Source organism: Mauremys mutica, chromosome 2 (assembly GCF_020497125.1).
Source record: "Mauremys mutica isolate MM-2020 ecotype Southern chromosome 2, ASM2049712v1, whole genome shotgun sequence".
NCBI lineage: Eukaryota > Metazoa > Chordata > Testudines > Geoemydidae > Mauremys > Mauremys mutica.
Window position 1 is genome coordinate 269602943 of NC_059073.1, and position 144179 is coordinate 269747121.

Here is a 144179-nt window from a genome sequence, read left to right on the forward strand (position 1 = left end):
TTGAAAACATTTATAAAAATATTATTTTCAGTTCACTAGAAACTAATTTTCTTATTGGAAATTGGGTTTTCAGTAAACAAAACATTTCTGTAAAAATATTCCTAAAAATATAATAGAAAATCTTGCAAAAGATTGATTTATCTTTGCAAAATTAGGATTTTTTTGTTTTGCAATGTTTGCAGTTTTCAACAGCTCAAATTTTGATTACTACTTTCAAAGACTGCTTTATAGGTTAAATTTGAAGAAGTTCTTTTTGGATTATGTAGTGCAGAACACAGTTTCTTTTATAGTGCATGGGACTGAGGTATCTTGCTGCATTTACAATGAAATTCATCCCTCTCACTGTAAATCCTGAGTAATCAATCCATTTCTGTGTTGAAATTTCTTCAAGGAATGGTGGAATGGAATCCTCCCCCATTATTTAAACAGTAAGCTGTTCTGGATAGAGACTGTCTTGTATTTGTAATGCCTACAATAGTACTTGGATGTCAGTGGGGACTCTAGTTGATAGTGTAACACAAATAATAATAAACCCCTGCCAGAGACCCCCTCCGTTGCTTCTGTATCAGCCCATATGCTTCAGTGCCATCTATGCATAGGTTTTGGACTGCTTAACCCACTTAAGAGTGGTTCTGTTAGTCCCCACCCATCCCTATACTCTCTCAGATCTGGTCTATTTGATGCCAGAGTGAAGCCCTCATCTATAGAATATGTGGAGGCCCATCTGTGTGACATTCCATACACGCTTATGGATGTCAAACCACTAAAGTGGTTCAGAGTGTATATAGATTCTTTGAATTGGGACTGAATTTTACCTTACTAACAATGCACACTACCACATTAATTCTCATTAGCAGAAGTGAACCAGAGAAAATAGATTTTAAACCTTGAGTTGAAAAAGCAGTCAATGATTCAGCTGGGTGAATGTCAGGAATGACAGGATTCTAAGGGTGTGGTGCACTGCATAACACAAAAATGCCCTGTAGCCAAAAACCTTAAAACAAAAACTTAGAGACCATAACAAGTCAGTGAGGGAAGACTAGAGCTCCTCTTTGCCTATAGGGAATAAGCTTTTCAATGATGTAGAAAGGTCCAAAACCCTAAATACCTTAAAAGTCAATAGTAAACATTTTAAATCAATCTGAAACCTGGCAGGAAGCCAATGGACAGACCAGAAACAACACTGAAGTGGTGTGATCATTAAGAAGTAAGTCTTATGGTTTTAGCACAATGAATGAGTGTAGCCTATACAGAATGCAATTGAACTAGCAAACAACCAGGATGCATTGTTCTTACTGGAAAGCTAATGTAGAACAATGTGGAGGGAAATTTGTACAGATTGGCTGCTGCTGTAAACTCCATTTAAGTAAACCGGGTTGAATTCTTTCTGTCAGCAGGGAATTTAGTCCAGTGTTATCTTTCAACCTTCTATTGGAAGGATGTTTAGTGTTGTACACTATCAGAAGTCAGTGATAGATATTGCTTGAATGATTGTCCCCAAAAGCAATTACCACCATTTATATGCCATACAGGGCTGAAATCCCAAAATGGTAGTTGAACACGTCTGCTCAAATAGTATGACAAACTCAGATAAACAAAAAGAAAATTATCAAAACAATTTACATATGAGTCAGTTTGCGGCCTCACTTTTAACAGCCAGAGCAATGGAATGCAATCATTTGTCTTCACAAAGTAATTACTTGTCTTAAATCACTCATATTTAGCCACTGAAGAGGTGTCAGTATGCACAGAGGGAAATGTGGGATTTAACAGACTGCCAAGAATATATAAAACATGGTTCATTGTTCAGTGTGGAAATGAGATTTGACAATAGGCAGGCTACTTTTAAAGCTGGACACACTGGACTTTGTCATAGTAAAATGGACATAAGAAATAAAAGCACATATTTTTTCTCAGTCAGGCGATTAACCAGCAGGACAAACTATTTAGGGAAATGGTGCTTTCTCCATCTTTTGATATACTGAAATCAAGAATGGATGCCTTTCTGGAAGGCATGCTTTAGTCAGACACAAGTACTGGGCTCAATACCAGGGTAAATGGGAGAAATTGGATGTTCTGTGTTATGCAGGAGGCCAGACAAAATGATCTAATGATCACTTCTGGCCTTAAAATCTATGGCTACAAATCTATGAACATATGCTTCATTTCTTTTGAAGCATATAATCTTCAGTAATTCTTCCATGTAAGACGGGGGTGGATGGAGAAAGGAAAAAGCTTTTTAAAGGGCAGGCTTGGAACTGATGGTTTGTTTTTTTTATCCAGAACTTGTGGGACAGTCTCGTGGCCAGAGCCCTGTGAACCCTTGCTCCCCTCCCTAGACCTAAGGGGTATGCTGGGAAACTGTTTTAAAGTGATAGGCAACATATTAGAAAAGGGATTTTATCTAATATGAAAGTGTAAAGCCCAAGTTTGCATCTTTGTTTATTTTTTGTTTTTCTTTGCTTTGCCTTACTAGTTTATTTCTGGATCTGCAGTTTTTCTGTTTAGTAAATGTTTTGGTCATTTTCATCCCCAGCAGGTCTGTGTATGCAAGCTGGGTGGAGTGTGTATGACAGAGAGCTGATAACTGGGGGGGGGGGGGTAGAGGGAGGGGCTAGTTTCATGCATTTGGAGGTGACAAACCAGAGGGGTGAAGTTTGAGTGTCTGGCAGTGGAGAACTCAGGAAAGCAGATTTGGGGAGACTCGGGATTGGAAGGACTGTTGGTGCCACCCTGGAAAGAGTACCTGGGCTGGAAAGAGACAGGGTGAGATCTGATGCTTGTGGGCTGGCTACTGCTGTCAGGGATTTTAACCATAGCCACACAGCACCAAGGTTACAGGGCAGGCAGTGGCAGTACTATCTTAAGAACTCACCTATTGTTTTTACTGCAAATCCATAGTTGTTTACAAATTATTAGTTTGACAAAGGGCAAAACTTTGTCTCTCCCTAACACAGCCACTCTGGGGAGTAATATGGCTACGTGAGGTCACCACACATCCTGGGTGTGGGTGCTGTGAGGTGGGGCGGCAGGTGGCTGGGTAGAAGTACTGGGCATGGGATCCCTGAAGTAGGTCTGCATTATTAATCTCTAAGAAGGGAGCAAGGGTCCGAACATTTAAATCCTTACTCCAATGAGTAACTTTTACTCAGTGAAGTAGATGGGAATTACCCACGTGAATGAAGACTCCTTGTGTGAGTAAAAGGGTTCAGGATTGGGCCCTGCTTGCCACAGCAACAGAACCCAGGATTCCTGACTCCCGAACAGAGACCACACTTTCTCCCTTTTAAAGTTAAAAACATTTATTACTGTCATAACATAAGGCTGTACTAGCAAGCAATGATTCTTGCTTGAAAGCAACTCTTTGCTCTGCTTCCAGGGGAATAAAAGACAATAAAAATGCAGCAGCCCAGTACTCAAAAATTTCCAGGTCTGTTGTACATACAGAACCATGAGTAAGTTCGAAGTCTGGAAAAATTAGCTTTCCCATACCTACTTTTTTTGTTCTCTGTTTTTACTCCCAGTCTCTCTCTGTCTCTGTGGATACAGGGGAAAAGATCTAGGGATAGGAGGCTGGGAATGGGATGAGAAAACTAGTGCATAGGAAGAAATGGTTAGTGCTAATGCTGTGGAGGCAGGGCAAGGGGATGGGTATGTATTAGCATTTAGGTGTGTACACTATGTATTCCAGTGATTTGTGTTTTGTCCTGACTTTGTGTGTGCCGTATTGCCTGACTCACAGGCAAGATAAGGGATCTGTTATTGCAGCATAAGAACATAAGAATGGTCATACTGGGTCAGGCCAATGACCCATCTAGCCCTGTATCTGTCTTTCAACAGAGGACAGTACCAGATGCTTCAGTGGAAATTGTGATGGGGTGTCTACACCACACAAGACTTGAAGGCGTTAAGATGGCTAAGTGGGCCAATTAACTGCTGAGGCTGCACCTCAAGGAGGAGCCATGGAGCAGGGAATTGATTAAATATGAGGCTCAGCTGGACAGGCACAGGAGGGGCCTGTATAGAGCCCAGGAACTGAGAGCAGGAAGAGGCTGTAGGGGAGTAGTCTGCAGTCACTCCCTGAGAGGAGGGAGCTTGAGCTGGCAAACCCAAGGAAAGGGACGGGGGGCAACCAGAAGGTAGAGCTCTGAGGTAGGAAGAAGTCCAGGGGAAGAGCAACATGGTCTGAGAGTGAGAGGCCACTGTTGCTAGAGATAGGGTCCCTGGACTGGAACCCGGAGTAGAGGCCAGGCCCGGGTTCCCCTACCAGCCAGTGGCGGAATGGCATTGTCAGAGCAGGGAAGGAAACACTGCCATTTGGTATAATGGGATTTTGATACCCCTTGAGGGGAAACATGCATAGTGATGTGGCTGGATGGACAAGTAATGAAGAAGGAACAACCTGAGCTGCAGAGGGTGTGAGAGGATGACAGGAGAGACACCTCTGGAGGAGAGCGCAATGCTTGGCCAGAGCTAATCCCCAGATCAGGAGGAGGCACTACTAGTGGTGAGTGAACCCTGTCACAGGAATGAACAGAACAGATAATTATCAAGTTCCCCGTTCCATCATTCAGTCTCAGCTTCTGGCAGTCAAGGTTTAGGTACACCTGGAGCATGGGGTTGTGTCCCTGACAATCTTGGCTAATAGCCATTGATGGACCCATCCTGCATGAACTTATCTAATTCTTGTTTTAACCCAGCTATAATTTTGGCCTTCATAACATCCTCTGGCAATTTAGTTCCACGGGTTGACTGTGTGTTGTGTGAAGTACTTCCTTTTGTCTGTTTTAAACCTGCTGCCTATTAATTTCATTGGATAAACCTTACTTCTTGTGTTATGTGAAGGGGTAAATAACACTTCCCTGTTTACTTTCTCCACGCACTTTATGATTTTATAGACCTCGCTCATATCCCCCCTTAGTCATCTCTTTTATGAGCTGAACAGTTCCAGTCTATTTAATCTCCCTCCTCATATAGAAGCTGTTCTATATCCCTAATATATCCAGAACTGCATGTAGTATTCAAGGTGTGGGCGTACCGTGGATTTATATAGTGGCATTACAATACTTTCTATCTTATTATTTATCCCTTTTCTAAAGGTTTCTAACATTCTGTTTTACTGACACGGCACATTGAACGGATGTTTTCAGAGAACTAGCCATGGTGACTCCAAGGTCTCTTTCTCAAGTGGCAACCGTTTATTTAGACCCATCATTTTATATAGTTGGGATTATTTTTTCCCAATGTGCATTACTTTGTAGTTCTCCTCTAACTCAGATAGAGGAGGCCTCTGCATTGGAATCTGAAGAACCAGTGTTCTAGTTCTGGCTCTCTCTGTGTGAGTTAATACAGTCACTATTCCCTTTTTTCTGCAATATTTAAGTTAGCTACAGTGGCTCCTTGCATTAAGTTCTTTACAGCTGAGTAACTTACTTCTTTCAAAAATGGAGCCACTCTCCTCCAAGACAGCGGTTTCTAAGCTTCCCAAGGTCAGCAGTGATTGAAAGTCAGAATCTTCTAATATCTGTCTGGTGCCTTCTCTGGTATGAGTAGGTGGTCATAAGCAGCCACATGTCAGCTTCCAATCAAATGAGCCTATATTTTTAATGACTGAAAGACCAAATCCACTTTTTGAAGTGCAGATAAAATATCATATTAATCAACAGCCTTCCAGCAGAAGTAGTTAGAGCTTTTCTCCACAGTCATAAGAGCTAGAAACTCTTTTAAATGATTTTGTAAGAATATGATTACAAGAAGACAAACACTAAATATCAGGAGAATTCTGATATAATCACAAGAATTGGCAATACTGATATCTTTAAGCTCATGTGTAGTCTCATTGAAGTCAAAGTAAATTTAAAATACTTAAAGATAGGCATACACGTAAGTCTTTGTAAGATCAGGGCTGTGGAATCTTTCATTGTAATGGTAAAGTAGATAGTTCAGACTGGTAAACTCTTTGTGGTCTTTTTTTTTAATCAAGAACATCATATTCTACGGCCATAACAAAATAGTTTTCAAAATAATGTTAGGAAAATACAGTCTTTCTCAATAATAGTACATAATACTGATGGCCTTTTTTCAGACTGCTGAGTTTAAATCCTTCATTATTGTTTCCAGGTTATTTCCTCTATTCGTTTAAAAAAATATTAATTAGAAGGTAACTGATGTGTTTAACGTGTGAATTTGATTTTCCACTTAAAGAATGTTTCAACTAATTACACATGCTAACCAGCTTACTAACAGGTTTTATTTTTATAGGCCAGTTTTTAAAAGTGGATTCAAATGTAAATGTAGATTTGTTGTTAAAAAAATCTGCGGAATTAACTTTAAGAGTGGATTTTTTTTTCACTGAGAGAAATGCAGGAAATCCATCACCAGATATCTCCATGGGATCTTTGTGTAATTGGAGTGAAAAATCCAGATGATGTGTGATTTAATAACACCCTGGTTATTACATCATAAAATAGCAAAACCTTCTGGACAGCTGGAGCAATTTTGACACCAGTGCTGTAATTAGATATGTAGAATTGTCTTGTTCAGAAAGTTACTTAAAGCACCAGTCAAACAAAATGTAATGCACCACTTACATTAGCCAAAGGCCATAGAACTTGCTTCCATAGTCTGGCAGCCTGTTCCTTAGAAGTTTGGATGGGATTTGAAATCTGGTTCTTGAATGATTAGGTTGATGGTTTTCCATATAGAAAGACAAAAATATTTTGTTAGATTGAGTTTCTCTGCCTTTACCATACCACTGTGTTCATGCTACAAATGCAAACATTCAGTTTATATTCCATGGATGGAAACTATTTAATTTTTACAGAGCTGACATTTCACTGCATAAATCCTTAAGATACTATTTTCTATTTATAAAACAAAAGTTATGAATATTTCAGAGGTAACTTGAATTCCAAAGCCTGAGTCCAAGCAGATTTGTTTTGGGGCCAGATTGTGAACCTACAATTCACATTGGTGAGCAGCAATTCATTGAGTGATAGGGACTCCTCAGGTGAGTAACTGGCCCTTACTGATTATTTTAACATTTGAGGTGAGAGTTCTACATACCTTTCATTGAAATTAACTAATATACAATAACAGGTGCAATTTGTAACATACATTTCTTCTAGGCTAAAATGGTGCTTCAATGAGCTTTTATTGACAAAACTGGATTTGGCAGAAAGATAAAAGCTTGAACTGGAAAACCCTGACTGGTTTGATAAACTGTAGCTGGAAGACTTGGCAACAGTTTACATTTTTAGGAATTATATCTAGAGCTCTTTGTTAAAACAGAGGGATCTAAATAGTTCCTGTAAATTCAGAAAACAGAGCACCCTATGATGTTAGTTTGAATTTTTAACCACTATATTAATCAGGCAGGAAGCTATGCAACCTCTTTGTGCACTACAGTATTATTTTTTACTTCATTAGTAAGACGGTATTAGCTACTTGAATGAATGTGAAACGAGTTAGAGATTTGGCTGGGATTCAGTAACATAAGAAAACGCCTTGAGATACAGTCAAGGAGGCTACAATCAAAATTCATCCATGTAAAAGAAATGAATAAAAGAAAACTTAAAAAGTGACAGGAAATAATATGGCTGAGTAGAGCAGAAAACAAAAGTATAGAAGACAAACAGAAGACATTTAGACAAGGTGGATGTCTCCTTTGAACAGCTCATTTCAGGATGTGCCCTGGGGACTAGAGTTGGCAGAATTGTTAAATAGTTCTTTTGCTTCTATCTATAGAGAGGGAAACAAAATCAAGGATCAGTTCTCCAGAGATGACAGAACAAGAGGAAGGAGATAGGGAAGTCAAAGAGTGATTTCATGGAAGGGAAAACAAACATATGGCAACAAGGAAGGTGATTATTAATTAGAAATTCAAAAGGCGCCCAGAAGTGTTTCTGAAGAAGGATAGTACTGAGAAATATTGTGAAGCAGCAGGTATCAGGGTAAACCACAATAAGGTATGCACTGGGTGATGGCCCATTGCTATTCTTACCATTTCAGATCTTACTGAAAGACCTGTAGCTTTTGGGACAGTGGTTTTTCTGCAGAACCCATTGCTGTGGTATCTGACTGCTTCTTAAATCCCCCACGTAGCTCCTAAATCCACTCTGTAACCCCACATTAGACATTATGCCATCGCTGCAGGTGCCTGAGGAAGCTCCCAAACTTCACATGATAAGATGGTGATAGTTCTCCCAAGAGTTTGATCATGAGAACAGGAAAAGGTGGTGCCCCCAGGACACTAAAGAGAGGGAGCAGAAACTGAACTCGGAGCTAAAGGCTGGAGAACTTGGGTGGCAGCTTCTTACCCCTGTGTCCAGATCATCATGGTCATTGCTCCAGCAGCTGCAAAGCATCCAATTGGCTTTTCACCTATCTCTGCTGAGCAGCTGTCCAGTAGAGCATGGCAGTGGCTTCTATTTCCTGCTGAACAGTTGATTGACAGGCAGTTGAGAAAGGAGCCATTGAGACTCTATGTGGCTGTGGCATCTCAAAAGCCATAAGTAGGAAAGTTGGAGATCAGAGGGGTACTCTGTTGACTCTATGCTGGTAGCCAGGCAGGTGAAATAAACCAACATAAGGGCTCCTCTTACACCAGTGGGTTAAAGTAAGTTTTCGGCTGCTTTGTGCTGCCAAACCACACAGAAGGATCAGTCTGTGGTCTTTATTCAAAATTAATGAGGAAATGAAATACCAAAGATCGATGGCTCTTTTGCAGATGTTTACACTACAGATAAAGTAGACTTTAATCATGGTACATTATATATACACATTCACAATATGTTGTGTGTGTGCAGTGTATGTAATATAGAGTGTGAGTATATTATTTTCAATAATGTGAAAATAAAATAAATGCTGGAATCTCTGATTTCCCTAGGTAATAAAGTTATTCGAAGAATATTAGTTGACAGCTACACCCACTTGCAGGCATCAACTCTGCAAGGGCTGAAATAGATATTTAAAAGTGCCAGCATTTATCTCTTTTTCTCCCTTAAGTCTTCATTATAATGTATCTCACTATTTTATAGTAACTTTCAGTCTGCATTTTGGCAGATGTGACAGGCGGCTGTGACATTGATACCACGAGGGCTGTTCATCTTACCTCCTTGTCTCACAATGATTCTTAGCACTCATTAATTAATAGAACTATAGAAAGTGCAATCAATTTATTTAATACTGTTAAATAAAAACAAACTTACAAGATACCATAGATAAACACGGACAATTGTAATTCTAAAAATTGTAATAAAAATCTTCTTTTAAAATAAGAATGCTTCTCAAAGATTTTTCATTAACCAAAATATTTTAAGCCAAATAGCTTTTCAGCATTTTTAAAGGTGCATTTAAAAATGACATTGCTTTGGAGCATTTGCAATTATTAAAAAGGGTTTGCAATTTATTATTAATCAGCATATATATATATATATACATACACACACACACACTTATTGTATATTCCTAAATGCAGCACATATATTCTGCACATTAATTAAATAGCAAAGCCAATATCACAAATTGACCCAAGTGGGATTGAAGGATTCCACCAACATCCTAATTAAAGACATTAACAAAATCCCCACCACAAACAGAACTAATCCCTATCTGAAACATCCCCTGTCAGACATGGACCTTCCAATGTGTTTTGATAGATAGATGTGTTGTCAATAGATTTAGGCTTTGTCAGATCAGAAATAAGGACCCTAAACCATGTGCTTGATTTTTGATCTGGAGGACTCAGCTAATCTGAATTGTTGAGACAACACACAAGGAGAGAAGAATTGCTTAACAGGATCCAGACAATAGAAGCCTGTATAGATCAAACCAAAACCTCGAATCACATCTAGGAAAAAAACTGAGGGCCAACACAGGATTCAAATCACAGGGTTTCACATGCATCCTACAAGACAGACAACTAAGAAAGCAGGTTGCCACATTCTTCAAGTAGTCCTTAGGTGCTGCCTATTTACAGTACACTATAGTAATCCAGCCTTAAATTGATAAAGGCGGGAATCACAAGGTCTGATTTTCATCTACTGCTTCCTTTGACTTTAGATGGAATTTTAGGTGATCAGCACTTCTGAAAATTAGGCTCACTGTCTTCTTTCTCCTTTCCAGCCAAAGATAGAAAAAAGATGCATTTGCCTTCCATATTGACCTGACCTTTTGGATCCAACAGGATCCCTGGACTGTACACATTGCAAATAAAAGGAAGACACATCCTTTCAATCAAGGAAGTAAATACTGATTTCAGCATCTGCTCTGGCTGTTTCCTCCAACATGCCAGCCTAAACTCTACCTAGTTTCAACTGAGCTTCTGCAAGCTAGGCCTTATTCAAGTCCCAATCTCAGGATAACTGAGAGATGGCCTCATCCAGATCAAATCAAAAAGTTGTGTAGAGCACTGTGTCACTAGCATAGGAATGGGATATCAGTGCAAATAACTATCTCTTCTATAGGAATAGAACATTATTACGCCATCTTCCATGCAGAAGCCTTTGACAGAGAAATTCCATCATCCAACATAAACCCTGGTCTCCTAAAAAGGAAAGAACTGCAACATTTAAACACCACTTCACCTATTCCTGCTAGTGTCTGCAACTTCAGCAACAAAATGGTATGTAAAGGTCAATGGTTTCAAAGGCAAGCAATGGATCAAAGACTCAACATGAGGATTAAAAAGGGTTGTATATGGTGATTTATATTAGAGCTGTCCAAGAAACTGTTTTCCCTCCTATGAGAATTTTTGAGATTTTGATTTTTTTTCCTATAGCAAAGACAAAATCTCAAACATTTTTGTGAACCAATAATCCAAAAAAAAAAAAAAAGTTGGAATGGGTCAAGCAACATTTTTCATTGTGACTGTTTCAAAACATTTTGTTTAGATTTTGATCTTTTAAAATTATTACCTTTTTTGGTATAAATTAACCAAAATTTTATATGAAAAATCATTTCAAACTAAATAAAAACGAATCTTTGTTAAAAAATGTCAAAATAATATGTTTTGACAATTTTGAAACTTAAAACATTTTTCTTAAATCTGGAGACTCATTGAAAGAGGCCCTTTCCCAAGAACATTTTAGCAAAACAGAATTTTCTGATGAAAAATATTTCCCAAAACATTTCCCCAGAAAATTCCCAGCTAACTTTACTTCACAGTAATAAGAACATGCACATCAAAAACAGAAAATAAGGATTTAGCCCTGAAGGGATTACTTTCTGGTGGCATAACAAACACATGCAGTTCTGTCCATGCAAGTGAACATCAGCTGAATTACGTGCAGACTATATTACCTGGCGGTAGCTTTTTAGGAATGATTGAAAGAGGAGACTGGAGATGGATTTGGAAGGCTCTGAAAGAACACAAACAGTCAGGAGAGGAAGAAGGAAATAATGAGTGAAGAATCTTGGGTAGAGAATAGTTAGTGGGATAGAGTGCAGGAAAAAAATAGGTTATAAATGTAGATTGGAATTAGGTGGCGGGTGCTTTTAAAGGGAAGAGAAGTTGATACAGAAGAAGAGGAGGAGCCAATGCAGAGCATTAAGAAGGAGGAAATGTGGTTGGTTTTTTTTGCAATGGAACAGAAAGATAAGGTAGGTTGCTGAATTTAGAAAGGAGAAATATAAGATGAGGAAGCGGGAGATGGTGACGTGAAAAAATATGGTTTTGCAAATGGGGGAAGAAGTGTGGGAAAATGAATATAATCTGATTTCACCTTTACTTTATTCTACAGACTCGCAGATCTAGCACTGCTACCACAATGGATTGAACTGAACTGAATTTAATACTGAGTGATTGGCTCATGCCGACTTTCTGTATATTAAAGCTGTAAAGCAAATACCCTTCAATTTGTATGTTAAAAAAATTGTGGATTTGAAACTGAGAAAAAGATAAATAAAATGCTTAAGAAATGCAATGTCTGTTCTTTCTTGAGAATATAAGTGTTATTACAAAAAATAAATTATAGCCTCGACTTTCAAGTATAGCTAGTGATTTTGGTGTTTGAATTGACATACCTTAAAGGGGTCTGTTTATGACAGGTCTCAGTTTGTGAAATCAAAAATGGAGGCATCCAAAATTACTAATCACTTTTGAAAATTTAGGTCTATGTATGGTGTGTGTGGGTGTGTGTGTGGGTGTGTAGAGTGAGTATGTGTGTGCGTACAAACACACGCACGTCTGGATTGTCAGCTGGTATTCATCACGGTAAATGTACTGAAGTCAACAGAGCTAAGCTGATTTATACCAGCTGAGGATATGGCCCATACTATATAAACATTATCTCCTAATATTTACTATACTATTACAATGACTGTAGAAACACATTCTGCTCTAGGCAATGAATCAGTAAATTCACATATATCGACTTAATCAACAAGACCATGAAAGCAAATACAAAAGTGCAGCACTACTGCAGGTTTGGAACTACTGAAGGACTATTTTATTCCTTGCATCATAAATATCCCCCATGTATTAAGCTAATCCCTTTGGACTAATGCAGGATAGAGAAATAAAAAGACCTTTTTGCATTTAGTCTGAAAACCTTAAATGTCACAAAGAAATACAGCATTAATACTGAATTTTCTGTTTTTTAGAGTCAACAACTGAATTCTATAATTTAAATCATACATTTGTTTCTCACTATTTATCTTGCTACTTTATGGCCTTTGGAAATAATTTGGAAGTGTTCAGTGTATAATAGTCAATAAATCATATAAGAAGAAGAAAAGTGTATTTGTTCTTCAGTAAACATGTGCAGCGCTGTGAAATAAGGGCATTTTTGGAAAGCAAATGAAAACAGAAAAATAATTACACTTGGAGAGTCTCATAATGTCAAACTGCATTGAGCTTATAGAAGTGCTAAAGTATCCAAATATATCTGCCACATTCACTGCTCATTCCAGAAACAGACCAGATCCTTACTCAGTACAGACTTCCTTCTATCTAACTCTTATCTTTACATTATGATATGTCAATGATGACATACAACAGTCCATACACCAGTCATCAATGTTTTAATTGATTGTAAATGCAAGTATTTTAAATCTAATCTCAGAAGAGCAAATATTTACCTAGGGTTTATGATCACAGATAGACTAGGAGAATAAACAAGCTGTCTGGGATCCACACATCTACAAGTGAATTTGCCTTTTTTTATTTAAAAAGAATTAGGCTACTGAACACTAAAGACAACTTTGTTTCAATGGAAACCTTCAGTGCTCTTTAACCCAGCAACACCCAGGACCACCCACAAAAATGTACCTTGAGAAAAGGGAAACAGCTTTCAGGCTTTAAAACCTGATAGATATATATTCCCTTGGTTTCTTCTTAAGCAAACCGTATACATATTTTGAGCTTTAGTATTTTTTTTAAAAAGCATGTGCTGTGGTTTGTTGCGCATATATATATATATGAGAACGAGGTTATAGGCATTTAATACCGCTAAAAGAACTACCATTTATTGGTCATGCAAATCTCAAAGAAAATTGTAGGAAATTATCTGTGGATTGCCAGAATGTTGAAAATGATATGAGAAAATGACTAGTACTTTCAAGGGATATTTCAATAATGACGACACTGTATCACATTCCAAATGTTATACCCAAATTCACAAAAGATGCAGGATAAAAATAAGCATACAGAGGATTGGGCTGTCTAGTTGACAAATCTAAGCTCAAATCTCTTGCACAGTTACAAGAGCAGGGTAAATCAGAGAGATGGGAAATTTGTGTATCTTTTTTTACAATTGAGAGATTAGTTACACAATCAGAAGTACTGGAGGCATGTTAAACTACCTTTATATCAGAGGAGGATGTAAGGAAATTCTAAGATAATCAGATCTTTAGGAAAAGCAAGCAAGCAAAGCGGGTAAGTTGCATGGACTCTTCTACAGAATTGTAGTGCAATAGTGACAATGCAAGGGTAGGAAATGGAAATGAAACAGCAAACCTTGCCAAAGGATAAGAAGGACATAATGGAAACCAGCATTCTATTGCTCAGTGACTTGTATGTTCATAACTAAGGTGCAATACACGTTGCTAATGTGAGTAGCAAGTGATAATTAAATATTTCCACTCACCACTTTGGAAAACAAAACAGACATAAAATTCACAGCAAACTGCTGGAAGAAGGCTAGCACTTTTGTGTCTTCTGATGGAAACTTTCTGATCTCATGTTAGAAAACTGATCCAAGAGCTATTCTAGGGGCATGTTGCCCAAATTCTGTTATTATGGTGTTATGGAAATGACATGATTCACTGGATTTTTTACATGACTGATGCCAACAAATATCTTTTATCACTATGGCCTTGATCCTGAAAATATGCATGCCACTAGCTCCATTGAACTCAAGAAGACCACCAGTGTAATATCATTTTTATTCAGACATTCATAGAGGTGCTACATAATGGGGCAAATGCACAGGTAAGCACCAGTGAGTCTAAGAAGGTCCTGAGACTTAGCTGGTATAATTTAGTCTTTCTTCTGGACCCCCTAATATGTATGCTGCACCAGCTTGGGCTTTCTCTGGTCTTAGAATATGTCTACACTGTACTGTAAGCCCAGGGTTTGTGGGACTTGAGTCAGCTGATGTTGAGTTAGAGAATCCAGGGCTTGAGCATCTACAGTGATTGTTAACCATATATATTTTAAGGTTTTTCTAATTCAGGCTTGAACCTGAGGCTTCAGGGTCCACACTAAAACACACAGACCCAAGTGAAACTCAGACTCTCCAGCATGCTCCCAAAACATGGCTGCTTTACTCCTTTGACTGTGGTGTTCCCTGGACTGTCCACTTTACATGTTACAAGAAATATGAACAGTTGGCCAATCCATCCTGCCAAGCAGTCTTTTTGGTCTGTGTGCTCCCAGCTATCAGAGTCAGCAACATGGAGGAGGCACATTTTCAAGAACTTCTCTGGCTTTTTCTGACCTCAAAGCAGAGGTGACATGTAACTGTGGATAGCGTGTGTGTGTGTGGGGGGGGGGCACAACTCAAAGGTTCTGTGGAGGCACATGTATATAGACAACACACGCTAGCCACTACTTCCCCTGCCTCCTCCTGCTCCCTGTCCTGTGGTTGCCCAGCCCTTGCAGAGCATGCAGGCATCCCTCCCTTCCTGAACAATCCTCAGTCAATTTAGCAAGTGTTCAAAACAAGGCCAAGAAAAAGGGCAACACAGCTGGGATGCACAGTCCCCCATGCTTCATCAGGGTGGGTGGTGCCAGAGTGGGATGGTGCTTGGGGTTGGATCATCTCAATTGACAAGAAGTTGGAGAATGATTAGTCACTTTTTGTTGGGGGTGGAATATGACACCTCCAAATTGCCTTCTCCTTGATAGGCACACTGGAGGGTGCTCCTGTTTCAATGCACTGAAGCAGCAGCAACAGGGTCCACTATCCCTCTCCCACTCTCCCACCTCAGCCTGCTCATCTCACTCACCTCTGGTCTCTCAGGCTGGATAGGGTTCCCTCTCAGCCGTTTGGTGCTGAGCACCACATTGCAGCTCCTTTTCCCGAGCTTGAAGATGTGCCCCTGATTCACCTCAGTGGGTGGGCGGTCTGCAAAACAGACAGCAGGAAGCGCTGGGATTCCAGCAGCAGAGAAGGAGAAGCAGCCCCATGTAGTGGGGCAGGGAGTTCAGCCTACAGTCAGCAGTCCTGCTGCTTCTTTCCTTCCTGCACTGCACAGACACACAGTGAGTGCTGCCACTATGGGGAGCCACTGCCTTGTCACTGCTGGGCATCCCGTCAAGAGGTGGCCTGAGAAATCGGGGGGTGCACATTACCTAGCATGCCCCTCCCCCAAGCATCACCTCTGCATCAGAGGCACCTGACACAGCTCATGATGGAGCAGGAGGAGGAGGAGGAGAAATACCCCAGCAGGCAGACTCGCACTGGATGCTGCTGCTGCTGCTGGATGATGCTGGACACTCGCTATATCTGCTGATGACCCCCTTCGTAGACTGGCACTTCTGGCCCAGGGTCACAAGCATAGACTGGTGGGATCCTACTGTCATGCAGCCCTGGGATGACCAGCACTGGGTCCAGAACTTTCACATGAAGAAAGTGACGTCTGGCGCTTTGTGAGAAGCTTGTCCCTAACCTCCAGAGTCAAGACACACTCATGAGGCCACCCTTGCTGGCCCAGGAATGGGTTGCTCTAGCCATATGGAAGCTAGCTACCCCAGAATGCTACAGGTCTGTTGCAAACTAGTTTGATGTTGGAAAGTTTACTATGGGTAAAGTGTTGGCGGAAGTTTTTGAGGCAATCAGATGTGTGGTTCAGTCCAAGGTGGCAGGCATTAAGAACATAAGAACAGCCATACTGGGTCAAACCGAAGGTCCATCTAACCCAGTATACTGTCTTCTGACAGTGGCCAATGCCAGGTGCTCCAGAGGGAATGAACAGAATAGGTAATTGAGTGATCCATATCCTGTTGCACATTCCCAGCTTCTGGCAAACAGAGGCTAGGGATACCATCCCTGCCCATCCTGGCTGATAGTCATTGATGGACCTATCTGCCATGAACTTATGTAGCTCTTTTTTGAACCGTGTTGTAGTCTTGGCCTTCATGACATTTTCTGGCAATGAGCTCCACAAATTCACTGTGTGTTGTGTGAAGAAATGCTTCCTTGTGTTTGTTTTAAACCTGTTGCCTATTACTTTCATTTGGTGACCCCCTAGTTCTTGTGTTATGAGAATGAGTAAATAACACTTCCTTATTTACTTTCTCCACATCAGTCATGATTTTATAGACCTCTCTCATATCTCCCCCAGTCATCTCTTTTCCAAGTTGAAAAGTCCCAGTCTTATTAATCTCGCCTCAGATAGAAGCTGTTCCATACCCCTAGTTAATAAAAAATACTCCAGTAGTAATTGCTGACTTTGAGAGAATGGGGTTTCCAAACTGTGCTGGGGCCATTGAAGGGACTCATATGTCCATAGTTTGCCTTCTCAAGGAGTGCATGAGTACATAAACTGCAAAGGATATTACTCCATTGTTATGCAGACCCTTGGGGACCAAAGAGGGCGATTTATGAACATCAACATGGGTTGCACTGGGAAAGTTTGTGATGACAGGTTTTTTTGCTGATCAGGAGTCTAAATTCATGGACAGGATGGGACAACTATTGCCATCAAATGATATTGTTATAAATGGAGTTACTGTCCCCCACTGTTATTCTGGGGAAACCAACATACTCCCTTTTGCCTTGGCTTATGAAACTGCACCCTAATTTAAGAAGCCCTGGCAAAAGATGGTTTAATTACACTCTGAGCAGGTGCAGAATAGTTATTGAATGTGCATTTGGCAGATTGAAAGCCTGTTGCAGATGTCTACACACAAGGCCGGCTCCAGCTTTTTTGCTGCCCCAAGCAGCGAAGCGAAAAAAAAAGAAAAAAGATAAAGCCGATCAGCTGCACTTCAGTGACAGCTCAGTTGTGCCGCTCCATTCTTCGGTGGCAATTCGGCGGCAGGTCCTCTCTTCCTCTTCGGCGGCACTTTGGCGGCAGCTCAAAGAGGAAGAGAGGGACTGAGGGACCTGCCGCCGAATTGCTGCCGAAGACCTGGACGTGCCACCCCTTTCCATTGGCCACCCCAAGCACCTGCTTTCTTCTCTGGTGCCAGGAGCCGGCCATGTCTACACACCCATTTTGATTCCAGTGCATTACTGTGGTGGTGCTCTTCACAACAAAGGTGAGCCGTTTCCCCCTGAGTGGACCTAGACAGCGAGGGGCTCCTGAACTGTTACACTCAGCCAAAAAGGGCCCCTACCACAGCTGGAGCTGGATGCACCCAGGCAACAGAAGTCAGGGACGCATTGTGCTCCCACATTATGGACTTGTGTGGCCCAGTGGAAAAGGGGGAATAGTGCTGTTACCAACTCATCCAGGATTCTCCCAGGGATTTACTCTTTGGTGGTGGTGTGAGCTGACTACACAGAGTCTAAGTCTTCTTTCAAACCTTTATTTAACAGCAAATGGCAACCATACAGTCATTTCCCTGACGATAAGCTAGCTATCTGTAACAGCCAAAGCATATCTGACCCTACAGTGACTGGGGAGCTCAATGCACTGAGATGGATTCACCATCCGAATCTGCCTTCCTCAGGCGGATCCTTCTTCCCCTGGCCTCACTCACCTCCCCCTTCACTATTTATAGCTTTCCAATGGCCAGTGCAGTGAGAGATTTCCTGCCAGCTTGAATGATACATTCAAACTAGCAACAATCAGCTAGAGCAACTGCTAAAACATTTCTTAACCCTTACCTGACCACTTGAGAGAGAGAAAGCAAAGAAAGAAAACCTAATTAAGACTATTCAGTTCTACAGGAACAGCGCGCAGTGAACTCTCAGTCCTGCAATCAGTGAGGCAGGGCAGGTAAACACCAAATGCTCAATACTCAAGTCACCAGTCAGGGTGGCAGAGCAACTCACATGCGCTCAAAGAGTTCACACTCAGCTCTGAAAACTGCAAGGTCGGCTACACACAAGGTTGCAGGGGAGGAGGCACAAGAGAATTCTCTCTGTTCCTGCTATAAGTACCATTATGAATGTGCAGGAGTGAGGAGAGCTCAGTGATGGGAGGGTGAGGGGGGAAGTCAGTGCTTGGGGAGGGGTGGGGAGTTTTGTGCCAGGCAGCGTACTTATGAATGACATGAGCACTGATGAAATTAGGGGTCGGGTTATTCACAGTATGGATTGTAAGGAATTGATTGAAGTATTAATTGCTATAGAAAACTGTATTGAGGGATGGTTTTTGCATACTGATTCCTAATTGTCCCTGATCATGTATTTGCCTTTGTTATTTTGAATACACATTGCATGATGTGAAGCAGTGATAGCAATAAACTTTGTTGATGAAATAAAAAGCTTTATTGATAAACATGTCTTAGAAAAGTACAACATTCCCCATTGCTAGGCAGGCCTGCTGCAATACCGTACCAAAACACCAGTAACAACAGAACATTACGGAAAAAATAATAAAAACAAATCATTAATGAGATGAGCCAGACATTAGTGAGATGAGCCACTCAAATAGTTCTTTTCGCTGAGCTCTGTCCTTCTATCTCAGCTACCGTTCCTGAAACCCTGTCCTCAAGCTGTGCAGCCAGCCTGAGGCTTTCCTCTCGGAATGCTTTTCCTCTACCCACAAGTCCCTCTGTCTTTGGTAGTGGACCTGCTGGTTGGCCCACTCCAGCACTTCAATCATAACGTCATCACGGAAATGCTTCCTCTTGGAACGATCCGTGAAGGTATGTTGGCCCAGGCTTCTGCTGCAGTGTGGCTGACCTATGGAGGTACTACAACCAGTAGAGGTCGAGAGTCCTAGAACAACAAGACACAGAGGATTATTGTCTCATTTAGGCCACGAAGGAATCAACAGGATGCTGTGTTAGCTTCAACATGGCTTACCTTTCTATGGCTGCGTGCAGACACTCAGAACTCCACAGCCATCCTTTCCCCCCTCACAGCACATTTCTGGACAATATTTCAACCCCCTGTTGTCCTTGTGAAAATGATTTTGCATGGGCAGTCTCATAACCCTTGCATTGGTTCATAGAGTGGAAATCCTTCCGGTTACTATATTAATAAACATTAGAATGGAGCTAGAAACTTATCACTCTCTGGGATGGTTACCATCCCTTCTGTGTCTGCTGCAGGTGCCGCAGCGGGACATTCCTCAGGGGGTATCAACCAGCTCCTCGAATATGTACCTAGAATGTATTGCTGCTGGCTCCCATCAGTTCCCATAGTGGATTCTGGTTCCAGCAGGGCACCACCCCAGCATGTGGTCAAACTCCTTATGAAGCTGGCATGTTGTCAACATGTTGTGGTTCTGGTCCTTGGTTTTCCGGTACTCACTCTTGAGCCATGTAATCCACTCCCTGTACCAGTCAGTGGTCCAGTAAATTTGCAATGCTGCCAGCTTCTTTGCTATTTGCTGGTATACGCAGTCACTCCTGGTAATCCTACAGAATCACAGAATTATAGGATTAGAAATTACCATAAGGGTCATCTAGTCTAACCCTCTGCTAAGATGCAGGATTTGTTGTGTCTAAACCATCCAAGATAGATGGCTAGCCAGCTTCCTTTCGAAACCACCAGTGAAGGAGATTTCACAACCTCCCTCGGAAGTCTGCTCCATTGTCCTATTATTCTTGCAGTTAGGAAGCTTTTCCTGAGATTTAATCTAAATCTGCTATGCTGTAGTTTGAACCAATTGCATCTCGTCCTGCCCTCTGTGGCACGAGAGAACAACTTGTCTTCATCTTTTTTATGGCAGCCTTTCAAGTATTCAAAGACCACTATTATGTCACCTAATTTCCCCTTTTCCAAACTAAACATACCCAGTTTGCTCAGTGGCTTGCATTCCATCCCTTTGATCATCTTTGTCGCTTGCTTCTGAATACATTCCAGTTTCTCTACATCCTTTCTATACATTGGTGACCAAAATGGGACACAATATTCCAGCTGAGGCCTAACCAGTGCTGAGTAGAGTGGTACTGTCATCTCCAATGCTATGCCTCGGTTAATGCAACCTAAAACAGAATTTGCTTTTTTTTTTGCACATTGCTGACTCATGTTGAGGTTGCGATCCACCAGAACTCCCAGATCCTTCTCAGCAGTGTTGCAGCCAAGCCAGTTACCCCCCATTCTGTATTTTAGCATTTGGTTTTAATTCCCTAAGTGTAGCACCTTACATTTATTTTTGTTCAATTTCATTTAATTGTCTATAGCCCAGTTCTCCAATTTATCTAGATCTCTCTGGATCTTAGCTCTATCCTCCAAAGTGTTGGCAACTCCCTAGCTTTGCGTCATCTGCAAATTTGATCAATTATGCTCTCTATTCCTACATCCAGGTAATTAATAAAGATGTAAAACAACACCGGACCCAGAATAGATCCCTGTGTAACTCTACTTGAGACCTTTTTCCAATCTGACATCAATCCATTAATAGTTACTGTTTGTCTGTGGCTGTTTAACCAGTTATGGATCCACTTAATAGTAGTTCTGCCAAGCCCACATTTCTCCAGCTTATTTATCAGAATGTCATGTGGGACTGTGTCAAAAGCCTTGCTAAAGTCCAGGTATATTATGGACACGGCATTCCCCCTATCCACCAAACCAGTTACCCTGTCAGGGAAGGAAATCCAGCTGGTTTGGCATAATTTGTTCTTGATAAATCCATGCTGGCTGCTAGTGATTGCCCCTGAATCCTCCGAATATTTGCAGGTAATTGAACATTTTATACATTTCTCTAGTAGCTTCCCAGGTATTGAAGTCAGGCTCACTGATCTATAATTCCTTGGTTCCTCCTTTTTGCCCTTTCGGGCACTACTTATCCCTTCCCCAGTCTTCTGACCTCTCCTGTCATCCATGAGTTTGTAAATATTATCATCAGTGGCTCCAAGATTTCTTTAGCTAATTCCTTTAGTAACTTCATGTGAATAGCATCAGGCCCTGCTGATTTGAAATCATTTGAATTTGTCAGAAGATCTCTGACATATTCTTTACTTATCCTGATCTGCATCTCTTTCCCTTTATTGTTTTTTTTCCTACGGGGCACTATTTTTCTGCTGATTTCCTTACATTCAGTCAACACTGGTGTTTTTACGCAGTACACAGATCGTCACTACTGCCAACGTCTGTCATTACACAATATATAGCTTGTCACTATTCATTGGCTCTGAGGAAATGAGATAATTATTCCTGCTGGATCCATCCACCGTAAATAACTGAGAGCACTAAGGTGACACCCATCACAGATTCATCTTCCTCTTTTACTGTATAAAACAATAACAAGTTTTATATACATAAGTTTTCTCAGAGAACTATTCCCAGATAAGATCTCCCTGCGAGGGACCAACATTTCACAGCATTGCGGCCTCCAGGAAAGCAGTATGAACTAAGTGACCCTGACTGGTTTGTCAGTCTGCTGGCAAAAACAAACAAAATGCTAAATATACTCCCGTGAGGTTAGGAGTGTTCAGAAAGCTTCTTTACTGCTGTGTCTCACTTGTTATTTCAGCACTGCTACTGATTTTAAACACTTCAGCTCAAACCAGTGAATCAGAATAGCTCACTCAGTCCTGGAACATCCTGTAGGCCAGCTGCCATTGTGTGATTAGCCAATGGAACCATCAGGACCGAGGCACCAGGGAGTCTACTAGTATTGCAGACTAAGGGTGGCAGTGGTTGTAGCAGTGAATCCGTCAGCCTTCTCTATCGAGTGGTGTCACTTACCGCACAAACTCTGAGATGATGAAAACCAGGCTACTTTATTTGAGAGTACTAGATATTTGTTGTTGCTCTCTATCTCCACCTACTGGAATTTTCTCAAAACACATCGCTCAAACCTCTTCTCACTCAAACTGTATGTTAAAGTATGAAGGCAATAAATATTAACAATAAATATGACAATCACTATAATAATTGAAAGAGAGCTGGTCAGAAATTTTCTGCCAGAATATTTTTTGTCTGAAAATGCTGATTCATTGGAAGTTAAATGTTACTCAATAAACATGCTGTTTTTCATAATTCATTTCCAAACAAAAATCGCGGCGGGGGGGGTGGGGGCGCACATTTCATTTCAACTTTTTGGAACATAAACTTTTTATTTTGTTTTGTTTTTTAAATTACTTTGTTTCAATTTTTTATTTTCATATTATAATATAAAATCAGCAAGGTCGAAAGCAAACCGCAACATTTCAATTTCATTAAAAAAATGTTGCAATTGACCTTAAATGCATTTCAATTGACCTTAAATGCAATATTTTTCCTTTGGAAATTCAGCTTTCCAGAAACTTCTATTTTTTTCATTTATTTCTGTTCTAGAATGAAATATATTTCAAAGTCACAAAACAAACCTCCACACAAAAAACTTAGTTCCTTCATATCTCTAAATATAATATAAATAAACATGATTAGGACTTCTATTTTCTTGGCAATTAAGGGATACAATAGCCCTGAGGAGCCCAGAAGACCCAGACTATGACCAATTTACTAATCTGCTGGCAAATGTTTTCAATAGTGGGGGATGATACAGAGAAGAAAGTTCTTCAAAGTGCTTCTGTTTTCCTACCATATTGCCTCTGTCTCATTTGTATATGGCTGTAGCCAGCTGCTTTTCCTCCAGGCTCTGACTTTGGCTGGACATTGAGAAAGCTGGGAGCTGGTCCTATTTATATTTAATGTAAAGGAGCTGGAAGTGGGGTATCATCTGCATACCGCTGACACTTAAATCCACTTTGACTCACCGGCTCTCCTAACAGTTCACATAGATGTTGAATAATATGGGGGAAAGGATTGATACTGTGGGACTCTGCAAGGGAGGGATTTGGTGGTGGAACAACAGTTGGCGATAATATACCATTAGTTTGGTATGAAAGGAAGGACATAAACCATTATAGGGCATTTCTGATCACTCCTGCAGTTTTGATAGTAGACAAGAAGTAGGTTCTTTGGCTCCTTCACAGCAGTGGCATAACCTGAAAGAGATTCTTTGTGCCCAAGACTGACTGTATCAGAGTGTTTTCCAGTGTTCTTTAGCACTCAAATTTTCTTCCTTCTCACTTTTTCTGTGGCAGATCATCTGAGAAGCATGGCACAGAGGACATCTGCGTGTGCCATAGAGTGGAAGAGGGCACTTTGGTGCTAGTCAGGGAGGGGCTGTACAATCTACATTAACTCCTTTCCTTTTTCATACCTTAGTTGGGTACAGTTTTCTACAAGCACATCTTGAAACATGGCTGGGTCCAAGAGTATTGTGGGACAGACCATGTTGCCGATTTCTTCCTTCCTTTTATCAGAAAGTTTTTATTTCTGTGTGGAGGTGGATGAGGTCTGACCAGAATAGGGTTGGTCTTGTATTTCTTATGTTTACATCCCCCCTGGGGTCTGAATATTGCTTGGAGTATTTGGTTAGGCTGTCATAACAGAGACATTATCAACATAGATGTTTGAGTCTCCAAAGAAGATATTTCCTGTGAACTTCATCATCATATTAGATGATGTCTCAACCAGCCTTTTTGTGTTTATAATTTCAACAGGAAGTGGAAGATAATCTTGTCTCTAGTGTCACAAATTAAGGGGATACACTCAAACATTTAGATTCAAGGGAGGTTTTAGTCCATTGGAGCTGTGACAGGATGGACTCACTCCTACCTACTTTCTAGCCCCATAAATGGTTTGGAGAACTTCTTCTGGTATATTACCTCATGAGGTTTATTTATAATGTCCTTTTCAGCCACCTCTCTGATCCATATATCATAATTATTTACAGTTTCTCCTTAGTTCTCTGTCCAGGAGAGGAGATGGAAGGGAAGAGATCTCTCTACATGGAGATCCTTCCTGGTCCTGGCTCTGCTAGCCTGTCTCTCTCTCTCCACTGCGCTGCCTTCCTGTGTCTTCTTGTACCGCCTGTGTTAATGGGCCAATTTGCTCGTTAGTCCTCCCCCAGCCCATTTTAATCCATTAATTAGACTCATCAGGTCCACCATGGGGGGAATTAATTGGTGTTTAAGTGACCAGAGTGCTGGCTCAGCTACTGGTTCCCAGCCCTCTGCCAAAGGAGCCCAGAAAGGAATGAATCTGACTACTCCAAATCCAAACCTGTCCTTTTAGGATCTGGATCAGTGGTGAATGAAGTGTCTTGGAGGATAAGATGAGCTGACACAGAGTCTCCAGGTTTCTGTGATGCAGGCCTGGTCAGGAGACTCATTATTGCATTCAAGAATTCCTCACCCCCTGGGAGTTATGTATATTTCATAGCGTATCATTTGTAGACTATTTTATATTAATCAGTTAAAAAGAGAATACAGAATATATCGCAACAGGAGTGATGTTAGACATTAATGTCTGTAAAATAATTTGGGAGCTTCAGATAAAAGGAGCTATATAAGTGCAATGTAGTAGTGTTTTATTACAAAACTTTTTCACTCTGGACACATTGTAGCCCTGATTTTAGCAAGGTGAATTCGCATGGACTAATGAGGATACTTTGAACTATCTATAGATATTTGTCATTTCTACTATGTCACCACAAACTTGCTCCCTGCTAGTGAAACAAACTGTAAGGCAGCTACTGTAGGAATTACAATAATACTAGTTCAAACATGTGGACTAAAGCAAACTCTTGTCTAGGCCAGAAAGATTAGGCCAAAATGATGTCTGTCAGACAGCCCAGCTCTTACCTTAGTCAGTGCCTAAATGGTGACGTATGAGATACGATTCTCTAAATGTTGTACTGGGCTTTTTGTTTTCTTTCTTTCAACTGAATTCAAAGTTGGAAAAAAATCTTTAAAAAATCTGGTGAGAAGGTGAAAGCCTCTGATGGAGTTCAAGCATACAGATAATTGAAGTAAATAGAAATACAAAGAGGCTTCAGGCATTAAGAAACAGAATAAAACACTCTGTGGAATCATTCAGTGTGTAAAAGTATTGACCCTGTGTTAGTGTCCTAGAGGTATTTACTTACACAGTCTCCAAGCTAAGCTCTTTGTTGAACAAATGTCTCACACTTCCAGAAGTGACTAAAGAGCTACTTAACTTGTGAGCCTGCAGAATTTTATCCGCTTATCTAGAATGTGTCCATCAGAATCTCAAAAGAGAGAGGAATAAAAGTGTCACTGTCTGGTCAGTTATATTTATTGTAGTGGCCATAAGTGTAAAGAGCCTGTTAGTGTTTTCATTATAAACCCAAGGGAGTCAGCCCAGGTAAGATTTGTTCAGTGCAGTAGAGACAAAATAATGGGATAGGAAAGGTGGAATTAAAACCCTATGATACAGAACTGGATAGGTGCACTGTACGTATACAGGTTTATAACTAGAGAGAACAACATATTTTATGCACTGCCTGTCATACTCACCACACCTCAAGGTGCCTTACAGCAGTTCAGTGGCTGCAGCTAGTTAAACCACAAGCAGAAAAGCTGTTCATCTATAAACTGATGAGTTTTTTTTTTCAGAGGCAAATATTGACACTTAGTTTCATGCATATTAGGAAGGATATTTTCAGTAGTCTGCATGGGACAGCCCAAACACAACATTTGATTTTGTTGTCATCAATTTAAATGATATTATCATCGTTGTGCATTGTTAAGCACCAACAATATGTGTATAAAGCACAGTAAAAGCCTCCTGGTATTATACATGCATAGTTTAAAGCTGAAAACCAAGGAAAAAAACCTGCACATTGAGTGTACATTCCTGAAATCAAGAATATTGTAAAAGTGACATTACAGTTTTTCAGTTATATCTAGTTATATCTAGTTAAATAGTTTTATTTACAGTGATTCAACAGAAACTTGGTATTTGGAATTATTGCACAACGTCCCATTCTTTTTCAAAGAATGAAAAAGGCAGTATGTGGTCTTGCAACCCTTTTCAGCTGTACAGTGTGTGCATGAGATGTTCCCATAAGCCTATATCATGTATTCTATTCCTATAGCGACAACTAACAGCATACAAGGGTGGGATGAATGCAGCATTTTTGTGAGCTAAGAGAAAAATTCTAAATGAACCATGTAAATTATACAATGGATATGGGATAGTTAGATAATGACTGGAGATCCTTCAGTACTTCCAAGGGGCACTGTTTTATACACGGGGGGAAAACAGGAAGTATAAGGATTACAGTTGACTGTCAGCTACTAAGCAAAATACAACACTTTGAATGGTCTTTGTTGGTGTCCTGGAAGCAGGTAAAGTAACTTGAGTGCACCACAAGTTCCGAAAAACTCACTGTTATGTGAAAAAAGTCCACAAAAAGTCAAAGTTGCAAATGACAAGTATTTCCCTACTCAAGCATGTGTAACAGTCAACTATTCCAGAGGCAGACCTTAATGTTGTATGAATGTTAATACTAATGACAGCACTATGAAATAGCTTGAGACAAAGTATACCGAAAATAGCACAAGAAACCTTTAGTTAGAAGTGATGGACCAGCTAGATTTTTGAACTACGGGGATATCAAATTGTGAACCCTTCCTTAGAACAAAACCATCCTCCTCCTCTTTCTGGAAATATGTTTACTTTATAAGAGACCTGAGGAGGAAAATAGCTCCCCACCTCCCTCTTTTAAAGACCAAGATTGTCCTGCTGTCTCAGGAACAGACATGTAGGGAGGATGTGATATGTGCCAGTCCTATCTCTGCTGCAGATTATTTCCCCTGATACGCTAGGTCACCTGCCCTGGCTAGCATATCATTTGGGGGAAGGGAGCATCAAAGATCTACTCACTCTGTGACCCTGCCCACCCACACGGGTGGGAGAGGAAGCAGCAGCCCAGTGGATATTTCTGTCCCTACTGTGCTGTGACTGGCTGTATGAAGGTGTGTATTCGTTACTCCCCTAATTCCCTTGCATGGACTCATAGCCTGGGTTACAAATGAGCCAATAGATTTTAACACCATAAGTGATATACAAAAAAAGACATGCAAGATTTTTTACCTGAGAAAAATAGGAGTGTTGTCTTGTATTCCCTCTTTTACTGGAGGTCTCCATGGAGCCCTAATGTAGGTCAGGAATTCTCTCTGTAATTGAAGAAAGGGGTGCAGAATCTTTACCAATCTATCTGAAGCACTCCTCCCTCAACTAACTAGGTCACAGTCCTTCAGAACATGCGAGGTAGAATCTTTGAAGAAAAGGAAGGCAAATCACAAATGAATTCCTGATGTAAAACCAAGCAGGAAAAACACTCTGAAGAAATAACAACAACAACAAAAACAACAACAATAACAACCTCTCCACCACCGTTCCAAAATAACCCAAATCAAAACAAACAAACAAAAATACCCCACACAACCTTTTCAGTCCTTCTTTCTAAATCATTAAAAAAGGAAAGAAAGGGCATATAACTATTTTTTTTCCTTTGCAGGTCACCTGGAGGGCAGCACTTAATGTGAAAAGTGCTCATTCAACGAAGTGTGAAGTTGAATTACAAACTTTGGAACAAGGATCATATCTCCGGATGTAGCTTTACAGGTTCTTCATACAATGATGGCCTAATCTGGGTAAGGACCTTTGGAGGCTACTAAAATATGAATAACAATAACTAAAACCAAGCTTGAGTTTTAGGTTTTCCAATTCTAACATAACTCTTGTTTCCCTGGCCACAGCAAAGCAGAGCTTTAAGTACTTTTAAAGCCCTTTAAACTATTCCCATTATTCCCTATATTTGAAAAATTGCTTAAGAATACCAGCCTTTTGAAGTAATACTGCTCTATTGGCCAGGCTTTATTTTTCTTTCCCTGAGGATAGTATCTCGGGCAGTGACACTCAGACTGAGGCTTGTGAGCTTCAAGGAGCTCTTTAATGGGTCTCTTTGCAGCACATGATATTAAAAAAACTGTGTGGTTTAATTATTAACCAGTCAGAATGATTTTACTATGTGATTAACCAATTAAGTTATCAACTTGCACTAAGTGATTAACTTACTTGCTGTGAGACTAATATAACTATATCTGAAATATATAGTATTGTAGTAAATGAAACAATGAATTCACACAACTGTGGCTCTTTTGGGTAATGTTGATCATTAATTTGGCTCCTGAACCACTGAGGTATGAGCAGTAGCGTAGCTGGCGGGATTCAGCGGAAGCAGCTGTTTCCCCTCAGGCCGGCAGGCACTGCCATCCACATGGCCAGAGGAGCCGTGGGGTGGCAGCAGCAGCCCAGCGCAGAAGCGGCACCTGCCTGCCGGCGCTGCCAGTCACACGGCCGGAGGAGCCGCGGGGCTGCAGGCTGGCGTGGAAGCCGCACCTGCTTACTGGCGCTGCCCGCCACACAGCCGGAGGAGTCGCGGGGCGGCAGGCCGGCGTGGAAGCTGTTCCTGCCGGCCGGTGCAGGCACAGCCGAGCGCTGGGACAGGAGCCGGGGACAGGAGCCAGTGCAGGAGGGAAGGTGAGCTGGGGGGGAGGGTCCGGTCTGGGGGCATGGCCAGCGAGGGAGCCAAAGGGGCATGGCCAGAGGGGGAGCCAAGAGGAGGGCACCTTTTTATGTTTTTTGCTCCCCCTACGATGAAAACCTGGCTATGCCATTGGGTATGAGTATCACTGCTCGAGGATATAGGTGTAATAAAAAAGTAGAGGTCCTCTAACTCCGTAGAATAATACTCCTCTCCATTTCTGTTTATTTCTCTGAAGGCCATCGTTAAAGTGCTTGTGCCTCCACTTAATTTTAATCAAACTGCAGCAAATTACTTGTATCTTCAGTGAACTCTCATGAACAACCCTCTCAAAGCTCTCAATTGCAGTTTGGCTGAAGACTCCACTTTCAATCTAGCCTGAATGTGTTCACGGGAGAGCCAGGAATGGAAATGCTGATAACTGAGCTACCAAGTGGAGGAAGGTATTGAAGTAAAGAAACAAGATCAAGAAACGTGATCCCATTCTCAATATAACGATTACCTTTTCAGTATGTATATACTTAGGACATATGTGAAAACAGGGACTGGAATGTAAGATCAGACACATGATCTATACAGGGCCAGCTCCAGGCACCAGCGCACCAAGCAGGTGCTTGGGGCGGCCAACAGGAAGGGGCGGCACGTCCGGATCTTCAGAGGCAATTTGGCAGCGGGTCCCTCAGTCCCTCTCAGAGGGAAGGACCTGTCGCCAAAGAGGCGGCAGTAAGGCTGCCGCCTAAATGCCGATCGTGACTTTTTTTTTTCCGCTTGGGGTGGCAAAAACGCTGGAGCTGGCCCTGGGTCTGTCCAGTCCTACACAAAGCTACAGAAGAAGATACAAGAAATCCTGGACTAGGAATAACCTGCCTGGACTGGAAATTTCTTCCTATCCCTTTGATTTAGTTAGTGTTTGCATGATGTCACATAAGAGTATATATTCCTTATACACATTTTGCATCCTAGCTAATATAATTGTGATTGAATGTTCTCATTATCCAAATGAATGTATGGTTTTTTAGGCGGGGGATGGGAGAGTTGGCTTCAATAATATCTTCAGTTCTATGGGTTAATTATGTAAAGATAATTTATTTTTATCAGTTTTACATATATGGCCTTTCAATTTCATTGAACATTCCCTTGTTCTTGAATCATGAGCAAAAGTAAGTAAGGATACCCGATCTATCTTTGATATGCCATTGAAACTACGCCAGTGTTTCTCAAAATATGGGGCACACCCACCTGAAGCATGAAGGGTTATCTGGAGGGCATGGACAAATGTTTGATTTGTTCCCCAGAGTTTTAGGTTTTAAACTCAAAAAGAATAAGACTCTAGCTGCAATGGATGTGAAGAAAATCTTCAAAACCTGAAGTCAGAGTAACCAATGCAGAGACATCTGATTGAGTTTACAGAGAGCCTGAAACAGCTGAGGTGTGAGCGTCCCCTTTCATTTCAATTGGTACTAAATCAGATGTGAATTATGATCCCTTAAAAGTCAGCATAATGAATTATTTAATTTCTCAAAGCATGTAAGAAAGAAAAAGTATCATATTATGAAAATCTATAACATTATTTCCCAAATGGGAGGGAAAGGGAAAGGACTAGCTGGGGAGGGGTATGTGAAGAAGCTATATAGAGCTTAAATATGACATGACAGGAGTCAAACATGTGGGCATGATTGGCTTCATTTTTCTGAAGGAAAACACTGCATTATTCTGTACAGACCTGATCCAAAGTCCACTGAAGTCAGTGGGCATCTTTCCATTGACTTCAATGGGTTTTAGATCAGGCCCTATACCTCTATCACATCTACTCTTGCTAAACTAAACAGTACCAATCTTTTCAATCTTTCTTCGAAGAGAAGTCTTTTCATGCCTAACAACTTATCCATTTCTAATATAGAGATATAGACAGAAACATTGATAAAGGACATTAGGGTTACCATAACTGAACATGGGTGAAATCCTGGCCCCATTAAAGTTAATGACAGAGCTCCCATTCACTGGAACCCATGTTTGTGGTAAAGCAATACCATTGACTTGTATAACACCAATAGTATTAGTTATATTTCCCATCTTGCTATTTAAAGACCCTAACGTGTTGTTTGCTTTTCTGACTTTCACTGTATACTGAACAGATTATTTCCTTGCACTGTCTACAATAATGCCCAGCTATTTTTTCTGAGTTTTTACAATTTAGAACACAGAAATCTGAATGCATATTTCTGATTACACTTCCCAATGTGCCATACCTTGCAATGGAATATTAAACTTTTCAACAAAAATTCAAATCTGACAAATTTCAATTTGGAAGGGCCACCACAGTGCCTCATGGGAGTTGTCATTCAGGTGCCTCATGCTCCCATTCTCCTCTGCAGAATAAGCTCCCTGGTTGGATTTCATCTCCATGATGCATTACAATCTGTCCTCTTGGTGAGGGAAATAGAGCATCATGGGAGAAGTAGTCCAGATCAGGAGTCCACCCTAAAAAGAACATATGACAACTCAACTGCCACTCTTGTGAGGCATCCTAGTGACATGTGAGAATTTAAATATTTCAGGGTTTTGCCTTAAAGTTTTTAATTGAAAACACAATTTTGTAGAAAAACAGTTTTGACATAAAAATTTCTACTCTCCCTACTATTAAACAATGCCAGTTCTTATCTGGGATCACTGGGACACCCCTTGGTAACCTTTTGCACTGTTTAATATTGACCATGTATTCCTACTCTTTGTTTTCTGTCTCAGCCAGTTTCTGATACATGAGAGTACTTTATGTCTGACCTCTTTCACATTTAATTTCCTTAACTGATGAACTTTGACAAAGGCAGTTTGAAAGTCCAAATGAATTATATCTTAGCATTTTTCCTTTTTTTTTTACTGTTTTGTTGACATGTTTAAACAGGGTTTTTTAGATTAGAGATATGTAATTTTATAGGTTCTATGCTTGTTGGCTTCTACTGTATCATGTCCAACTGGGTGTTTCATAACAGTATGTTTCATTAGTGTTTCAAATAATTTTCATGCTAGTGAAGTAAAATTTTCTAGTCTGCCATTTCCAGAATGATCTTTAATACCTTCTTTATAGATAGTTTTCCAATTAGTCTAGGGCAGAGATGGTAAAATGTTTCCATGATTTTTTTTCTCCTTTTTTAAGAGAAAAATAGTTATTTTATTGAAAGAATTTCCCTGGAAAAAGTTCATTTTCAACTAAATTTTTCAGCTTTTCACTAGAAACTATTTGTTTAAAGTTTTTGAAACTGAAATACACTTCTTTTTTTTTAAAGTAGCTTTCTGTTGCAAGCAGGTTTTGTTTTGTTTTGTTTTCAGTTTTTTATCAAAAACATACACAGATTTGGTAGAAAAGTTATGACAAAAATGAAATTGTTTTAATCAAAATCATCTGAAGGAAAAAAAGAGTTTCCCAACTAGCTGTAATCCACTGCCACACCAATGACTGCATCACAAAGAATAAAAACGGATGAGATAAATAGTTGGCAAGTACATATCATTTCCCATATTCAAAGCATGGTAAAGACTTTAACTAATCTCTGTCAGGCAGACATTATTAACCCAGGAACTACTATCTACATTTTACATATGGAGACACTGAGCATAGTTGGACAACATTACTTACCCAAAACTCTGCCGGAATTGGGACTAGAACATCAGAGTACATTGTAGTTACCAATTACCAGAGAGTTGTGACAAGAAAAATGTCAGTCTATCTCTTATCTTCTTCCACCTAATGAACTGGTAAGGGACAGAAACCAAGGGACAGTCAAATTAAAATCTAAACTGTTTCCTCCTCAACACTTCTCACTGGAGCAGATTATGGAGTCCATCAATGACTCTGAACCAGGAGAGAGAGGGGAATAATAGGCAAATTCTACCCTAGATGTGAAAATCGGACGGGTTAGGAGCTCCCGCTGCATTATATAGGAGATAAAGGGTTACTTTTGAGGACACAATTCAGCCGTAAAGGGAGAGGCAATGGCTCAAACCCAGATGCTGGTCCATTGCAGGATACTTATTGTCAAGGATCTTTACTTTCTCTCTTTATTTTGGACCATAAGTTCTGATTCTGGGGGTGTTCCGGGGCTGGAGCATCTATAAGAAAAAAAATAGTGGGTGCTCACCATCCATCGGAAGCCTTGCCAATCAATTTGCCCTCTTCCCCCATCACCTCCCACCTGCCTGAGGGTCCCACCAATCATCTCCTCCCGCTCCCTCCCATGCCTCCAGGCACTCCCACGCATCATGAATCAGCTGTTCAGCAACATTCAGGAGGTGCCCAGGGAGAGGGGGCAGAGCAAGGGCGGGGCACTCTTGGGGGGAGGGGGCAGAACAGGGCAGGAAGAGGTGGGGTGGGGGTGGAGCAGGGGCAGGAAGAGGTGGGGTGGGGCCTAGGGGGAAGAGGTGGAGTGGGGGCGGGGCTTGGTGTGGAGTGGGGGGTGAGCACCCCTGGGGAAATTAGAAAGTCTGTGCCTCTGTTTTGAACAACTCTGGGTGATTTCTATCAAAACTAAGCTTCCTATTTATGCAACCCACTGTTTCCTGAGAGGATAGTCGAATAAGACCAAAACTGAGTTCCATTGTACTCAATGACAAAAATGCCACTGACTTCAACAGCACCAGAATTTGCTAACACAAGAGTCTACTGTACATTTAATTTTAAAAAATAAACAAAATAAAATGTGTTTTTCCCTTTTACTGCACTCCTTTTATTACTGCTTCTCTAGTTTGTAGAGGTTTTATCTAATTTAAACTATAACAGTGGCTCTGAAAGCTGATTTGCAAATACTCCAACCAGTGTCATTTTCAGATAATTAACTTGGCACTTAACAGCTCTGAGATTTACTTTATTTTTGAATTATTGTGAATTTTTATTGTTCAAGATCCATAGTGCTACGGTTTTGTTACTTTCAGTAGATCTCTAGTACTTCTCTTCATCCTGTTTGTGACAGACTGACAATATCCTGTAATACCCTGAACAAACCCCATGGGATTAAGTTAAACCTTCTTAAATTAGGGTTAATACCTTTGGGGGTACATTGTATTATAAATTCAACTGTATATGCGTTATTGTGGCATTGTATGTAGCTTCTCTGGTAGGAAAGGGGATGCTAATGTACTTCCTCTGTTATCAGCCTTTTAAAGCCACCCCGGAGAGATTCACATACACTAGTTCAAATAGTATTCTCCAGGGACCAAGAGACAAAGAAAGGGTTGTTGGATACATAGCCTAGTTTTAACCTGCCTCAGTGCCTTCTTCCTGATCCAGAAAATAGACAGGACCCCTATCCTTAGGCTGGCGTTGGAAGGACTGGGCCTATTGAGGTCCCATAAGACTGGGTGCTTGTTCTGAACTGAAGCTGTGAGGAACTTGTAACCACAAGGAATCCCTTGGGTAAGGGGTTGAAGGACTGCTCCTGCCAGAATCCATGTTAGGATGAACTCCGGTAAGCTTTTCAGCATGTATGTAAGTTCTTTTATTGTTTTTAATAGTTTTTTCTCTGTTATGATTTTTACCTTAGGAATAAAGTAGGCTTGCGTAGGATGTGCTGTGTGGTACTTTATGACTGGAGCAATGGCGTCTGTTAACCATTTCTGAAAGAAAGCAAGCAGGTGTCCTGGGCAACCTGGCTGTGCTGGGAATAGCACAGTGAAAGCAGGGAACTGTGCAGCCTGGAAATACCCCAGTCAGAAGGGAGAGAGGTGTGGGTCTCTCTCCATGAAGGCAATGGCTGGGGAGTTGGAAGCGAGAGTGGATGCCTGAGAGGAAACCACTGAAAGGAAACACGGGTGCAGCTGCCATGAACTGTGAGACTGGCATTGTCATAACCTTCCTTATCAAGATTAAACCAGTGGCCTGATTTTCAAGGGTGCTGAGCATCATAACTAAAGCTGACCAGAGGATGATAATTTGTGGTACCTTTTGAGATTTCTAAATTTCGTTTCATTCCAATTCAAACTAAAAATGTATGTGTGTTTTAGAGTCTGGTAGTTAAGGATGTGGAAGACCCAAGTCCAAATCTTGAACGCTAATCTCACACATACCAACCCAGAGTCCTAAGCACCAAGTCATATAATAGAATCATAGACTTTAAGGTCAGAAGAGACCATTATGATCATCTAGTCCGACCTCCTGCACAATGCAGGCCACATAGCAAGATAGTGTGTTCAGAGGTTGGAATTAAAACCCCTTTTTGACAATGTCTATGTTAAAACTGAAACATCTCCACGAAACATTTCGGTTGCAATAAATCAGCACATTTGGTCAAAATTTCATTTAAGTAAAAAATATTCTGACCAGCTCTACTCCCATCGAAGTCAAAAGTTTTCATTCCTCATTACCTCTGAAACTAAGACATACAACTAATTTTAGCAAATTAGGACAATGACCATGTGAAGGAGATGTATAAGAAAGGATAGCGGGAGTATGTGATTAAGTATCCATTCATCCTGCAACATGAGTTAGCAAGAAAAACACAGAGCTGCTGATGGGTGAGTGAGTGTTTTAACTTTTGCTTCGCACATGGTGGAACTTTGTAGATCTCATATGACGTGCTAACCCCTTTCATCAATAAGGAATGGAACAAAATAGAAAAAAGTGATTATCAATAGATAAAATAATATTGTCCCATAATGCTCCATTATGGGAGCTCCTTGGAGAGTAGGGAGGAAAGAAAGATTTTCATATTCTGGTATAATGAAGTTTGCAGCTTTTGGCTCAGAGTTTATTTTTCAAACAAATCTGCAATAGCAATTTCCGTTCTGAGAACTATCCCAAAGCAATGTAATTATTGGCAGCATTTCAACATGCATTGAAAATTGAAGCTGAATTAATATTTTATTAATTTTTTGATACTTAAAACCAAAATCTGGAATATTATTTGACTTTTGGTAGCTGCAGAAAATATTACACACGTCTGAGTTTTTGAGGTATTATGATACATAGTCAGACACTATAGTGATCATATAGTTTTGGAATGTTGAAATGGACTGTGTAATTGATCTACATGTGATAAGTGATGGGAAAGTACATTAAAAGATCCAACTAGTTGGTGAAAAAAAGGATAGTCACTATGTGGGAAATGAATAGAGAAGGGGGGTTAATCACCTAAACCTGATCTATTCATTTAATTGTTCAGCATTTGGCAGCGTTTAAACAACTATTTTGTACCAACTAAGTCACTCTATACTGTCATATATACTATATAGTTACCATACCAGGGCACACCAGGCATTAATTCAGTCCAGTTTCCTAATATTAATTTTAACACCTTCTCCTTTCCTGATGTTTCTATTATATATATATATATATATATATACACACACCCACACACCATTTTACAATGACTGGTGATCTGCAGTTCTTTTATTACTACCACAGTAATCCACTGATATTGTTCTCTTCATCAACATGTTGGATTAGTTCAAACAAAAATGACATCACTAGCTATATGTTTACCATCTAATCAGTACAAATAATTCAAAAGATAAAAAGTTGAATTTTTATGATTAAAGAACCTAATAAAAAGCTAATAGCACAATGTTTGTTATTAATTATCTGCAATGCAGCAGCACGTAGGTGTTGCAGTGTTTCATTTTAATCTAGTAATAAATTCTTAACATACAAATTAAAATGACATCCACATTAATTTCTGCCTGGGAACAGGAAAGTTGCTATATTGTTGCAAGTAATTAGTAAGGAGATCGAGTTGTGCAGAAAAGCTAATTGGAAGTTATTAGGGAAATTTTCTGAAAGCTAGTCAAATGCCTGTGTGATCACTATTGATTCAGAAAGTTATTTTTTTGCAAAAATAGGTTGAGGTAGGGCTGGGACAAGAAGACCTAATCAGAGGACATTGAGATGGGAAAGAGCTGATTTAAATGTGTTTCAGAGTCCCAACATATAGATGTACCACTCCTGTTTTTCTCCTTGCTCCTGCTGGCATTGTGCTAACTCCATTGTCATGGCATTTTTCACTTTTGGCAACTACTGAACATTGTTTACCAACATATAAATAAATGCACCCTATGGTTTCAATTGGTTTTAGTATACTTTTTTCAATTTCACATTTAAGCTATTGTGTACAGTAACTACAGGCTGTCAAAGAGCAGTTGCATCTACATTCCACACCGGAGACAGGTAGAAGAAGGGGAGAAATGATAGATGTCCAAAATTTGCACTGACAAGCCAGGGTCCTGAGGATGAGCAGAAACTGGAATTGGGCAAATAATGAACAAATGTATTTGTTCAAATGTTTTTATTATACCAACACTGGAAAAGGAACAATTTAGCACAATGGGTTTTTTTGGTTCTTTCCAATACATAATATTTCAGACATCCACAATAGTAATAGTAATTATTAATTATATTTATCTTGCCTAGCAAAGAATGGGCTGTGTCCAGTAACAATGTAAATCCAAAGCTGTCACTGGATAGTGCTGGATTCCACATGTTGAACACAAACAACTTGCTGTGCAACACTTTGACGCGATCATACTGAATTCTACCACTTCATTAGAGTATTTTAATTCTATCCCCTTCCCCCTGTAATTTATTAAACTTTGTCCAGCGTATTTCAGACACTAGGTTATGTAGATTGGCATTTTTATAATATGCTTTCAGAGCACTAGAGGGAGAAAGAGAAGTTAGTTTTGCTGATAAGAAACCAGACTTGAGATGCCAAAGAAGATTAGAAAGTAATGAAGAATGCTGAAATGGAAAATTAATTTAGTGGGGCTATGGTGGTTTAGGAGAAGAGGGTAGGAGGGGAAGCATATTAATTGTGAGAATAAATGTTACCTTCTGAGTGTTGCAAAAGGTTATATAGTGCTTGATTAAAATATTGCTGTTTTTACTATTGGCATCATAGAGTGATATAAGATGACAAATAAGAAGAAATTGCCAATAGGCAATACTTGCTCGATAGTGCTACATTTTAGATTTCTCTCTCCCCTCTTTTTATGGGGGTTTTGGTGGGCCTGAAGTTATTACAAATATTTCAGTTGCAAGTCTTTCTAAATTGTCAATGTGACTTGGCATTGTCAATCAATTAATGAAATATCTTATACTATGTAACCCAGACATGAGGATATGAAGCCAGACATTATTAAATAAGCAGATACTTATATTTCCTTAGAGAAAAATCCCATGCATTTATTTGAAAATGCCTTATGCAGCGGTGTGGGACAGAAAGTCCCATGCCCCCTAAATGAGTGTGTAAAATTCATGGAGCCACCTCTGTTTGTGTCTCCTGCACAAGAAACACAGACATTTACAGTAGATGGGTTCAGGAGTGATCCTATGTGTACATGTGTCCCATATGCAGCATCTGTATTTCCCTGTCACACATGGAAGGTTGAGGAGGGCTATGTGCCTCCCTGATTCACAAACTGTCCCATTCCCTATTGGTCTAGAGAAGCTTCATACTGGCTCTCACTACTCAGAGCTGTGGCTAGCTCTCACAGTGTATTTATCTATTTATTAACCTCAGGGTCACGCACAGAAAAAGTGAAGAATCAAATCCAGTTGCCATTTTGCAAATGATACGTTCATTTAATGTCAGTGTTGCACATCTGATTTACTTCCACCATTCAATTTCTTAATCCCTTTTGTCATTTAATCCATTAGTGATGTGGCTACCTTGGGCTAAATCAAAGAAGCTGGAGGATCTGTGGATTCTTCTTCTGTCTGCTCTTTTGAGAGAGATTGGAGTAGGAACTTGAGACATTAAAATATTTGCAGTTCTTCCTGCCATTACGATACAGTAGTTCTTGGCACAAGTGTCTCTCCAGCCAGCCAAAAACATTAACAACAATAGCAGCAGCTGGTAAGGTACCTAAAATACTAATGAATTATTACTGATTATTTGTATGTTGGTAGACTCCACAGTGAGGTCAGTGCTATCCACTAAAACAGCTGCCCTGCGCGACTCACAATCTAAGACAGGGAACATCTGAATGGGACCAGAGACTTTCATTTATTGTATGTTCGTATAGCATGTAACACAAAGGAGCCCAACCTGGTTCTGGCCATTAGGTGCTACAGTAATATAAATATTAAATAATAATTTATTTTTATTGACCAATATTGTCTCATTGTTCGTTTCTTTGCATTCCTCCATACATCTATCCATTATCTTAAATTTATACTGTAATTTCCTTGGGGCAGGAACCATCTCTTTCTTCTGTGTTTGCACTGGGGGCTCAATGGGTGTCTTGGTTTGTGACTCTTGCTCCTATGTGTTACCAAAATAATAATTAATATTATATTTAATCCTCCCAATATTGTTGTATATCTAATTAAGAACCCCAATTTCTATTTCAAAACCCTACAGTCCATTCCCATGGTTGCCAGTTCTTTCTACAGTCCTGGAGTTTTGATGAAAAACTTCCCCTGCATTCACTTTCTGTTATAGTGGAGCTAAGCTCTACCCATATCTTCTTCCTGCTTCCCTTGCCCTCTCCAGGCATAGCTGGGACTTTCTCAGCACTCACCAGGAGGGGGTAACAGCAGGACATGTGTATTTTCCCTGCAGTTCCTCCTCCCACATGAGAGTCTAGTCCCAAAGGCAGCCAGGACTTCATCAGAAACATTGAAGAGGAGAGGAGCAGGGAAAGGCACAGCCAGAACCCCCTATTCATCCCATCATTTCACAGCCCCTGGTCCCCAGTGTTGTCAGTGTAACACCGACAGACCCCGGTTGTTGGTGGGTGGGATAGAACTAAAGCCATATGGCTCTTAGCTAAAGCTGTAGAGCAGACTCATTAATCTCTCTCTTGAGTGGTCTTGGTGCCACTAGATGGGACAGAGTACCACACCCAGGAGGTGTGTGGGTTACATCAGCAGACTTACTTTATAGGATTAGAGTGCTGGACATTATTTCCCTGTTTGTTTGTTGGTAGTTTGTCCCAGACTCCTCCCTCACCTTTCCCTGCTGCCAGCTTCACTCTCCCTGCCCTCCAAGTTCCATCCTTCCACTTCTCATCATCAGTTTCCCTCATCCTCTTCTTTCCATTTTCACACTGCATTCATTCCATTTTCACTCCTATTTATTCACACCTTTATGCCATTCCACCTCAACCCATATTTAAAAATAAAAGCCACGTTACTCAGATGGAACTAACCAGCTATGTACCCATCTTCATCCTGGCCACTTTGCTTGCCTGTTGCGTTCCTTTTTCTCACCCTTCTTCTGTTTTGTCTTGTTAGATTGTAATCTCTTTGCAGCATGGACTATGTCTTGTATATTTTTTTTACACGACCTTGCACACTGGGGAATTGGCACCTGCGTGGGCTGCCTCAAAACAAATAATAGCACAGTCAGTACAAGAAGTTATTGTATCTGGCTTTGCTTTCTCATTGGTTGGGAGGGGAATAACAGAGAGTTTGAAGTTTTGTTAATGAGAACATTAATTTTGAGATTCCAAAGTAGATTAGAAACAAAGATTGGAAAATCAATTTAGTTGGATTAAGAATAGTGGTCAGGAAAGGAGAATGATACCTCTGAAAGGAAAATTTTGTTTATATTTGACTAATGAAGTTTAAAGATTATTAAAATGTCTTTAAGCTGGCTTTTGCAGAGTGTGTGGAAATACCTGATTTAAGCACAGAGAGGGTGGAAAACATTGGGCAAAATCCTGAGAGGTGCTAAGTACTGTACCTGTCACACACAGTGTAGTCAGTGGGAGTTGGCTGGAGTAAGGAAGGCATTAAAACTGAGGCCTAGCATGTGCTCAGATATGCACAGCCTGGAGTTAGTGATAGGGTAGAGACATTGCCCCAAGGGGGAGTTCCGGGAAGGACTGTGTGCAATCATAAGGTGCTCATGGTGTGTTTTCAGGCAGCTGCTTGCATCACCTGCTGCTCATGGTCCATATGTGCATAAAGAAAGCACTCCCTCCATTCCTCCAAGCATGAGGACTGGCTGATACTCTGGTTCTTGTGTGAGGTGAGGAAAGGGGGGAAGGTTTCTTACACCACCTCACAACCCTGTGTGCCAAGACAACACCCACTCAAAACCAGACCCCGAGGAAGGACCTTAGAAATGGACCATCCAATTCCATGGGATTACAGGTGATCAGCGTTTCTTCAGTTTGGCCCATAAAATAGGAGCACCCTAGAGAATTCCACAAATGGTCAAATCCTGCTTCTGTTGAAACCAGTGGGAATTTTGCTATTCATTTTAATGGTAGCAGAAGCAGGTCGAAAACAAAATTGGCATGAACTTAGTGGCCTACATGCTGAACAAAGTTAGTTTCTCCTCCATGAACAGTAACCATTAAGTCTGAACTGAATTATTCAGAGGGGAAAGTAAAGGAAAAAAATCTCAAATGAATAATTTACATAGGTTGCAGATGAGTTAAAAGGTGTATCTTAGAAAAAAAATAGGCTCTGTGAATACAAATCAATTAAATGATTTCTACTGGGTTAAATCACTTCATCTCTCTTGCTTCTCTCACTCACACTTCCTTCACCATGAATTATATTAATGTATCGGCATAATCACATTTATTGTGATCATTTAAAAGAAAATGGAAAAAACAAACAAACAAGCCTGCCATTGGAGGCATCTTTTGCTCTTTTTGTAAATGTCCAATCCGTACCATATCAACAGACTCCCCCTTTACTTAGACCTCCAGAGATCTATATAGTGGGTTTGAGGTAGAAGAGACTCTATATATATTATCACAGGATGCTGTGAGCATGTGGGATCTTGATCTAAACTCTTGTTGCTTTGGCATGAATCCTTTTGTTGCCAGCCATTCTCTCTCCTTCTTCCTCTTGTTTGTTATAAGCTGCTCTTGGTCATTCTCTGCACAAGTGTAGAGGATAAAGATAAAACAGCTTCAGGAGTGCCAGAAATGATATCAACATGAACAAGCAGTATTTGTACACAACAGAATACAATGGAAAAGAGTCCATGTCTAGTGGCTGTTTCTAATCTTATGGACGACATAGAAGGAAGTGAATTTTCTGTGCTAAGGAGCCAAGAGCCTGAGTTCAGCTTTCTATCTAGTGGCTAGTACTGTAACAAGAGATTTTTGCTTTGAATGTTCTGAAATACCGTGCAGCACCTTAACACAAGCTTGCAGGAAAACCTCAGAGGGGGTTTAAAAACACTGTGAAATTCACTTCTCCCAACTGACATAATTAAGGTGGGGACAGTATCAGGACACTCTGATTTGCATAAAATAGTAATTAGTTCTAAGATTAAGTATAAATTAATGATAGCTTAAATTTAGAAAATCCAACATGGTGGACCAAAATGATGGATACAGAGATGACATAGTTTAAATTTAGAGAATGGAAAATTTCAAAAGGTTCCAGCAAACTCAGAGGAAGGAGCACTGCTTTCTAAAAGTAGGTATGATGTAATAGGGAGGTGCTAGAAAAGCTAGAAGCTGATTGGCTGAGACGAACTGATCTTGAGAGAGCAACCAGAATATAAGGTGACAGCAGGATGAAGGTGTAGGGGTTTTGAGGGTTTGTGAAGATCAGAAGCCTCAAGAAGAAGCAGCAACAACAGCAGCAGAATTCTGAAAGTCACCACGGCAATGGCTTCCATAGCAACTCAATCAAGCGGCTACCTGCAGGAGCAACAGCAGAGAACCTGCTAGAGGGCAGCATCGTCTAAGGCAGCTACGAAGCAGCTAACCGCCTCTACTGTGGCTGTTCTGGCAGGTAACCACCATGACTCGTCAGCAACAACCAGCTTCTCCAGGTGCAGACATCTTCATCATTTATATTGGCAGAGCAGAAAGACCTAAGATGAGTAGAGGGATTTTGGTGTGAGAGTGTAAGTCTAATTTTAAAAAATTATTTTCTTTAAGAGTGCCTGGGTATGTCTGTTAATAAAGTTGTATGCCTGCTTCTAAATGAGATCTCCCCTGCCCATCCTGTGACCGGTTGGCCAGTGCTCAGGGGATGTTAAATATTAAATGTTAGATAGTAAATGTTAAATGTTTACTGTTAAGTGTTAATGTTAAATAAATGTTTTCTTTTTTAATCTGTGAATATAATGATGGTTTTTCATATGTGTATATAGAGGCCACGTAAACTACACTGTATTAAGTCTGAGGTTAGATTGTAACACTAAGACTAAAAGCCTTTGTGTATGTGGGATATTTATATGAATTTTGCATTGGAACTACTGTGTTTTATTAAATCCTATGTATCTTTTCTTGCTTTATTAAACTCTCTGTATTTTTTTTTAATTTCTGTTAAATAAATCATTATTTTGTGTTTGAAGAATTTCTGCTTGTGTGGAAGGCTGTATCTGTGTCTGGGAAGCCCTCTGTGGGTTGGAGACAAGCCCCCGGGTAACACCCTGACAATTCCTTTGGAGCGGGCCACAACCTTGTTATCCTTTTGTTCAATTAGAAGTGCTATCATAGGCTACCATAATTGGCAGGCTTGTGCTCAAGGCGCTAAAAGCCCCACGCAAATTTGTAGGTAACATAATTGGCGTCGACATTTTAGGATAAAGTACATGGCTACAATTTGCTGTTTTCTCACACCTAAAGAATTTCCCTTCATCAAGTGGGCTTTTAGTACTGGAGGTCATTTATTTGATCCCTGCTGATTACTGTGGTTGTCTCTGTGTATATATCCGATTCTATTTCTTGTCATTAAGGGCTATATTGCATTATATTGTCAAAAGAAGTTAGCATACTTCACTGACCATATCTGAATTCTGCTCTGAAGTTCATAGCCTCCCAAATCCACTGATCCAAGTATCAATGTATTGTGCTGCTGCTGAGGAGCCCCAGTCATAAAGCAGAGTCCCATGGTGCTAGACACTCTACAAACACAGACAAAGAGATGGTCCCTGCCCCAAAGAACCTGCAATATTTTGGAACTTCATGTTGGTGAATAGCATCAGAACTATAACTCCATCTAACAATGCAAGAAAAAATAATTTTATACAAGTAAAATGCTGGTAAATACGGCTTTCACAGTTGGTGCATCTCCATATTTTTTGTGGTTTTAGTCCTGCAAAAGTTAACCTTTTATTTTAATAACTTTATATGAATAATTTTACTTGTGAATGACTGAAACATTTAATATGTAGTATTTTTGATATTGCATTTTCTACTCAACCTTTTGTCTAACAACTTTGTATGAATGAGTGAATTTTTCAGTCATTTCATAAGGGTGGAGTGTAAGATGCATACATGTTCATGGAGATACTTTTTTGGGTTCAGTGACATGGCAGAGATTTTGTCTGAATTGCTAATTTTGTTGTAAACCAAGTAGCCTGCAATCATGGGTTAAAGAGAATGACTCCTTATGCCGGTACATCTTTTCAGTTCCCTTCACTTTTGTCAAATCTCTAATCAATGACCTCATTCTTTGTACTTTCTGCGGGAAGAGTTGGTGGCTCCTTGTCTGTGTACTTAAATGACTCAATCATGCCTCCTAAATTTGAAATGTAAAGATATATGAGATCTGACAAGTTCAGTATCACATTGGCCAAAAGCAGCTAAATATCAAGGTCCTAAAACTGAGCCATCCCTTAAAGTGCATTCACATGAACATTTTGAATAACATTTCTTTGTAATAATTCACAAACAAAACTGGACTTTGAAATAATAATAAAAAAAACCATGTAAGATAAGAAATGTTGACATGAAAAAAACAACATGTTTTCCATACCTCCTCCTCCTGTTTCTGTCTTAAGGGTAACTCAGAGTAACATATACTGACATATAACATTGAAATATAAAATGAAGAATGTTAATGATAAGATTAAGAGCTTTGATAGCTATATATTTAATTATTTGTAATTATTTATAGTGAATGAGTATACATGAGGAAACACTGAGGCCAAGTCCTTGATGGCATAAATGTGGTTTTTTGCCAATCCTTCTTTTACAAAGAATTGCTAATCTGCTTAAAATGTTATTGCTGAGAGAACAAAGGTAACACGTTGTGTTGGAAGATGTAAGTAAAAGGTACACAAACATGTAATAATAAATTTAAAAAACCCTTTTCCTGGGAAAACCCAGAGCAGGGTGACAGAAAACAACATGACCCAGAACTTGCAAAATCATCAGAAAAAATACAGAAGTTGGGTATTTGAAGCCTGTTCATGAGTAATGTATTGGTTATCCACAATCCAAAGGACTGATGTGCTAAAAGCCAACTGGATAAACATAACTTAATCTGCAATGTAAAAATGTATAAAAGATCTAAGTGAACATGGGCACAAATTGGATAAACACCAGACCAGAAACTGAAGAACAGGACTGAAGGACCAGAGCAATGGATCAGAGAAGGGGATGACTAGCAAGGAAGGTGGAAGAATTTCCCGATGCCCCAGAATGTGGTAATTTGGGCCCATTTACCAATCTGTCTTGTCTGTTATTATTTGTCTGTCATAAATATATGTCCAGACACTATAAGTGACAATAATTCTGTCTGAAATTGTATAAATAAAGGTGAAAATTTATTTAACCTAAATTAGGTGGACTTGTGACGGAGTTCCCAAAGGTAACAAAATTCAGATTTTTAAAAATTCTTTCTGTGTCTGTTAAAATTGAGTTTCAAAGCCCAGATTTCTTCATCACTTTACATATTAATAACCTGTGCAGTGAAGACACAGTGGCATGAACACTGGCATGGGGTAGCAATGCAAATATATACTCCAGATTCTGGGCAGGCTTGTTCGACCCATGCTGAAGCCCATACTATTGTGTCTTCACTGCTATTTTTAGCCATGCTAGCTAAAGTTAGCACGGGTATGTGCCTACACAAGCTGAAATCACCCTCTGATTGCAGTGTAGACACAGTTAGATGGAGTAGTGACTCTACACGTACTTATGGAAGTAAAGATCCTATTTAAGCATGCCAAATATGAATTTCTTGACTAAATCCTCTTTAGGTAGTGATAACTGATTCTTCAATTTACCCAACATATTTTATGAGGTTTTTTAAACTAATAAAGCATTTACAAATACATTTTTTCTAGAACTTGATGAAAAATTAAAACAATTTTTTGCAAAATATTTCAATACTTGCAGGGTTCAAAATGGACCAATTTTCCTCTTTCATTAAATTTTTATTCAGGTGATCAAAATATTTTATTTACTCAAAAGCTTCTTTTTTCAATAAAACATTTCAAAACTTTTTCAGTAATGAATGTGAGAATATTTGCTAACATTGTTTATAAAAAGTCATGAAAAATCTGCCACAGGTGTCATAAAACACCCACTGTATTGATATAGGCCATGACCACGCAGTCCTGGTCCATTTGAGTTAATCGGAGTTTTACACATGCAGAGGGGCCCGTAACCAGAGAGGCCTTTCTCTATGCTGAAGTAGGGGTTTCTCCACCCCTTGTGGGCCTCAGAGTTGTCCTTCTATTGGTCAAAAGGCCTTTTGACAGTGTGAAGGTCTAGAGAGGGGAACAGCTGTGGACTAGCTGATCTCAGTTGCACTATCCCCTGCAGCCCTTCCAGATTTGCAGGCAGGAATCTGGTCAAGAGCGATACAGATTGAACTAATTCTCTTTGGGTGCATCTCTGTGGTTGCTACACTGCACTCATGGAGGAACCTAGTCATTACCAGCCCGTCTTTTACAAGAGCATACTGCCTGTGAAGCTGCACAGAACATTTCATAGAGATGGCTGTGTCTTCATTTTCTGCAGGGCTGTGAGGCCTCACCCAGATAAAATCCAGGGACTGCTCTTTCAAGGGGAAAAGGTTTGGCAATGTACATGAAACTGTATTTCCCCCAGTCCCTTCCTGCGTGTTTTTCCAATAGGAAATGACAATCTGGCCCCAGTTATAATTAGCAATCTATAAAAATACTTTACCCCCATTTTTTTGTACTAGTTAACTCTGAAAATACAGTATTTTCTTAAAGGGACACTGAAATTGGTTGAGTACCAAATCTGATTTCACCTAAAGTTGTAATAAGCTAAATATAATGTACAATATACTCTTTGTCATTGTGCATCTAGCCACTTACTGCATGACCTGCAATGTGTTATACTTTGCTGCTGCAGAACCAAAGGACAAGCACGATAAGTTACGTATCACAAAACAATTCCCAGAAACAGGCTGACATATTGATAATGTTGGTACACAAAGGGGGAAGTAAATAGTAAAGCTTCATAAATTTAAATTCCATTGAGAATAAGAGAGGAGACAGAAAGGAATGGCACTTATTAAAGGAAACAAATATTTATGCTGAGGCTTCTCAGAGAGTGTTACAACAGGATGGTAAACACAACTAATAAAAATGGTACTTAAGAACATAAGAACATAAGAACGGCCGTACCAGGTCAGACCAAAGGTCCATCTAGCCCAGTATCTGTCTACCGACAGTGGCCAATGCCAGGTGCCCCAGAGGGAGTGAACCTAACAGGCAATGATCAAGTGATCTCTCTCCTGCCATCCATCTCCATCCTCTGACGAACAGAGACTAGGGACACCATTCTTACCCATCCTAGCTAATAGCCATTTATGGACTTAGCCACCATGAATATATCCAGTCCCCTTTTAAACATTGTTAAAGAGAAACTTGACAGTTTCTCTTTAAAATTATAGACTCTGGCAATTTATGCTGGATTTAAAATGTCCTTCTACTGCTCTCATGCAGTCTTTTACTTTTTGGCATCTAATTTAACAACAAATCACTGTAATTACAACCCTCCCCACATCCATAGTCAGAACAGAAATTAGGACTGTTACTCAAGCTTTATTTTCCAGAATTTTTCAGCAACAGAAGAAACAGTGGAATAAAACCTTTAAAGGGACAACTGTTCCTTTCAGAACACCATGGGATATGAAGTTTTCCCCTGTAGCTTTCAATTAATTGCACACAAAAGACTGCAAGCAATGATATTTATTTAAAATTGTTGCTGGCACTGCAATAAGAGAGCTAAATTGGAACATGCTGTAATTCTGTACTGGAGAGCAGCAATGCCAGGAACAGGTCCTGAAGCGTTTTAATTTTTTTTGGGTGGGGGGGAGAGGAGAAGGAAGGGGAGGGAGGAAATATAACTATATAGCAGATGTCAGGAATTGTCAGCAAATGCATGAACGAGGTCTACTTCGTATAGAGTAGGGCTGTCTAAGAGTAAATGTTTTTAAATCCCTCCAACTGCTGATATTCCCAGTTAAAATAATTAAATTGTGTGACGTTCATCTTTGGTGTCACTTCATGGGATTTTGGAGACAATCCAGGACAGAAATTAATTTGTCTCCTTCAGTCTGTGAGCAAGTTCCCAAAATGATAATTTGAATGTGCATCTGCAATATTATAAAAATAATGCATCATGATGTCAAATAAAGTTTACATATTCCTTGACTAAATATCTTTGAGCCTAACCCCAAATGTGGAGCCGATAGACTCTTTCAGTACTTCACATCCACACAGAGGACGAAAATTCAAGTGTGATGTAAGTGGATGCAACTTCATTAAATTCAGTGGAATTCTCCTTGCTATATTCTCCATTACACAAGGAACAACACTATACTTTCAGTAGGAATGGTTTGAATGGAGTATTGAGGATGATGTTGGAACTGTAAGCTATCACTTTTAGGGTATTTCTACACCAGTGGTTCTCAATCTATTTACCACTGTGGGCTGCATGTGTTATGTGGGCAGCATCCACACAATATATATACTACCTGTATGGCCCTGAGGATGTCACATGGACGGCAGTTGTGTGCTGACTGGGCCATAAGCAGCTGGTGGGCTGCAGGTTGAGAACCCACTGGTCTACACTGAAGCTGGAAGCATGCTTCCCAGCAGGGGTAGACAGACATGTTAGCTCCGCTCAAGCTGGCATGTTGAAAAGAGCAGTGTGGCTGCAGCAGCACAGGTGGCGGCTTGGGCTAGCTGACCAAGTATTTTCCCACACGGTTGGGCAGGTTTATACTAGGGCAGTAGCCCAAGCCACTACAGCCACACTGACATTTTTAGTGCACTGGCTTGAACGCAGCTAACGTGTCTGTCTGCCCATTCTGAAAAGTATGCTCCCAGCTAGAGTGTAGACATACCTTCAGGTGATGTAGTTTCTTGATCCTATTTGCAGGCTAGGGGCTCATTGGGGAAGTGCGTGATCAGAGTCAGCGTGGAAAGAGACAGTTTAAAGGTAATGTTGGTGAGTTGCGCCTCTCTGCCTTAGGGAACTCCCTGTTTTGGGGTTCTTGTGTTTATCTTTCTGAATTCTAAGAAATAAAGTAGTATTATAGTGCAGCTTTCCAGAAAGCTATTTATGTTTTTATCACTGAGTGTATGCTGTGAACTTAACAGTTAACTTTAGATTAAGGTAAGCAAAACAAGAAAGAACAACAGTAGTGTCTCCATGAAAGGGCACACTGTGTATTCTTTATGTAATGTGTATCATTTCTGCTTTGCAAAATATCTCCAAATAACCTCAGCATTTGCCCTTGTAGATGGATGCAGTGCAGAGAAAGGAAAGCCACAACAATTACAGTTGCATCACACTTGTACAACAGGTGTGAAGCTGGTCCTTGAAATGCGAGTCATTAGTTGTTTGTAATAGCACAATCCTAAACCTAAATGGAACTGCTGAATTCTGGAACAGCATAGCTTGATCCTGCTAAAATCCATTGAGCAGGTGAAATCAGTACAGAAGGCTACAAATAATGTTATATTACAAATGTAAGATTATATATATATCTTATATATTATAAATGTAAGCAAATCAAGTGATTTAGATATAAGCAGAATAAGTTGCTTCCCTGCTCTGAACAAAGTATATACACATTATATCCAAACTTCCCCCATTCCTGAGTTTGTTGTGTTAGTGAACAACAAAATCAAACTTTGGACTACATTTTACACCTCAAGCGTGAGCATTCCCTGCAGGACCTCTCTGTGCCACCTCCTAGTTCTGTCTATCTGTCTCCTGGTTTGATCCAGTTGAGTCCACATCCTAATGATTACATTAGATCTTTATGCTGGATACGATCAGGTGACCACTGTGCAGCAAAACATTAAAGAAAGTCTGAGGAGTGACATACTGTGAAATCTCTTTTCAATACATGCAGCAGGACATCTTGGGAGGAATTTGCCCTTCTGTGGCAACCACTTGACACTAGTTATAAATGGAAAGGGACCACCATGCTCTCTGCTGCCAAATACAGAGACAGCTCTGCCCTACAATCTCTAAATCCTCACAGCGATACTTGAATAGGGGAGGAGCAAGCCACTGCCTTTGGTAGATAGATAGATTTCATAATTTTAAAACTCTGCAGCCCCTCTTAAGGAATGGTAGAAGGATACAAAGTAGTAAAGCCACCTTTCTCTTCCATTCCAGTATAAGGCATTTGTAATGTAATGAAATTTTAACAATTCAGAAATTGCATTGGCAACTAATGTAAGCTCTTAAGAAGCAGTTTAAAGTACTCCTGGGCTTTAATCTCTTTAATTTTGTAGACATGGCACTTTCAATAAACTCCAATTTTCAATTAACAGGATCTGGGATGCCATTCCACGGAATATTACAATAATCCACTTCAAGGATTAGAAGAAGTGTGGACAGTTAAAGTCAGATCAGCGTTAAAGACATTTTAATCTCAGCATTTTAAAGATATTGGCAAACTAGTTCATTTACTGTTCAACTACAACTGGGGTACTGGAACAATTTGTATGGGGGGGGTGCTGAGAGCCATTGAACCAAACCGTGAACCCCATAAATAATGGAAACCAGTTCAAGCCAAGGGGTGCGGCAGCATCCCCAGCACCTCTAGTTCCAGCCCCTATGACTACAACTATTAAAATATATTAGATAACACACAGTCACTCCTTAATTTGCATATAGGAGATATGCTCACAACCCTCAAAGATGATTGCCAGAATATTCTCATTTATGATTACACAAGATACTGTTAAAAAAATTTGCTGCCATGAGTTGATCCTCTCTATCTGTAATTAAGGTTGAACTTTAAGGGGAGTTGGCTGGGCACAGGAGCTATGTTTTCTTCAGAGTCATGATCTAATGGCTGCATTTCCCCCAGAGCTCACACCCAATAGCCAAAATTTTCAAATACAGCTGCATAAAGCCAGGCACCAAAATTCAGATCACTGCAAGCACATGGAGTTAATGGGCAGAATCTGGCCCACTAAACATCTTGCATTAATAAATAATACAGCAAACACTTTATCATAATAATCCACTTGGCAACATGCTCTCCCTCCCTTCTAGCTCCCGCAGTGGGTAATTACAGTCAGGGATCTGAATTCAGGCCCTTGGGTTCTTGTCTCTTTCTTGGAACAAGTGACCTCACCAACACATGCAGTAACTGAATTCTGCAGGCCTTATGCACAGAGCTCCCATTCACTTCAGTGGGGGCATTCATGCACAGGGAGTGGTCCCAACAGTGCTGAGCTGTGTCCTTTATGCTGGTGTTATGGATTGTGTTTATCTCACACACTATCCATATCACAAAGCTTGAAAACCATAAATAATACCAAAAAAAGTAAGTATGATATTTTCACATACTTTCAGGGATTTAATTGTTCAATTCCCTTTGAGTGTCCTAATCCCATAGCCAGCTTTGTAGTTTTAGGCTGACATTTTCAAACAAAGCTCTACAAGGCAGACTGTCCCTGCCACATAAGAACATAAGAATGGCCATACTGGGTCAGACCAAAGGTCCATACAGCCCAGTATCCTGTCTGCTGACAGTGGCCAATGCCAGGTGCCCCAGAGGGAGTGAACCTAACAGGTAATGATCAAGTGTTCTCTCTCCTGCCATCCATCTCCACTCTCTGACAAACAGAGGCTAGGGACACCATTCCTTACCCATCTTGGCTAATAGCCATTAATAGACTTAACCTCCATGAATGTATCTAGTTCTCTTTTAAACCCTGTTATAGTCCTAACCTTCACAACCTCCTCAGGCAAGGAGTTCCGCAGGTTGACTGTGTGCTGTGTGAAGAAGAACTTCCTTTTATTTGTTTTAAACCACAGACTCCTGTTCCATAGTCCTGCCTCTTACATCCTCTAGAGTCTAGTCCAATTTCCCTCATTTCTTATCCCCAGAATAGCCTAAAAAGCAGGTGTGTCAGAAAGCATGCCTAAAATATTGCTAGGTTTCAGAGTAGCAGCCGTGTTAGTCTGTATCCACAAAAAGAACAGGAGTACTTGTGGCACCTTAAAGACTAACAAATTTATTTTAGCATGAGCTTTCGTGAGCTACAGCTCACTTCTTCGGATGCATAGAATGGAACATTCCATTCCATTCTATGCATCCGAAGAAGTGAGCTGTAGCTCACAAAAGCTCATGCTAAAATATTGCTGTATCTGGCCTCTGGTGAGTCAAACTGGGGAGTGAATTCTAGAGCCATTCAGGGCCGCCCAGAGGATTCAGGGGGCCTGGGGCAAAGCAATTTCAGGGGCCCCTTCCATAAAAAAAGTTGCAATACTATAGATACTATATTATCGTGGGGGCCCCTGCGGGGCCCGAGGCAAATTGCCCCACTCCCTACCCCCACCCCCACCCCCACCCCCACCCCCTGGGCAGCCCTGGGAAAAATAAACATTTAAAAACCTTCCCCATCTCAGCACAAACCATTTTGAGAAAACTTCTTTTCAAGTCACTTTTACAAAGTATCACTGGTTCTCAGCATCAGCTAGTGCTAAAAGGCACTAAATCTCATTAAAAGGGTTGGACAAATATTTTCCGTCAAAACTTTTTTTGGATCGAAAACTAGGGGTTTTTAAAAAGCAGAAAAAAATCACGGACAATGTCTGCTTTCCTTCAAAATTTGTTGGTTTTTTTTAATTGAAAAGCTGAAATTAGTCTGCCAAAACCTGAACATGGTTTGGGGTTTCAGAAGTGTGTGGCCAAGTATTTGCTGCTTGCTGGGTTTGACTGTTTAAAGAAACAATAAAAAAATTCTGCTTAAAAAAATCCAAAACTTTTGAACCACCTCAGCTTGTGACCAAATGCCTGAGCCCATCCAGTCAGAGATTTTTCCAGGTTTCTGATACTCTGCTGGCTTCCTTGACTCATATCTGTCTCCATAACTTTGGGTTCATTAACGTTAGAACATAACATAAGAACAGCCATACTGGGTCAGACCAAAGGTCCATACAGCCCAGTATCCTGCCTACCGACAGTGGCCAATGCCAAGTGCCCCAGAGGGAGTGAACCTAACAGGTAATGATCAAGTGATCTCTCTCCTGCCATCCATCTCCACCCTCTGACAAACAGAGGCTAGGGACACCATTCCTTACCCATCCTGGCTAATTGCCATTAATGGACTTAACCTCCATGAATGTATCTGTTTCTTAGAGACTGGCTCCACGGAGTCCCTCATAAACTGGAGATGGTTAGTGTGGGTTTGTCTTTAGTATAGCTTATGTACATACTCCACGAACTGAGCATTTGAGCTTGTTCCAGAATCTGGGATGAGCCTATGTTATGAAAACTGAAATGCTCAAAATAGCACATGCATGTGAATGAACACAGGGTGATAAAATTACATTAACCCAGAGGTTCTCAAACTGGGAGTTGGGACCCCTCAAGGGGTCATTAAGTTATTACTGGGGGTCGCGAGCTGTCAGCCTCCACCTCAAGCCCCACTTTGCCTCCAGCATTTAAAATAGTATTAAATATATTTAAAAAGTGTTTGTAATTTATAAGGGTGGGGGGTCACACTCAGAGGTTTGCTATGTGAAAGGGGTCACCAGTACAAAAGTTTGAGAACCACTGAATTACCTGAAGAACCTCTGCAGCCTCTGGGAATGCAGTGGAGGTGGGTCGCCTTTGGTAGGGTTGGGAAGGAGGTAGGTGGTGTAGGATATTGCTCTTCTCATGTGATCCCTCCCCCATGGAAAAGATAATAGCTTGGCTCTTTGTGTTAAATAGCTGTCTGCAAGCCTCAAACTGCTGAATGAGCTTTAGGGTAGGGAAGGCTGTGCCTCTTCAAACAGCCTGGCCCTGCCCCCTATCCGACCTCCATCCAGTTCCTGCCCCCCAACTGCCCCCCTCAGAATCCCCGACCCATCCTGCTCCATGTCCCCTCACCTCCCCCCCAACATCCCCTCCCCAACCACCAACCCGGGGAAGGCGGAGGTGGGGTCAGGGCCAAAGCATTCTCGTGGAGGCCCCTGTGGGGTCTGGGGCAAATTGCCCCACTTGCCTCCCCCCACAGGCGGCCCTGGAGCCATTTGCCCCTCAGTGAGACTGTACTGTCACAAACTTACTCCCATTTATATCAATACCTTGGAAGAACTAACAAAAACACCTCTGAAGACCCACCTCTCTGGAGGCAAGAGGAAGAACCCAACTGTGATGACATGCCCTGTACACTCCTGTTAGCCCTAAGGTTTTTTTTTTTTAAACAGGAGCTTAGTGATAGTCAATGGAATTCACTTGTCACTGTGGGAAATGCAATGAGGGGGACTGATCTCTCCAGGTGCTGAGCACTAGAGCTGGTCAGAAAATTTTCACTGAAACAGTTCTCTGCTAGAGAATGCTGTTTCAATGAAACATATCTTTTTTACAAAAATCCTAACAATTTGAGGACATATTGGTTTGGAAAAAAATGGAAAAAAATTACAAAATGTCAAACTGTTCCATTTCAACATTTCCAGAAAATTTTCCTTTGTTTCAAAACACTTATTTTGAAATTTAATCTCTTTTTTTTAAGTAGAAATCAAAGTGAAACACTGATTGACCTGAACCTATTTTTAAAAATGTTGTATTGCAATTTTTAAAAAAAAAATTGCCTTTCATTCCAGTACAGGATGAGTTAGTAAATAAGAGCAATACTTAGTTCTGATATAGCACTTTTCATTAGTAGATCTCAAAAATGCTTTATAAAGGAGGCCAGGATTATTATGATTCCCATTTTATGGATAAGGAAACAGAGGCACCAGGAAGGGATGTTACTTGCCCAAGGACACCCAGGAAACCAATGGCAGAGTCAGGAAGAGAACCCAGCTCTCCTCAGTCTTAGTCCAATACTCTATCCACTAAGCCAAATCTCAAAATTTTGGGTAGAATGGAAAATCTGTTTTTTGACCAGCTCTATTGAGCACCTCATGACACTTGCTCTCTGCCCATCTCTGTTGATGTTGTTAATGGAATACATGTATTATATATACTATTTAATATTTGTTTTATTTACTTTTGATTCCCTTGACCAAGGAACAGAGCCCCCTTGTTCTAGGTACTATACAGGCAAATTAAAAAATAGAAGACTGTCCCTGCCCCAGAGACCTCATGATCTAAAGATACATATTTTTAGCCACTTTAATTACAGTGCAATGAACAGAACACAATGTAACGAACGTTTAAAAACAGCCAACAAAAGTTTTTCTTTGTGAATAACCAACACCTTTGCCAGTCTTATGAGACTTGTGATTTGTAGTGCAGATTATGAATAAAAACAAATTTTCCCTGCAGACAAATACACATTGGCTCATGATGTAGCAATTTGTAACATAATGTCTGATATAGGATTCTTTCCTAGAGGAATAACTACTAATGAAACTGAAAAAAACTAATAATGTCTGGCTCTTTCAAAACACAAAGCCGATACAACAGTTTCTGTGGCAAAATGCAGTCACTATATATATAATGCATTCTAATTTGATAGTCTTCTTGAAACCACACTTTCTGTATCCCTCAGGAATTTATGTACATTTCCTTTATCTATCTAATCTATGTATGTATCTATCCATCCATCCATCTCATTAGGAAACAACCTTTCTCCCGAGACAAATCATCGTCTTTTTAAGAGAGTGCTGAGAGACAGAGAAACCAAGGGGCAGAGTTGCATCACTCAGTCAATGCACATTATCAGCAGACACCTACAAATTTGTATAATCCTGAGGTTAGTTAACAGATACTCTGTGGAGATTTGTGGCATATATTATGATGGACAGAATAATGGATTATGGTTTAGGAATTTTACAATTCAGTACAATACATTTCACTGAAGCAGAGGAATGTTAATAATAGACACACATATAAACTGAATTAATTTATCCAGGGACAAGGCTATTCAACCCATACTACTCACTCATTGTTACTTCTGAACTTCAGCTAATAAATGTACTTCAGTTCAAAAAAGAAAATAAAATAAGAATCATATTGACAAATGTCAATATTATACATACAAAAATCTATTATTTCTGTTCTACTTCCTAGGTTCCCTTAAAAATCCAGCAATATCTGATAGTTAAATTTCCAAACTGAGAACAATTACAAAAATAATCTCTTCCTTTTGTCGTTATGTCATGGATACACTTCCCCTTCATTGTTTAGAAGCTTATATGGGGCCAGGAAATACAATTTTCATTATATTAATTTAAACATTTTTTCAAGAATTTCATCGTCATCTGAAGTGTTTGTGCTTTAAGGGATAATGTTAATAACACCCCATGCATTCAGCTCTATGATATTGCTGAGTGCCTCCTGGCTTGTACTTCTTGGCTCCCATTGGCTTCAATATTGAAGGTACTTGGTATGTTGCAGAATCAGGCCACTGATTTGCAGAGAAAAAACCCAGTGCTTACTTATGGATAAATAAATCCAGGTCCCACAATATAAGTAACTTCACTTGATAGCTAACATCTAGACCTGATTCTCAAGGTTAAAAATTCTTTCTTATTGAGAAGATTTGTAATGGTTTTTGTTTAATTAAGTGACAGAATAAATTGACCAATGTGATCAGGAAGTGTTTTGATCCAGATTATTGGAATGGAAACTATACTCAGCTTTCCCAGTAACTTAGAAGCCAGCATCCTTCTCCATTAGATCTGACAGCTACAATTTACTCTGGACCTCCTGATGTAGGTTGTCACTTCCAACAGGCCAGTACGTACATGACCAGGGGTTACAACATACTGATTCATTAGGCTGCAACCATGAATCTGCCTCTTCAGAGAAAAGCCCCATCCATCTCCCTACATTTAGCTGTCATTCCTGCCATGACCGTAATGCTATTATTGTAAGGGCCAAGTCCATTGCTCATGCCAGATGTTGTTAGGAATTCAATCCATCCTATTTGTGAACACTAGTTCCTTCAAACAACAAGATATTGAGTGAATTACATATTGAGTGGTGAGTTTTTTGGCATTTAATTATCCAGCTGACAGGAACATGCTTCTTAATTGTTACTGAAGTTACTGGTTAGCATATAAATAAAAGAATGTTATGAAGGACTGGTGGGAGATTAGCAGCTGTGTAAACATTTCACAGCACTGTAATGACCATGACAAAAATCGTTGTGTCTTTACTGGGTATTAGTGCTTTATTGGGTAACACAAACAAGTTTTAAGTAAGGAAACAAACTTTGTTAGTCCAATAGGATAAATTCAGATTATAATCTTCTTACTAATAATTTTTTAATCAAATCACTCTTAGGATGAGATCTGTGCCAGGAAGTTGGAGGGTAGAGGCAAAGTACCAGTGACACGTACGTTCCAGGAGCTCATGGCAGGGTAGCCTAAATAAATGGATACAGGAAACGTGTGTTGGGTTGCTCTTGACTGTTTCCTTAATAAGAAGGGGTGCACACTCCATGTTAGCATGGGTGGCATGCTGCTATATACATGCTGTGTCCAGTTAGCGTACCACACCTCCTTGGGGATGTGGGGCAATAGTGGACATAATAGTCAGACTTATCTCTTAGTGTTCTGTTAAGCATTAGGTAGGAATTCTGGCGCTTTACTACCTGGGGATTCTGAGGTAAAAGATTCCCAGTCCCCTCTTCTGCACCTGCACAACACAGGGCAGGATTTGGTCCACAGGTTTGTTCAAAAGAACATGTGGACACCAAGGATGAACCCAACAGAAATACACATCATCTTGAACCTTTGCCTCAAATTGGAACTGAATCACACCTCCACCTTTTGTGATGTTCAAAAAACATTCATTACCTTTAAATAAATGATCTTATAGAATCATAGGGTTGGAAGGGACCTCAGGAGATCATCTAGTCCAACCCCTGCTCAAACAGGACCAATCCCTAGATTTTTACCCCCGTTCCCCAAATGGCTCCCTCAAGGATTGAACTCACAACCCTGGGTTTAGCAGGCCAATGCTCAAACTACTGTCTCTCCACTTCTTGGTTGTATTTGGAAGAGAGTATAGTAACACAACAAACAAACAAAAAGGTATTGAAAGGTCAACCGAAACCAAGTAATATTGTAAATTCCCCAAGAAAGCATTATCTCGTGACACATTCAGGTCCATTTCAATACTAAAACTTTGGGTAAGCTGAACCAAACTGCGGGATTTTTTGAAGCTTCTTCATTACTTGTAAAATGGTTGATAAAAATAATAAGTTGAAGGCAAGACAGCTCAGTGCCCTACATGTTAGCTGGAAAATAAGACAATTTTAGTATTAATAATCTCTACTCCTGTTTTCAGTAAAAAGAGAAAGAAATCTTTCCTTTTCTGAGAGTAAACACACAGACGTTGCTCTTTTATTTTTATCTAGATTAATGATGTAGGAAATAACACTGTCACTCATTGACTAACAAGTAGGCTATGTTGTGTCCATTTGCCGGTTTCAACTTCATTGCTGGATGCATGGTAATTCTTTGTAATCATTATATCCCTTTGACAAGTCTGGTTTGCCTGATGTTGTTGTACTAAATCCTCTTTAAAAAAGACAAACGAGTGACAGAACTAGGAATTACTGGTGGTTTCTTGAAAGTAATTGAACTAAAAAATGTCACTTATTTTTAGTGAGAATTTAGCAAGATTTTTAATCAGTGTTTAAGATGAAGAATGCTGAGTCACCACAACATTCTGCAGAAATGTATTTGTTGAAGTATCATTATTTCCTAGAACAATGTCTTAGAACTTTATCTGGTATCTGCCTTTTCTGCTTCTGCTCTTATTTTGTGAAAATCATGGCCCTCTGAGATGAGGTTATCCCAATTAGTAACAATATGTGGTCCTGTTAGATTGGCACTCTTGCACATTAAGAACTAGACTTTCATTTGTTTTGTTCATTTTACAGATGCCAGTGGGTTTCACTCACTTCAATCAAGGGAGTACCATACTCCCTTCAATCTTTAAACTTTTTTTTAAACCTTTAAACATTGTGACCAACAGTTATCAACATTTAGTCAAGAGCCATTCCTAACTCTACACTGAAATTCCAGCAATGATAATATTAGGCTGCTGACATTTGAGGATTCCATTTGCTGTATAGCAGTTCTCTGTAGTTGGGCGAATAGTGAAACTCATGACTAACACCTCCCAGCTCCACTAGTTTTGTGCTAGTTAAAATGATGAAGCTCTTTAAGGGGTGGGATATCATTCTGTGATAGGCACTATATACATTTCAATTACTATTAATTATTCATTCCTAATTCTAAATGATAATGCTGATGAACCAATAGCTTTATGTTAAAGACTACCAGTGACAACCCATAACTTCCATGCAAACACTGCAATCTCTCAAATTCTTTGTAGAGCTGGGTGAACACTGCAATCAAAAATATTAATGATTCCTTCCTCTGGATTTCCTCACCTTGTCTGTTCTTCCTTATGTCTTTCTTTAAATTGTCAGGTCTTTGGGGAAGGGCCTATTTCCTATTTTATGCAGTACCAGGCACATAATCACTGCTTCACAAGTGACCAACAATAATAATCCACCCCTGAGATAGAAATGACATATCCAAACATGTCTAATCAACACAGCTTGAATTTTGAATATCAAATACTTGCAACAAAGAGCTCCCAAAAAATCTGCATAACAAGAATCACTCTCAGAAATTAGCAGGAAATAATTTCAAATATACTTAATTCAAGAAAATTGCAATTTATTTGCAAATAGCAAGAAATTATATCCACTGAAGGGAAGATTTTCAAAAGTGTGTAAGAGATTTAGGAGCATGAGTCCTATTTTTGGTGGGACTCATGGTCCTACGTCCCTTAGGAACTCAGGAAAATCCCCACCACCGAATAAATTACAGTTTACGAGTTATGGACCCAGATACAGTTAAAACTGAAGCATGTTTATCCTATAAATGAACCGCATGTTTTGTTCAGGACGCCACAATGGTCATTAGCGTGACTTAATCAGTTCTAGTGGTATTTGTAACTGGCCTTATCTTGTGCTTAAGTGCTTGGAATATATTGGATTTTTTTAAAATTTAAGTGAGACTGATCAGGGTGTCAGAGTCAAGTTTTCCTTGCTGAGGAATTTTCCATCTGCTTTGCTGGAAATATCAGTCTGATCTGGTCAAGCCTGGGTGTCATTGTGCGCACGGTGTCCAGAGAGGCTGGACTGCCTGGCTGAATTTCTCTGTTTTGCTCAGCGTAATCTTAGATGAGATGGGAAAGTTACACTTTATGCCTTGTAATCCAAGTCCTCACCCCTCATGGCTGGCACTCCTAGCCGAGGGAGTGAGTGGATGAGAATGATTAACTTCCTCCCTTTAAAGTGCTATTTACTAAATGCAGTGATGAGGCTCCTGCTCAAAAGAACATTCCTTGGCCTGAACAACCTTACCAGTCATCCACCATTACCTAAGCTCCTACTTTGCGTAAAAATTACCAGTGTTGGAACAACTCTGCTTACAACTTGTTGTTGCATGTGTTTTCAGTTCCAGCTAGTCTGGTTCCAACTAGATGGCAAGAAAAGGGAGAATATTTTGTTTTCTGATGTCCATGTTGATTGTTATATCTGTCATCACAGCCTCTGACACTATTGGTCCTAAAGGTTTATTAACTCATCTGCAGAGTCTTGTAAGTGTGATTGGAGCAACCCTTTAGTAGGTTCCTTCCTTCTTCATTGAGAGGCACCAAAAAGGAAGTATTGAGTACTTACCCTTTCCCCTTCAAATATTCTCCCATGTGGGACTCCTTGGGATTCTATCCTATCACCTTTCCTGTTCAATACACATGAATGACTGCCGTCAAGAGATAGATGTTGTGGTATTCACTGTTCCAACAATATGGGATATTACTTCCTCTATTAGTTCCTCCAGACTATATTAAAGCAATGACTTCTACTTTGGGTTTAAGCTCAAAAGCAGCTCAAAACTTCAGATACTGCAGAATGCATCAGCTTACACTTTCAGGCTGTGATCCCACAAAATACTTAAGCATGATCTTAATATCAAGCATTCATGTGTGCTCATGGCCTTTGCTGAATCAGGGTCCATGGGCCTTATGCAAAGCTTATTGAAGTCAATGGGGGGGTTTCTATTGACTTCAATGGGCTTTGAGACAGGCCTTATGTGCAGAGAACACCAGTATTTTGTGTACTGCACTCTCTACCTCATCTCTTCCAAGGTGTTTGCAACTGTTAAGTTTATATATATGTCTAGAACCCAGTTATACCTTATAGGGATCTTCTCTCCTTAGCACTTGCTGACAATTGCTGGGGTAAAAGCCCTGATCATAGAAGTAGGGTGCTCTCACTGGAAGACCCATGCTGCTTCTTGAAACTGCTCCTTCTAGCAATCCACCATATGTCAACATTAGCAGTGAGATGTATGTGTCCAGCACAGCTTTTATATGGGCCTCCAGATCACTTTAGAGATGGAACACGTGTTATGCCTTGTACCTGTAACTTGTGTATATTGCGCTGATTTCATTTTCTTTCCAAGGTATGGCACCCAGATGCTGAGGTGATAGGGCAATTTAGAAATAGGTGAATACCTAAATACATGAATGAATAAATACATGAAAAAATAAAGTGAGTCCCACTTAGCCAACTCAGAAAGTTATGAGACAAGGTGGGAAACTGGAAGTGTAGAGTTCACTTTATCCACTGTGTGTTTAACCATGATGTCAGTGAGCCCTACTGTTATAAATAATAACAATATATATGCATAGGAAACAAGTGCTGTGAGGCTTTGTTCCAATTTTCAGTGCTGGCCTGATGCAGTTTGAGCCTTCTGGAGACTAGTTTTATAGTGTTACACAAGAGCAATGCCTGGTGCAAGCTGAAAGAGAGCAATGCAGACTGTAATGAGGATGCAATTTTAAAGAGTTAGGCACAGTGTTGCACAGATCCAATAACCATAACCAGGAAATCCACAGATAGAAGTGTTTTAAGGCTGAAGTGGTTTCATGTTGCATGAAGATAAATCTTAAAAAGTTGTACTCCGGCTTTTAATATGATACCAGTAAAATGAGAACAGATTTTCTGTTTCTCAGGCTGTGCCTCACTACAAGCATTTATAGACTCTTGCTGGGTGAAATCTGAAATTCCAGCTAAATGAAACATTCATCTACTTGACAGTTTGTGGTGAATTGCGGCTTCTGTTTTCCGTCAGTATGAATTATGTGTGTTTGGAAAAAAGCTTCCAAATTTCAATTGGTTCATCTTAATTTTCTTTCTTAGACCAGATGGATCTTGTTAATAAAATGGTTGTATCTGTACCTAATGGAACCTCAAATTGTTTTAATCAATTTCAGTTGAGATAAATATTTGAAGCATTAAAGCTGTCTCCACTTTTCATTTTTTTTAAAAACGAAGTTGATTCTGGATATCAACAGTGCGCTGCTCAGTTTATTCTGTTTTTTCCCCAGTCCAATTACAAAGCAGAATCCCCATGCATTAATTGGCATGTACATAAAAGATTCTACATGTTGCCTATGCAGCACGGAGGCAAGGAAGTTAAATTAAATTGTAAAAAACAATTTGTAGCTAATTATATTTGTTGTGTTTTAGATGGTGCTGGTTTACTGGCCTAAGGAGAGGGGAGGATTCTTGTGCAGGTTTATTGCATAGCAACCCTCCCCCTTCCTAGATAAATCATCTTTCCTATAATAATTGAATATACATTTTAGTACTGATTATTTTACAGCATTCTGTGTACTGACTAACCAACCCAAAACAGGCTGCAGGCTGTCAGAGACTTTATGGCTTGCTCCAGAGCTCATTGAGGTCAAAAGAATCTTTCCACTGAGTGCAATGGACTTTGGTTCAGGCCATTTATGCCTAAGTCTTGATATACTTTATTTCACAATAAGTACCTATAACTACTTATTTCAGTATAGCCTCTCTTACGTTTCATCTTGTTCACATATGTCAGTGACTTCAGCAATCCTCTCTCCCCACTGCTTGTGAAATATCATTTTATGGTTTGAATCCAGCCCAGATGGGTAGGGACAAATTGTATGAATAAATTTGCATGAACTTATTTGTAATTCTGTATTATTTTCTGAATAATTTTACTCCATAATTCTTGGACTGTGAATGATTCACATGCAGTTTGTTGTGGCTATTCAGTATTCCAAATTTGTTAGCATTTTTTGGACCCTCACCAGCAGGATGCTTGATGTTGTTTGTCTCTGAATGGATGAGTAACTATTAGAAGCAGGTTTCTGGTGTGAATCCTCACGTTTAGAGTTCAGACTTTGCTTTTGCTAATACTCACCAAAACCTCTCTGTTGATGAACATTTCTGGAATTAAATGAACAAATGTTTGCTATCATATTTCTTGAAAGCAAAGGCGATCAGGAATGGTCTGAAAGCTTTTTTGTTGAAAAATGCCAATTCATACAAATGGAAACTTTTTGTCCGAAAGGGTCAGTTTCAGCAAATTTCTCAACTCAAAAGCATTTGAGAAAAAAATTGTAATTATTGAAATAACCTGTTTTGACATTTTCAAAACTAAACATTTTGGGTCTTCCAAGGGATGTTTACACTGCAATATAAGCCTGGGTTCTGACTCAGACTCAAGCCCTAACCCCGCTTCCATTCACACACAAATCTCTTGGACTTGAGCTCAGATTCAGAATTTTTGGACCTCATGAGGTGAAGGGTTCAAACCCAAGTCCAGATAGGATCCAGGGATCAAGCTCTATCTTTTTGAAATGTGGATATGGCCATGCTAGACTTGAGCCCTGGAAGTCTGCCAATGCTATCCCACAATCCCATGGCCAGTGTTCTCTATCCCATGAATTGCCAACTGACTCCCAAGAAATGGAGGCAACCCCCCTTGTTCAAGTACAGCATGGCATTTAGCCCTTCCATTTTATTGTGACTGCTGAGCTGCAAATACAGTGAATCTTCTCCTGCATTTGCAATGGACACTGACCAGACCAATTTGTTTGCCAAGTGTGCTACTTCTGGTCATGGGAGCATAGCCAAATTTTGGTGCATTTCTGGTGTGAGGCAAGCAAAAGATTTGATTTTAGTAAGAGTACCAGAAATGACTACTTCTACCAGCAAATAGTGAAGAAGATGTCAGTACTGGAAATTTACCTGACCAGTTACCAATGCAGGGAATGGATTACATGGCTCAAGATTGACTACCACAAAACCAGATACCAGAAACGCATCCCTGGGAATTCATCATCATACTCAACTCATGAGGACTTTGACAGGGTGCTGGGTAGTGTGCCTATCACAGAGCCAACAATGGTACACAATGAACTGGTTAGCAGGAATGGCACCCTGCCAACCCCAGAATCTAGCATGGGAACTTATGGGAGGCAGCTGTAGGTGCCGGATGAGGCTTTGCCACAAGAGCAGCTGCAGGACAGCCTGGGGCTATATTTGGAGGAGCTTTTTGATGTCTCAGTGGAGGAGTGGCCTGCTATGGAACTAGCAGCAGAAACAGAAGAGACAGAAGTCACCCTAAAGCGGGGTAAGTTCCTAGCTTCATTTTTTGGTGTTTATTTCTATAGCTATGGGAGGGATTTCTGTTTCATTAACCAATGCAAAAGCTATTACAAGCCCCGGGAAGCCGTGTGCATCCACTAATGGTGGATTGCAGAGCACTACCTTGGTGTCCCCCACCTCCAAACATGGAATTCAAAATGGAGACCAGGAAGTGCAAGCAGTGAAACAAGCCTCTTTACTAGAAGAGCACAAATTTTTGCTAGGACTTGCTGGTTTGTTAAAAATAAGAAACTTATGTTGCTTTCTCTGTAAGTACATGGCTTCTCATCAACCCAACAGTGTAATGAACCAAATGCAGAAGGACGGATGTTCAAATGTAGTCCATTTACAGCTGTATCCCATTTCAGTGGTCCATAGGTGATGAAATCATTTGTCCAAAATAGGTCTGGTGGTTTGAATGCAGTCTAGAAACATGCTGGAGAGGTAGAAACTGGGATTCTGGTAAAGTAACATGTGTTTGCACGCGGTCATAACAGACTGCATTAGAAGTCAAGAGGAGATGTAGATGTGCTGTTCACTCACTATAGATTTGTTTACTTTGGTGGCATAGAAAGCTGGCTTCTCACCAGCAGCTTGAATAAAACCTCTCTTTGCCACTCAGGAACCACAAAGAATGGTTATGTCCTCCAAAATATGGACTGCCTGAAATGGTAAAGGAGGCTTATGTAGAACACCATGGCAACTGCCCAAAGCCAAACTGGTCTACAATTTTTAGAAAACAGTAGATTTGTTAAAGGTTTTGGTGTTACTAGTGTTTTGATATGCTGATGGCAGCTGGCATGCTGGCAATGGTTTAATATTGTGCTTTTCTACTATATGTCCCAAAATAAAGCTTTTTATTTTATTAAGAAATTGTATTACCATCACTGCATCACATCATACGTATATTTCAGATAAATAAAGTTAAACACATGATAAGGGACAACTGAAGTTGCATGCAACCATTATTTGTCAATACAGACATCTAAACCCACAATTCTCCACCTCCACCCCCCAACTCCCACCTCCATTGCATAAGTGGTCATTCATAAGTACAATGCAGGTCAATCAACACCAGCCTCCCCTATCCCTCACCTAATGTACTGTATGCACTGCACAAGTACATTCATAAAGGTACTATTCTCCATCTTCCATTGGCCCATTCAAGTCCATGATGAGGGAGCACCAAGCATCCCTAATTTCTGTTGTCTAGGCGCATCCAGCTCCAGTGGTAGTAGATGCACTTTCTGCTGAGTGTACTGTTCAACAATCTGTCACTATCATAGGTCCACTCATGGGGAAATGAACCATTGTCTTCACAAAGACTGTGAAGAGCACAGCAAGCCACGGTAATCCAGATAGTATTGATGAACCTGGAATCCAAACAGATCTGCAGACAGCATCAGCAGGATTTCAATATGCCAAACACACATTCAATCCAAATTCAACACCTGCTGAGAGTATAATCAAACCTTCTGTTGCCAGGGCCTCTGCGATCAGGATATGGTTTCATAAGCCAAGGAAAAAGAGGACAAATGGAATCTCCAAATATAACAGTGGCAACAATATCTCCATTTATGACCATGTCATTTGGTGGGAATAGTGTACCAGTCAGTCCTTAAATGTAGACTCCTGGTCGGCAGAAAACTCAGGCATCATGAACTTCCCCAGTGCAGCCCAAATTGGCATTCATAAATCAGGCTTTGTCATCCACAAAGACCTGCATAACAATGGAGTAATATAATTACTGGTTTATGTACTCAAGTGCTCCTTGAAGAATAAAAACGATGATCACATGAGTCCCATCAATGGTCCTGGCACAGTTTCGAAACCCCATTCTCTCAAAGCCAGTAATTTTGTTAGGAATATCTTATGTCAGACACCCTGAGGTAAACTGCATGCCTGACTGCCTCAGAAACGTCTGCAACCATTTTACTCACCGGTAACTTTCCAACATCAAACTGGCTGGCAACAGATTTGTAGCAGTTTGTGGTGTCAGCTTCTAGACTGTTATAGCAACCCACTTCTGGTCTGACATGGCTGCCCTTGTGTGTGTCTTGATGCTTGAGGATCAGGACAAACTACTCACAAAACTCCAAAAATGTAGCTTTCTTCATGCCAAAGTTCTGCACCCACTGCTGGTTATCTCAGGTCTGCAGGATGGTTTGATCCCCCCAGTCTGTGCTTGCTGCCCTGCTCCAGAAGCACCAGTCTATGTAGAGGGCATCACTGGCTATAACGAGTGTCATGAGCAGCATCAGGCAGCCTGAGTCTGCCATATCTGTGTCACCCTTCTCTTCCGCCTTCTCCTCTGTCAGGTGCATTTGATGGGTCAGAAAATGCTGCTGGAATGTCCACCAGTGTCTCATGGAAGATCTGCCCATTCCCTTAAACAAAAGTGAAAGTACAAGTGAGAGTTCTTCATATGGTTACTCCTCCATGTTGCTCACTCTGGTTGCTGCGAGTGCATGACTTGGCAGGATGTGTTGGCGGACTGGTCAAACTTCCTGTGATGCATGGAGGTGGACAGTCAAGTTTTCCCACACTGCACCAGGAACAAAGTGTTACAGCAATCACCTTTCATGAGGCTAGGCAGTGTGGGATATGGTTGGTTGGACTGAGGCCTGCAGAATGCGGCGTACATGCGAGAGACCCAGATTGTGGTCCAGGATCAAAAATTCTCCATCAAAGGTCCCACTCAAGCCCTGGGTTTTCAAAACCCAAGGTTTCCAGACTTGAGTCTCACTAACCCTGGGCTTACATTGCAGTGTAGACATACCCCGAGTGTGGAATGACTTTTTATTTCAATTTTAAGCTAATCATGTCACGGCACAAGCTGGTGACAGGGTAGAGCTTTCTCTAATTTTGCAGGTTAAATTAGACCATCAATATATGATTATATAGAATTTCAGATTAGAAAAAGAGTAAAGACAGAAAATATATATATATATTTTTGTAAAATATATGGGACAGTGTACAGACATTTATATTTATATGCATTTTCCACATTCTTTAATGACTGTACTGATGATCTTGACATCTCAATGTTTTTTGTACTAGGTTGTCCAGTCTGGTCTGCTCTGATTTCTTGTCTCTGATGAAAAAAAAATCCCAAATCCTTTATGAAGACTGATAACATCTGTTGTGTTTGGATTATATGAAGAGACATTAATGGATTTAAAAAACCATGAGGATTAGAGAGAAAAGAAAAAATCAGCATGAATTTTACTGTTTATATAAACAGTGCTGTGACAAATATAAAAGTAACAGCATCAGCAACACATCTATTTAATGGGCTAATGCAAACTGTGAGTTTATTGGGAGGGTGGGTGGCAATTTAAGCTATTTTTCAACATCTCCAGATGTGTTTCAGGCTTGATTCAGCTGAGGTGAAATATGCCAACTCTTTCTTTTGGGAGAATAAAACCATTATGTGTGATCTTTTCAGGTATGTAAGACAGTAGAAGGCAGCTATATAGATTTATTAATTGTGATACTTGGCTTCACTTTTCTAGACGCATGTTTTGAGTTTGTAATATTATTAAACGCTGATAATTTCTGATGGCATAAACTACTCTAGAAATAAAAAAGTGGTTCAAATGAAGAAGACTTAGGATACTACACTATAATATCAAAAGACAACAGCTCATATGTTTTCTTACAAAGGAAAGGAATACAAACTGAGCAACCATGTTAAGTCAAATAAAATAGGTAATAGGTGCATGTTAGTGTCCTAACGCAGTATAAAATAGAAATCATTTAATGACATTGTAAGCCCAACACTCTACAAGTGCCCTTTATGCCCTCCTACTATTGGAATGTGTGTTTGTAGCAAGAGCAGAAAGTAATCTATCAAAAGCTCTGGTTTTTAATCGCAGCTCTACCATTAATTTCCTGTGTGATGTTGGACAAGTCCCCTAGCCCTTTTGTGTCTACCTATAAAAACAGAGATGTATTTACCTACAGCATCTCAGCTCATGAGGATCATCTGATACTTGCAACGTGCTTATAGATCCTCAGTTGAATGACATTTTATAATTGTTAAAATATTCTGAAAGTGAAGGGAGGTGGGCCTGAGTCAGAACATGTACATGGCTATTTTTAGCACTGTAGGTGAGCCTGCAAGCCCCAGTCTGTAGACTCGCTCTGAGACACACTGCTGCAGGGTGTTTTTTTGCCATATAGATTCATCCTTAGGCACCCAGGGGTGCCTAGATGGTTAGGCGACACCTGAGCAGGGGTCCTGAGGCTGTAACTTTTGGATGTAAGTGCCTAAAGTGGCAGTTTGATGCTTAAATCCCATTGTGGATCTACCCCCAAATTGACATAAAATTTTGGTCCCAATCTTAAAAAAATACAGAGGGCTTCCTGGGAGTGATAGAGTGGCCTCGTCTCCGGTGGGAGCCAGTCACCTTCTCAGGTTTCAGCTCTATGGGATTGTGCCTTCTTTCATTGAAAGACCATGGCAAAATTCCCATTGCATTCAATGGCAGCAGGACTGAGTACTCTGCACTTCTTATTACACTGTCAGGTTGTACATAACAGCAGAAAGCATTGTGGTTCATTTTAGAGTATGGCCCAGTAGAGAGGTCACTGGATTAAGACTCAGTGCTCAGCTGTTGACCTGTTGTGTGACATTAGACAAGTTACTTTACCTCTTAATGACTTTGTTTCCCCTCTCATCCTTTCTCTGTCTTGTCTGTTTAGATGTCTCTTGAGGTCAGGGACTGTCTTCTACTATGTGTACACACAGAACTTAGCTGACCAAAGCCCTGATCTTGTTAGGGTATCTAGGCACTACCATAAAACAAATAAATAGTAAAAACAATAGTTATGATCACAGTGATTACAGTTTATAATCCCCTTTTCTTGAATAAATGTTGCCAGCATCAACACAAAGTAACAGTGCCAAACCCATCAATGTCTTGCCATAAATTACAAGGAGAAATATACATATATGTATACACACACACAGAAAAATACATATATATACACACACACACAGAAAAATATTTTCTTTATGAAATCATTAGATTAGCAATAGAAGTGAACAAGATTGAAAATATATATACTTAATGTATTTAATTTAATAATGCTTGAACAAAATAATAAAACCAGGAACAAACAGGTTGATTGAATTCTGGTCTCTTGGAAATATAAACAGTAGAAGATTTCTGACAACATGCTGGATTACTGGATTACTGGCAATTGTTAAATGCTATGAATCCTGTTAAATGTTGGCAGTCATCTGAACTTTTACCCAGCATCAGCTGCAGAGAGCATTAACAGAGCATTAACAACACATTTTATTCAATCCAAAGCTAAACAGGAATTAGCATTTAAGGAAGTTCATCTCTTCCTATGTCATTTGGGGATGATAGTATAGAATGGTATGCTAGAGTTTACTGGGTTTATACATTCTGATATTAACATGCTAGTCTGGTTGTACAGCTGTAACCTGATGTTCCATTGAAGGAAATAACTGTGAATATATAAACAAGATTTAACAGCACTGAAAGGCGTTGAATTTTTTTAAAAGGTGAAATTCAGAGTTTAAAAGGAAAATGTTTTAGAAATACCCCTGTTAACACAGGGCACGATCCTGTTCTCACTGAAATCAATGGAAAATTTCCCATTACGGTTAGTGAAAGCAGGATCAGGCCCACAGGGCCTCTACCGATTATATTTTATATGGAAACCACCAAGGCGGCTGTTGTGCTGTGACCACGGCCTATCAACCAATATTCTCTCCTTGTTTTCTTATGCTCTCCTATCTGTCTGTAGCTATCGATTGTCTCTTGTTTTATCCTTAGAATGCAAGCTCCTTGTATGTTTGTTCAGCAGCTAGCACCTCATCCATCACTGGGGTTGCTGCTAGTCACTGTAATGGTAATACAAATAATAAATAACAATAACATGGAACTCCAAAAGGCCATTTATGACAGAGTCACTTTTCGGAGTAAAATTGCACTTTGAGAGTCATCCCTCAGCAGCACATAGTTACAGATTTTCACAACAGCGCTGAGAAAAACAACATAAAAAGCACATTTGTAAGTGAAATAGAACTTCTCATATGCAGAAAGGTTAACAAAATATTGGTGACTAGATTTGCTCTACACATTGTGCCACATTCTGCCAATGTTGTGAGATATCATGACAGAAATGGAGGAGCCAAACTCACAAAGGCTCTTAGTCAATATGTTTTCTAGGATCAGTAGGTAGATAGATCTTTAGTAATGTGGGAGAACATTCCTCTAAATTGCATGGGTTTATAATCTGATTTATATATTCATTAATTCAACCTGGTGAAATATGTTCAGAGGCATCAGGCTATACATAACTTACAGAGAATGTGATATGTAATCAAAACAAAAGCAATGGCAATTTACAGGCCCAATCAAGGTAGGTGCTGAGTACATTTAACTTCAGTTGAAATTCATGAGAGTTAATGGTTCATAGGCATCTTGTAGGATCAGACTCCTAAATTACAAAGGCAACAGCATCATGCAAAATAATTCTGTGGTATCTTCAGTTGAGCACAGTAATAGCTTGTTGGTATGGTTACTGTACCAAAAGTTCAATTACATCAAAAGTAGTTCTGGCCCTTAATATGTTGAAGGTTTAATTATATTAAATATATAACTTCTCATCTGAAGGAGCCATTGAAGAATGGTTCACTGTTGTGATTCTAAAGAAGAATGAAATATTGCAAATCTTTTCTCATGCAAGTACCTTCACACACCAATAACCCTACTGATCACTCCCTTTGACTTCAAAGACTTATTACTGGATTATGAGTTTGCAGGATTGGGTTGCCTACAAAAGGCAATTAAAAAGAAAGGGCCAATTTCAGCACCTGGCCCTCTCTATATTAGGAAAGTTTTTTTGTGGGGGTAATCATAGAATCATAGACTTTAAGGTCAGAAGGGACCATTCTGATCATCTAGTCTGACCTCCTGCACAACGCAGGCCACAGAATCTCACCCACCCACTCCTGCATCAAACCCCTAACTTATGTCTGAGCTACTGAAGTCCTCAAATCGTGGTTCAAAGACTTCAAGGTGCAGAGAATCCTCCAGCAAGTGACCCGTGCCCCATGCTGAAGAGGAAGGTGAAAAACCTCCAGGGCCTCTGCCAATCTTCCCTGGAGGAAAATTCCTTCCCAACCCCAAATATGGCGATCAGATAGATTAGATTAGATTAATTGGAGACATCCTATCTCCCAGAACTGGAAGGGTCCTCAAAATGTCATCGAGTCCAGCCCCTGCCTTCACTAGCAGGACCAAGTACTGATTTTTGCCCTAGATCCCTAAAATTCCCATTAGTATTTACTCCATTAAAAACATTAAAGAGGTCTCTATCCATATCCAAATCAGATCCAGGTGGTCTATAGCACAGCCCAAGCACTTTCCCAGGGGAGGCTGTAGTAGCTTTCTTCCCCAGTGTGATTTTTGCCCAGACAGACTCTGTCTTATCCACTACATCCCTTCTTATTTCTTTACAGTCTATCTCATCATTGATATACAATCCTACTCCACCACCTTTGCCTTTATTTTGGTCTTTCCTAAACAGCACATACCCATCAATACCTGTACTCCAGTCATGACTACTGTTCCACCATGTTTCTGTTATCCCCAGGGGCGGCTCCAGACCCCAGCACGCCAAGCGCGTGCTTGGGGCGGCATGCCGCAGGGGGCGCTCTGCCGGTTGCCGGGAGGGCGGCAGGCGGCTCCGGTGGACCTCCCGCAGGCGTGCCTGCGGAGGGTCCGATGGTCCCATGGCTCCGGTGGCCGTGCGGGACCAGCGCACCCTCTGCAGGCATGCCTGCGGGAGGTCCACCGGAGCCGCGGGACCAGCGACCGGCAGAGCGCCTCCCGCGGCATGCCGCCCTGCTTGGGGCGGCGAAATATCTAGAGCCGCCCCTGGTTATCCCCATAATAACTGGTTTCACTTCCTGCACCAGTAACTGCAGTTCCTCCATTTTGTTACCTAGGCTCCTCGCATTGGTGTACAAACATCTTAATTTTTGCTGTTTGGCTTTGCTCACATTCTTTACCCGATTAGGCACAGACATTCTACTATTAGACTGGTATCTACACTACCCTTCCTCCTGTTCCTGAGCTCTATTTCTCCTTCACTAGCCCGTCTTTTCCTCTGCCTGGTTCTCTTAGTCACGGGCTTCCACTGTCCACTTTCCTCACCCAGCAGTCTCCCATCAGAGTTCTTTGGTCCTGCTTCCATCTGCAAGTCTGAGCTTTTCCCTTCAGCCTCCTCATGTCTTTGCTCCATCATCTGCTTAAACCCCCTGTTTACAGCTTTGCTTGCTGGCTCCTGTGCCGCTGCAGCTAGTAATAACAGTGGATTTCTGGGGTCTTGGATGCACTAGTACTTTCAAAGTGGCTAACTGTGATGAAGCTAAACTGGTAGTAGCAATGGGGGGAATTTTTGGACAAATCTTAGTGTAGACACAGCCTTATGGCACGCATGGATTGAAAAAAAATGTGTTTTAAATATGAGAGTTAATACATTTTAACTAATATGATCTTAAGAAAGACTTTGAACCTTATGCTAACTGGTCAATTTGTTTCAACTTGGGACTTAGCTAGTCAACGTCCATCTGAAAGCAAGTAGACTCAATTTTCAGCAGATGTATATTAGCATAGCTCATGCAGCTATACCAATGTACACCAGCTGAGAATCCGGACTAATGTTATAAAACTAGTCATGTAAGAAAATGCAACCCCACTGAAATCAGTTGTGATGTGGCCACTTACATCCAGGCTGAATTTGACCCAAGATTTATCACTATCTAGCTAGAGGTATATTACAGTGAGTGAGTGTGTGTATGCATACACACAAATATGTACAAATATCACTTGTTTGTCCTGTTCTTCGGAAGTATATCAACTGCAAGATAATTAAATAGATCTGTATAAAATATCCACCTCTGATTTGTTGTTAAAATAGAGCTTATGAAGGGAAGAAGCTGTTCACTTCAGTTACATCATCCTTTCTAAATGCAAATAATTATAGGCTAGGCTAAATGGAAACACAACAAGCCTTGATCTTTCTGCAAATGAGCTACCTGGAATAATTTGTTCTTTATATCTTACTTGACAATTGTCAACAAAGACAGCAATAGCGTTAATTGCCTTATCATGCTTGCTTACTCCTGCTGGAAGATTTTACATCCTATTAGAGAGTCCACAAGTCTTGGCATGGATTTCTGGGTTTATTTACATGAGATTATGAAAATTTGGAAACTGGTTGTCAGAAAAATGAATGTTCAAGTTACCACATTTTATCTTGTTAAACAGGCTTGCTGTTGCTTCTGATTCACTGTGGGCTAGGCTGAAGATGATAAAAAGAAACATTTTAATTACTATTTGAATTTACACCACTTCCTTCTTGAAGTGCACCACAAAAAATTAGTATCTTGCTTAAATGTCAATGTGGAATTCCTGAATTACATTATATATTTAGTAATATTTTTAAACACAATAACAGACAATACCAAATTATTAATGTCCTACTCATCACTTTCTGGATGAAATCTCTCTAAAGCCCTGCTGATTCAGCTAGAAGTACCGGTAGCTTTCCTATAATGATACTTGTCTTCATCTATTAAGATTAGCGGAGGGTTTTGTGCCTGTTTCTGCTATCACTACATTCAGTACAAACTTCTCAGTGATTTCTTTTGTGCAGCATCATGTCTTAATGTCTAAGTATTATGCTGGAATCTGGAAAAATCACTAACACTTTCACTTTAAATTATTTTATTGAGCCATAAAGGTCTCTTTCTTCTGTAACTTTAGCTATTTTGAAGAAATTAGACTAATACATTTAAAACAATAATTAACCTGTCATTTTATTTTTCATATATGAAGCCTAGAACAACATTGAGATAGGAATAATAGGGGGAGCATCAGCAACTCCTATTTTAAGATTGCCTTGCACTTCCCATTGTAAAATTTTTCTAAGCTGTTTTGAGGAATTCTCTTTATGATTTTCAGCAGGAATTTTTAGAATTTGACAGGGTGATAGTCCTGGGATTAGAGATGTGCCTTTTCTTGTACCCATGAAAATACATTTTGTTTTGGCTAGATTAGAAGCTATTGAAAATCACCATTTGCATTGTGTGTTATGCACAGGCCAGTTTGCAAGATGGTTGATGCTTAAAAAAAATAATCACTCAATGGATTGGACTGAGCGTATTTCCAGTGTCTCACTTCAGCATGCCGCACACAACTGAACCTCCAGATGGGGAGCAGATAAAAAGATCACACTGACATGCTGTTTGGCATATAGGAAGATATAATGGGCTAGGAGCCAACAGACCATGAATTCTAGCTCACCACTTCCCCTAACTGGTGTTAATTCTATGGTCCTCACAACTCTTGTTTTTGAGCAAGGCCTCATATCCCACTGAGAGGTTACACAAACTAGAAACAGAATCCAGATTCATCTAGCACTTAGAATCTCTTGCATTTAGTCACATCACCTCTGAGAAGGAATAGGGCCAACCCTATATGTTCACCTATGCTGTTTGTAAAATGGAACTACTCAGATGCATAAGCCACTGTTTCAATGTGTTAAGAATTTTCCTATAATGGTTGGTTCAAAGAAGATACTAGTGTTCTCTTGCTACTAGCTATTTAATTAGTATTTTAGCTCAATGGTAGAGGTCTGTGGCACAGTACTGAGCAACAGAAAGGGCTTCCATTAATTCTTGTTTATTGCCTGTGACCTGTCCCTGACTTAAAATACCTGTGACAGAACCTTAACCTTACTTATTACAACAGCTTGTAACCCATTAACCTCCCGTTTTTTGTCCTATGACTGCAGAGATGTTAATGGGCCCCTCTACCTTGAATGGTCCCTTGCAATTTGTATTAACTGGTTATGCTAAACAATCTGTTCCACCTGCATTTAGCTGTGACACTTGGAGTACCTTTCCCAGACCGGAAGAAGAGCACAGTGTGGCTCAAGAGAGAGCTTGTCTCTCTCACCAATAGAAGTTGGTCTAATAAAAGATATCACCTCACCCATCTTGTCTCTCTAATATCCTGGGACTGACACACCTACAACTACACTGCATATAGGGTGACCAGATGTCCTGATTTTATAGGGAACGTCCTGATATTTGGGGCTTTTTCTTATATAGGCTTCTATTACCTCCCACCCCCGTCCCGATTTTTCACACTTGTTAGCTGGTCAGCCTAACTGCATACTCTACCATTACTATCACTAACATTTAGGTCATGATTACAACAATTAAACAATGGGTCTGGAGCTCTTTCCTCAGATATTATTCATGTTGAAGTCAGTGGCATTAAACCAGTGAAGAATTTGGTCCATTAAGTTTTATTATATAACTGCTGCAAAGTTATACACAACTCACAAAAAATAAAAGATGTGTGTTTGAGTGGCTTACAGATTTCTGAAATACAGAAGACAATTTAGTTTTATTGACTGTCCATCAATGGGAAGAGGAGGAGAAATAGTATGATGGCCCAGGACTTGTTTTAGCAGTAGGCCTGGGAGGCAGTGGTGAGTGGGGTTGATTGGAAAACAAAACTTTCATTTAATGAAAAAATTCAAGGGTTTGGAATTTGTTTTGTTCCACATTAGAACAAAACTAATATGTTTGAAAGTTTTCACAAAAACAAAAGACAAATCAGCCTTCCAGAATTGCCACTAGCTCCAGAGTTAGCTTCAAGTCCCTAGCCTGAATCAGGCAGAGCAGGAACTTCAAGCTGGTGAGTGCCCTGGGCTATTGGCTAATCAAGGGGCTCTTTTCTTCCCCAGAAGTTCTATCCTGGCACTGAGAAACCATATGGAGGAAAGTTTCATCAAAACAGATACGTTTTCACAAAAAGTTTCAGTTTCAACAAATCGGCATTTTCTGAGGAAAAACATTTCAAGGGTTCAACAAGAAAAAGTAAGTGTTTAGACATGTCTGAGAGAAGATAACACTGATAATGTAAATGTATGCCTAAGCACATATATTGCAGCCATTACTGTAGTACAGGGGTCAGCAACCTTTCAGAAGTGATGTGCCGAATCTTCATTTATTCACTCTAATTTAAGGTTTCGCGTGCCAGTCATACATTTTAACATTTTTAGAAGGTCTCTTTCTATAAGTCTATAATATATAACTAAACAATTGTTGTAGGTAAAGTAAAGAAGGTTTTAAAAATGTTTAAGAAGCTTCATTTAAAATTAAATTAAAATGCAGAGCCCGCCGGACTGGTGGCCAGGACCCGGGTAGTGTGAGTGCCGCTGAAAATCAGCTCGTGTGTCGCCTTCGGCACACGTGCCATAGGTTGCCTACCCCTGCTGTAGTATCTATTAATTCATCAGGGGACACTTAGTGTACACTCTAATTGTGAAACCCAAGAGCAAAGTCTCTGCTGGTGTAAATTCATGCAGCTGCACTGATGTCATTGGTATTGTGCCTATTTACAACAGCAGATAATTTGCTCCCCCCCCGTACCTCCCCACTGTGATAAGATCTTATGAAGCAAATGAAGTAGCCTAGCAAGCAACTTTTCCCTGCGGCCTGCTGCTTCCCGCAGCTCCCATTGGCTGGAAACAGCGAACCGCGGCCTCTGGGAGCTGACGGGGGCCATGCCTGTGGACAGTCAACATCAGCAAAATGTCTCATGGCCCACAATCAGATTACCCTGATGGGCCACATACGGCCCGCTACTGGCCTAAGGCCTTCAGAATTCCCTCAGGTAAGGATTGTTGCTGGCATTTTCTCTGTAAACTTTTTTTTTTTTAAAAAGGTATCCTTCTTTTATCGTCTTAAAATTCTGCTGATGTAAGTGTTATCTGCACATATTAAAGGCTGACAACACATATAACTTTATAGCACTTTTCAATTTCAAAGCATTTTACAAGTACTAATCCTCACCACATCCTAACAGGTAGTTAAGCAACTATTATAATCCCAAACCAAAACAGGGTGGTTAAGTAATTTGTCCAAAAGCACAGAGTAATTTTCAGAATTAGAAGTGGTTGAAAATTTGAAATTTTATCCTGCAGGAAATGCTGATATTTCAAAATTTGTTTTTGTCTCAAATTGGGACAAAAAAAAATAAAAAATCAAAGTATCAAAACTTTTAGCAGAATGCAGAAGTTCAGCAAAAATTATATTTTGAATTATAGATATGTTTTGTTTTGATATTTTTAATCAAAATGAAATGTTTTGACATTCCAGAAATCAAATAGTTTCATTTCAGGTCAGTTCAGCATTTATCTGTATTTCCCCTGACTTGCACAGTTCCTCATGGGAGTTGTAGCTCAGGTGTCTCATGACTCCATTCTCCTGTATGGACTGGGCTTCCTAGTTGAACTCCATCTCCCATGATGCACTGTGGTCACACAACTCCTGTGATGCACTATGGTGGTTTGACCAGAAAAGAGATTATTTTAGAGTTTTATACTGCTTTTCATCACGATAGTATCTGAATGTCTTCCATGTCAAATCAATAGCAATTTTTAAATCTTTAGTGCAGTTCATGATGTCTCTGCCTCTTTTCCCTTTTTGGAGTCAATACTTTGCTTGAAGTAGCGTTGTGTTTTGCTTTGATTATTTTAAGATTTTATTAATTTCATTTTTGGGGGGTTGGCATGGGTTGAATGGTATAAAGGGGTGTCAGTGTTTTGAATATCATTCATATGATGGAAAGGCCTTTTCAGATAGAAAGGTTCTGCAATGTTTCCTAAAGATGGTCAGAATGTGGATTCACCTGATCTCCTCTGGAACTTTGTTCCATAGCAAAGATCCCCTGCACTTTGTCCCCAGTACTCACATGCTTTCTCCTAGGCTTTTGACCTGCAATGCCCCAGAGGAATATAACTAGTGTATTGGCTCATAGATTTAAATTTGGTCTTTGGTGTGGCCCGTTAATTGCTTTGAACATTAGAACCAAGGCCTTAAAACTGGCATTGGAAGCTGACTGGGGGCCAGTGGAAGGACTTGAGCATAGGCCTTATGTTTTTGAATGTTTTTAAATGTTATAATTCTTGATGTCTGATTTGTGTCCATTTATTCTTTTGCATAGAGACTGTCCGATTTGGCCAATGTACATGGCAGAGGGGCATTGCTGGAACATCCTACTAATACATTCCAGAACGATGTTCACTTTTTTGGAAACAGCGTTACACTGTTGACTCATATTTAGCTTGTGGTCCACTATGACCCCCTTTACTCAGTACTCCTTCCTAGGCAGTCATTTCCCATTTTGTATGTGTGCAACTGATTGTTCCTTCCTAAGTGGAGTACTTTGCATTTGTCCTTATTGAATTTCATCCTATTTACTTCAGACCATTTCTCTAGTTTTTCCAGATAATTTTGAATTATAATTATAATTATAAAAGCACTTGCAACCCCTCCCAACTTGGTATCATCCACAGATTTTATAAGTGTACTCTCTATGCCATTATCTAAATAATTGAAGAAGATATTGAACAGAACCGGACTCAGAACTGATCTCTGTGGGACCCCACTTGTTATGTCCTTCCAGCATGATTGTGATCCACTGATAATACTCTCTGGGAATGTTTTTCCAGCGAGTTTTTCCACCCACCTTATAGTAGCTCCATGTAGGCTGCATTTCCCTAGTTTGTTTATGAGACAGTCATGCGAGAGAGTATCAAAAGCTTTACTAAAATCAAGATATACCACATCTACCACTTCCATCCTATCCACAAGGCTTGTTACCCCATCAAATAAAGCTATCAGGTTGGTTTGACACGATTTGTTTTTGACAAATCCATGCTGACTGTTACTTATCACCTTATTATCTTCTAGATGTTTGAACATTGATTGCTTAATTATTTTCTCCATTATCTTTCTGGGTACAGAACTTAAGCTGACTGGTCTGTAATTCTCCGGGTTGTCCTTATTTCCCTTTTTATAGATGGGCACTATATTTGCCCTTTTTCAGTCTTCTAGAATCTCTCCTGTCTTCCATAACTTTTCAAAAATAATCACTGATGGCTCAGATATCTCCTCAGTCAACTCTTTCAGCATTGTAGGATGCATTTCATCAGCCCCTGGTGACTTGAAGACATCTAATTTGTCCAATTAATTTTTAACTTGTTCTTACCCTTTATGACCCTCTTCTGATCCTACCTCATTTTCACTAGCATTCATTATGTTAGATGTCCAATCACCACCAACCTTCTTGGTGAAAACCGAAACAAAGAAATCATTAAGCACCTCTGCCATTTCCACATTTTCTGTTATTATTCCCCCCCGCCCCCACTGAGTAATGGGCCTACTCTGTCCTTGGTCTTCCTCTCTGTCAGCAACAGCAGATGGTCCAATAAAATCAAGGTAGAGGTCAACTTAATACCTACAAGTACAATTTTTACTAAGAAAAATACTGTCAGCTAAAAGCAGGGGCGGCTCTAGCTTTTTTTGCTGCTCCAAGCACGGCAGTCAGACAGCCTTTGGTGGCTTGCTTGTGGGAGGTCCACCAGTCCCACGGCTTCGGCGTACCCGCCGCCGAGTTCCCACTGAATCCACAGGACCGGCGGACCTCCTGCAGGCGCGCCGCCGAAGGCTGCCTGACTGCCGCCCTCGCAGGGACCGGCAAGGCACCCCCCGCGGCTTGCCGCCCCAGGCATGCGCTTAGAGTGCTGGTGCCTGGAGCCGCTGCTGGCTAAAAGGTCTGCTGACCTGTCCCTCCGCTGGTTTAACTGCTAGTGTAGAGGGGACAGTTTGACTAGTACCATTTCAAGACTATATTCCATTCAATCTACTTTCTATAAGTGTTTGAAAAATGGTAATGTCTCCTTTATTCTAGCAGTTAAACCAATGTTAACACCAGCTGAGGGAAGACTGTGGATGACGCTACTACTGACAGCTATTATTTATATTGAACTAGTGGAATAGTAACTTTTGAAGGGAGGTGGAGCAAAATGGTATCTGAACAGCACCACTACATTGCATTGGTGATGATTAAAAAGTAGTAATTTCTGTGAATGTTCTTAATGCTGGAACACACTTGTAATTTCATTGCATATACTAATGGAAAATCGGTAATGTTGAAGTTACATTAGGGGAAAAAATGAAAGTGACACCACAGACTGCTGCTACACAGGTGATAATGAGAAATTCCTTAAACCTCAACAGATATTTAGTCAACTACAACACCAGACAAATTGAACAATTCCCTAATTATTCAAGCAATTCATTACTATTGTCTCTCTCCAGCTAAAGCTACCAGCTTAAGAAAGAAACATATAATTAGCAACTCATGAACCCAAGGACATTCAGCAAGTCTAAATAAACAGGTTATAAGGAGCATTGTTCTCACTATCCTAATAAATAACTTCTTTTGTAGGAGTAATGACCAATCATTTGTAAATGACAATCCCACAATTATCTTTCTCTATTCAGATGTAGGCACAAACAAATCACTTAATAAATGCAAATATGTGGACTCTAGTAATCTTAGGAGTGCTTTTGTTTTCAGGAAGAGATGTCAATGAGAGTAAACAAGGAAATCAGCAGAAAACAAGTGCCATGTATCAGGTTTAAGGAAGTTAGTAGAGCAGGAAAAGGCATTTTTATCTGGATTACTTGCTTTTTTCTTTAAAGATGTTTCAGGGTTGTAGTTGTTTTGGGGAGGGGAAGGGAGAGGAGGGAGTTGGTTAATTTTTCTTCCAGTGGAAAATACAAAGTATTTGGTATATTCAGTGTGTTCTTTGACCTATGAGACCCTTGGCATGATCACACAATACAGGTTATTTAACCTGCCTCAATATTTACTACAAACATCTAGCATCGGAGACTGCTGTGCAACAGGTATGTTTAGCTCTGCTTAGTCCTCACACAGCCCTGAATTCAGCCCTATTAGGGTACACAGGCTCAGGGGCAGCTCTAGGCATTTTGCCGCCCCAAGCATGGCAGGCAGGCTGCCTTTGGCAGCTTGCCTGCCTGCCGCCCTCGTGGTGACCAGCAGAACGCCCCCCGCAGCTTGCCGCCCCAAGCACGCGCTTGGCGTGCTGGGGCCTGGAGCCACCCCTGCACGGGCTGCAAGGTAAGGCCAGAGTCCAGGGCCGTCCCTAGCCATTTGGGTGCCCTATGCAGCCCCCCTGCAGGAGACTGTGAGGGGGCCCCAGGACTCCCCGTCACCCCGCTCCCAGGATCTGGGAGGCAGAAGCTGTGGGGAGCCACTTTTGGGGGCTTCACAGGCCCAGAGTGGCCCAGGGGATTAGCGGGGGGCTGGGAGCAGCCCTCTCCACTTCTCTCACCCCAGCCCCAGCTGTGTCGCTTGGGGGAAGGGGCTGGGGGGGGAGAAGGGAGAGATTCCCCCCTCCTCCTCCTCCTCATTGGCAGCTGCGGGAAGTGGAGGAGCCCGCCCCCTCTCCGCTCTACTCCACCAGTTCCCAGCCGTGGCGCTCTGCTTCCCACCGTCGGTGAGAGCCGGGGTGGTCCTTTCCCTGCACTCACTGGTGGCTGGAAGTGGAGCGCCGCGGCTGGGAGCTGGCGGAGTAGAGCGGGCTGGGGCCAGGTTGCTCCGCTTCCCGCCACTGCCAGTGAGTGCAGGGTCACTGGGGGAAGAGGTGGAATGGGGGTGGGCCAGGGGCAAAGCAGGCAGGGAGGGTAAGAGGCAGGGTGGAGGGAGTTGTCCTGGACCCTACACATTCCCCTAGGGAAAGCCTCGGCCCTGACCCTTGCAGTGGGCACAGCCCATGGGGGGGGGGGCGGGGGCAGGCTGAGGGATAGGGCTGGTCGCCGGGGCTGGTGCTGCCACATATGCAGCATGCAGCTGCCTAGGGCACCATGAAATTTGGGGCAATTTGGTGCCCCAAATTTCATGGTGCCCTACGCAGCTGCGTATGCCTAGGGACGGCCCTGCCAGAGTCCCTACAATCAGCCATCCCTCTTCTTGGGCAGATATTGCAGACAGTTGCCCCACTCTTGTGCTTCCTTTGGGCTCCCTAAATTATGGCTGTGTCCTCTCCACCAGTGATATAGCTACCATAGCACAGCATAGCATATGAACACTGAAAGCCCAGTAATGGCCACTTCAGCACTGGTCCACTGGGAGAGGACATATATAGAGAGAGAGGGAGAGAGAGAGAGAGAGAGAAAGAGCGAGAGAGAGATGCCAACTCTGGAGACTCCAAGTTGGAATGTATACAGTGCTCCATCTTGTTTTCAATGGCTCTCACACCAAGAAAGAACACTGCATATGGAGTTCTGTAGTTTCTGTGGCCCACACTGGTGTAAGGTGGTTGCAATTTGTTTCATTGTACTACATGAACTGAATGTGACCTTCAGGATCCTGATGACAAGGAACCAGTGATGTGCTGAGCTGGGCAAAGTTTTGACAAACCCAGCTCTAAACAAATTTTATCATCTGATTCAGAAATTAAAACCTTGTTTACAATCCTTTATGTTAATACCTACCTGTTATATAGCATTTTGCCTCAGTAGATCCCTTTACAGTCTTTAATGCATTTAGCCGCACAACATCCCCATGAGGTAGAAAAGTGCTATTATACCTATTTTACAGATACGAAATTAGGGCATAAAGAGGTCATATAAAGCCTGCAGCAGAGCAAAGAATTGAACCCCTATCATCAGAGTTCTAGGTTAGTGCCCTAATCACTGGATCATCCTTCCTCTAAATTGATATACAATTAGCAAAAATTCTGCTGCAGTGAAAATGACTGTTTCATCTATTATATAACACTGAGGAATGAAGATTACAACAAGCATGGCTTCCTATATTATCATTTCATACTGAGTATGTTTGCACATTTTATCAAATTCAAGTGTAGTTTTGCAGTATCAGCCACTGATATAAATTTGTAAGCCCAGTATGGTGTGAGCTCATTGTTAAACCAGGAATGAACAGATCAGGGAGCCTGAATCTTCATTCAATTCATTATGTCAGTGCAACTTTATTGAGGTCAATGGTTTACAGCTGTACAAAACTAGTGTAATAAAGTAGGGAATCAATTCCAAAGTTCTCATTCCATGTCTACCAGCAAGTTCCTGTGTGACTTTAACAAATCATTTAGGGCCATATTTTCACCCAGTTGCTCCTGCTGAGCTGAGGACTTTTAGCAATCTGTCCATGAGAGCCAAATTCTCCTGTCATTTACCCTGGTGCGGTCCCTCTCAAGCCAGTAATAATTAATAACACATTGTTGTATGGCACCTGTCACCCTGAAATCACCAAGGACTTTGGAAAGATGGGAAAGTGGTGAAATGTAGGATCAGAGAACTTAAATTCTCATTTCTGTTACACCAACACAATCCCATTGCCTGGGTGCAAGGCACTATATAAACACCAAGTGTTGTCTGACTTGGATCATGCAGAGAAGAACAACAAGTTATTTAAGTAAGAACTGCTCTTTCACTTCATCTTGTTGTATCGAGATGGTGGTGAGTTTTGTAACTCACAAACATTTAAAGAGCAGATATTGGAATAGTGCACAAGCAATTTTTAAAAAGTGAAATGAATGAAAGCGGAGAAGTTTTGCTTTAGATGGCCAAAGGGGAATCCGGTTCATTTACAACACCAGTTCTTTTAAAAGTTCATTTAAACATAGCTAGTAAGTAACTAATTGCAATCTCCAAACTACTTTATTGGCAATTCATTTGAAACACAAGTTATGTGGTGAATGCATTTTTATTCAAGTAAGAGAACATTAATCTTATTTAATTTGTGCCTATGAGATGCATATGCCAAGGTTTTCAAGTGTAACAGATCGTGGCATATAAATTAAGCTCAGCATCTGCAGAGTGCAACCCTGTTTGATTGCTATTTGACATTTCTCTTGAGAGCTGATATACTGATGTTTTATATTCTCTCTATACTTTGGTGATGCATAGAAAGTACTAGTATTTCTAACCAATGCATTTTATAAGCTTGTACACTTTAAACATTGAATGATGGAGATGGCCATCAGTTGCTCAAATGGCAAAATATTGAAAAATTAAGCTGTCAGGTTCAATACAATTTTCCATTTAGTTCTTCATAACTGTAAACTGAACTGGGAGAGAAAAGCTTTCATACAGCTTGTGAATGGTTGTTTACAGTAATTTATTAATTTATTTGTTTCACACTAAGAACCTTTGTATTTTAAGAAAAAACTTTCCTTGCAAGCTTTATGAAAACAGCAGACAATTTTAAGAATATAACAAATGTATCCCTTAAACATCCCATTCACTCATCAAGTAGGTGCTCTTGTGATAAGGGCAGTATAAATGTAAGAAGACTGATATACTATAATTAGGGCCCTACCAAATTTACAGCCATAAAAAAATGCATCATGGACTGTGAAATCTGGTCTTTTGTGTGCTTTTACCTTATACTGTACAGATTTCATGTGTGGAGACCAGCATTTCTCAAATTGGGGGTCCAGACCCAAAAGGGAGTTGCAGGGGGTTCACAAGGTTATTTGAGGGCAGTTGCAGTATTGGGTGGTTGGAGAGTGGCGACTTCTGACTAAGGGCCTAGCTTTGAAGGCAGCAATGCAGAAGTAAGGGTGGCAATACCATACCAGGTCATCCTTATTTCTGCGCTGCTGCTGATGGTGGCTCTGCCTTCAGAGCTGGGCTCCCAGCCAGCAGCTGCCACTTTCTGGCCACCCAGCTCTGAAGGCAACGCTGACACCAGCAGCAGCAGCACAGAAGTAAGGATAGCAATACCACAATCCCCCCCAAAAATAACCATGTGACCCCCCCCCCCCAAACTCCCTTTTGGGTCAGGACCCGTACAATTATAACACCATGAAATTTCAGATTTAAATAGCTGAAATAATGAAATTTATGATTTTTTAAATCCCATGACTGTGAAATTGACAAGAACGGACCATGAATTTGGTATGGCCCTAAGTCTATAATTTTATCTCTTCCAAAGTGCATTGTTTTATGACTGAGATGAATTTAGCCATGTTGTTTCCAATGGGCTCATACTGCACTCCTTTCCTCCCTCCCCCACTCTCTCATCAAAAACTATATCTTGTTCACATTACTGAATTATATGTCCGCTAGACACTACAATGAGACTAGGATAATACCAAGATCCCAATAGGTTAAGAGTGTGCTACACTAATCCTCTGACCCAATGAGTTCTCTGATCTTTGCTTTTTGCCTCTCAGACCAAACTTAAAGAGCTTCTGGGTACAACATTGCTGCAGAAATAGCTGAACCCCAAACCTTTTACATGCCTGTCAGTGTTTAGCTCTTTGGGTGCTAGCCTAATATAAATAGTTAATAAAAATTAATTTAAAAATCACACCCCTGGTCAATATAGCTGTGCTGACAAAAGTGTTTGTCAGTACAGCTTATTTAATTCAGGGATCTGATATAAACTAAATCAGCAAAAGTGCTTTTTCGCCAGTATAAGCTGTATCTGCACTGGGGGAGGGGGTTATAGATATATAGTTCATTCACATCTCGAGTAACAAAAGTTATACCGACATAAGTGGTAGAGTAGACGTAGCCTTAGTTTAGATATTAGAAAAAACTTCCTAACTATAAGGATAGTTAATTGCTGGAACAGGTTACCTAGGAACGTTGTGGCATCCCTGTCATTGGAGATTTTTAAGAACAAGCTTGCCAACTATCTGTCAGGGATGGTCTAGGAGTACTTGGCCCTGACTCAGCACAGGGGACTGAATTAGATGATCTCTCAAGATCCCTTCCAGCCCCATATATGTCTATAACTATGATCAAGTAGCCACTTTCTAGGGCTATTGGCCTGGGAAGACCGTTTAAGCCATGTGGCTCCCTCTAATACAGGCTCCACTGATGAGGGGAATGGGAATTTGACTGGGACTCTCCATTGTCAGGGCACTGCTGCTGCTGGCAGCTACCCCTACTGCTGCTAAGGCACTGCTTAGTTTATATTTTGGGAGCAAAGGTCTAGTTTAATTCTTACTCAACTCAAATGTAATACATCGACAATAATGTCACCCACGGTAATATATGGTACATATGGAGGCTGCTTCCTGGAAGGAATCTGTATCAGGGGATTTTATTCCTTAAATTTTGAATGGGAAGAAGTGCTAGAAACAAATGCCTTTTAGCCCCAAAACATTGCCAATTGCAATCATTTCTAGGAACTCAGTACCAAACTATAAATATTATTAATTTTTCAAGGAATCACAGAACATAAATCAAAGGACTAATTAAACCATATTGTTTGTTACATGAAAAAAAATCTATTTGGAGAAAAATCAGATGTTGAAGACAAAAGGTAGTTTTGGGTCACAGTTCTCATTTGTAGTTACTTTACCTACTCAGATGTTTAAATCTGCTCATTCAGCCAGGTTACCTAATAAGCTATCATTATTGATTTTCAAGCAGAGCAATCATCATCTGAAGGAAAACTTTCTGAAAGTCACAAACAAGCAGAGAGGGCCCAGAGGCAAAAAGTTTGTGAAATCTTTAAAAGGTAGCTTAGAGGCTAGAGTTAGAGCTCTGAAATCAGACAACAAAAAACTCTTGCCTGAAATATAGATGTTCAATGCACAGAAATGTATTTAACAAAAAACAAGGGCTTAGCAAAAAATTGAAGCTAATCCACACAAAGTCCACACAAAGTACTAAAACAAGGTTCAACAAGGACAAGTACAGAGTCCTGCACTTAGGATGGAAGAATCCCATTCATTGCTACAGACTAGGGACCGAGTAGCTAGGCAGCAGTTCTGCAGAAAAGGACCTAGGAGTTACAGTGGACGAGAAACTGGATATGAGTCAACAGTGTGCCCTTGTTGCCAAGAAGGCTAACAGCATTTTGGACTTTATAACTAGGAGCATTGCCAGCAGATTGAAGGATGTGATCATTTCCCTCTATTTGGCATTGGTGAGGCCTCATCAGGAGTACTATGTCCAGTTTTGGGTCCCACACTACAGGAAGGATGTGGAAAAATTGGAAAGAGTCCAGCAGAGGGCAACAAAAATGATTAGGGGACTGGAGCACATGACTTATGAGGAGAGGCTGAGGGAACTGGGATTGTTTAGTCTGCAGAAGAGAAGAATGAGGGGGGATTTCATAGCTGCTTTCAACTACTGAAAGGGGGTTCCAAAGAGGATGGATCTAGACTGTTCTCAGTGGTAGCAGATGACAGAACAAGGAGTAGTGGTCTCAAGTTGCAGAGGGGAAGGTTTAGGTTAGATATTAGGAAAAACTTTTTCACTAGGAGGGTGGTGAAGCACTGGAATGGATTACCGAGGAAGGTGGTGGAATCTCCCTCCATAGAGGTTTTTAAGGTCAGGCTTGACAAAGCCATGACTGGGATGATTTAGTTGGTGTTGGTCCTGCTTTGAGAAGGGGGTTGGACTAGATGACCTCCTGAGGTCCCTTCCAAACTTGATATACCATGACTCTATGATTCTATGAATATTATTTCATTGTTATCATTATTATTTATATTAGGATACTGGGGTGATAGAAGCTCCCTATAAGTGGGAGGGCCATCAGTGCCCGAACCATGCCCCTCCCGAGTCCTGAGATCCTGCCTTCATGCCACCCCTTCTCACCGAAGCCCCACCCTTGTGCTGCCCATCCTCACCCAAGGCCCTGCCCTCTGCTCACTCCTCTCTGCCTCTTCGCCCACTTCGCTCGCCCTTATGGTCAGTAAAAAATGGGAAGGCTACACTTTTAAAAGTGATGGGCCCCCTGTTCTGATGCCTCTAGTAGGATAGTACCCAGAGAGATAAACCCTGACAGACATGTAAGATGCCATAGCCTTTGCACTGAAGAGCTTATTGTTTCATGTATTGGATAATCATATAAGAGGACTTCATGTTTCTAAAACTAAACTGGCTGTTTATTATGAGAGCTATTTACAGAGCTGCTGCGACTGCAGTTAGCATTCCAGCCACATGCACACAGATTGGCTCCCGGGTGCCTTCTCCAAACTCTTCCTTCCTGCAACCTGTGCTCCTCCCTCCAAGTACTATGCTTAAGCTATAAATAGATAGTCAGAAAATACAGATGTAAAACTGGTATTTTACGCACTAATCCAACATTTAGTCAACACAGGCACTTACAAACACCTTGCTCAGCTGCTGCCTAACCCTGTAGGTGCCTTGGCATCTAAGTTTCCACTGTTGAAGTCCCCAAGGTGCCTAAATTTCACCTCAGTCCTGACACTGCTGAGAAGCTCAGTGCCTAACTCATGCCCAAGCCATAGCAGGATTCGCAAAGTAGGTGTACCCCCACCTATCTTGCCTTTAGGATTCGATCTGGTAGATGTACTTTGAACAGGTCGACACCCGCACAAAATGGATGAAGGAAGAAGATGAGATGGTGGTGGTGTCTCCCAACTCTTATCCCAGTGGATAAAGCACTCAGGATGTGGAAAAAGGCCTTGAGCTTGGGTCATCTACCTCAGTTTCCTAACTCTTTTGCTATAGTGTATTCTAGGGCAGGACTTTGCCTGTTGACACTGTTCTACTGTATATAAATAACTAAAGAGTCATTAGAACAGAAGGTTTGGAACATGAGTCTCTCCCATCCCACCGCTAGGCTGTAGAGAGACTCCTCTTGCTCTCTTCTTCCCACAAATATTTTATTATTTATACACCATGGAACAGTTTCAAGAGGAAAGATTGAGAGTCCTCCCTGAGATTACCCCATAGCCCAGTGGTTAGGGCACTCTCCTGGGAGAACCAAATTCAAGACTGTTCTCTATATCAGGCAGGCAGGGGGAAGGACTATATCTCCCACATCCTGGCTGAGTGCTCCAGCCCCTGGGCTAAGAGTTATAGGGGCACCATCTCCTAATTTTTTTTCCTTGAGAAAAGACAGACCTGGCTTGGGTGTCTATTTCCAGGAGAGAGTTCATGGCTGTGCATCCCAAGTGGAAATAAGTTCAGGCTGGAAAGTGGCACCTAAGGGCCTAACTTAGGCCATACCCCTCTCCTCAGCATTTCATATTGGATAGATTAGGCAGCTCCTTGTTTAACATGCTGGCTTTTGTGACTCCCCTTTTTAGGAGCCCTGTAGATTGAGATTGTGAATTCCATCTAGGCACCTTACTGCCTAATGTTAGACGCTGCAACACTGAGCATTGCAGCACTTAAGTCCCACCTTAAGTAACTTCCCCTCATAAGAAGTCTGTGGTGAAGTAGGGAATTGAACCTGGGTCTCCTATTAGCATCCTAACCACCAGGCCACCTTTGCTCCTCGTGCTGCTCCACTACACCCACCTTCCAGCCTGCCTACTGCATAACCTGAGATCCTAGTGTAGGGAGGGGACTCCATGAAAACATCCACGTTATTGAAAGTTTCTGAGTGTAAAAAGATTTCCCTTTACTTGGCCCCTACTGCCTGATATCTCATTTATCCACCTCCCCCTATGGAAGATACACAGGATATGGATGATCCGACTTCTGTCGAGCTTCCCCAAGCAGGGCCCCACATGACATTATTTCAGTAAAATAATGAGGGCCAAATCCTACAAACCTGGATTCATGTCCCACTGGAAACAGTATTTTATGATTTTATTCAGTTTGGACTTGGCCTTCAAGCATCTGATCCAAAGTCCTCAGAGGCCAGTGGGAATTTTGCCATCTGTTTCGTTGGGCTTTGAATTAGGCCCAAGTGCAGCTCTATTCACAGGGCTCTGTGCCTAATGTCTCAATGAGTCTGTATGAATAGGCTCAATTTACATATACAAATATATTTTTAATTACCATCCCTGAAACTCACGTTCACATCATCACTGAGACTAGAGATTCATTCTGCAGTGAACTTACAAGCTGCTAACGGTTCTTTGGATGAGGCATAAATTTGACTGTACAGTGCTAAACAGGAGTATGGAGTAGTAGAATCTTATTTTTGTCACTAAAGTCAGCATATATGACTGAATATACACAGATGAGAAAGCAGGTGCCTTTTTACATAGGATTACCATATTTCAGGCACCCAAAAAGAGGGCATTGCAGGGGGGAGGAGCTGGGGGTGAGGCGGAGGAGGAAGAGGGATGTGGAGGGGGTACAGTTGGGGATGCTGGAGGGGGTACCTGCAGCAGGGGTACTCACTGGATGTGAGGGACAACGTTACTCCCTTTCATGGTGGCAGGGCAGCTGCTGCGAGTTCAGGATGCTGCGACAGCTATCAGTCAGCACCTCCTGTGGGACCCCTTCCCCAGAGTTGAGAGCGAGGGCCTCTGTGGGTGGGATCTGGCAGCTGTGGCTTGCAGGGGAATGGATCAATCAGCTGCAGATGCAGCGGAGGGACCAACTGGGAAGTGAACCAATCAGGGCTCTTTCTGAGCTGCAGCTTGTCTGCTCTGCAAAAACCTAGGACATTTCCCCTTATTTTTAAAATCCTCCCTGGACACAGAAAGGAAATAAAAAAAATAGGCTTTATCCAGGAAAACCTGGACATATTGTAACTCTATTTTTGCACAGTCACATATTTGAACAGTATGCACTTGAAGAACATTGCCAGTATCTTTGTATTGCCTGCATGTTCATTAAAGAAATACAAATAAATATTTAGTTTTGTAGAATGGAAAAAGTGAGTGAATTGCATTGGTGAGTAAGGACACATTTCCGTTTATGGGAGCAACAGGTGCACAGATCCACTTCAACTTACGATGTATCCATGACTTTGATCAAATAAGGGAGGGAGGAAAATTACAGTTGCAATAACAATGACAGTAACATACAGAAAACAACAACTGCTAATGTCTCCAATTTGTGGATAGCAGATAAGCACCATGGAGACTCCCTATTACTACATTCCACTTCAGGACCCCTCCAGGAATAGTGGAATGGCTGGCTCAGTTCTGCCATTGTCTCAGCAGAGGTCACAGCTAAGCTCTGTAACCATTACAATGGGGGGTCACAGAGTAAAGTGCAGTAATTACTGAAATCCTGTTTTTCTGGGCAGACATTTGTTCACACAGGAAGGTGAATGGGATGCTTAAAATTGCTGCTTCTTGATGTCTCCCCTGCTCCCTTTCCCCTTTTTCACTATAACTTAACAGAATACATGTCTTGTCGATGTAGTAATGGCTACATGGTAGGCTGTGGGGAAGAGAACATCTTTCACAATTGCCTTTCTTTTCCATTCAAAAACCATCCTTTCCAAAGTTCACTGGTATTTGGAGATGTTTTCTCCCCTTCTAGTACAACAAATGGGAACCTTGGAAATTTCTTTTGTTTTCTCCCAGCATCAGAATTTGTCATCTCAAAAAAAAAAAAAAAAAGAAAACAATGTTTGGAAATGCCTAGAATAACTTCTTGGCCAGATTAGCTCCTTTCGTCTCATGTCTCCCCTGTCAAAGTCCAATAAGCAGAGAATAGATGTTGAGAGACTAACGTCCATATCATTGCTAAAAGGGACTCTAATTTCACACAATATGGGATTATTTTTACAAGGTAAATACAAGGTGAGTGACATTTGGTGTCAACCCTATATAAACAATAGCTGCCCTGCAATTACAAATCTATTTCCTTCATTACTGCTGATGTCCTTAAACCCCAGGAACACCAGAGATGACAGGAAAACAACCCATTTCCTGCAAACTTTCCTGCTGAATAATTACTTCCTGTGTTTATCTGATGTGAGCTTCCTGTGGCTCATTTCCATATGTTTATCCCTCGTAAGAGATTTTTTAAGGACACCATGAAGAGAAAAAGCTTTGCAGTAGGCCTGTTTACTGCATACCTTCTCCAAGTAACAAGGAAATTAAACAGATGAAAGAAATGCACAGGGAGCCTTCAGCTTCTTTCTTACTTGTTATGTTACTAATAGACAGACTAAGGAAATTTAAACTGAATATAGTTTTCAAATTGAATTTGCCTTTAATACAACTTTTTCAATTTGCCTGTATTGTTATAAATGAAGCAATTCTTCTGTTTATATTTTCATTCTTCTTCCTTGTGTGCATAAGCCCTCTTTCCTCGCCCATTTTTCCTTCCCTTAAGGACCAGATTGTGGTAGCTGGCCACAACAAAGGCACATTACCCCAATCATTTAGGGACTGTGCAATTTCGTCCCCATCTTGCATATGCAAGCTGCATTGTCCTTTTAGAAGGTGCAGCCTGCTCTCCAACAAATGCAACCAACTCCTCAAGATGATATGGAAAGGGTGCAAGACCATGGATTGTCTCCACCTTCTCCTATATTCAGCGGGGCTATTTGAACACCCTGGTGCTCACAGAAGAAACAGCAACCCATGTGCTCCTCTTCATACTGGTACTGCAATTTTCTTTGGCTCCTTTGCACTGGGAGACCTACTTGCACTCTATCCTTCTACATCCACACTGAAGGCAAAGACAAACTAACCTTGTCTGAGCTCTTTTATAGAGCATAATGAACCTTGATGAGCATTCATCAACAGTGTTTTTCCCTTAGGGCTGTCACTACATCTTTGGGAAAAGACCACTAGAAAGTTTCACACAGAATAATACATCTCTGATTAGGGGTCCTATAAAGGTAGCCAGACAGTCAGGCAGTGGCACAGACAGCTGTAGTGGCACAGGAGCCAGCAAACTGAGCTGTAAAGAGGCGGGGAGGGGGAGGGTTGAGTGGGAGTTTGCAAGAGGAATTTGGGGGAAAACTAAGAGGCAGACAGAGGAACAGACAGGTGCGTGAAGGGTGTGTGTGGTATTCTGGCAGTTTTTTGGTGCTCGTTGGGAGTTTGTTTTGCTGTGGGTGGTGGTGTTGTGGTTTGGTTTGTGTTTCCCGGATGTACAGGAGTTAGGTGGGAAGCCTATGACAGACACAGAGGCAGCAGTGGAAGACACAATGAAGATGACTGGATGTGGAAGCTGTGGCATGTACATGTTCCTGGAGGGGGTACCTGAAAAGAGTTTAGTCTGCATGAAGTGCCACCTGATAGAGCTGATGGAAGAAAAGATCTGAAGATTGGAGATGCAGGTGGAAACTCTGGTTGAGTTTAGAAGGGGGTTTAAGCAGATGATGGAGCAAAGACATGAGGAGGCTGAAGGGAAAAGCTCAGACTTGCAGATGGAATCAGGACCAAAAAATTCTGATGGAAGACTGCTGGGTGAGGAAAGTGGACAGTGGAAGCATGTGACTAAGAGAACCAGGCAGAGGAAAAGATGGGCCAGTGAAGGAGTAATAGAGCTCAGGAAGAGCTTTGCAGAGTTGGAAAATGAAAAAGGGGCACAGCAGGTGGTTGCTGAAGGTGAGAAGGCAAGGAAGAAGAGAAGAGCAGCTAGTCCTATAGGAAGAGGGGAAGAGTCAATAGAGATAACACCACCAAATATGAGCCCCAGGAGGATACTGGATGGGTTGTGGAGGATTGAAAGGGAGAATAATAATGAAGAGGACTTGCAGCCAGAGGGAACAGGGGATAGACCAGAGAATCGCACCATCACCAGGAAAAGGCAGGTCTACGTGACTGGGGACTCCTTACTGAGAAGAATAGACAGGCCTGTAACCAGAGCTGATCCAGAGAACAAGAAGGTGGCTGTCTGTTGGGTGCTAAGATATGGGATGTGGACCTGAGGCTGAAGAGAATCCTAACGGGACTGGGAAAGAATCCACTGATTGTCCTTCATGTGGGAACAAATTATACAGTTAGATTCTTGCTGGAACATATCAAGGGAGACTATGCCGGGCTGGGGAAGATGCTTAAGGAAATCGAGGATCAGATGATCTTCAGTGGGATACTGCCTCTTCCTAGAGAAGGGCAACAAAGGTGTGACAAAATTATGATGATCAACAAATGGCTCAGGCAGTGGTGCTAGAAGGAGGGCTTTGCAATATATGGTCACTGGGAGGCATTCATGGACAGAGGACAGTTCTCTCGGGATGGACTTCACCTGAGTAAGGAGGGAAATAGACTTCTGGGATAGAGGCTGGCACAACTGATTAAGAGAGCTTTAAACTAGGAATTTGGGGAAGATGGTTGTGAGCTGTCCAGGTAATCTCCACACTGGATTTTAACATTGAGAGGGTAGAAAACAAAGTAAGTAAGGATACAGCTGTGGGTAGGAGAATGGACATAAGGAGGAAGGGTAGTGTAGATACCAGTCTAATAGTAGAATGTCTGTGCTTAATTGGGTAAAGAATGTTAATAAAGCCAAACAGCAAACATTAAGATGTTTGTACACCAATGTGAGGAGCCTAGGTAACAAAATGGAGGAACTGCAGTTACTGGTGCAGGAAGTGAAACCAGATGTTATAGGGATAACAGAAACATGGTGGAATAGTAGTCATGACTGGAGTACAGGTATTGATGGGTATGTGCTGTTTAGGAAAGACCGAAATAAAGGCAAAGGTGGTGGAGTAGGATTGTATATCAATGATGAGATAGACTGTAAAGAAATAAGAAGGGATGGAATGGATAAGACAGAGTCTGTCTGGGCAAAAATCACACTGGGGAAGAAAGCTACTTGAGCCTCCCCTGGAGAAGTGCTTGGGGTGTGCTATAGACCACCGGGATCTGATTTGGATACAGATAGAGACCTCTTTAATGTTTTAATGAAGTAAATACTAATGGGAATTCGTGATTATGGGAGACTTTAACTTCCCAGATATAGACTGGAGGACAAGTGCTAGTAATAATAATAGGGCTCAGATTTTCCTGTATGTGATAGCTGATGGATTCCTTCACCAAGTATTTGTGAACCAACAAGAGGTGATGTTAGTTTAGATTTGGTTTTGGTGAGTAGTGAGGACCTCATAGAAGTAATGGTTATAGAGGACAACCTTGGTTCAAGTGATCGTGAGCTAATTCAGTTCAAACTAAATGGAAGGATAAACAAAAGTAAATCTGTGACTAGGGTTTTTTATTTCAAAAGGGCTAACTTTAAAAAAAAATTAAAGACATTAGTTAGGGAAGTGGATTGGACTGAAGAACTTGTGGATCTAAAGGCAGAGGAGGCCTGGAATTACTTCAAGTCAAAGTTGCAGAAACTATCAGAAGCCTGCCTCCCAAGAAAGGGGAAAAAAATCATAGGCAGGAATTGTAGACCAAGCTGGATGAGCAAGCATCTCAGAGTAGTGATTAAGAAAAAGCAGAAAGCCTAGAAGGAGTGGAAGATGGGAGTGATCAGCAAGTGTTCTGACCTTATTGAGGTCAGAACATGTAGGGATAAAGTGAGAAAGGCCTGAAGCTATGTAGAGTTGGACCTTGCAAAGGGAATTAAAACCAGTAGTAAAAGGTTCTATAGCCATATAAATAAGAAGAAAACAAAGAAAGAAGAAGTGGGACCGCTAAACACTGAGGATGCAGTGGAGGTTAAGGATAATCTAGGCATGGCCCAATATCTAAACAAATACTTTGCCTCAGTCTTTAATGAAGCTAATGAGGAGCTTAGGGATAATGGTAGGATGACAAATAGGAATGAGGATATGGAGGTAGATATTACCACATCCAAAGTAGAAGCCAAACGCGAACAGCTTAATGGGACAGGCCCAGATAATCTTCATCCTAGAATATTAAAGGAACTGGCACATGAAATTGCAAGCCCATTAGCAAGAATTTTTAATGACTCGGTAAACTCAGGGTTTGTACCGTATGACTGGAGAATTGCTAACATAGTTCCTATTTTTAAGAAAGGAAAAAATGTGATCTGGGTAACTACAGGCCTATTAGTTTGACATCTGTAGTATGCAAGGTCTTGGAAATATATTTGAAGGAGAAAGTAGTTAAGGACATTGAGGTCAATGGTAATTGGGAGAAAATACAACATGGTTTTACAAAAGGTAGATTGTGCCAAACCAATCTGATCTCCATTTTTGAGAAGGTAACAGATTTTTTACACAAAGGAAATGCAGTGGATCTAATTTACCTCAAATTCTGTAAAGGATTTGATATGGTTCCACATGCTGAATTAGTAGCTAAATTGGAAAAGATGGGGATCAATGTGAAAATTGAAAGGTGGATAAGGAACTGGTTAAAGGGGAGACTTCAGTGGGTAGTAATGAAAGGTGAACTGTCAGGCTGGAGGGAGGTTACTAGTGGAGTTCCTCAGGGATTGGTTTTGGGACCAATCTTATTTAATCTTTTTATTACTGACCTTAGCACAAAAAGTGGGAATGTGCTAATAAAGTTTGAGGATGACACAAAGCTGGGAGATATTGCCAATACAGAGAAGGACCGGGATATCATACAGGAAGATCTGGATGACCTTGTAAACTGGAGTAATAGTAATAGGATGAAATTTGATCGTGAAAAGTGCAAGATTAAGCATTTAGGGATTAATAACAAGAATATTTGTTATAAGCTGGGGATGCATCAGTTGGAAGTAACAGAGGAGGAGAAGGACCTTGGAGTATTGGTTGATCACAGGATGACTATGAGCCACCAATGTAATATGGCTGTGAAAAAAGCTAATGCGGTCTTGGGATGCATCAAGCGAGGTATTTCCAGTGGAGATAAGGAGGTGTTAGTACTGTTATACAAGGCACTGGTGAGACTTCATCTGGAATACTGTGTGCAGTTCTGGTCTCCCATGTTTAAGAAGGATGAATTCAAACTGGAACAGGAACAGAGAAGGGCTACTAGGATGATCCGAAGAACGGAAAAGTAGATTCAAAGAGCTTGGCTTGTTTAGCCTAACCAAAAGAAGGCTGAGGGGATATGATTGCTCTCTATAAATATATCAGAGGGATAAATACCAAGGAAGGAGAGGAATTATATAAGCTCAGTACCAGTGTGGACACAAGAACAAATGGATATAAACTGGCCATCAGGAAGTGTGGTTCTGTAACAGCCTTTCAAGGGGACCAGTGGGGGCTAAACATATATCTGGCTTCAAGACTAAGCTTGATAAGTTTATGGAGGGATAGCCTAATTTTGGCAATTAATTGATCTTTGACTATTAGCGGTAAATATGGCCAATGGCCTGTGATGGCATGTTAGATGGGGTGGGATCTGAATTACTACAGAGAATTCTTTCCTGGGTGTCCGGGTTGTGAGTCTTGTCCACATTCTCAGGGTTTAGCTGATCGCCATATTTGGGGTCGGTAATTTGGGGTTAGGGTCAGGAATTTTCCTTCAGGGCAGATTGGCAGAGGCCCTGGGGGTTTTTCATCTTCCTCTCCAGCATGGGGCACAGGTCACTTGCTGGAGGATTCTCTGCACCTTGAATTCTGTAAACCATGATTTAAAGACTTCAATATCTCAGACATAGGTTAGGGGTTTGATACAGGAGTCGGTGAGTGAGATTCTGTGGCCTGCATTGTGCAGGAGGTCAGACTAGATGATCATAATGATCCCTTAAAGTCTATGATTCTATGATCTTCTGGAGCCCACCAGATATTCATGGGTCAAAGATCTTCACAAACCTTCTGGCAGGATTCTCTTCAGTGGAAATCTGCCACCAGCAGAATCTGTGCAGCCTCCAGGGTTGTTCTTGGTGAAGCCTGACATCAGAGCAGGGGCTAGTTAGAGCCAACTAGATGATTTATCTGAAGGATGGAATCTTCAGATGGAGTAAGCTCTCATACACGACTGGAGCGAATGGGTGCATTGGCTACTTAGCTTCTTCTCACTAAAGTTGTCCATGCACCCATTCTCACCCAATAGTACAGACTCATCCACATAGCCTATACTGCATGTGAGTCAGTCAAGGTTCCAAAAAGTTCCCTATTTTACAACCTGTAATCAACTGACCCCCCTCTTTTTGTCCTATGACTCCAGAGGTGTTAATGGGCCACTCTACCTTGGTCCCTTACAATATGTGCTAACTACTTATGAGAAACAATCTGTTCCACCTTGCATTTTGCTGTGATGCTGGGAATATCTTTCCGATACTGAAGAAGTGCTCTTTGAGGCTTGAAAGCTTGTCTCTCTTACCAATTGAAGTTGGTCCAATAAACAGTATTACCTCACTCGCCTTGTCTTTCTATTTAAAAAAATAGCATTCTGGGCTATTAAAATAAGTTACCCAGGAGAATTTACATGCACAGGTCAAAGCTAATTTAAAATGGATGCTAATGGACCAGAACTTTTTGTAAAGGAATATCTTTGCTGTAGAGAGGATCGAGAAAGGCCTTCAAGCTAACCTAATCCAACTTAGGATGCTGTGTGCACATTCTTTTAGTAAGCAGAAAAGGACCATGTTATTGAGACATTCTATACTGTTCCAGATTTTTGGGGAAACACGAGAGCTACTGCTTGTGTTATATCAAATGCCTTTGTTTCCCAGGGTGACAGACAGAAATACAATGATAATGGACTGGCTTATTGGTAATATGGACACATTTTTCAAGGGATGCATTGATATATAACATGATGTGGGTTGAACTGTTCTGTAGCTTCAAGTAATGGAGGCCCCTCTGACTACTGCATGTGACTCATATACATTAGAGGGGTTTGTTCAGATTTGTCAAACCTTGTTGAAACACTGAACAGTAACAGATACTCAGCTAATAGACTATTTGAAAAAAACAAACCACTCATTCACTCTCACATAGGAACCAATCCTGCCATGAATATTTGGCAACTTACACAGTAACTCTGCATGCCAAACTTTTGCCAGCATAGCAATGTTGGTCAGGGGAGTGAGGAGATGTAATTTGGGACTGGCATAGCTGTGTCAGCAAAAAACCGAGTGTAGATGCAGTAATACCAGCAAAAATGCAGTTTATACCTAGCCAATCAGAGCTGCTCCAGGTGCTGATGGACAACTGCCCTCATTTACTGAATAGCTTTTGCCCACCTGCTCTCCATTCAGTTAGAGGGGCAGTGAAGATCCCCCAAGTGCTGTCATTTCCCCCCAGGATGGGGGAAAGGAAGGATGGGGATATCAATTGTGTGTGTGTGTGTGTGTGTGTGTGTGTGGAAGGGGTAGTTGGGTGGTGAGGAGGCACATCAGTATGTGGGGGGAGCTGCCTGTATGGAGGAGATTCTGTACTAATTGCAGTGGGGGTTTGTAATGTGTGTGGAGTCTATCAAATGAGGGGTTGTTTCTTTAACTTGTTCTGTTTCTGCAATGGTGGTGATTGGGGGTGGGGAGGAGAGGAATTTTCTAATTCATTTCATTTTAGTAAAACAAGTATCAAAATAAAGCTTAGAAATAAATGATACCTAGTTCTTATACAGCACTTGTCAATCAGTAGATCTCAAAGAGCTTTAAAAAGGAGGTCAGTACCATTATCCCCATTTAACAGAATGGAAACTGAGGCACAGAGCAGTGGAGTGACTTGCCCAAAGTCACACAGCAGGTCAGCAGCAAAGCATGGAATGGAATGGACCCTGTCCAGGGCTCCATTCATTGGTCCATATTGCCACCCCTTACAATGTCTTCACAGACAGTAGTATGGTAAGAAAATAGGGCAAAGTAAAGTCTAACAGAACTATACCAAGTCTATCAGAACTTGTCCATGCAAGTCATTGGTAGCCATTGTATAGGGAGGAGTTGATTGTAAGTGTAAACCCAACCATATCATTTAATAAAGGTCAAATGACTGAAACATAGGTTTGTTGCCTGTAACTGGGGCTGATTTCTTGGGTGAACAGTGCTCTGAGCCAGGTGATATTCACTAGTGCAGATGTCATCCTGTAGGTTACACTCAGACATTTCTTGGTTTCATGCTGTTTCTACAGAGTGATAGCAAATAGTTGCTACTGGCTAATTGAAGTAATCATCCCTTGAACTCTGACACTGCACTACTTTGATTCACTAGTTTTTCTATGGTGTGCTATTGGGAGAGGAATAATTCCATGCATTAGGATCCTTCCCTTTCTACAGAATAAAGGGTTTGGTCCAGAAGTCATTAAAGTCAATGGGAAGGCTCCCAATGACTTCAAAGGGCTTTGGGTCACCTTGGATACATGATTTATATTTTTTTGTTCCAGAGATCAGTGGAAGAGAAATTCATGGAGACTCTCAACAACAGAAATCAAGTGAGAGGGAGGACTCCCCACCATGGGCTGTAAGTAGCAAGTGTTACCCAATGTGAAGGCTAAAGTCTGTGTGTTGTTTCACTCAGGCTGGTAACTTGTCCACTTTGCAGTGAGCACACAGGCCAGACCACTTGTGTGCCGATTGTCCTCTGATGCCATCTATTCCCACAGTTCTATTTCCACAATTCTCCCCATGGGTTCAGAAGGACAGACAAGTTCTCCCACATGTCACTTGGGAAAAAAAACAAAGAGCTACTCACCTTAGGGCAGTACAAAGAACCATGGGATATGCCCCCAGAAGTCCTTGCAATGCACAACATGAGTGCAGCACTAGTGAGGGTAGAGTAACTCAGGTCTGGCTTTGCAACATGGGTGCTCATGTTTGGGTTTGGCTAACATGGATGCTCAGACTCAAGTGCCAATCACCCAAGTTAACTCTGTAGTGAAGACATATCCTAAAGGTAGTCAGTACAATCACCATCCCATCCTCATAGTGGTTGACCAGTACAGTTCAGTATATCTGGCTTACGGGATCCATTAAAAATAAGACAATAAGCTAAGAATTCTGTGCCTCTTCACTGCCTAAAAGTTATTGGAGCCTCATTATCTTTGCCCGTGCATATCCACAGATGGCTCAGTGCTGCTCTGCCAGGCTTTCCAGCATGGGGAACATTGAGTCCTACTGAGTTGGCCCTTTTCCGTTTCTCTCTAGAGACACATTGCTTTCCTTTCTCCCTCTCCTCCCCCATCCCTGCTTCCCAAAGAGTTTTTTAGAGACTTTAAGAAGTTGATTCTCTTGAGAAGAAACTATGAGAGAATGTTTAGAATTGCTGCCATTAAAAAAAAATCAATATTCTGCAGCACAGTCAGACAGCACAACAAACTTGGCATATGTATGAATTGGCCATCTCACACTATTTTTACCCAATTGCCTTCATTATCTGTGGTAATAAGACCCAGGGAAATAAGCCACATATTGATTTAATCTTGAAGCTTTTGAAAGTGTCTTGTCTCCTGCGATCACAAAAGACAAAAGATGCAAAGTGCAGTTTGGTTCTGAGAGCCACTGTCAGAGGTTCAGATACGCTTTCAGGAATAACACCCACGGAGACATGTTTTTTCTTATCCAAAATGTCTTTTGTTCCGTGGATATGTTTCACGTCACTCCAAGGCTTGTTTTTATTAAGTTTGGTACAGCATTGTATACAGCAGATTTAGCATTATGTGGATTGCAAAACACATTTTAGCTGGTGTTTTAAACTGTGGCAGCACAATGACCATGAGTTGAGCACCAAAGAATGTGGCAGGTAACCACAAGCTATAATTCTGGCAATTACAGTGATGATATTTTGAGAGACTGGATGACTGCAGTGGTATTTTTCTATTCCTTGCTAAAGTCTCTCTTCAAAGTTAACTGTTACATTTTGCTTAGCTTAGCTGGCGTGGATATAAAATTCATACTGGAAAAGTTACTTGAACTTAGTGAGGCATTTAACTTGCATGTCTTCTCTTCTTATTGCTTAATAGCATGGTGATATGTCAGTGGGTGCAGAAAAGACATGCATCCCCACCAGGGTTGTGTAGGGTGGCGGTGGCGGGGGGGCTAGTATTTAAATTATATATTTGTGTCTCAGGTATCGGTCTCCATATTTTTTTCTAAAGATTTTAATGGGCTGTTATATCGTATACTGAAAAAAATGTAATAAAACAAACCTGACATTTTCCTCATGTCTGTGTACATTATTTGTTGCTTACATGGGGAAATGAATGAAAAATAAACATTACAATTGGAATAACTACCAAATATACAGTCTTCTGCAAAGAAATATATAAATGAACAAAATTTCCACTTATTGGAAGAATTGCTGCTGCCACTAAATTTATGTTGGTAAGTGCAAACATAGTTTAGAAATGTAGTTGAATAAATAGTAGGTTGGCCTTAATGAAAACTATCACCTCTATTAATGTGGGCTTCAAACTGGACCTATGCAAACTTACAGTATCACTTGCTATACTAAACACATTGAACTAAGGTGGGTGAATGGGACAAATATGAAAGCCACGTTTAATAGGGATGGTCATATAGAGGCATCACAAAATGTATATGTCAGAGAATGGTTACTCGTAGCGGAATCAGTTTGCTCATGAACACATGTACTGTCATATTTGCCCTAGTGTTAGGCTTACTCCAAGATTCATTTTCATCTTGCCTTATGTGACATCCTGCTTGGGTATCCAGAACTGTGAGCCACCTTGTTACCCCAGTCAGCCACAGCAAGTGAGAGTTTTGCTGCTGCTAAACTACTGCGTATGTCAGCTCCCTGACACACTAGCTCATCTGCCTTACCAACAAACTTATCAAGACTCTCTGCGACACTCTGTACCCGAGGGGAACAACCTGCATCCCCATGTTCATCCTTATAATATGATTGTGTGGTGTCCAATGCAAAGTTTGTCATGTCGGGTGTCTTCTGAAGGCTCATGATAAACTGAGCATTGTTGTTATAGGTTGTAATTTCATGTATATAGTTATGAGTCTGAAAATGTGTCCTCGTGACTTAAAACAAGCCCAGGAAAAAACTCTCCAGGAGCAGAGGGGCAGTTCACACCTCATCAGGGCATATATGGGAAAAACCCAGCCCAGCCTCACAGGAACAAAGGACACTGGCCTAGGCAGCAACAAAGGATCTGTTGGACTCTTGAGTAAGTCACCCTCCCTTCCCTTGGTCACTTTGGGACTATGATGAGGTAATGGTCACCTGACTCTGCTCACCTGAAGGGAGGGGGGCCAAAGCCAAGAGAGAAGAAAGAACATAATAAAAGGGAGAGGCATTGCCATGCTCTCTCTCTTCCATCTCCATCTACTGACACCACCACCAAGTGACTGAAGCGCTGATCAAAGGGGAGAGTCTGGCTGAAGGGCAACCAGCCAGCCTGTGCTGAGAAGCATCTAAGTTTGTAAGGGCACTGAAAGTGTTAAGATCAGCTTAGAATGTGTTTTGCTTTTATTTCATTTGACCAAATCTGACTTCTTATGCTTTGACTTTTAATCACTTAAAATCTATCTTTTGTGGTTAATAAATTTGTTTCTTTATTCTACCTGAAGCTGCGTGTTTGGTTTGAAGCATGTCAGAGACTACCCTTGGGATAACAAGCCTGGTACATATCAATGTCTTTGTTAAATTGACAAATTCATATAAGCTTGCAGAGTCCAGCGGGCATAACTGGACACTGCAAGATGGAGGTTCCTAGGGTTGTGTCTGTGACTGGAGATATTGGCTAGTGTCATTCGGTTGCACAATCCAAGCAGCGGCTGGCCAAAAGTGCTCACTCACATAGCTGGGAGCAGCTTACATGCTAGAGGCTGTGTGTGAAAAGCCCAGGAGTGGGGGTTCTCACAGCAGAGCAGGGTAAGGCTGTCTCATAGAGTCGAGGATTGGACTGACCTAGCAGATCACCGGTCCAGATAACACCAGGGGAACGTCACACTTTCCCAGTCCAAATCTTGCCTTGCAACATTCACTGAACAGCAACTCCTGAGTTCCAGTCTGTTAGTTTACTTGAAGAATTATACTTAACTGTAATAGATCAGCACTGAGATGGTTTTGTAATAAAACAAAAATAAGTTGATTAACAAAGAACAGAACTTTAAGTGATAATATGTAAGAATAGAAGAAACAAGTATGTTTACAACTAAAACCAAACAAAACATGCTTTCTAGTGACTAAAACTTAATTTCAGCAAGTTACTATCTTTGTCTAAGTAGGTTTCTCACCCATAGTTGGTTTCCAGCTACTCTTGGCTTTTAGGCCAAGAGGATTTAGCTTTAATAGGCTCAGAGGGTGCAGAATGATAAGTCCCCTCAGTGATGGATAACCAAAATGGCTTTTTGCTTGTCTATATATTCCATAAAGATCATTTACTCTGTCTAAAGAGCCAGGAAGGCTTCCTGGGGTGCTGATTCTGTCCATTCCCTCTTGTGACTGTTAAGCTGTTCTTCCCTGCTTATTAGCTTAATGGTTTTGTTTGCCTTATATGTAAATGCACTTGCAGTGTCTTTTGCCTGTGATGAAACTGGACAAACAGTTAAATACACATGCCATTTGTCATCTGTGTATCAGACCTTATATCATCTATATTCCTCTGGTCTATATCATAGGACACATTCTTCTCTCATGCCCAGGTGCAAATTACTTTGCCTCTGTTGAACCAGGCTCATTCTCTGGGAGTGATATACTAGATATAGTATTGAAGATATGTTATTGAAGGCTGAGAGCTATGAATTTTTTTGCCTCAGCACAGCTGAAACTCAAATTGAAGAGTAGGACTCACCACTGTGACCCAATATCTAGGACAGATATGTCTGATTCACCAGCAGCTGAAAATGAAGTTAACTTACAGGGGTTTCCATCCAGAACTTCCTCTGTACACTCTTTTCTTCTGTGGGAACAGAATCTACTGGATGACTACCCAATACTGCTACTAATGGCTATGCTTTCCATCCATTATGCATACCTCAAGTTACAGAGGTCTGGGGAAATTCCAGATGGACTAAACTAGTACTACACATGGAGAATGGTGCTGAAGACAGAGAAAAGAAGTGTAACTTTATTTTTTTTCTTGTACTCACAGCTTCTTTCTTAACCTAACAGACTTCTTCAGACCTTAAGAGTGTGGGGGGGGGGGGAGAGGAGTAAGGGGGTGTTCCCTGTGAAAAAGTCAAGCTATTATTATTAATAATTGTAGGAATCTTCCATGGTTGTATGTATGTTATAACATTCAACATGTTTTGCTGGTGTGATATTTTCCCCAGTGTGATGTAATCAACTGATAAATACACCTCTACCCTGATATAACGCTGTCCTTGGGAACCAAAAAATCTTAGGTCTGGTCCACACTAAGAAGCGCGGTCGAACTAGGGTACGCAAATTCAGCTACGTGCAGTGATGAGCTGCCAAATTTTTAACAACGGGTTCCCTCCTCCCTCCAAAATTTTAACAACGGGTTCCCTCCTTCCCCCCCCTCTGTGGGGGGGGTCGTGCCCCATCCAACCCCTCATGTTCCTTGACACACACACTCCGAGACCCCTGACACATCCCCCCCCTTCCCTGTCCCCTGACTGTCCCTTGCCGCCCTACCCAACCCCTCCTCTCATTCTCAATGGCCCCCCAGAACCCCTACCCCATACAACTACCCCTTCTCTCTGTCCCTGAGTGCCCCCACCACCTCATCCAACCCTGCTCTTTCCTGACTGCTCCCCCGGACCCTTGCCCCCATTCAATCCCCCTGTTCCCTGCCCTCTGACCCCCCCACCCCCAAACTCCCCTACCCTCTCTCCAACACCCCCTCCCTGCCCCCTTACCGCGCTGCCTGGACGTGGCTGGGCCAGGACAGGAGTCGCGCGGCCGGAGCCGGAGGATGCGGCCGGAGCCAGGAGGCTGGCCGGGTGGAGCCAGGGAGGGCTGCGGCCAGAGCTGGAGCCGGGCAGCCGGGGCCGCCGCCACGCCCAGAACAAGCAGGGGCGGCTGGAGCCACGGGGCCAGCTGGCAAAACAGCAGGGGCGGCTGGAGCCACGGGGCCAGGCCGGGCTGGAGGTGGGGGGCCGTGTCCAGAGCCGAGCATCCCGGTAGGTGGGGGCACGGCAGGGCCGGGGGGGGTGCGGCCGGAGCCGGGCGGCCGGGGAGGGGTTCGGGGGGGGGTCGGGGACGCGGGGCCGTGCCGCAGCCGGTGAGGGTCGGGCGGGGACCCGGGGACGGGGGGGGCCGGGCAGGGCCGCGAACGCGGGGCCGGGAACGGGGGGGGGGGACGCGGCCAGGGAGGGTCGGGCGGGGACCCGGGGATGGGGGGGGCCGGGGGGCCAGGCAGGGTCCCGGCCGGGAACGCGGGGGGGGGAAACGCGGCCAGAGAGGGTCGGGTGGGGACCCGGGGACGGGGGGGGGGCCGGGCAGGGCCGCGGGGGGGGGATGCGGCCAGGGAGGGTCGGGCGGGGACCCGGGGCCGGGGGGGGGCCGGGCAGGGCCGCGAACGCGGGGCCGGGAACGCGGGGGGGGGGGGATGCGGCCAGGGAGCGACCGGCGGGGATCCGGGGACGGGGGGGGGGGCGGGTGGCCGGGCCGGGTCGTGGCCGGGAAAGCGGGGGGGGACGCGGCCAGGGAGGCCGGTGAGGGTCGGGCGGGGACCCGGGGCCGGGGGGGGGGCCGGGCGGGAACGCGGGGGGGGACGCGGCCAGGGAGGGTCGGGCGGGGACCCGGAGACGGTAGGTGGGGGCACGGCAGGGCTGGGGGGGGGGTGCGGCCGGAGCCGGGCGGCCAGGGAGGGGTTTGGGGGGAGTCGGGGACGTGGGGACGGGCAGGGTCGCGGCCGGGGAGACGGGGACGGGCCGTGGCCAGGGACCGGCCGTGGCACACGCCCCCCTAGTTTCCTACCTTAGGGTCGTCTTCCTGGGCCGGGGAAGCCTGCTTGCTTCTCAGCCCTCCCAGGCTTCCCGCGCGAACAGCTGATTCGCGGGAAGCCGTGGGGGAGGAGAAGCAAGGAGGAGCTTCATGGCAGGAGGTGGAGGTAGAATTCGCAACGGTTCGCGCCAACCGTTTGCTAAAATTAGACGCCGGACTGAGAACTTTAGCATCCGGTTCTCTGTCCGGCGTCTAATTTTACCAAACGGTTCGCGCGAACCGTTGAGAACCGTCTGCAGCTCACCCCTGGCTACGTGAATAGCGTAGCTGAATTCGAAGTACCCTAGTTTGAACTACTCACCCGTCCAGACGCCACGGAATCGAACTCCGCGGCTCCAAGGTCGACTCCGCCGCCGCCTTTTGCAGTGGTGGAGTACTGGAGTTCGAACTATCGCTTCCGGAGTTCGAACTATCGCGTCCAGATTAGATGCGATAGTTCGAACTCCGAGAAGTCGAACTCACCGCGTCGACCCGGCTCGTAAGTGTAGACTAGCCCTTACTGTATTATAGGTGAAACTACATTATATCGAACTTGCTTTGATCTGCCAGAGCGCACAGCCTGGCCCCCCGAGCACTGCTTTACCGCATTATATCCAAATTGGTGTTATTTTGGGTTGTGTTATATCAGGGTAGAGGTGTAATTAGTTTCCTTATCATAAAAGTCATATGTATCACATACATTTTGTAGTTGCCCATTCACATAAAAGCATATCTGATGTTTCAGATATTTACTAAGAACTCAGAGAATAGACACCATTTCAGATCTCTGGAAGAGTGAAGTCTTCTAAGTCTTTAGTCAGAAGTTCTTTAAATTAAGAGCAGCACATGAACATAAACTGATGTCCCCAGATAACCTCACTGTCCCTGGAATTATGAAAAAGTCCTACACAATTTAACAGAGAATCACAATTCCTCTATAGACTGTATGACCCAACCTATAATTTCTAAAGCATGGATATGATTCCTTATTCAATTGTATAGGTTTTTAAGATAAATTTTCTACAGAAGATGACTTAAGACTATAGTTTTCATCCCTATTAATTTCTTTAAGACTTCTCCATGAGAATGTAAAAGCAGCAAAGAATCCTGTGGCACCTTATAGACTAACAGACGTTTTGCAGCTGCATCCGACGAAGTGAGTATTCACCCACGAAAGCTCATGCTGCAAAACGTCTGTTAGTCTATAAGGTGCCACAGGATTCTTTGCTGCTTTTACAGATCCAGACTAACACGGCTACCCCTCTGATACTTGACTCCATGAGAATGAGCTACCAAAAACATCCTGTCCTTGGAGCATGGATTTGCAGGGAGTATCCAGTACGACAAATATCTTTTTATGTCAGGCTAATACCATCTCTTTAGGAAGATTGCATTGTGATTGTACTTAAAGTAATTAAGATTTGTCTTGAAACTACATACGTTTCTATACTTGGACATTTTAATAAGGAATGTGTCCTTGATTTTGTTAGATGGAACAATTTAACACCAATCTGAGAAATACATTAAATCTTGGCTGCTTTTTATCTTTAAATATTTAAAAATAAGGAAATGTTCTAAGTAACTTTTAGAGAGAAACTAAAATGCTGAGATTTAAGCGGTAGCTACTGTATCATGGGTGAGTACCTACTTTACAATCGTACACTTTACTGCATACACACACACAAGACCAAATCCTCAACTGATGTAAATCAGCATAGTTCTGTCAAAATCAGTAGAGCTATGCCAATTTACACCCAACTGATGAACTGGCCCATAATATAATGGATTATACAGCATTATGTCCAGCATGTGCAATTTCAAGTAATTACAAAAAGTTCTATTTAGTCAGTGCAGTACACGAGTCTGAAACTGTAATGGCTGCCTTGCAATGAAATGTCAGAGTTAATCCATTGCCATCTGTCTTTATTTTGCTCACCCACTGGATCTGATCCCACACACAGCATATTATTTTTTAAGTAAGCAAACTCCCATTGACAAGACAGACCATAATGGCTCTGTAGGAGACAATGTGGTCTGTTGTGTCAATAGTCCACAGCTTTAAAATGTGGACTATTTATATTTTAAAGCTCCTGAATTGCGCACTGAAAGATTTTGTTATGTCAGTGATCTGCAGATTGTGGATGACAAGAACATCTGCTAGCCTTTACTGGAAATATTTTTCTTTTAATCCACATTTTTTTTTAAGAAAAGGCAAGGAATGAATAAAAAACTACATTAAAGTAATATTAAGAATCTGACTTTAATATTAAATTTCAATTTCAATCCTATGAATTAAAGATGATACAGACCTGTATCATCTATCCAGCTCTCATTCCATTCTATGTGAATCCAACCTTCACATACAGGGCCTGACTCTGCCCTGCCTTCTTTCCTGTATAGCCATTTGTATATGTGCAAAGTGAGTGCACAACATGACCACATCAGAATGATAAAATTTTGCACCCACTTTGTCCAGGTACGTATGACTACAAAAGGTGCAAGGCAGTAGAGAATCAAACCCCATAGGGTATGTAGTCAGAGAATTGTAGACTATCAGGGTTGGAAGGGACCTCAGGAGGTCATCTAGTCCAACCCCCTGCTCAAAGCAGGACCAATCCCCAGACAGGTTTTTGCCCCAGATCCTTAAGTGGCCCCCTCAAGGATTGAACTCACAACACTGGGTTTAGCAGATCAATGCTCAAACCACTGAGATGTGGCAAAACAAAACAAAAAACAAAACAGCAGCAGCAAGGCTCAGAGCCCAAGTCTAGAAACTCAGACTCACAGGGCTCCCTCTGAGGCACTAAAAATAGTTGTGAATGTTTGGACTTGGACTGGAGCTTGGGCTCTGAAGTCCTTCTGCATGGCTATGTTTAGTACCTTAACATGAGCCCTAATCTGTAAACCCGGGAACCAAGACTTGGTGCCATGTTTGTTTATTTATTTATTTATTTTCGGGGGGCAGGGGGTTGTGCTACGTAGATGTATCCATAGTGGCTATTTTATATGCTAGCATGAGATACCTCATCATATTTCATGTGATGTTGTTTCACCATGAATCAATGTGAAACTCCCTTTGTGTGACTGGTTATAAACAATTAATAAAAAATACAGCCCAGTAAAATCCTACCTAAACAATCCCTTTTCCCCAGAACTTATCTTCCTTCAATCCATCTTCCCCTTCCTCATCCACAATCCACTTCTGAGAATCTTTTAATCCATCTACGAAGCTCCCACTGGCCAAACAATGTGTAGATAAGAAAAATCATTTATTGTGTAACAGGAGGTCCAGGGCTAGTGGAGATACTTGCAGACTCAGTTCTGTGCCATCTAGGAAAAGTATAACAGACTCCTGCTATGTGAAGCCTGATTTTCAGAGGTGCTGTGGGCTCCCATTTAAGTTTAAGTGGAAATATGGGTGTTCAGCACATCTGAAAACCAATCTGCGAAGATGCTGCATATCATAGAGTGCCAAAGAATTCAAGGCTGCAAATGTCAGTCTTTTTCTCGCCCCTCCTCCCACTGCCTCTGGTTCTGTGGCTCCTCCCCCACATGGTTGTTGAGGGGAATGAGTCTAGGTCTAGTGTTTACTACATATGCAATGTGGTACCACCCTCAGAAAAGCTCCATGGGAACAACTACCAGTAAATTTCAATTTCTGATCTAACAGAATTACAAAATTTAAAATACACACAACTTTGAGCAATCACTGTACTTGGAACTTCCAGTTACCTCAACTGCATCACTGAAGCAGAAGTCTGATAAGGAATTTACCAAATAAGCTCACTGTGAAAATGTGGCACCTCTTCAGGAATAAGAAAAAAAATGTAACAGGAGTTAGGAGTCCCTTCCAGCCCTGAGATTCTATGATTCTATGATTAGAAACACTCACCAGCCAGAGCAAAAGGAGATATACCAAGCTGTAGTTAGCTGCAAAATGTCCAGCTGAGGGCAGCGGTTCAGCCTAATTTAAAGGGCCAGCCTCTAGAAAAGCCTTCTGGGAAAGCATGCCTATAGAAACTTGGTGTCTATGTGCCCCAGGAGGCCAGCAGGAGTAAGGTAGTGATAGAAGAACTGCCATATGGCCTAGAGATGTGCACTAAATTGCAAGCTAGAAGACTTGGGTTCAATGCCTCCTGGATGACTGTAGTTAGGGCACATAAGCAAAGTCACTTACTTTCCTCATCTATAAAATAGAAGGTAGTAATAGTGCCCTTCTTTTATAAAGAACTCTGAGCTCTACTGGTGAAAAACCCTGTAGAAGACCTAGGCATTATTATTATGCATATATCAGTAAGTCAGTCAGTATTCATGATAATCAGTACATTTAACAGAAGTTGGGTCTTCACCTATGAAGGTGCAGAATTCTAAAAAAATGTCTTAGATTTGTGCTTGAAAGACAGGAAATCACAAGCTTTCTTTGCAAATGTCACCAAGCAGACTCAATATCTTTTTATGTCCTTCTAATGCTTGAGATATTCCAGTCTTTGAGGGCCCATCTATATTAAAGCAGTGCATCATTTTAGGGATGCTGATTGTAAGAACTGTTGGTTGCACTGCTTGTCCTTGCAACATGTCCACAGAGCAACTCAGGAAATTTATTTTGTTTTAGTTATTTTTTGGGGAGATATTTTTTTGGTTTGTCCATGCAGCTCACTTTATGAGCATTCTGTGCTGGGTGTTATAAGACTTCTGAATTATCTATCTCAGAGCTCTCATCACAGCTATCCAGAGTAGAGTCTCAGGCTCTGATTTTACCCACCTTTGCATCCCTTAAGTCACACAGGAAACAACAAGCAAATACAATACACCACAATTAAATATAGTTCTGTACTTCTTGCTGAGGTCCTATGTCTCCCAGTAGCTCCAATCTATTACTGCCATGCTCCTCTACCATTTGGTTTGCAGCTCTTGAGACAGACCCTTCTTGAGCCTTGTTTTGCTCCTTCCCTATAAGTCCTTATTGGGGTCATGGCTATTATCCACATAAACATTCTGATCCTAAAGTGGCCAGTTCACATAGATTGAGTGTAATTCCGCAAAGAATGGGCAGCTGAGTCTGTTGGTTCTTGGACTTTGCTTATTTTGCCAGATGTTAAAGTGGCAATGCTAGTGTTGTTACTGCTATTGGTAGCCAATGCCTTTTTCACTTGGAGCCAGCTCTTCAAGTTCTTAGCCCCCAAAACTGGGGCCAGAGTTTCAGATGAGCTCATCTCTCATTTAAGACACCTAAATAAGGGACAGGTTTTCAAAAGAGCTTGGCATCCAACATGCTGTACTCTTTGGAAAATCTGGCCACATAGTTTAGTGCCAGAATGGGATCTGCATTCTTCTGAAAATCTCTGCTTTCCTAGTGTAGTGGAAACAGCTTCAGAATTGGAAACTCCTGGAGGAGATCAGTTTCTCCTGTGAGCCAGTAAATTATTAACAGGTGGGTAATTTGGGGATGTGAGATCCTGTGCAGCTCCTGGATGCCCAGCTAGTGGTTGTAGCCAAGAATGTATTTTCCACCTGCACCTGGCAAGATGAGTGGAACTGTTTCTGTCAGTTAAGAACTTTGCCATGCCTTTGTCACTTTAAGATTAAGTTGCTGTAATGTGGGCTACATAAACCATTCCTGTACCTAGTACAATATGTTGCAGCCTTCTTACTAAGTGTAGTTATATGTTGGGAGCATATTAGACCAGTGCTAAGGATCTGCACTGGCTTTCCATAGCTTCTGGGTGGAATACAAGAATGTTGATTCACCTGCAAAGCCCTAAACGGTTTGGGACTTGGTTACCTGTGAGATGTTGCTTCTATTCTCGTGATACACTGCCACAGATGAGTTAATCAGAGATGCTCGAGGTGGCGGTCCCTCAATATAACTGACAGGCGGCTCCTAGCAGGGCATTCTCTGTGAGGATTCCTCAATTCTGGAAGTCACTCCCCAACCTGGTTTGTAAAAGCTCTGATTTATAACCCATCTTTTTCCAATCCTTCTTACAGCTGCTGAGGATGGTGTGAACTGAAGAGGATATATTTATGTGCAGTCTTTTATTCATGTTTATCTTGTGATTTTAATTTGTGGGATAGGTGTCCACAGGACTGGGTGGCAGCCATAGATCCATTTTAACAACTAAAGAAAAATACATGATTGCTAGATGAAGAGAGTTTTGTCTTCATGCCAGCAGCTGCATTTTCCCTGTGGATATCCTTATCTGACAGAAGAAACAGCTCCTTTCTCAGATGGTTTAAGAATTCAGAAACCAGGACTGAGGCATTGCATATGGGTTAGCAGAACTGCTGCAGCTGCTTATGTAAACCTGGCCTCACAAATTAACAATGAAAAATATTCCTGTGAAATCCCCTTTGTTCTATCAGTCTTTTTGAAAAGCATCTATTGACCAGTTGAATAATTTCTCTAGCTGTTAATTCAGAGGGTGTGAACTGATCTATTTGCAGAGGATTTCCATCCACTATCAATTTCAGAGCAGTTGGTAAGATTTTTTTTTCCTACACAAAAATTCAACACAAACCTAAAAATGAAAAAAACATTGGCTGAAAAATTGGAAGTTTCCCTTGCAAAAATTGAAATAAATTATTTCATTTCAGGTGAAATCTCAACTGCTTGAGCTGCCGCCATCTCTCAAGGGAGTTGTATGCCCCTCATCTATGCCTCGTATCCCCATTTTCCCCCGTGAACCACCTCCCTGGCAGGACTTATTTGCCATGCTGCATCACAGCGTCCCTGCTTAATGACCTCTCAAAGTGCATCCTGGGAGTTCTATGTCTGTGTTGCATCATGAGAGATGTGGTCAGCTTTGGAGCCTGGTACATAGAGGAAAATGGTGTATGAGGCCCCTGAACAACAACTCCCATAAGGCACCACAGCAGTTCAAGAGGATGTGTTAAACATCAATCCAATCTGAAATAAAGCTTTTTGATTAGGGAATACGAGGCATGATGTGATGTTTACAAATTGAAGGTTTTCGTTTATAGCAGACTTTTTTTTTCAGCCTCAAACTGAGAATTTTCAGGTGTTTAGATTTTCAACAAAAATTCAAAAATGTCTGCAGAAAGCAGACCTTCATTGGAAAAAAAATATTAGTCAGAAACCCCATTGACAGAAATTTTTTGAAGAGACCTAATAAGTTTGGCACTGAGTTTGCCTTGTGAATTCCTTGGTTATAAACCTGCAGTTAGAGGAACACTAACAATAATGACATTTACTTTTAGTAAATGACAGTACATTTACATTTACTTTCTAGGCAATATGGGCTTTGAATCACTTATTTCATCTAAAAAAGTACTTAGCAAGTCCGATCCTAGCCCCCACAGCAACAACCCCCTCTACAGGTAAACACACAGTTTATGTGTGTGAATGAAGGAGTGCTCTGCATATTCCATTCCTCTGACAGTTTGCTCATCCAGCAGCCTTTATATGAATACACTAGCCATGTAAGGGCTGCTGAATTGGGCCCTATTAGCCTCCCAGCAAGCACAAGGGCATTGAATTCCGGGGTGCAATCAGGAAAGAACCCAAGTGCATCTTGGCCAGACTGCATTAGCTAATATGTTTTTCTCTTTTTTTCTCCACAGGAAATGGAGATTCTTTAGTCAAAACAGGGGCCTGCCCTGATGCATCCACCTTAAGTCTCTGAAAATCTCTAATGAGCAAGCAAGCAGGGCACATTTCTTAGATTGGGAGTAAGGTTGGGAGCTGAGTGTAGAGAGAAGGAGAGAGACAAAGAAGAGGTGAAGCCCTGAATACAAAGGAGGACAGATATGTATGGGGCACTACATACAGAAAGAGAAAAAATGAACCTAAAAACAAAACAAAAAGATACTTAGAAAACATGTTCTCTTCATTCTGATGAACTATCCTTGAAAACCTAATGTTTAAATCCTACAGTTTCTTACGTGCTTCATACAACAGGTCTATGCTGTCCCTAAGCATATAAAACCTTTCTTATAGCCACTAAATGCTTGTTTGTTCTTCCACTTCTCTGTATGGTCCATAGGGCTTGAATTATATAATTCTCCACAAAATGAGTAAAATGTTTCCCTACTGAATCCCAAGGACTGTCACTCAGCTCTCTCCCATTTTAAACAATAGGTTTTGGCATATCTGCTTATCACACTTCCAACTCACTTGGAACTGAGGACCATGGAACTCCATTTATCTGACTCACATAGATCCTTTAAACACATCTGTAACAGCACTACTCCAGAAGGCAGGGGAGGCGCTAGGGATTTTGCCGCCCCAAGCAGGACAGGCAGACTGCCTTCGGCGGCTTGCCTGCAGAGGGTCCGCTGGTCCCGTGGCTTCGGACCTCCCGCAAGCGTGCAATCTTCCTAAAGGGGTTACTGCCAGGGGGCAACACCCCAGGTCCGGGGAGGTACACGGGGGCCAACAGCAAGCGGTAAGGCAGATCACCGGCCTGCAGAGGGTACTCTGGCTGGAAATCGAGCTAATTCCCTGAGAGACCAGCAGGAGGCGCCGCAGGGGTGAGTCTGCACGCTTACAGATGCATAAGGAGACTGCATTTTTACCAGTGTAGTGTTTCTGTTGGTGACAGCCTCTTTCTAAAGGGGTCCTAAATGGGCCACAGTCCACTCCAAATTGTACTGGGTCTCCAGCACGAGTCATAGGATACAGTTTCTTTCCCTTTTTTTAGCATAGAGGATTTGTGTTCCTTTTGTGTGGTGACAGAAGCGCTGCTAGCTACTAGGCCGCTACCTGGGAGGTGGGACGCTCAACAGCCTGCTGCCTTTCCAAAGCTGCCCCCTATTGAGGGGCACTTTCTCCTTTTACATTCCTTCACCATTCCTGGCATGACTTGAGCCCAAAGCAGGTCCTTAACCCCTTCCATGCTGGTGATGGGTTTATACACTCTGTCACAGACACATTACATGGACATTTAAATTTTCAGAGACTAGTGCATGACAGATACCATTACAGCTTTCTAGGCACAGGCATTTAAAAATATTTCTTTATTGTGTAATATAAGTTTGCCACTTCAAAACAGGGAACTACTGTCACAATTAGCTACTAGAACATGTTATTTTCTTTTAATACTAAAAGGATTATATTCACAAATGCTACGGAGTGGGTTTTTTTTTTTTTTTTTTTTTTTTTTTTTAGTAATTTAGAGGAAATAAAGGAAAGGTGTTGTGGGTTCTGAGCATCTGGTTTCTGTTTCCAACATTCCTATATTTCTAAAAGTTATTATGTACTGGTTTATGGGGCCAAAGAGGAACAAATGATACATCTGTGTAGTCAGAATGAATCGTTATGTGAAAGCAGAGTTCCCCCTTCTAGCTTCAATTGTTTTCCGAACTACTGTAGGCTCCAATTACCATTTTCCTTTGAATGCTTCTGGCTCATCTTATTCTCAGTTCAGGAAGCAGATGAATAGAGTCAGTGTTGTTTCTACTGTGGCAAGGAGGCAGCAGTTCATGCTGGAGAGAGGTGTGCTGACTTTGCAAACACACAACAAAGAAAAATCACCTTTAATAAATAATAATGGAAGTCACCTCAAGATTCTGGGAGAACACAAGGATTTCAGCAGAGTGGGGAAATGGCATTTTCTACATCCCTATTTTTTGTCTATAACAATGTCTCGTAATTAACAAATTTCTATTTTCTGCATAGAACTGAATTTTAATGCAGCCACCAGAAATATCAGGATACATTTCAGTTCCTACACTCACAGGCTGGTAAATCGACTTTATATTTTTTTAAAGCAGAAACTACCATCATTGCAATTTAACTTACATTGGTTTTAAACCAGTGTTGCCCCATTGACTTCCATGGATTTACATAGGTTTGAATCAGGAGGATGTGAGAGAAGAATCAGGTTCACAGCATGTCCTTCTCAGTCCAGTTTCATCACAAACACACATATTTTGTACCATTTAAAGTAAATATTAAGCCCTATTTTTTTTTAATAGATTGCAAAAAGTCTCTTGCCTTTAATCATATAACAGTCACGTGATTGCCTGGTTGCAGTATTTTCTATCTGTCCATCTTGTTCCATGAAGACTAAATCCCTGATCCTGAAAACATATTTAACTGTCCACAAGTGAGTAGTACTGAGTTCAATGATTCTACCCATGTAAGTAAATTAAAGCATGTAAATAAAAGTTTGCAGGATCAGAGTATTGAAATGCTACATGATACATGTCTGCAGAGGTCCCCATGTATTAGTTAAGGATGCGAATCCACCAATCTGTGTTCTCTCATGGAGACTTTATATTTGTTCTTTCCTTCTTTGCTGTTTCTTATAGTTTTAAAGTAACCTAGACTAAAAGGACACATTTTGCACTTTGTATATGAAAACATAACGATGGCAACTTAAATCAGCCTGATTTGAACTGCTGATTGTCCTGTGTAATAATCTTAAAACTGGAGCAGTGAAGGGCAGCAGAGGGAGCAGTGTCTTCTCTGTCAAAGGTCTGTGACTCTAGATGCTCTTCTTCCATCAACATATGCCAGACCTAATCTGTGGTCTTTATATTATCAAAGCTCTAGATTTTTTTGTTTTTATTGTAGTCTACATGGTTTGTGGTGGGTTTATTTTTTTTATTGAATGCAGGGGATATTAAGGATTTACATTCCTCCTTTATTTATTTATATGGTTTGCCACTTACCAGTTAAGGAATCTATCAAGTCATGTGTCTAAAGAGGTATTATTTTATTGTCATTGATGGTGGACCCAGATCTGAACACTGATCTGAACTCCAGATACGGATCTGGGTTTGGATCCAAATGTACAGTTAAAAAAATTAACTATAATATGCTAACTTCAATCACCCTAAACTGTGGGAAATTTGAATGCAGGTCTGGAGTTCAAACAACGTCATTCAGATTTGAATTTTTACTTCCACCCATTGTAAATATACAGATTCTTGGCCAAAAAGCACAATTCAAAGTGAAGAGCAAATGTGGCCTTTACAGTCTCCTACCTCTGAGACCATTCTGAGTTGGTCTTAATCTGGTATGTACCACCTAGCCTTTAGTTTATTTGGTATATCCTTGCCTCTCTTCCTATGTCCTTACATTTTTCAGCTACACTGTTTATCATAAAAGTCCAGTGATACCCATGGAGAGACCTTATCTTCATGAATGCCTGTGAAGTGCCGGTCAGGCTATTGCCACTAGATAATCTGAATCTGGAAAATGCTAGGAAATTAAAATTAAAGTTGACATTTCATCTTTAATTAACAGTGCTGCATGCTTTTTATTGCTCATATTCTGACAGTAAATCATGGTGAAAAATATAAGCTCCTACTATATTACTACCTTACATCACAATGATTTTAAAAGTATGAAACAGCTTTAAAATAACAACATGTGACATTCACATGCAGTGCAATGGGGAGGGGATAGCATGCATGAGGATAGCACGATGGGGTTCAGACTGTCAGCCACAGGCGTGTAAAGATCTCGCTTTTCTTTCTATTCACTCCAGCTTCTGGGGTTGAGTGTCAGGGCTGAAAGCTTTCAAGTGCATTGGAGGGCTTGAATTTACTTAGTTCCCATGCAATGCTGTTCTTGCTGTCCTGTGTGGGGGCTGTGTGTGTGAGGAGGGGGAATGCCATTTGAGAGCACTGTTGTGGGACTACAACAGGGAATATCTGTTGGGTTTTCCACTGACCCATTATCCAGGGACTCCAGAATATGGGTGTGACCATAGAGGCTTCTGTCCTAACAGCAGCATATGCTGCAGCAGAGCATTCTGCCTCCAGGAGCTGCCTCTGTATGGTCTAGTCGTTCTCCACGGTGTCTTTGGTCATGGCAATGCTCTTCTGGGTGATAGCCACAGACAAAATGGACATCTGCCTGTCTTTCTCCCTCTCAGCCATTAAACACCCCCACCCCACCCCACCCCACCCCACCCCCACAACTACCACCACTGCTCAATCATCTTTTGGGTTTTATGTGAGGAGAACTCCAAACATTTCTTCTTTGGTCCTCTGTTTCTTCCCCCTCAGGTTGGCAACCACTCAGCTATTGATAGAAGCCCCGTCCTTGACTATCTCGCCAACACTGCTGCAGTAGCTGGGGGAGTGAAGAAAAACAAACATGTAGTTACAGTTCATATTAGTGTTATTGCCAAGGAAGCAATGATAAATAAATTCTGCCCTCCAATTCTGAATCCCATCTCCTGAGATTTGTCCCAGTCTTGGGAGACTTCAGGGGTGGTGACAGTCCTTGCTCCCCTTATTTGTGTGTGCCCCAGGCACCAGAGGAGGAAGCACGTGCCTGGGGCAGCACATGATAAGGGGCGGCATTCCAGCCATTCTTGGGGCGGTCCAGTCTGGGCGGCTTTTTTTTTTTTTGCTTCAGCAGTTCGGGGGGCAGTCCGAGCAGATTTTTTTTTTTTTCGCTTGGGGCGGCAAAAATGGTAGAGCTGGCCCTGGTGCACACAGGTGAGCTGAGATGTTGGGAGTTGGTCCCCTTGGTTTGAAGCTTGCAAATAGCATAGGATCAATAATGGGAACATCCCATAGGCTGAAATTTGTTAGCATAAATTATTCTACAAGTAGTTAGGAGTAATGGACACATTTGAGGAAATCAGAATCAGTGTGCAAACAATTCACACACAATAAAACAACAAAACAAAATAAAAAACCCTCCATTTGTTCACTAATTTGAACAGCTAGGTCATTCATGGAGGTAACCTATGGCCAAAATTTTCAGTTGTGCATCTATAGTTTGTGCTGAGGACCTCTGAAAATCAACCCAATTTTACTTAGGTGCCTAAATATGGATTTTATGTGCTTAAGTTTAGGTAATTGAATTTGTGAATTGTATTCTACTTCTCCCTTATTTATACAAAGACACTTTATGCACTCTGGGGACCATTTATTGCTTCATTCTGAGAAGTTAGCTTTAACCTTTCTGATATAGACATTATGCCTAACTCGTTGCAATTAATTTTAAATTCAGATCAGGCTAAAATTTTAAATCAGCTTTAATAATGCAGGCATAGTGGCTTGTAGATCTGATATATACAATGGGCCATCATCTACATGCGTTGGCTGAACTCATTTTCACCTACATTCTTACCTTGGATTTTCCCATTCTATCATGTGACTATAGCCAAAGTTTCTGGGCAGTTTCATACAAAACTGAAATTGGGGACGGACCATGATGTTAAGGTGCTTGATATGACAGAACACTCTGTTTCAGTAAAGAGGAATTGTATCAATGTGTAAAAATTGTGACATAATATTATTCTAGTATCTTACATTTAAAGAGGGGAAATAATTGCTATCCCTAAAGAGCCCACAATGAAGTCAGTGGGAGTTTCACATGTAAAGGTCTTGCTGGATCAGGCCCTATGTTTAGAAGGGTCACGTCACTCAGCACCAAAATGTACTCAATTTTGGAGTTTCCCATGACACTACATGACAGTTGAAAAGAGGGAGCTTAAATCATTACTGGCAATTCTATTGGCATTTGCATTATGACAATGATTAAGTGAACAGCAATATAATAATAGTCTGAAAATGGGAGGGGGGATCTGAATATATGATATTTAGCAAAACTGGAATTTAGCTAGGACCCTGGGATGCCATCCCTACTCATGTAACAATATCAGGGGTCTTTAGTGACCACAGTTGATCAGAACATCCCTGAGTGACGTGACCCTTCTAAACATAGGGCCTGATCCAGCAAGACCTTTACAAAAAAACACAGCATGCTGTTGTACCATACTGGGGCATTGGCTCAATACTGTCTCAGGGAGAGGCTGTCATAACCTGCACTCCCTGGAACCCTCTGTCTTTTCCTTTTAGGTCTGCCATACAAATACCCCTCTGAGGTAGAAGGAAGAACAGATGTTCCAAACTCACAATACTGCAGGCTTTTTCTGCATCAACTCTATTTTTGCAATCTGGTCATTTTCCTGGCAATAGAACTGATCGACTGTCTGATAAATCTCATAGGGCCTGATTTAAAGCCTATTGAAAACATGAAAAGAGTGCTCTTGATGTCAGTAGGCTTTGGTTCAGGCCCTTAAGGATAGCAAGAATGGTCTAGCACTTTAACCACAAGTCAGAGAGAGTCAGGTAAAATAGGTTCTACTCCTGGTTGGGCCACAAACCTCTTATTGACCTTTGGACAAGTGACTTGCCTTCAATAAGCATCAATCCCCTCAATAGGGATAATAGTTAGTTAACTCACAGCAATGTTTTGAGTCTTAATTAAATATTTGTAAGCAGCTTATGATCCTGGACTAAAAGGTGCTGCACAATGGCAAAATATTTTATGATTGTTAGAGGGCCTATTTTTAATAAGCCTCATTTGATTATAATGTATTATCCTCGAGAGAATTCATCCATTTTTTTCAAAACACTTTCCCATGCAATCCATCATAATTAGTGATATTGCTCTGTTATTTCTACAGTATTTACCTCCCCTGCCCAAGTTCCAGAACAATGTAATTAAAGCATTCCTAAGAGAACTTGTTAATGAATTGACCTGAAATGCCTTATTAGACATTCTATATTAAACTTACTTTTAAAATCCCCTGAAAAGTTGTGTGTTTAACTGGAAATCCATCAGAATCAAGTGCTGATCTTTCTCCCTGGGACACAGAGGATAGGCCAGTACAAGGGAATTTAATTTACATCTCAATCCACCACCTGGGGTGAATCCAACCCAACAGGTGCAACATTAACAAGAGTGACTAAGGTAACATGGTGGTAGGTTTGTCCCTGATCCTACAATGAGGTGCCTGTAGATGGATCTCTGCACTCATATGAAGCCCCACAGACTTCACTGGGGTTCTGAGCATATCTTATTGCAGAATCATGGTCCTAGTAATCATTTATTAACCTTAGCATTTGTGATTTGATCTCCCACACTCATGGTACTCTCTTTGTCAACAGTATTTAAATGTCACAAACTCACAGAGAAAGTTTAAACTTTACTAGTAACTTTTCATTTTATTGTGGCTAGAACATTCTTTCTGTTTGAATCCTAGAACTAGAACTCTGGATATCTTGGGAGAAAACAAAACAAAAAGATCTTGCTAAAAATCTTCACAGGTCTAACATGCCATTTATAACACCGGCAGTTTGGTTTTGTGGCTATATTTCTTCTCACACTTCTCTAATTAGAATGAATGAAAACCATTCTTTTCAATATTTTTTTTCATATTCTGGATTCTTGCTATGGGAAAAAGGGAGAAGCAAACAGATGTTTGTGGAATTGTAATGGTGAAAAAGAGAAAGGGCCATTCATAGATGGATTTGGAGAGGGGAAAGAAGGCTGGTAATATAATAAGTTGGAGTACATTTTCTTATGCCTTGGGGAAAAACATGGGAGTAAAGCAAATGAAATGTGGAAGCAAACAAAGTTTGGCTGCTTATGTCATAAACTTAAACGTTAAAACTAAAGTCACTTTCATATTTGTGCATCAATGCCAATTGAACTCTAAATCATTCTACCTTTGTACCTGGACTCAGTAGTGGATCACTTTTACTTTTTCAAAATTTAACTAATAAATACTATTGTTCTGAGGTAAAATTCAAATATACATAAATGATGCATTGTTCTGGTGTTAATAACCAAACCTTGATATTTAGCAAAAACGGGGATATGTTTGTAGGTGGCTCTACAGTGCAATAATCTTAAAGTGCCACATACACATATGGCACTTGGAAGAAGTATAATTTTCAGTAAGTAGATAATTTGACACTTATCACACTCCCCAGCTGTGGATGTTGTCCAGGACTGTCATTCTTCTCAAGTATTTATAAGTGATGAGAAAACTTCAGCATGTTTGAAGCTTACAGTGACTCTGAATAAGCACCAAACTCTCTGGACTCTTATCTGAATTGTCCTAATTTACTGAATCTACAAAACTGGCCAGAATGTGAATGAGATTTCTAGTGGGACATCCAGTGTCTTTCTGCTGAGATTAAAGTAAGAACAACATTGAATAGTCTCATTGGATGACACTCCCATGGCCTTCAATGAGGCCAGGATTTCATCCATTGCTTTGAATCGGATACACATGTGCATATAGTAAGGCATGCACCCAATCTGTAACAGAACTGTGAATGCAGCCAAGAGTCCTGTGGCACCTTATAGACTAACAAACGTATTGGAGCATGAGCTTCCATGGGTGAATACCCACTGCGTCGGATGCATGTCAGAGCTATGAATGATATAGATCTATAGATTTTTAGGCCAGAAAGGACCCTTAGATCAACTAGTATAACACAGGCCATAGAATTTCATCCAGATGCCCCTGCATTGAGCCCAGCAATATGTGTTTGGCAAAAGCATAACATCCAGAAAGAGATCCAGTGTGGGAGGCCAATGGGACTGGTAACAGGCATAAAGTTAATCTCATGTGTAACTGTTCGTTTGTGGGATTGGAACCCAAAATTTTTATTGGACTAGACCTTTCTTCCAGGAAGGGTTTAAAGGTCAGCATCAAGAATCACAGAGACACATTAAAATTATTTTAAAACAAGTGAAAAAGAAACAAGAAAAATGTGACCTGAACCTTTATTGAACCTCAGAAAAGGTGTGGATGCAGCACTGGGTGAGTGTTTGGGAAATGAGGGTGGCAAGAAGGATTTCTTATTTATCCAATCAAGTTCACCCTCCTACTAACCCAAGAAACAGGTTAAGGTTTTAACTCCCTGGCTGCAACGATTTGCCCATGTACTTAACTTTAAGCACATGCATAAGTCTTTGCAGGAGTGGGGCCTAAATCTGTATGCCAGATTTCAATTATCACATGAGATGCATTGTCTACCCTGAAACTTTCCCAAACCTTTTTAATTTTCTGCTTCCCTTCCCTTTCAACACAAACAACCATAGTTACATGCAGGGCCGGTGTAACCACTAGGCGAACTAGGTGGCCGCCTAGGGCACCAAGATTTGGGAGCACCAAAAAGTGGTGCCCCCAATTTTTTTTTTACACTATTGCTCCCGGCGAGGGGATGGGCCGCTCGCAGCTGCGTTAGCACCTAACTCTGTGGGCGTCCTCTGCAACCGCGGGCCCCTCCGCCGCACCCCACATCACTGCCTGCTCGCGGCCCCCTGCCAGCCTGGAGCCACCTCCTCCCCAAGTCCTCGGGCTGCTGCATCGCTCCCTAGCCTGCTCCTTCCAGATCTGGCAGTCCTGGACCCACTGCTGCGGCAGCGGCTGCTGCCCAAGGGCTGCTGGCTGCAGATCAGAGCGGGTGACATCAGCCTGCCTGCAGCTGGCCCTATTGACAGCAATGCAGCAGTGGGAGGGAGGGCGGCAGTGGGGGAAAGGAAGAGGAGATCGTGGCCACCGGTCTGCCTGCAGGGGTGGATCATAGCCCTGCCAGAGGATACAAGGTTAAAGAGCTGCAAAAGTGTAACCATCCCCAGCAAGTGCCACCTTTCAAGGCTTCATCCCTGTAGCCCTGTGGAGCAGGTAAACAGAGCCCCATTTTGGGGGAAACTGAGGCAGAGAACAGGGACGTGACTTGCCCAAGGTCACCCACGGAGTCATTGTCAGAGTTCTGCTTTGAACACAGGAGATCGAGGCTCCTACTTCTGCGCTGGCTCAGACCATTAGACCAGAGGCCTTCAAGCCCTGAGCTCTGCACCTGCCCACACAAGGTATTAATCTGGGATTCAGAGGCAGCACACTGAAAGTTTTCAGTGAAGAAACATGGCTGCCTTGAGCCCTTATGGCTACAAGGAAAATCTTCCAAAGGTGATGGGCATCTAGCCGACACAGTTTTGTCTGCCTGAGTCTGCAGACAGCCTGGGACAACAGCTCTAGGAAATGCGGAAGTAACTGTTAAGTCTAATTACGACACCGTCAGAGACAGATTTTCATGTAACATGAGTGACCAGTTGCAGTGGTGCACAATCACTGTAAGTGTGCGAGCAACTCAGGTTAAGTGCAGCTGAACCCTGGGCAGGCTGCAGCACCCAAGAGATTTTTGTTCTCCCACTGAATGACAGCAGATGCACCAGTAACTTTACTGGGTAGAAGTTTAGTGACCACATTAGGGCTATATCTTCCCCTCTCCCATCATTGGGCCAACTGCCCTTCATCATTCTCCTTATTGCTTGTATTGTTATTGATGGGAGATTTGATGTGGACTGAGGGGTGTATCTGGACCTGTCTTTGCAGGCTCAGTCCTGGCCCAGCATTCGAAATAAATTGCCCTGAGTTTCAGAAGTACTGAGAATCCTGGAGTTCCCACAGACATCGGGGGAACCACAGGTGCTCAGCATCTCTAAAAATCAGGCCCAGAATGACACTGACACGTCTGCCCTGGGCCAGAGCTCTCTGAGTAAGGGGCTTCAGCAGCGGTTGGCATAGGACAGAGTAAAGCAACCAGGATGGTCACGACGAAAGCTGGAACTCCTGTCTTTGCCTCACACCTGTGGGGAAGACAGGCCTTCAGACACCCCCTCCCGCCTGCATTGCACTTTCCAGTCCAGGAGCAAAGAACCATTTCACACCTTAGCTCTGGGGAGCTGAAGCCCAGAACAGGGAAGTAACTTGCCTGAAGTCATCCAGTGAGTTGGTGCCAGGGTGGAGAATAGAAGCCAGATCCCGACTCCCAGCTCCGTGCTCTGATCCCCAAAACAGCCCTTTCCAAATCCATGGGGGGGGAGGGGCAGGAGGGACTCTAGCCACGTGCAGGAGACCCAAAGCCATTTATTTTCATTACATGTGTAGACTAAATAATGAAATTAAGATTTTTTTCAAGCCAAACGTGTATTAATTCTAATGAACAATGCCACATTATGCAGTATTCGTTTTTGAAATGTTATAATAAACGATGCTCGGGGGGGGGGGGGGGAAGGTGGAAGTTTCACCTAGGATGCAAAAAATATCCTTGCACTGGCCCTGGTTACATGGGCATTGGTGGTGGAGTGACTGCTGCTGCCATTCATCGAGCTAGCATCAGGGCTGACAGCTTCAGATATTTCTCAGGTTTCTATGCTTTCAAAGTGTTTACTTCTGCTAAATACCAGTAAAACCACAATAAGCTCCAGAAACCTGTTGAGCTAACATCTGCTGCTTAGAGCCTTTCCTGAACTCCAAGTTTAATATAAACTCAATCATTTATTTTATGTTCAGCACAGCAGCTACAAAAATACCTTAAGAATTTTAGTATGACAATAGTTAAATATCAATGTAACATTTTTTGCTAATTTTTCTCTCTCTCTCTTCCCCTTCTCGTTCCCCTGCCTCATGGACATACTTAAAAAAATAAATTATTGAAATACAGCAAGGGAAAAATTGAAATTCGGGATGCAGGAAGAACAATTTCATATGCATACAGCAATACTCACTCTATGGCATTGTAAAGTATTTCTCATTTTATTAATTGGAATGACCCCAAGAAATAGAACCAGTGACTCCTGAATTTTCCAGAGAATGAATCTTTTCATTTGAACTAATGGTAAGTTACCCCCAGAAAATTGAGTTTGCGTTCATAATGAAGTTATGAAATCTACTGCTGAATTCATTAAATTGAAACAACTTTTATTTCATTATGGTAACAAACACTGCAAATTAATTTTCTCAACTAGGCATCAGTGTGGGTTTTTTTTAATAGAGAACACTATTATGTGTGAACAATTAAAATAATTTACATTTGGAGAACATTGATTATGAATGATGTTATTATCCCATTAATGTGGCAAAGCCAATCAAAACTGAATGTTAAGGAGTTGAAATTGTGCTTTTAAAATAATAAGAAAATGATGTGCAGCTGTAGAGAGGAGTCTGGAACTTTCGTATGAAACGTTGGCTTAGACGGGCACAAACTATTAGCAAAGGTGCACTGTCTCTTAAGGTCTAATTAGGTCCGGTGTACGGTAAGACAGAGAGCACCGAACACATAATTACCCACTGTGTACTAGTCTTGTCTGTTTTAAATATTACTTTTGCTGTATTTAATTATGTGTGGGGAAAAAAACAAATGCCACTTTACCTGTGTGATCTTATCCAGTGATCACTGTGCCTGGCAAGAAATGCCAGTGTTTTAATACTGAACAGAGAACAGATGCTTGGGGGTGTAAACTTATGGCTTGTGTGAAACCCTGATTTTTTAGATATTACACAATTATTTTCATTTTTTTTTTCATTTCCATCCCTACCAAGATCTTCTTGCATAGGTGAATTATTGTCTTCAGTTGGATCATTCATTTTTGTTAAACTGGAAGATGTATGTGAAGCAACCCTACAAACCATTACAGAGATCCAGTAATAAGGAACAGGGCAATTTAATGCAGATACTATCATGTGCTCCCCACCACTCCAAGGTTCCCCATAGGGATACTTTTCCATAGGCCCATATGACTAATATTGTAAAAAATGCAGTCAGCCATTGACTGGCAGCAGATAAACCCAGCAAAAACCAATTGGCAATGACATGCATTACTCCAGTCTTCGTAAGTTTTCAAACGTTATCCTTGAGGACGTATCTGGCCTGAAGCTATTTCAGCATATGCTCACAACCTGATATAATGGTCAGAAAAGTAAACATAGTCCATACCAATAATAATCTACATGACAGGCTATATAAATAGTCTTCCCACTACCGGTGGCAAACCTGACAAGAAGACACGTGTCCTGACACTTGACCCAGGTATAGAACACTTGCTGTCATCATGATCCTGCCCAATGAAATTGTCCCCCTGGAAGCTCTGTCTGTACCCATGTATGTTTAAGGCCCTCAAGTATATTCATGGAAATTTATACTAAGCCAATGCCACATCAGGGCACCGAGCAAACCATAGAGTAGGATTAGTCTATAATCCACCAAAATGATAGATTATTCTCCACTATCTCTGATTTCTTTCCTTGATTGGTAGCTAACCCAGCAAATTCCTGCCTTCCTGCAATGGGTCCTAGCACTTACTTTTTTCCTCTATCAATTCCTCCTCAACTTTTGTAGTCCCCTAGGAGTAAACAAGAGGACCACTCTCAAGGTCTGCACCTAATTACTTACATGAGTGTGTGATTTCTTATTTACTGTCCTAAATTGAATCAGCCATTTGCCTCCTTGTAATGATGACGTTGTTCAAGCCTCCTCATTCCACTACACCAACCAATAATCAAAAGTTTATTTTAAGACAGATGCTTGCCCTTAGCAATTTTTTGCATGGCAGTTCTCTGCAGTGTGTTTGCAGGGAGCATAACAGGGATGGAAGATGAAGGTCTGACATACCCAAATGACACCTGAAGCAGAATCGGTGAGGTTTTGTTAGGAGTAAAACCAACATTCAGCCTCTCATGAGAGGCTGTGAAAAGATCAGTGTACTGAGCTTCCAAGAGCACAAGCCTATTTTATGTGCCCCTATATTGTTTTAAAGAGTGTTATGTTCATTTGTACTTGCCATTTCTAAAGAAGGGGTCAATTTTCATGGGATTGCTCAACCCATCAGTGGCACTTCCCTTTTCCTTACCAAATTAGGTTTTTATTTTGGAAATAGGAAATGTATTTTGTTAAGTCCAAATATTACCAGCCTCTTCCTTTGTTCTGCTGTTTGGGGAATGCCTTCATGAAGGAATGATCTTTGTGTTGGTGGAACATGACAGCATTTGGGCCTCTCCTGATGCCTGTTGGTAGCAAGTCAGAAAGTTTGTTGCCCTGTCCCCTGCTCCTGATAATTTTACCTTTACATCTGCAAAGTGTACTGCACTAGTTGACAGTAGCTCTGATGACATGCCACAGAACATGCAGTAGTCCCGGAGCCCCTGCCTATTCTGTGTCTTGTAAATCAACACCTTTCCCTTGAATGTGGCTATGGACAGGAAGTCAGTATGAGCTGCAGAGTACTAACATTGTATGCTCTCTCCTGCCTGTTCTCTTTGGGGATTTCCTCGCCATTATATGCACTGGCTACAGCTTCCATGTGGCCCTTGCCTTCAGTCCCACATAAGGTCAGTTACAGTAATCCATCCTGGAGGTGATGAACCCATGAATCACCATAGGTAGGTCTTGAGAGGAAAGGAAGAAGTCTTCTTTTCAGTCAAAAATGGGAGAAGTTGTTATTAACCACTGCAAAGTGGGTGTCAACGATGAGACCAGAAGGTCCCAATGCTACACACAAAATAGACCATTGATGAGTGTCTGCCTTTGACTGGCAGAGAGGTCATGGCAATTCCCAACTCTGCAAACTACCTTGCCATTCTTATTAGCTTCAGCTTTTTCCTGGATGAAGTTAGAACCAGCAGTGTTATATCTAGGTTTTGGCCTCCTTCCTGTACCGAGAGAGAGAGAGAGTGAGCTGGTAAACATCACCATCTACATGGGACGAGAAGGATTGGACTTTCTTTCAGTACAGAAAAGAAATATTTTGTAGGCAGTGAAGCAGCTGAAATTAATGTTTATGATGAAAAAACAATTTACTCAATCCTTGTGAACACCCAATAGGATTAGTGAGATAAGTAAAGATTTACACTAAGTAGAAGATCCCTCTCTACACCACGCAGTCAGGAACAAATATATATTTCCCTGTTTATTGCAGTAGATGAATAATTAATTGCTGGCCTGGAGATTACATCTATGCCATGAATGGTACTGGGGCAGATCTTCAGCTGCTGTAAATCAGCCTAGCTTCAATAATGTCAAACACGATTCAGTTTGGAGCCTGGAACTTTTAGGTGGACACAGGAAAACACACACATGGATAGTATCAGAGAGGTAGCCGTGTTAGTCTGGTTCTGTAAAAGCAGCAAAGAATCCTGTGGCACCTTATAGACCTTAAACGTCTGTTAGTCTATAAGGTGCCACAGGATTCTTTGCTGCTTTTACACATGGATAGGTAACTAAAGACATACAGCATTGTATTCTATGTTTTCATCTTTAAGAATCTGCAAAACCATTTTTCTTTTTACATAAAATAAAAGTAATATTTATAATTGTGCCCCGGGCAACAATCAACATAATGACATCAGGGAAGTCCTCACATGAAGGAAGGATTTCCCAGTGAGGCTGGCAGGAAGAGATTTTATCTTTGGACCAGAGACTGCATTGAGATTAATTTAATAAAAAATGGGTCAGGCAAGTAACTGAAGTGGATGTCAGAGAATTTCAGAGAGTGGTTTAAAAAAAAAAAGTTGAACTCAAACACTCAAAATCCCTGTGCTGGCTCAGAGCTGTATTGAATTCTTTGGGCATACTCTGAATGTCCTGAATGAAATTTAAATAGTTCCTTTTGATGTTCTATTATCCCCTAAATTTTATCATGTCTAAGCTCCCTATTCCTTCTCTATCTTTTAAAGATGAATGAATAATAAAAAAATACTGTTCTGTGAATATTCATTTGAATTTTGAAATGACTTTACTTCTTATTGGTTTGTTTTAATGAACATTTTTGCGGCCATGTTTCACTGACAAAAATATTTGTGGCTAGTGAATGTCAAAGTCATGCCACATATTAGATTTGCACAAACAAGTATTCATGCCAGAAGTGCTTGCATTGCTCATCCAATAAGAAAACAGAAACTATACCAAGTGCTTTACCAAACCAGTCACAACAAATCAGCACATCTTAAATTTGAAATATTCGTCATCAGTAAAACTTCGGAAATGATGTTGACTGCATACATTTAAATAATGAATGCATTTGACTATATTGTGATTTACTTGTAGATTATCCAGGAACAAAAAATGAAATGTTATGAGTACATTATTTCTTGTATATTATCCTTTCCGCTTCAATATCTTTAACTGCACATGAGAGAATCAAGTTGCTATCACAGCAGGGTTACTGTGAGAGGCCCTGGTCCCTCCCAATTTTCATATCAGATATGCCCAGTACTAATATGTCCATCCTGGCAGTCTCGTGCTGATGTTTCCCAGATGTGGTTGTATTTTTGCATACTTGGACCTTGGTCTCATCCCTTTCCAAATAAATTGAGGACTTGGTTGACACCTGACAGCACAGCTGAGAGCACCTCCACAGGAGCAGACCAGGAACTGAGTTAATGGCTTCACAAAATATAAGGCCAGAAGTTACCATTGCAATCATCTAGCCTGACCTGTATAACAGGCCATAGGACTTCCCTGAATTCATTCTTGTTAGAACTACAACATATCTTTTAGAAAAACATCCAATCTTATTTTTAAAATTGTGGGCGATAGAGAATCCACCACAATCCTTGGTAAATTGTTCTAATAGTTAATGACCCTTACTCTGAAAATTTGGACTTTACTTCTTGTCTAGTTTCCAGCCATTGGATCTTGTTATACCTTTGTCTGCTAGATTGATGAGCCCATTATTATCAAATTTTTGTTCCACATGGAGGTATTTAGAACCTCTTAAACTTGTCTTTTTTAAGCTAAATAGATTGAGCTCCTTGAATCTTTCAGTATAGGAATGCTTTCCAATCCTTATTCACTCTTCTCTGAACCCCCTCCAATTTATCAACATGCTTCTTGAATTGTGGACACTAGAACTGTACACTATATTCCAGTAGTGATTCCACCAGTGCCAAATACAGAGGTATTGTAACTCTGAGAGTCACAATTTGATCTTTTTTCTCCCCTTGCTTCATGTGGCTAGGAGGCTGCATCAGCCTTGGTGCAGCTCAGCTGTGGATCCAGAGGTAAAAGTAAGCCGGTCCGGTCCGGCATACTGGCAAGAGCAGGTACGCCATGCCGGACCCAACCGGCTTCCCCAGGCTGGGGATTTAAAGGGCCCGGGGCTCCCTGCAGTGGCCAGAGCCCAGGGCCTTTTAAATCACCTTCCGAGCCCTGCTGCAGAGCCCTGGGGTAGCGGCAGCAGGGCTCTGGCGGTGATTTAAAGTTCCCAGGGCTCTGGCAGCAGGGCTCAGGCAGCACTTTAAAGGGCCTAGGGTTCCTGCCACTGTGGGGAGCCCTGGCCCTTTAAATCACCACCGGAGCCCTGCTGCCACTACCCCAGAGCTCCGGGAATGAGGCATGGGCGGCGCTTTAAAGGGCGGGGCTCCCTGCAGTGACTGGAGCCCCAGGCCCTTTAAATCCCCATGGGAGCCCTGTCGCCACTACCCCGGGACTCTGTGGGCTATTTAAAGGGCCTGGAGCTCTGCTGCGGTAGTGGCGGCCAGAGCCCCAGGCCCTTTAAATTGCCCCTGAACCCTGGGGCTCCCAGCTGCCTCTGCAGCTGGTAGCTCGGGGGGGGGGGCGGAATTTAAAGTCCCTGCCTCCTCTGGTTGAGACCCCGCCTCTTCCTGTTGAGGACCCGCCCCTGCCCAGGACTCCAGTATACTGGTAAGTCCTTTAATTTACTTTCACCCCTGTGTGGATCTGATATATTGGCAGGGGTGGAGCCAAGGCCCTGCCCACTCTTTGTTTACCCGTATGGGAGGAGGAGTAGCAACATGGTCTAGCAGTGCAGGGGTTAGCAATGTGGCCAGGCCATGGAAGAAAAGAAACGCTCCATTTATTCCCCATGCACTGGTGCTTAGCACTAGCCCACAGCTGAGTTATTAGAGAAAAAAAAATCCACTCTTTTAAAATAACTATTTGAAGTACTTGTTAGGAACCTACGATAAACCTTTCCCATCTGCTTAGTGCCATTTTAACATCAGCTACACCTGCAGTCACATTATATTTTTTAGCAAGTTTTCTAAGTCCTGGTGAAATCTTCATACCCAGAGAATTCAGTCCTTTTCTAATTCCTCTGGTAATATTCCATATCCTGCCTTTCCTTCACAGGATGGGACATTTGTGTGACAACAAGGCTATGTTCCTATGGGGAGAAGGTGTTTCAGTTTTAACGAATAGTTTGCCAATCATCACCATGAGCTCCCTGGAGTGGCAACAGATAGCTTTGTAAACAAGACATAATTTTGTTACTTGTAATGTTAAAGTCAGCCTGAGCAGCAAAGAAAAAAGTCACAGTAAATGATTTAAAATGACCAATTGCATAAGATCAGACAGAAGAGCTCATTAGAAAAACTTTTCATATGATTGAAACTGTTTTTCCCCCAAATATTATTATAATTACAATAGATTCTGAGGGGGAGTTTATTTAATGAGCAAATACCTAATCAACATTACTGATTTATTTTCTAGCTTGACAGTTTTGCAATTTGGAGTTTCTATGTAGAATGCTGAAAATGAGGCAAAAGGGACTCTTCTGTTTCAATGTGATCCTATGCAACCTGATGTACACGCCCTTATGCTATTAATGTGCCTTACATACAAATTAGACTCACTCTTGGGAGCAATGCCATTCTGATTTGAAGCAGCAGCAAAATAAGATGTTGATTTCAGGACCTCAGAAACTGGCACCAGTTTTACCAATCTACAAAAGATATTAGGAAATGACCAAGAGATCTTTAATAGGCCTTTCAGGGACTGGTTGGTATTTTTAGCAGAGGTCTGGGAATCATTATCCTTAGTTTCTATTCCTGGCTCTATCACTGACCTGCTGATCTTGAGCAAGTTGCTTAGAGCACAGCCATCCACAATGTGTTCATATCTCCCTCCAGCTCCTGGCTGTCACAGAGACCTGGATCTTTCTGTCTGACCCTGCCTCTGCAACTGCCCTCACTTACAAGGTCCTCTCCCTCTGGTGGTGCTGGAGGTGGTGGGCTTTTTCTCTCCTATTTCTGCTGATTCCAGTCCCTCCTTCCTTTCCCTTCCCACCTTTCCTGCTTTTTTTTAGCAGCACTGCATCTGACTTTTCTCTATTGTGCCCCTCTGTGATTTCCTCTCTGATTCCTACTCTTGCTTCTCATTCTTCCGCTAGTCACAATCTGCCACACTCGTCGTTATTGACTTCAGCTTCCATTTGCACGACCCATGTGACCCCATAGCTGCATGTTTCCTCACCTTCACCTCTTCATTTGACCAGCAGCCCTGGTTCAGCTGTCTTGCTCACAGAAAGGGCTCTTCACTTGACTGGGTCTTCACCAGGCACTGCTCTCTCTCTCCAATCTCTTCCTCCTCTCTTGTAGTAGTAGAATTTTATGTTTGTATTAATATAATTTAAAATAAAAAAATAAAAAAAATAATGTAGCATGTATTAAATGTATTGCTATATGATTTAATCATATCTTGCCAGCCACCTTTTTTAAATAACAAAAAGAAATGGCCTAATGGACCATTGGTAATACATCAGCCAGAATCTGTGTCTGGACTGATTTCAAGACAGTAACAGACCTTTGAGGGTCACCAATTTGTTGTAGGTTTAGCATTTTAAAACAAGTAAAATAATGCAATAATTGTCTTTCTTTTGCATTGCAATTTAATGTTCCTATTCAAAATGTTCTGTGTAAATTAATTCTGTTTTGTGTGTGAATAAAAAATATATATGTTAAAAAAGAAATGTAAAGGCCATCGCTAAACCAAATGTACAAAAAAGGAACCAGAGACAGATGCAAGGGTGCCAGGAGGTTGCAACACGCTCCTATTAAAATGTCAAAGAATGGCAAATTAACAAATCTAAAAATAAAAGAAGCACATGTCAATAAAAACAAAATAGCTATAATAAAAAAAATTAAGAAAACAAGCACTTGTTAAACAACAATTAATTACAGTAGGGATTGGCAACCTTTGGCACTCAGCCCGCCAGGGTAAGCACCATGGCAGGCTGGGCCAGTTTGTTTACCTGCCGCATCCACAGGTTTGGCCAATCGCGGCTCCCACTGGCGGCGGTTCACCGCTCCAGGCCAATGGGGGCTGTGGGGAGTGGCAGCCGGCACATCCCTCGACCCACACCACTTCCTGCATCCCCCATTGGCCTGGAGCAGTGAACTGGCGGGCCGCAGGCCAAAGGTTGCCAATCCCTGAATTATAGCATGACGGAGCAAAACTCATTGGTCCCGATTTAAAAAAATCACTATATAAACAGGGTGCCTTGCCATAAAACTTTGGGTTCATCCTACCAAGACTTCCCCGGAGCATTGTGTTGCGACCGATGGAACCTGGCTCCTCCCTACCAGTGATCAACCTAGCTGGCCACTAGGTTGATCCGAACTAGTAACTATAACATCAACTGGCAAGACAGTGTGCATAGTGTGTGTATAGATAACTAAAAAATATATGCTAACTGCTGTATTCTCAATAAATGTGGCGTATTGCCTTCTCCGCCTATAAAAAATCTCATGTGCTTTGTATAAGCATAATATTTTTGGTGGAGAATTGCAAAAGGGGGAAGAATATGCACTGTAATTATTGACAATATTGCTAAGAAGGCATACACTTAAAGGTGATCGATCATTCAGATGTGCACACCCCTGGCCTGTCCCAGCATCACCCAGCAGTCAGTCTCCCACCTCCTATGCCCTATCACTCAGCTTTCCAGTCCATCAGCATTGATAGCTTTTCATCTGCCATCAGCCCCTTCTTTCCTGACCTCTCTCTTTCCTTTTTCCCATTGATATGGTTGTCGATTCTTTCCAGACTTCACTCTCCTCCGACAGGGATTCTTTTTTACACCCATCTCCCATGCAAGGACCATCCTGACACCTCTCATCCCTGCTCACCCCAACATCCACTTCTTCCTCTCCTGCTCTTGGGCTGCAAAGTGTCTCTGCCAGAAATCCTGTGACAAGGTTGACTTCTACCACAAATTGGTTCTCTCCTCCTTCAGTTCTGCCATCTTCCTAGATAATTAACACTACCTCTACAATTTAACTGAATCTCCTGCAAGTGGACTTCAGACGATTTGGTCTGTTTAAAGTACAGAAGTTTGTATGAAATGAAAATGAGCTTTCTTTCCACGCAGTTTTCATGACTGATATGTTCAGTACACAAATAGTAGAGGCATATAAAAACATGTTGATTATAATTGCCTGCATTTATCTCAGGTAGCATTGTGTCAACATTTCCACAGTTCAATTTCCATCCAGTATCCTAATGCTGCTTATAGGGCTTTATCTCTATGCTTGAATTCATTAATAAGTTCCTAGGTAACTCATTAATAATTATCCAAGTTTGTATTAATAATGTGCAAGTTCATGAATAATGATTTACTGTTACTTGTCTCAGTAATGGTAACAGTCATTGAGTCATAGAGTCTAAGGCCAGAGGGACCACCAGATCATCTAGTCTGACTGCCTGCATCTCACAGGCCACCAACATCACCCAGCGCTTGCACACTAAACCCATGGTGTGGCTGTGCACTGGAGGGTCACATATAATAATTTGACCTCACACTTATTACATGGTAAGTATAGGCCACATTTACTACTTTTGATCAACCACACTTTTTGTGAACCTGGTAACTTAAAGATTAAGTCAACAGAGTTATGCAGTAACAGGGATGAATTTGGGATAAAGTTACTAAGATAATTTACATTCTGTGCTATTTCTTATACCACACCAATCTCCATCATATCTGAATGCTTTCCAGTGCTGCACTACATTTATTTTTTACTGTGCCTGTGTTGTCTTTTTTTCTTATACATTTTGATTAATAATATTATTATTTTTTTTAATTTGGGGAAAGTCTGATAGCATATTTTCTCAGTTTATTAACAACAAAATTACAAGTTAACCATTTATTTCAAGGCCCGTGGATTAAGAAAGCATTGTTAATGATGTGTTAGCTTTCACATGCGTAATCAGCAATGTCAATAATTAGCTAGATTGGATCTAAGTGATGTGATAAATGAGATACTTTGTTTTAGGCAGAGAAGGTTCTTTCTGAAGGCTGTTCTATTGTACATTGTTTTCCTTTCAAGCTGGAATCTTAACTATAGAAATAAACCTGAAAGCAGATGAAAAATCACCTGGTTTGGAGGTTCTTTACTAATATGAAAATGGGCTGAGTTTGCTGGACAATTTTAATGAAGTTTTCAAATCTAGACTTAGTTCTAAGTAAATTTGGGTTGAGCTGTGGATGCTGAGGAAGAATTTATGGGTTTGGAGAGAAATAATGTGAAACTTGGTGATTTTTGTATAATTTCAGCTCTAAACCAGGCAAAGCTTAGCAGGTTAGGCTTAATTCCTCTTAATGCTTTTGCGTTCATTCAGACAGGAAATTCAGAGCAAAACTATAGATGATTAACTGATGTGAACTGAAATAAAGAAAAGTGAATGTGAAACTCCTGTGAACTGAAACCAACTGCACACTTTTCTCCCTCCAGTGGGGATAGAATGACAGACAATATTGTTTGGAGCGACTTCAATGATCAGCTTTAATGTCTTTGTATTAGAACTGTGTTTAAGTACTTAACAATAATCTATGCATTTAGTGAATCACAGTATGGGTAAGTTGACAGTTGTTTCACTATATGTAGATAGTAGGCAAAGAAGGAATTAAAAACAAGGAAGGCCATTGATTCTACAGCGTCCTGCCTTGAAACATGTCTTCCAGCAGTGATAGAAACATCAGAGGAAACGGAACAGGGCAGTTATTGAATGATCCATCACTGTTGTCCAGTCCCAGCTTCTGACAGTCAGAGGCTTAGGGATACCTAGAGCATGGGGTTGTGTCCCTGACTATTTTGGCTAATAGTTGCTGTTTTTAATAGTTTTGGGGGGAGGGATAGTTCAGTGGTTTGAGCATTAGCCTGCTAAACCCAGGGTCATGAGTTCAATCCTTAAGGGGGCCACTTAGGGATCTGGGGCAAAAATCAGCACTTGGTTCTGCTAGTGAAGGCAGGGGGTTGGACTCAATGACCTTTCAAGGTCCCTTCCAGTCCTAGGAGATAGGTATATCTCCTATTATTATTATAGCCATCAATGGACCTATCCTCCAGTAACTCATCTAATTCTTTTTTTGAACCTAGTTATACTTTTGGCCTTCACAATATTCCTTGGCAACGAGTTCCACAGGCTGACTGTGAATTGTGTCATGAAGTACTTTCTTATGTTAGTTTTAGACCTGCTGCCTATTCATTTTATTGGGTGACCCCTTATTCTTGTGGTATGTGAAGAGGTCCTGGGTGTTGCATTAAGCGTAAATGACACTGATTCCATCCATGACCATAATCAAAGAATCAGTGCCATTTACACTTCACACGACAGTGGTTGACTTTGCAATTCTAGCAATGTTATTTTAATGTAGTTTTTTGTTTTTAATTTCATAGTTTTCTTAAAAAAGCAAAGGGAAATAACAGAAATTCCATCAGGTGGCATCATACTGACTCCCACATGGATCATCAGCAGTGTTGAAACCTTTAGATCCATTGCACAGACCTCTGCCAATTTTGCTATTGGAGTAACTAACAGCAGTAGTAGGTTGACATCCTGTATGTGGACCAGCACTGGGGGGCATAGGACACTTTGGCAGTGAGTTTCACAGATATTTGTTCATAGAAAAGGAAGGATGTTAAGACTCAGGAATCTTGGTCCCATTCCTGGGCTTGGAGGTCAATGTGTTATATTGGGCACAAACTCTTCTGCCCATTCCCTCCAGCTTGACCCCAGTAGTCCCATCCTCTTCAACCTGTCCCTGTCCTAATTCTGTCTCTTCCCTACCCCAGCACCTCACCCTCATCCCACTTTCTCACCTATGTAGTCCCAGTCTCCAATCCTTAGATGTCTCATCTCAGTCCCAATCACCGTGCCCAGCCAGACCTAGTTTTCCCCTTCCCAGTCACCCAGGATCCCACCCACTGCCAGTCTCCTCTCTCCCATTCTCAGTTCCAATCTCCTCATCTAGCTATTTTAATTCCCCCCCTCTTGGCTCCTGTCCTGACCTGTTTATCTCCCCCTCCTCAGACTCCTGTCACTCCCTCTTTCCCCATCCTCCATGGTCTCTGTTCCCACTGGTTCTCCATTCCAGGCTCCCTCCCTGGCATCCTCATACAAATCCAGGGTCCCCCTCCCCCACATACATGGCTCATAGTCCCAGTCTCTTTACATAGCTAGTCCTGATATTCACCCTCCAGCTCCTCATCTGATCTCAGTCTTCCCCCATCCACTAGCTTCCAGTCCCAGATTTCTTAGTCAGCCAATCCCAGGCTCCCAACCTCCCAGTCCTAGTTTTGATTCTCCCTGCTCCAGCCTCTGGTCCCAGTCCCCGCCTCGGGTTCCCTATCCCAATCGACTCCCAACAAGGACTTCACTCTCAAGCCCTCTGCATTCGTAATCAGGCATGTTTCTCCTCCATGCTGCCTGGGTGTTGGCAGGTGGAGCATTGAGTGCATAGGAGAGAGAGGCTCCCTGCTCTCAGTTCTATTGCCTGCCCCCTGCATGACCAGTTACAGCTGCAGTTACAAGGAAAGCCCCACTGATCTCCAGCATTCCCTGTCTGGAGCAGCCTCAGTGTTAATGGAATCTTCACTCTCAAGACCTAGCCAGTCTCTAAGAAGGTGGAAATTGCATTTTTTTTCAAAGGCTTATAGTTAATCAAATGGTCTTAATGAGGGCAAAAGGCACATCCCTGAAACAATTACCAGCCCCAGCCAAATTTCAAGTCCCTACTCCAAAGCACTGGATGGAGAGGGGAGGGAAGCAGTCGAGCTACTCAAAGAAAAGGTCTCTGGAATTTTTTAACATGGACAAAACAACCCTTTTAGCTGGCAGTTGCCAAAACAAATCAGCCTGAGGCTGATAGATGGTCAAGTCAAGAATGTTAGACTAAGTCTCTCAACCATTCAACCCTTTAATAGCTGAGGGAAGGGCACTGTGCAAGTTCACCGGGGAACCAGACATTCCGTGCTGATGGGTGCAGTCTGCAATTATGGCCGACATCTTTTAACTGGCCACAGTGGCAAAGAAGGGCATCGCAATGACCCTGTTTGTGATCATTAACGGCACATCTGATCACTCCACATCTCAAGTGATTGAGCTTTATCCAAAGATGGCAAGGAAGGTCAAAACCAGGGGGCTGGACTGTTGGATCTTTCAGGAGATACACAACTTGTTCATGCCCCCTGATTATACCACCTGGATATCAAGATTCTTTAGGGGAACTATCCAAACAAGGTGCCTTGCGTTGAGACGGTGGCTCGGTGGATTAAACACTTCTTTAAACAGGGTAGCTGTGGCATGTCTTGAACCTTAAGGAGCAAATTCTGCAAGGTGACATGTCAACAGATGTTAGGAGGGACAATGTTGGACAGGGCTGAGCTAAGGGTACACCATTTACATGCCCAGGAGAGATAGTGTGGTTTCGTGATAAGAGCAGTGGACTGGGAGTTTTGCCATTGACTTCAGTGGTGCAAGGATTTCTCCCCTGATTTCTGCTTCTGCCATTGGTTTGCTATGTGGCTATTCACCACCCTGTATTGTAGATGCTTAAGTAGCTACAATACATCCATCAGCAAAACTGGGCAAATCATTTTCTTTATCTCTGTTGTTCTTAATAATAATCTAAGTATTCTAGATCCATCTGACTTTGGCTACAGTAACAGTCAGAGACTAGCTAATCCTTCTTGTTTTCATGCCAGACTTTATTTTTGAAAACTGCATTGTCCTCTCACTGCTATTTTTAAAAGGAAAGAAAAAGAACTCTGTCCAGGTATGTTCAGTAAAGGATGTCTGCTGCCTCAATCTTAGAGATTTTATGCATTGTCTGTTGTATGATCTTAAATCTACAGGGGATATTCAGTTCCTGAGTACAGTTATGGAAAAAAAAATGGTGCTGATAGTATTGGCAGCCATTCAGAAACTACCCATGGCAACCTAGCGTGGATCAGATTCATCTGAAATACCTCCCTGATGTTATTCTATAGTTTCAAGTCCAGGCTGCACTAAATTCCTTGAGAATGCTTAGTATAAAATGTAGGGATAAACCAAATTTTCAAGTGTGTGTGTATATTTTACTGCTTGTGAAAGATGACAGACCCCAGCCACTGAAATCTTCTCTTTATTTACAGTGCTGGTAGCAGCAATGCAATCTTCCCCCTATTGTACCATAAATTTGTCTAAAATTTAAACATGTAAGGAGCAGCTATGGGGAAAAGAGTAATTTTTTCTCTACACATCTATTCAGTTCTTGGTCTCTGTGCAGATGCTAGAGCGGAACAGGAAATGGTTTTCCCATCTAAGGAAAAATTTTTGAGATTTTGAAATATTTCCCATCTGAAATAAGGAGGAAAAGTCAAAATCTCAGAAGTTTTCGTGGAATAACAATCTGGAAAAAAAATCAGTTTGGGTCAGTCAAAATGCTTCATTTCAACATTTTTTAAAGGTTTTGTTTCAGTTTGGACCTTTTTTATTTTTAAAAAAAACCTATAATTAGCCTAAATGTAATTCTGGTCACTTTAAACCAAGATATGAAAAAAGGGGAAAAAATAATTCTTGAAAGTGTCAAACTGGGATGTTTTTACAATTTTGAATTTTTTCCAAACATTTTTTGACCAAAGAGATTTGTCAGACCCGGCATTTTCTAATGGAAAAAATGGTTTGCCAAAAAGTTCCCGAGCAGCTCAACTATCAGCGGTATGGACCAACTGTGAACTGGTCTCAGGAAAAGAACCAGTTTCCCATAAACCAATTTAACATCACAAAATCTTTGATCACTATTGACTTGGCACTGGATTTGAATCAGTTTCGTGAAGGAGAAAAACTCTGTAGTCCATTACCAATCTTCTGAGCCATTCAACTCCCACTCGCTTCTGACTAGATGGGTACGTGACTATCTATGCTGCACCTAACCGTGGAATCTCTTTTCTCCATTTCCTCTAAGTTCAAAGAGCTCTTGAGGACATTAGCACAAGAGGGAACTACCTATATTTTCTATTTTGTCAAATTTTCACATAATAATTCAGCAAATTTAGCAAAATAATTGTAGCAAAACTGCAGTCTATATTATGCCCCTTCTCACTAACGCTAATTGCCAGAAAAACTATGGATTCTTCTCTGAGGTTGGGCATTACCCAGTGGTGCAGTCATTTCAGAAAGCCATGTCTTGATAAGTTATAATGTTTGATAAGTTATCAAGACTGATTAAATAATACACAGTTCAGCTAGCGTGTGCAAACACAAACTGCTTGTTTACCTCACATGGCTGTTGTGAGTTAAATTAATGTTTGTAATGTTCAGGATCCCAGAATAAAAATTACTGTACACATTTTTTCCCCCAGAAAAATATCATACCTTGTTTTTTCCATTTTCCCCCTTCATCCCCTGAAACTTTTATAAAAAAAAAATCAAAATGGTTATGGAAATTTTTCATTTACCAAAACCTCAGATTTTTGGTAAACAAAATTGTTGATAACTATTTTGATAATATTTGCACTAATATTTGCAATAGAAATATTATTTGTGAAAAATTGCAATAATAATATAAATTGATAAAAAGTGTATAAGAAAATCAGTTTGGGTCCATCTCTTCAAAATGTTGATTCCCTCCCCCCGCATAAAATAGGCTCTTCTTTTTTAAACCAGCTCTGATAAAGTCAAAATTTTTCCATTGAAACTTTTTTCCAGTGGAAAATTAAGTTTTCAACAAAATGATTATTTTTGTTCAAAATCTTTTTTTCTTCAAAAATGTTGTTTCAGATAAGAAAACTGAAAATCCCAAACCAAAACACTTTTGGACAAAATGTTGAAGATTTTGTGGGAAATGAAAATCCATTTTCAGACAAGCTCTGCAAAATAGTATCACGAATTTACTGACACATTTGCTGTGTCTAAGAGTTCGTGCATACCTTAAATCTATACACCACAAATAAGGACTTAATTCAATGAAGGAAAACAGACTTGGAAGCACAGAAACAAGAGAAGGCCTCTAAATATAGCACTCCACTACAATAATCATTTATCTGTGTCTTCAACAGCAAAGGAAATAACTCCTTCAGAAAACTCACAGGTATTTTCACTGAAAAAAAGAATAAAAAATTAGCCAGCAATACAAATAAATTTGACACATATCTTATCTACATTTTAGTTTCAAGGAAATACATATTACTAAAAATACTAGACTGTTGAGCATCAGTCAGGACAAACAAAAAATAAAAATTGCAAGAAAAATAGGGTAAATAAATGTTTACAAATTTAGGCAACTTTTCGTTGCCACTTTAAGACAAATTTCATCCTAAATCACCACAATACCTTCTGTTCACATATACTTACAGATATTACCAGTGCCCTCTAGTGTCTATTGAAGCAAGTCAATCAGCAGGGTTTTTAGAGTGGACAAAAAACAAAAAACAAACACCCTAATATAAAATTCTTGTTTTTTTATATTCTAAATATACCTTTGGATTACTTGGTTTTTCATCTTCTTCAGAAGCAATACTACACTTTCCCTCATTTTTCATGGACACTAGTGTATTTATGAACTCCCTCCTTGTGTCATTTAATTATTTTTGCCACCAGTATTTCCCTTTCTCCTTCATTGTGTCTCTACAATTTTTAACTTCAGCCACAAACAAGAGTTGTTTCACCTCTGTATGCATTATTACACTCAATCCTGCATTGATTGTAATGATTAGCGGGTATGATTGATGATAATGTCCTGAATACTCAGTTATACAATGGGCTTGTCTACACCTAGGCCTGCTTTACATACAAAATTGGTACAACTAAAGGTGCAATTTTAAACTGATTTATTTAAACCGGTATCTAGAAACTCAGTTTAGGTGTTGTTATAAACCAGGTTCTGACTAATATCAGAGTGTCCACATCCACACACAAAGGTGCCCTAATGAAACTAAATGTTTTAAAAAATCACACGATTAGTTAATCCAGTGCAATATTATGTGTGGACACTATTAACTAAGTCAGATTTTACACTAATTTAAGTTAAACTTATGCAACTTCCTGTATATGAGCCCTGCATTTACCAATGAATACTCAAACAATATAAGTTACGTTTCAATCTCTGTAAGTGTTTACACACAAAGCTCCATTGGTGTATCCTCCATTAGTGTATCCTAAGCGCTCCTTGAGGCAAGGGCCCTTAGATAGTCCAGACCCAGGTATTCAATAAAAGTCAACTTAAACTAAAACAAAATAGGACATTTTTTATTTCAAAGCATCCCACAGAGACTGGCACTGAAGTAATGAAAACTGTGAATTAAAAATGATTTAATTATTTTGGTGCATATTTCAGTTTACAGCCCTTAATTTGCAAGAATTAAAGGTGTTAGGACAGAGCCCTGATGGTGACTTTCCCAAAGAATATAAACTAGAGCAGGAGTGCAAGAGGCTTGGATGTCGTCCCCCGCAAATGAATGTACATTTTTAAACCACAGTGCCTTCTAGAAAGCACCCAACAACATTATTGAGCAATCATAATCATGATGATTGGGAACTACTTTCTCTGATACAATGCAGATGTCAATCCTCAGAGCAGTAGTTATGCTGAGAGGTCTGGCATTTACAAGCGCCCATCCTCATTTTTAATAGGCTGTGTTTGGTTGTCTAAATGCCATTGGGACAGAGAATGCAAAATAAATGTATCCAATATATAAAAACAGTTATTGCTCAACATTTAGTTTCCCCAGTGTTTATGCTTCACTGGTCCCTCAGTCAAATTCCTATAACAGCCTGCTGGAAAGCTAGTTCCTCTGGCATGACAGAAATGTGTAAAATATGCTGATTTTTTTTGAGG

At 41.3% G+C, this 144179-nt stretch overlaps 1 long non-coding RNA gene across 2 annotated transcripts; it reads left to right on the top strand.

The window, feature by feature from the left end:
* Positions 1-42524: 42524 nt before the first annotated feature.
* Positions 42525-114736, top strand: LOC123365142. Of its 2 annotated transcripts, XR_006577446.1 has the most exons (5): positions 42525-42725; positions 49340-49568; positions 76317-76449; positions 100293-100369; positions 114353-114736. It is a non-coding gene; the product is annotated as an uncharacterized LOC123365142 (long non-coding RNA). The 2 variants fall into 2 exon arrangements; XR_006577447.1 differs by lacking the exon at positions 49340-49568.
* Positions 114737-144179: the final 29443 nt, after the last annotated feature.